The sequence below is a fragment of the Anser cygnoides genome, chromosome Z (genome assembly GCF_040182565.1).
Source record: "Anser cygnoides isolate HZ-2024a breed goose chromosome Z, Taihu_goose_T2T_genome, whole genome shotgun sequence".
NCBI classification, from domain to species: domain Eukaryota; kingdom Metazoa; phylum Chordata; class Aves; order Anseriformes; family Anatidae; genus Anser; species Anser cygnoides.
The window spans coordinates 81,025,782-81,169,960 of record NC_089912.1 but is presented as its reverse complement, the minus strand read 5'-3'; the positions used below and the strand labels follow the sequence as shown (position 1 = coordinate 81,169,960).

Here is a 144,179-nt window from a genome sequence, read left to right as displayed (position 1 = left end):
GAGATGGACCTGTGCTCTCCTGTTCCATCCCAAGGCCAGGGTCAGCATCTTTTCACAGCTCACTTCCAGATTAAATCTGCCCTGCTGGGATGAGCTAGGAGAGGTAGCTACCCAATTCTCTTCGGTGTGCCCATTGCTTGAAGCTGCCCCACGTACCCAGTTGTACACAGAGAGGGAAAAGCCGTGTTTGCCACAGCTCTGCATTGTGCAGTGCTTCTCTTTGCTCTAGGGCAAACAAGCATGAATGTAAAATAATTTTTGGCATCCCTGTTAAAGAGCTAAGTTTCAACAGTAGGTATTTGCTATGCTTTGTATACTTCTTAAGGTCAAGTCATTTCTGAAGATGAACTGATCTTTACCCAGAGATCTTAAAGAAAACAAGCATATTTTAAGTATATAGGCTATTTAATTTCAATTAGAGTTTTGTTATTTTTTATTTTATTTATTTCTGTAGGTGTTTATTTCTCTGAAGAGTTGGTTTAGTCCTCTTGGGTCTCAGCTGATACTGTTCTGACTTTTTTGAAATCAAACCAGGGATTAACGTAACATATGCAGCAAAAATGTGGGTTTCCACAGAGCAAAATTTTTGACACAGTTACACATCTTAACAAAAAATGCCTATACCAATACATTTCTACATCAACAGAGCTTTTTGTTTTCATGCAGAAGGTTTAGGAGTTGAACTAATTCACCAATTATTTCACTCAGTGTCTGAGATATAACCAACGCAAACACCATATATTAGAAATATTGTGCAATGCTTTTGGAGAAGGGAAATGAAAAACAACACAGTTTGAAACTACAATAGAATTAAATGTCAGTGCAAGAGAGGTAAATAATAATTTAACCAGGACAACAATGACAATCTTTTATTATTTCCAAAAGTGTTAGTGAGTTTTAGCCAAATCTACAAGTTCAGTGTTTCATCACCATACACGGTCAAATCCTTACTTTGCAATATAACCTGTTATTACTAAATTGCAAGCAATAAGATTTTGGCATAATTTGTCAACCATTTAAAAAAGAGTCGTGGTCAAGGAGTTTCACAAGAAGCCCCATAAAACAGTGGGGATAGTTAAAAGTAGCAGTACATTTTCAGAAAAAGAAGTGACACAATGTCTTTAGCATGGAATAGCAGTAAATGTTCTTTTAAAAGGTTTAGGGTAGTGAAAATCCACTCTACCTTTTGTTTGTCGTGAACTGCTTATTTATTTTCAGTTCTGATTCACGTTTTCTATAGCACCAGCATTCAAAAAAACTTATCATTTCAAAGTTGAAAGAAGATTTTTTAGAGTTGTGTGATGATAGTTCTGCATTTACCTCCTAGGACAGGGGTAAATTCAGGTTCCCTTTTCTTTCCTCAGCTTGCATACACAAGAAAGTACAACCCCAGTCTGGCTTTAGTTGTGGGAAGGAATTACTTTCATGGGTGTTTAATTAGAAATAATGAGATGAAATTAAGAAAAGGAAATTTTAGGATGAATGTCAGGAAAACCTTCTTGACAGCAAGAGATTTTAAATTGTGAAATCGTCTCCTAAAGGAAATGGTGGAAACTCCAGTACTTAGGATGTTTAAAGGTGACTGGACAAAGCAGTGGAAACTATAATGTAGGAAACAAGCAAGCTATGCAGGCAGAAAGGCATTAAGCACAACGCAATGCTTATTCCCTACTTCCAAATTTGATTGTGTGCGCCTCCAGTAGCACAATGCTGCAAGCCGGCACCAAACCAGAGTGATGACAATCCGTAACAGCATGAGAATGAGAAGACTGCAGCTGTAGTGAAATGACTGCACAGCTGGGATTAGTGGTAGTGCAGAGACATCAATCAGGCCACTTCCAATATTTCCTGCTCACCATATATGTGGACATCTCCCTTCACACTGTTAGACCTTCTCTTCTACAAAGGAATACATCTGCAGTCTCTTTCCCCTGTGTAAGAATGATAAAAAAATAAAAATAAAAAAAAAATAATGCTGTGCTACACCTATTCCTCACAGTGTCATTATTTGGGTTTGTGGGAGTCTATATAATGTCCAAGTACTTTGCTTGATGTTGACTCTCTTCTACAGTGATTTTAGGCAGTGAAAGTTAACTTCAAGAAACATGTACGTATACAGAGGCTTAGTAAAGCTAATGAGAAAACTGGTGTTGTTGCCCCTGAATGTGGCTCCTAAATGAACTTTCTAGGTTTCCCAAGAGCACCTTGGCTCAACAATAAAAATATTGTGCCCCACTTCTCCTGACCTGGAATTGGTGCGTCACTGAAAATACAAGATGAGCAGAGCACAGACACTAAGATGTCTCTGCATGAACATTCCCCTCTGAGAGAAAAGATAGAGCTGAGCTGATGTTGTGAGCATGTTAGGAGCCTTCCTATCCTGTTTCCAGATGCCTAATGAAAACACAGAAATACAGGAGTCAACCAAGCACTTCAGAGCAAAACAGCATTTGTATTATATACTGTTGAAATCACTGCTATTTCTCCATGAATTTTTAAACTTCCATGAGCCTCTCATGACAGTGTGTGGTTATTTTTTCTCCTGGACGTGCTCTACAGTATGTCAGTGATTATCTAAATATGACCCCTAGTGTTCAACCTGGATGGCAATAATTAAAAAAAAAAAAAAAAAATTAAAGCTGTTGCTAGGTATCCCTTAGGAAGAGGGTCTCTTTTTCTGTTTATCTCCTGTCTATTTATTGAGATAGGTTACTCACTCTCAATAATCATAACAACAATAATACTAAATTATTCTTGCTTATGGAGGAAAAATTGTTGAAGGCACACTTTATTCAAGGCATAAAAAATGAAGAAACACATGAGAATTTGAGAGATAATTGTTACAGGCAGAGACTTTATCGACACTGATTTTTTTTTTTTATTTCAACATTACCCCATTTTTAGAAAAACAAGATGTTAAGCAATGAAGTTGCTAATGGTAGCATACCAGTGAAAGCAGTCATGCACAGCTATGCTCCACATTACAAGGACATTGATGATGACTATGGTACAGTGGCTAATATAAACTGTGAGATAGAACTATTTATTTTATTTCATTCCTGATCCTGCTACTAATTTTCTGGTATGCTTTTGAGTAGATCATTTAATTTCTCTGTTCTTTTTCTTCCATCTTGACAAAATGTGGGGTGACTTTTTTCATCTGAGGTTTCTATGTTTTAACAATTGTCTGTAAATTTGTGTGAAACATTGAATGAAAAGCAAAACAAAATTGAGTTGCCACCTGCTGTTTTTTAAATATAGGACAGAGAGAATCTACATATCTTTTATTAAGTATAAGCTGTCAGAGGCATGGTCTGGCACAGGCTGCAGAAGTGTGCAAGGTCATTAGGTACCACTGCCAGTTTCATGATGTTAAGGGAGAAAGGGGAAAAGTGCAGTGCTTTAGCATCTGCACATAAAGTGGAGATGTCTAACCAGTACCAGTTCTGCTTTGAGAAAGGACACACACAGTTAAATTAATGCTTGGCTGTGTTCCTATCTTCTTGTTTTCATCCTTGCTATATCGCTATGTGTCTTTTAAAAGGACAAACAATAATAGTATGGGCCAAAACAATGGTCACTGAAAGCTTAGACAATCAGCAGTGACAAGCTGGTTTGCAATGCAGTCTTTTGCTGATTGTTTTAAAGTATGTCAGACTGTGGACATAAACTAATGATTTATTACATCATGGTGTAAAGCAGAATGTATGACATGTATCATGTAAACACATAATAAAGGGCCTCCTGCTTCCTGATTGCATTTGTTAGCTCTGTGTGCACAAGCATCTTGCAAACTTAACTACTTTACATCTTGTTCAGATATGGAATAGTTCAAATAGACTAATTTCTTCTCTCATCTGAATGCCTTAAGCATTAACATGTATCTCTGAAGTGCTCTCAATGCTCTGTAGTTCATTAGCTTGAGTAGTGCTATCACCAGAAAAAATCACAGCCACCATCTCTGGCCTACAGATCTCTTTTGCAGTATGCTGCTTCTTACTCTTATGTTATGTAAAGGTTTCTTTGTGCCCATTCACATCTGGCCTCCCTGATAGGAAAAGATGCATCTCCAGGAGGCAGAAGTCAGATATTACTTTTAATTTCAGTGCCATGCTCCTTTTAATGTTCCTCTTAATGCCTCACAATGGAGTGCTACAACTTTCCACTGCTTCCATCTTAATTGCCTTTGGCAGTGAGACAGGAATGAGGTCCAGCCTACTACTTTGAAAAGAGACCACCCCCAAAAGCTGGTAGATGTTGTAGAGCAATTCTTCTTTTCTCACCTTTACAACCTTTTCCTTGATCACTCCTGCACAAGCAGGAAGGAAACACAGGAGCATGCACACGGCTTGCATACCAGGGTAAACATGCTCGTGCTTACCGCCCTAGCAGGTACAGCATTCAGGGCTGAAGTTTCATTTTCCAGTTGGTATAGCCAGTGTCCTTTCTGTCCGAGGATAAAACTCACTCCAGGAATACATGCTGTGGGGAGCCTTTTCCTCTTCAGGGTGTGCAGCTGAAAGAGCGCATCTCTCATGCTGCATTTGATGGCACCAGAGCAGAAACTTGTCACCAAGGACAGCATTTTTGGTAGCTTCCCCTGCAAGGCCACACCGTGCTGCAAGACCCATATTGAGAGGACTGCAAGGAAGGCAATCCACCCTGTTTATTTCTCCTGACCTGACTATATGCTAATACAACCAGTGTTGGTGCCCCTGTGCGAGACTGAGTCAGAAGGGGAGGAGAGAAGACTCAGGAGAGTAGCTTCAGGGGAAGGTATGGTCCCACAGACAACATGGAGGGCGTTGCCATCAATAGCGCACACAGGTTTCACCGTGGAGAGTGACACCAAGTGAAGGAGCACCATCTACACCAGTATGAGCTCCAGGGCCAAAAGCCATCCTTATGGAGCCACTGGATTCTGACTGGTAAACGTGACTTTACAGGAAGTTTGGTCAGCTGCAGAAACACAGAATGATTTGATCAGCTACAGATCCTGGTGGCTGGCTGTTGAAGGGAAACCTGGCTTCAAAGAGAGCAGGAAAAGGCCCCTCCTGTCTATCTCTTGCTTTGGACAAGGATGATGGAAAACATGCAAAAAGCAGTAAGATTAATGCATTTGGAAGATAACAGCAGAATCTGTAGCTCTGTGCACTGGCTCTGGGGCAGGCTGGCAGCCAGACAGCAGGGGGTTTCTGCATGCTGAACACTCCCAAACACTGTGGAAAAAATCTTCCTATCTTTTTTTTTTTTCTTTTTTTCTTTTTTTCCCAAAGGTGTTTTCTTTCCAAACAGTGATCCCGTGTTGGTGACACAGTTCTGACTGCTGGAGTGTGCGTAGTCCCATTTGTGCTGTAGCTTTCCAAGGTGACAGGAAAGCTATCCTAATTCCAGAGCTCCAGCTTTCACCTTCTCTCAGTCCTGAACTGTTATTGCCAGTGGGTGTCATGGACCATACTGTCATACCATCTATACTGTGCTCACCCTTGCTAATCACAGAATCACAGAATGGTTTTGGCTTGGAAGGGACCTTTAAATATCACCTAGTCCAACCCTGCTGCTGTCGGTAAGGACATGGTGGATAATGCCTGGTAGTGACCATAGCTGCAACTCCACACGATTTTAAGGCAGAGTGAAAAATGCCACAACAAAGACAGATCATGTAACATCTATGTAGTCTCCAAAAACCCACGTTGTCTCTTTCTTGTCAAATGTCTATAAGTGCATCTAGCGTTTACCCAAAATTTTGGCTCCCCCACCATGTGTCTGGTGCAAATCTGGCATAGCATCTGTGTCATCAGAAGGGTGTGACGCTGTCTGTGGGCTGCCTGAACAATACATCTGCACACAGCAACCTCCATGCCTGTGCCTGAACATCCCCAGCAAAGAGGGCAGTGAGGGGCAGGTTGCATGGTACAGAAGGAGTGTTGACAGCTAGCTCCAGTCACTGCATCTGTCTTGAGATGTATGTTTTTTATGTGTGGGGTTTTTTTTTTGCTTGTTTAAGTGGTGGTTATTATTTTTTTTAGAGACTTGTGCTTTGCCCATAAGAAGTAGAATGGAGGCAGAAGGCAGAATAGACATTTTATTGTGGCATTCTCCCCTCAATGGAAAGCAAAGGTGATTGCTATAGACAGAATGCTGCTGGCACTTGAACTACCTCAGGTATTTGTGCAGGAATAACACAACAAAACAAGAAGGACTGTTAATGTACTGGTGAAAGAGCCAAGACATGACTGTGCTTTGGATCTGGTGTAATATCCACAAATATCCACAAATCAAAAGCAGTGACCTTAAACACCAACAAATGGAAATGCTCAGTTCATGCATGAATTTTGAGAAGGCCTAGAGATTTATATTGTGGTAAAGACAATTCAATGTTTAGAGGCATGAAGAACACAATATTCTATATATAAGATAGATGTGAACTAAAAGAACTATTTTGCCTTTCTTGTTTGTTTGTTTGCTTTCACACTCAGAGGAATACAACTTTTAAAATCTGCACTTTGGCTCTGGAACTAGAAGGGAAAGATCATTTGGCTGGATTAATTTGTTATTTCAAATTTGATCAAAAGGTTCCACTGATGTAAATTAGGCTGTGCTGACTTATAAGAGCAGAATTTTGGCCCAGGAATTTAGTATAACATCACAGATGGCATATTATCTGTGATTTGACAGTAGCTTGCAATTCCATTACAGTGTGAACCACAGTTCGTTAAATAAGACATAAAACCTACATTTTTCTCAAGTTCCAGAAAAATGAACAGATGAATTCAGAAAATAATGACTACAAAGCTGAAGTGGTTATGCTTCACATTAATAATAATAAAAAAGATTTGTACAGTCTCCTAAGCAGAGCTTCTGTATGTCTTTCTGCTAGAGATTGATGGTACAGATAAAACTTAATGTCACAGAGAGCAGGATTTCCTTGAGCGATACAAATGTGAAAGACATGTTATTAGCACTGCATTGCATTCAGTCAGAAGGTCAAGTTCAGTGTAATGTTTTCCATTAAATGAGACCAGAAGTTGTATTGTCCCAAGCCTGTACATTTCACAAACAGTGTCAGATTCCATTGGCACACATTACCCTCTGTCTTTGTATAATGTACACACTGGCAACAGGCCAAATGCAGATCTGAGGACTTAGTGGTAAAGCCATCTTCTGAGATGTTGTCAAATCAGGCTCTGAGCCCAGCTGGTATCTTGACAGGTGAAAGTGCCGTAGACTAACATAACATAGCTCCATGGAGGGACCGCAGAAAATGGAGACCACGCAGCAGGAATTCAAATGGAGATTTGTATCCAATCCATAGTCCTTTGCTATCTTGCATTTGAATCAAACATGCCACCTTGGTACTAATATCCCTCTCTTCCACAACACAAGCACGACAACATGTTAAAGGCAAGGGAAAAACAGGAAAATACAGGAAAGGAACCCTGGTGGTTGGTGACACTCCAAGCAGCTGTGTCTCTCAGAAGGCCCCAGCATGAAATGAGCAGTGATGGCAGAAACATGACCTATTTACCTGGAGAAATGAGAGACTACTGTTGTGTCTGGCTACTGCTATCACTGCCCCAGCAGTGGTTATAACAATCATGATCATTGTCATGCAGGCCACCACAAAGCTCCCCTTTCTCACCTGGATGACACTTTGCTCAAGGGCTCTCTGCACAGAAATACAGAGACACAGTACAATGTGTGTAGAGGATGATGAATGCCTTCCAAATCAGACCAAAATGAAAGGAAACATTAGAAAAACAAGGCTATGTCAATGTCTTCCTTACTAAAGAAATAGTATCAGTGATCAGAAAAACAAAAGCAAAAAAAAAAAAAAAAAAGCATGCAGTTTGTTGAGAACACCTTGGATCACACATTCTGTTACCTTGGAGCATGTTCAGCATAAGCCCATTTAAGTCAACAATTTTTATTTTCAGGGGGGAGTGGGAGACAATTGTTCTTGTTCTTTTGCTTTTTGCTTTTTCCCCTCTTTTTTTTATTTCTCTACATGCTTTTTTCTTCGGCACTGTCTGGCCTAACATGATACCTTTGAGCCTCTTCAGGCCCATTTTAAGGGTCCTCCAAGCACAAAGACTGAGATCTCTCTTCAAGTCTGCAAGCATCCATCATTGGACAGAGACAGCACTGATGAGTGAAGAATCCCCTCATTATTTGGCTCAGTTTAGCTGTAAGTACAAAATGTGACAGGTCTGAAACCATCCACTAAAAAACTTAATTGTGAGCATTATCAAATTAGCCACTTGAGCAAATACGCATCTGTACCTGGATATGTGTGCATGCATTTTATATTAATGTTGTACTGATAGATTTAAGGATGATCATTTTGCTGTTGATTATTAAACCAGTTTCCTTGTTTCTTATTGCTCTGAGGAAAACACTGCATCACAAGTTGAAGTCAAAGAAATCACTGATGTACTCACAAAGACATTTTTATATACTCTAGCTGCACTGTCATTTTTGTATTTCATTTTCCTCTTGTTTTCTCATTTTCAATATTATTTCATATAAGAACATCAATAAATGTCTAAGGTAAACACTTCATTTTTTTCTTCTTGATTATCAAACATTACCATCACCTTCCCGTGCCTGTGCATAGTCATAGGTCTTGCAGGTAAGAGAAAGTCCTGTATTAACTCCAGCGAGTGCTGCAACAGGCCCCATCTGAAAGTTAATCCTTTGGTGGATGGACTTTTTGCGAAGTTCAGTTTTAGGCAGACCTGAGTTGAAAACAACAGCAACAACAGCAACAACAAAGTAGACCTGCTGGATTATTTTTCATTCATCTTGAGACTGAGGTGAGGAGAATGGCTGGTGGCACTGACAAGTGGTGCAGTGAGTGGGTGAGTGCACATCTTGCCTTCCTCTCCTCCCCTTACAAACACATCCCTGAACTTTGCATGGAACTTGCTTTGAAAATGTCTGCAGAGGACCAAGGTAGGTAGCTGCATGGGGAATCTTACCACATTTTCTAAGGGATATCTACTCCTGATTTTCTCTTTGGTTGCCTGGGAACTGTGTGTGAAAAGGCCGTCAGAAGCAATGTCCTCAAAAACTCTCGTGAACCAGCTACTTTCTGGTTCATTATCTGATTTTTTTACTGAAGTATATTGATGAGAGTTTTGTTTTCATTTTGCTCCCAGTCTTCAACTATAGAAAATTTCTGTAGTGGTTAAAAGAAAACCAAGAGCCAGGACATCCAGGTTCTGTTTCTCCATCAGCCACTGCTTCAAGTTTTTTAATTCATGTCACTATTCACACTTAATTTCTTCCTTATAGAATAACATTACTTACTTCTAGGCTGTGCTTGTAATGCTTAATTTATTCATGTCCATGAAGCCCCTAAAGATCATGAAATAAAGGTCATTATGTAAGTGTGGTGTATTATCGATATTTTTCTTACTTAGTATTCATCTTAAATGAGGATGGAAGGGAAGCCAAACAAGTTTCCTGAACATTACAATGTTAAGTTTCAATTGAGTTGCTAAAAATAGCCAAGAAATGTCTTTCTGAAACCATCGTTCCAAGGTTAGCTATCTTCTTTCAGTATGAAGAAAAGATTTGATTTAGAAAATCAGGGCCTGACTCAGTCAGTCCTCCCACATGTAGGTAAATTCAGTGTGATTGGATAGATAGCTATACAAGAAAGGGGCTGCAGAATCAGAACCTTAATGTTTTTACTTGTAATTGCCTGCAGTAGGGTTTGTTTTTCAATAAATTACTTTAATTTAAATGTGTCCCAGGGTGTATTATCTCTTTGAGGCATATATACAATTAATGTATATTTGAGACTTAAGAGCTCACACCATAAAGCTACTACAGACTCTTATCCTTGATTCTGATGTTTCACTTCAGTATGATTTCCACTGAAAGAGAAGTATATTATATGTTTAATCTGACCAGGCTCTTTGTACAAGAACATCTTACTGGTTTTCAAATAAAAATTCACCAATTGCCAACCATTTCTATTCTGTGAGTTTGATGAGGAGGTGACGCTAGAATCATGCAAGCTTGACATTAAATAATATGATGTACATATTGAGAAATTGCTATCATGTGCAAATTAAATATATCTTTGCTCTGAAAAGTTGTCTGGATTTGACAGAAGTAGAATACAAATTTCATTAAAGCTATTATAATTTGGAGGAAGGGACAGACATGAAGATAATGAAATGAGTTCTGGTGCCTACAATATTTCTTTGCAGGCTGATCTGATGCTTCTTAAATTGTAAGTTTAGTGATTGTTGTTAGGAAAAAAAAAATAATAATAGTATATAAAAAAAGTACATGCCCTGAAGCTGGGTGGTTTAGGTAAGGAGGCTGAGACTGAGGACTGAGAAGGGACCTTTTGATGAGATGGCATTTGGAATGGGATACCTTACATTCTTTGTCCCCAGCTGAGCTGAAAAAAAAAAAAAATAGTCATTTTCTTGGTGAACACCCTCAGGACACATGGGACAGAAACAGATATACTATTATTTTAGGATCTTTTCTAGAGAAGTGGCCCAAAGGTATTTTCCTTGAACATTTTCCTGTGGGATAGCTTCAAATGAAGGTGGGTGTTTCGCATCTCTTTGTCCTCCCCTTTAGGGAGAATCTCATATCTGCCTGCAACTCTAGAGTGAAACTAAGGAATATTTCTCATCTTCATTTAGGATTTCTGACTTTGGCTTTTCTGTTATGAGTTTCACAATATTCTGTGCTTTCAAAATCATATTGTGGTATGAACCTCAATGTTCTTTTCTGAAGTTGCTTGAACTATAAGATACAGAAAAAAAGGCTTGAAATGGAAACTGTATGTGCATTGACAACAGCTGGATACACCTAAAGAAAACACTTCAGCCATGTCACTCTGCTGGCTCGTCTTTCTGTACCCACATAGGACTTAAATTGCCCATCTTCTTCACTTGTCTTCCATAGCCTTCATCTCACACATTCAGCATGACAAGACTATTTCCCACACCTGATTTCTCATGAGGCTATCTTACCTTTCTCCAGTGCTGGATCTTCACACAAGCCCTTTTCTCCTTTATGTTTTGTTGCTCTATTTGTTGCTATATTTCTCAGGGGCTCCTCTGCTCAGCCTCATAACCTGTCTTCTTAACTCTGGTACCTACAAAACCTTCAACCTTCCTTAGAGCTAAGTTCCTAAGAATTTTTCTCATCAAGCTGCTTCTTTTCCATTGTAGTTCTCTCTCTGACAATACCCATTTTTTTGTTTTGTACTAAGCATTTCTCTTTGGATAATGAAGTCTCTCTGTGCTGTTTGCTGCATCTAGCTGGAGGTTTTGGATCACCAGTTTAGTTTTAGTTCCCTAAAAAGGAACATTAGGCACAGAAACATTACCTACGGGCATGAGAACTGAGAGTGCCAAGGTATAACAGGTACCACGGGTATTATTTACTGAAAGAACATGTGGTTAGACTTTACAAAAGTACATAGGTACATTGAGAAATGTAAGAAAATAAAGTACACGGAAACGGAAGAAAGAGGGACAAGAGGGAGGAACAGGACAGAGGTGAATAAGGAAGTGTACAGGAGAAGTGAAGAAAACAGAAAGGAAAATTTAGAGGGAAAGTGGGGAGCAGAAAATGAAGAACTAGAGGAAGTCTGGGGAGAAGACAACAGGAATAACGCCACTCTCTTGGATCTCTGAGTGTTGATTTCACTGATATACCAGTATGCCAACCACTGGATTAGGTCGAGCTCATGCATAAATTAGACCGCTTGCCACCTTTTTTCTCTCTTTTAGAGATTCAAAAAAAACATCTAATTCCATATATGAGCATTTCTCCTATCAGCCCAGCCTGGATCTCACAGTTGATAGTATCCTGTCCTGGGTGACTGCTGCTGCTCAGAGCCAGTCCCTTTGATGTACCACTGTGTGTCTATCTACGCTTTCCATCTACTTCTTGGCACTGCACAGTTAATCTTCAAGAGTCTTTTTAGTTCAGATGTTCCCATTCTTTCTTCCCCCATTTTTTTTTTTCTGTACAAACAACAGATTGCATTGCATCTGACATGCTGGTTTGATCTACAAAGGGAAAAACAAACCAATAATGCTGCTTTGCTGTTCCTTCTGTCAGGCCTCCTATGCTTCTCTCTTTTGCCAGATGTTTATTCTTGGACTTCCTCCTAAAGTTTTCTGTTTCATTTTCTGTACAATTATTTAACTTGGCTTTCTATTGACTGTCTGTGTTTTAGCACTTCTGCAGTGCTTTATAAACGCCCTGCTAATTCTTCCATTCTTTTTTGAGCAAAGAGATATTATTCCCATTTCACATACAGGGAAAATGAAGGAGGGAGGTTATGAAGTTCATAGAAAGTACTCTGCTTGCGCCCACACCACAAAACCACAGAACAGTCTTTTACTGTTGCTGTAACCAGTTCTGTGTCAACCTCTCACTCCTAAATTTCCCCTTCTGAGTATCACAGACACAAAGGCTGCAGTGACTATTTCCCGTGGTCCTGACCAACTTCCTTTGAGTCTTGCAGACAGTGAACTTCATAGGTCAGGAGGCACTTATGTGAATCTCCTATTGCCTGGTAATGCAACTGCAAAATCAACTACAAGTGCTGTGCCCTGGGGAACTGAATAAACTCTTTTGCTTCTCTCTGTTTTATTTATTTATTTATTTATTTATTTATTTATTTATTTATTGCTAGAGCAGTGCAGTCTTGGAGGCATGAAGGCGTTGTTTGCTTTTCTTTCTTATTTTTCCTATTTTTCATTCTTTTACCAAAGGGAAGCAGAGAGAAGTTTCAAGAAATAAAATGGAAGAGCAAAAGCTGCTACTTCAGCTTAAAACACTTGAATCTAGAGTTAATTTCTGTAGAGATGATTGAAAGCACTAACACATAAATCAGTATGCGTTTGATGACCAAATAATATATCTGTTTTTTGCCAAACAGTGTTCCAAAACACTGTTACATCCATTCCAAAATTAGTTTGCTCTCATCTCTATAACACTCCCCCCAACCAATAAATAAATAAATAAATAAAAATCCAAAAATAAACTGAAAACCTCCTACCAAATATATATATAAGTATATATATTCTAATTTCAGTTCAAACCTAAAACCTGCCAGTGCTTACACATGGAAGGATTTCTCTTTATATATGCTATTCCCTTCATACTTCATATATGACATTGCTTTCTAGATGCTTAACCAAAAATTGAATCTCATAGTCGGTATCAGTTGTGGATGCCCCATCCCTGGAAGTGTTCAAGGCTAGGCTGGATGGAGATTTGAACAACCTGGTCTAGTGGGAGGCATTGCTGATGACGGCAGCGGGTTGGAACCAGATGTTCTTTAAAGTCCCTTCCAACCCAAACCATTCTGTGATTCTCTGACTCTATGAAAGGATCGCACAATGAAGAACAGAAACTATATTACTGCCATGACTTCACCAATTCACAACTAAGTAAAATGGCTAAAATTGAACTTACTTCTGTGTGATCCCTAAAGTAAATGGCACAAACTGAAATAGGCTAAATAAATTTGAGAAAGATCTGTTCTTGGACATTTCAGAAACAGGAACTAATTTCTCAGATTAAATTGCTCAGTCTTATTGGTCCTTTACTAATAATGTATTCTGGACAATCATCCTATTTGTGGTAAAGCACACAATTCTTATTCCACTCACAGTCAGGTACATTCCATTCCTCTCTTTAAATTATATATAGAGAAAAATACTTGCCCTATTAAAATGTCATTTTTTAAAGGATTTTTTAAATCTAAACCCTTTACTAAACCCTGCCTGTGACGCAGTGTGGTGGAAAAGGCTACTTTGTCTCCAGAAATGCTACAAACAATTTGGATGGCAGATTTGATCAGAAGATCAGTAATGAAGTGGTAAGTTATGGGAAAGCATTTTCTTTCATCAGCAGTCTCTCATTTTGCCTTAATCTACAGCATCCAATTTTGTATTATTATGCAAACAAGTTATATTTATCATATACCTAACAATATATGATTGAATCAACTTTCTAGCAAAATCACCATTAATACTGGTAGTCATTGAAAAAAATCCTTCTAAATAATAATGAAGAATCATTCATTATTGAACATCTGAGCACACAGTGCCTGTTGCTGACTCATCTAGTCTTTACGAACATTTGTATCCCCAAAACACAGATCTTCTTTCCTTGTGTTTTTTAAAGTTGAATTTACAAAATACGCATGCATAAAAATAGTGTCAGGTCTGACAACCTGAAACGAGACACACATCTCTCTAACACAGTTCTACAATGCATCAATGCACAGAGAGCTGTGAGAGCTCAAATTACTGCTTTTGGCAGTAGAAGTGTGCTGTCATGAAATCTCTGTGGCTTTCAGAGGTTTCCCAAGATTAGATAAACTGAAATAAGAAATTATTATGTTTTCTGAAAAGAACCTGTCATTTCAAAGATTCAGCTAGCAGAAGGACCTGAAAATCCCACAGTACTCTTTGTCTTTGCAGCTACAAATGCATCTAGTTTTATATCTGTTCCCAACACTCTTACTGTACCCATTTTTCCAGAGGACCATATAGTTAACACATTTCATGTTAATATTTTCTGTGGGAATAAGTTTCAATTACATTTGGCACTGAGGATTTTCCCCTGCATACAAATCTTAGCATAGTAATGGTCTGTGCCGAAAAATTGACATTGTGATTGTCATGTTCCAATAATTTCTACAGCAAGAGAGCTTTCACAAATTTCTGCCAACAGTTTGACTGCATAGCAATCTCTACTATAATCTAATGTGCATGCAAATGAATGCAGTCCTCTCATGTTGTTGCCCTAGGATCTGTCGTTGCCCTGGGATCACGCTACTGCAGCTCCTATTTATCCGTATCCTCAGGATGCTCAAAGACACGGTGATGCTTGCCAAGACCACTAATGTCTCGAAGCTGGTACTACAAATGGCACAAAGTCTGTTAGGCTAGGTTATTCATGAAATGTTTATGTTGTACTCAACAAATCTGGACTTTCATTTCTTGATAAAAACAGTTATTTTCCACGTTCAATTTTATTTAAATTTAAAGTAAAATTTCTCCCAGTTACTTGCAAACGTGACTGCTTGTACTTGGTACCCAACAGCTGCACTGTCTGGGTGTTTTTTATTGATGAGTCAAAGCAAGTTTTTAGCTATGTAAGGTGAATTTGCATGTAGGTCAGATGCCTCCAACTGGGAGCGTACCAGGATGGCCGCAGTGCCTGTGTGGTTGATGGCTTTGTCATTACAAGATGGTGAGGCTCACAGCTCAGAGGCTGGCAGTAAAGGTGCCTACCTTCACAGACCCTTCTCAGTAAACTTTCTACCCATGACATCTGAAAATGGGGGCCATGAAAGTTCCTCCACTACTCCATTTCCTTCTGTTTATTTCCACAAAACCTGATGAACACAATGAGACCTGCAGCAGGACTCACATGTATAAATAAATCTCTGTCTAGGGTACCTGTGTTGAAGTATCCCCAGAGACCCAAGTACACAGCAGCCAAAGTTTTTAATTAAAGACCAACATCTACCAGGAAGGTAGCTGGAGCGAGGCTTTTCTGTGTTTTTACAAAGCTCCTCTCCCTCACCATCAGCCTTCCTTTTCCCCAAGCCCTTTAGTTGTTATTTTATTTATTATTTACAAAGTGGCTAAAGTATCTGAATCATCTCTCAAACAAAGACATGGCGGCTCACATCAGGAATTCACAATTTAAATAATGAAGCCCTGGGGCCAAATCCATTGCTGACACAGGCAGGCAGAGCTTCACCGAGTTCAGCTGAGTTGTGCTTGCATATTCAAGCAGCAAAAGCTTAATCTTGTGTTTGCAAAATCAGATGTTGCTACTGAAATAGTTTTGATGTAGTGAATTTGATTAAGTGATTTTACAGCAAGAGCAAAAGATTGCTTTGCTTTGTAAGTGTCCTTGCCTGTTTGAATGGAGGAACAACAATGATCTAAAAACTCAAGTAATTAGATACTTGCTTCAGGAAAGACATGCAACATAAAAATCAGATTATTTATGTCCTTTTCTCCTTTAATTTGCAAAGTGGGGGTCAGAAATGTAAAAGGTGAAAGAAAGTGAAGTTGAAACAGTGTAATCTATGCCTTCAGGTGAACCAGAGCACACCATGTGGTCATTTAGACTATTCATTTTTCTTGAATGGCACCAACCGTCTTGACTCACCTTTCAGCATATCCTTCTGCCATTAACCTGACAGAAGCAAAAAAGCTTTAATTCCTTATATTCTTCCTGTTGTCGCTACACACTTAATATTGCAAGCATAAGCATTAAACTTTGAAATGTGTTGACATCTGTGGGAATGAATCTCTTCTCAGTATCCATACCACTGAAAAATAACAGATTTTAGGTAATTCTTACTTGCAGTGGAAATACATAACTTGCAAGACAACTGTCTACATGTGGGAAACAGTAGAACAAAGACCATGTATTTTTCAGATCAAATCTTCAGTGTTTGACGGTTTTGGACAGTTACGGTGCTTGGTTCGTTTAGTGTGCACCGTCTTTTTCCTTGATAACAGAGTTAATTTTTATTTTTGTATCAGATTTTGTGCTGAATTTATAAGCAGTGGTGTAAAGGTTGGTCTAACCTAGGTTTAAGCCAAGCTATGGAGCAAGCATTTAAGAAGATCCATCACCATATACCTCATTGTACTGCAGTGATTTTGGCTGTCCAAAGAGGTATTTGGGAAATCAGGTGCAGTGAGGGAATACAACGACATAGTTGTTATGATACAGACAGCTGGAACTAGATGATCTTTGAGGTCCCTTCCAACCCAAGCCATTCTATATGTCTATGAACCCCGGATCAGATGCTGTCCTGGGATGTCCAGGCAGGACCATGGGCACAGGAGCGTGCTGAGGCTGGGACGGCGTGGGTGCCTGGTTTGAGGCCATGGCTGGGCAAAGGCAGAACAGCAGGGCCAGAGCATATCCCCACCAGAAAGTGCTTCCTGAGGCCACCAGGAGTCCTCTGACCAGAGTCCTGCAGCCGTGCCAAGCTGGCCCCAAGCTCCACTGACAAATGTCCCAGTGGGGAGACATGGTCAAGGCCCAGACAGAAAAGGCAGTGCTTATCATTGCTCAGTAATGTCAAATGCCTCAAAGTGGAGTAGTGAGGAGATCCCGGAGGACACTGTAATGGTATTTCACAGAACAAAGCTCTTTCCCCATCTCTTCAACATTTTTTTTCCCTGCAGAGGATAAGAAGGCTCTGATTTTCAGTCCACCCGACAGAAAACCCAGCTGGAGCATGTGGCTGCACTGGCAGGAGACAGTGCCACAGAGAGTCACTTTGGTAGGGAGCAGCTCTGAACGAAGGGAAGGAGTCTTACTTATATCTCACTTTCTTATATTTAGTGCACTTAGAATAGTTTTGTTGTAATTAATGGTGGAATCAATGGTGGAATCTTCCCTGGTAATATGAGTTCAAGTAATGTGGGTTTTACCCTAGAATTCTGAACTACAAAGACAAATTTAATCTTTCCGTATACCATGTAGTATTTTCAGCTATTTTTCAGACTGTCACTATTCCTAGCAAAAAAAAAAAAGATATTGAGTCCTTTCTTGAATAGTCATATATTAAATCAAGAGTGACAAATGTAATCCCCAAGTTCTATCAGATTCTTCTCTCATTCCAACCCCCATGATTTTTATTACCTTTTTCTTTACTGAGCATGAAAATATGAAACTAATTACATAATGCTGAAAAATATGCTAAATTAAATTAAAAGCACAATTATCGATGTTTTTTTTGTGATTTTTTTCTAATTAGAAAGAGCATAAATCTATTGTCCTGGGATCTACCATGCACATTTACATTCTGCCAGCTGTTATCGTTGGAGACTTAAACAGACCACACAATTTCAGAGCCTTGTACTTGTGAAAATACTCCCAGAAGCTGGAGGGCTGTGCGAGTGACAGCTGTGTTGCCCAGCAGGCAGGCAGGCAGGACTACTTCCCAGCCGAGCTGTGCTGTGCTGGGCCGTGTGCCTCCTCCCAGCCTCGGGGTGTGCAGAGCTCGCGGCATGTCTGCATGTCTCACACACGTTATCCACTCATTGAACATAGTTAACTGGAAGTCCTAAGTGGTTGTTACTCAGTATGGGCAAGACCAGCAAAACCTGGCACTGAATGAGCGCATGAAGGACCTTTCTCTGTCTCCTGGGAATAAGTCCTCCTCGGTGCAACGCCATCTGCTTAAACCAGTCCCACACTCCCTCACGCCAGCATAAACTTGGCCAGTGGTCAGGTTAGGGTTTTGTCATAATAAAGCACAGATTTCTACATCTGCAACTGAGCACAGACTCTGTCCCATGTGCTGGTGAAATCATCACATTCCAGACAAGTTTTTAGGTCACTTCTCTTCGAGGGTTTAACATACTTGGCGTCTCAGCAGCGAGAAATATTTTGTTTGTTTGTTGGTCTTTTTTGTTTTGTTTTGTTGGGGGGGGGGGAGGAAGGGTTTTTTTGTTCTGTTTTTGAATGCTGAATTTAGAGATTAATCACTGCCAGCATTTGGCCAGCATGATATCATTTAGACTAGAATCTCATCTATTGCACCATCATGTCTCCAGAGTAAATCTAAATGGGCTCAAAGAGGCTTACAACCAAGCAAAAGCATGTGTATGTAAGAATGTTTATATATATTCTGATGAACAAGTGTTTAAATCATATTGGAATTCAGTTGTCCTGTTTGCATTCTTAACGTGGCTGGTAGATACAGTATGCAATTAGAATCTTATTTCATGTTTTGCTTTGATCTGTACATTTCTTTTCCTGCAAATTAGATCAAAGCCTGAAGGATCAGAAAAAAATAAAATGAAACAATATAGAAAAGGCAGGCTGATTTTGTGAAGATTTTTCCATTATTATTTCTACAGTCGGTTTATTTGAAGAGATGGGGAGATGTGGTATGCATACACAAACAATGTATAGGCCCAATTTATAACTAATTATGGGTAGAATCTGGCTCGCGAGGCTCAGGAAAACAGCAAAACGTAAGACCTTTCCTTTTATTTTATGAGTAACATGTTGTACTTTCTGTTAACTCCAAAAGAAAACAAATACTGTTTTCCTGCAGAAATCTTGATGGACTGGAAAAACAATGGAGGGATGATCAGAAAAGCAAACAAATTCCACCAAGTGGATGTTGATTTTACCTCTCTCTGAACTGTGTCCAGGAATTAAATAACTGAACCATGATGTTATAGCAAGTAGCTGGAACTCCTTAGAGCTAGATATAATCATCTTTGTTTCCATGCATTTTCTAACCTGCAGTTACAAATTGAAATGAATGAGTAAATGCAGTTGTTCACAGAAATAGGTTTGTGTTTTTTTTCTAGCAGTGCTTGTAATTCATGGTCCATGGACCCTGGGGACCTGCCAGCTATTTCTAGGGTTTCTGAGATAAGGAGTTTAGGTTGGTCACTCTTCAGTCAATAGGTTTATTTTCTATTGATATCCCTGGGGAAATTCTTAGCACCCCTGAAGCTGCACCTGGTAGAACCCTAATTTTCTATATCCCAGAATTAATATATCTCAGAAAAGACACCACAAATAAATACAAAAATCGGCCATGGTTTCAGTTTTGGAGTGCTGGGGGTGTTTCCATATTTCCTTTTCCTAAGGAACAGCACTCAGATCAACATGCTAAGCCCTAGGGCAGGTTTGTACAGTGGTACAAAATACCCAAGTCCCCATGCAACCCTTGCACGCTGCCTTCTTTCTTGCCAGCAGTGCGCTGCATACTCCTGCTGCACGTGTCGTAGCTCCTCTGCAAAGCCAGGGTGCAGCCCAGGGACTTTCAGGGTCCCTGGTTCCCGTCTCAGGTCCTCAAATTCCTGCTGCAGCTAATGTCACTGGGGCTTCCTCCTAAGCCCAGCATCCCCTACCTCTGCTGTCCTTCCCCTTCCAGCACACTGGAGAGCAGAAGGTTTCAGCCTGCGGGATGTTGAGATGGGAGTTTGTCACGTTAAGGGGTGTAGCAAATTAATCATTATGGGTCCGGTCAGATTTGGGGTACTGAAATATCACAATCATAGATTCACCAATAACGCATTAACCAATATGGGTCTGGTCGGATTCACCGAAGTGTCTCCACTCCGCTCCATGCTATTCCTTAGAGTCAGCACACCAGGTTCCCCCAGTGCAATTGCATCTAAGGTGGGAAGCCTAGGGAACGCACAGGTAATGCAGCTACGCCCTACCCTGAAAACCTCTTCAATGCTGTACATTTTCTTTAAAATGTGAATATTAGTTTTATTTTCCCAGTTACTTTAGGCAGTTACACCACATAATCCACCTTGTGACTGTGCACTTAGTCACATGGTCTGAATTTTTGGGTAGACCTGTGTGGTGCCAGGAGCTGGACTCGATGATCCTTATGGGTCCTTTCCAGCTCAGGATATTCTATGATTCTATAGTCACACAAGCTTCACGACATTTGGAATATGTCAGAGATATCACATACATTCTCAGGATGAGGTTTATCGAGTGTACGTACATTGTGTAGGGATGCTAAATGTTTCATCATAATCCAAAGTTTAACATACAAACTAATTGTAAGCATCTTGTTGAGGATTCATGTGGCAGCTGGTGACCATCCAAACAAAGTGTCCCACCAATGGTGTTTTTCATCTCTTTACTCTTTCCATCACTTGATGTATTTCTTCTATATCATGGTGGACAGTAATCAGAGTCTTTCATCCATTTTCTCGAACTTGTTTCATCAGCTGCTTCAGGTCTTCATGTAACAGTAATTTCTTCACCAAAGTAAGGTTCATTCCAATAGGAGTAGGCAGCAGATCATGAAGCAGAATATAATTGGACACAATAAATTGATAAGAGGTGACAAGAGCTGAGTAACTAAAATCATGTCCTAGAATTTTGGTAAAATTACAAACACAAACATTAGAGTGATTACTGCTATCTACAATAGTATTATCTATGACTATAGAATCGCAATGGGTTCTCATGCAAACACAGTCTTTCCCAATATATACAAGTACAGTTTCAGGGGGTTCATTAGGATGTATCTCAAAGTGGCAAATATTTTGTCCAGTGTAAAGTCTTGGGCTTCAAGCGTGCTACTCTCACAGATGAAGCCTTTTTGTTCACACACAATACATGCATATACATCAATTGTTTCCCACTTTCCTCCCTTTTGAAGGGCCCATACTTCATGCTCCTTAGGATAAAGTATAGTTCCATTATGACTGAGTTCGAATGCAATGATTGTATATATATTGTATATGGTGGCATTACTTATGGTAAGTATAAAGGCAATAATTTTATCACTTTCTGCATAATAGGTAAAGTTGACTAATTGCCACCATGCTTGAAACTTCTTTTCAAATTCTGAAGCATTATCCCAAATCAATTTTCAAATGTCAAGTGGGTAAAGTTCCTCCTTCTCCCTCTCTAATAATAGCTGCTGCTACGGATTGTATCCATAACTGTGCTCTGATGCAGCTCAAGGCAAGGGAGGTATTGCTTTGAGTTTTTCCAAGGGCATTTACAATTAACTGATCATTTTCTTCAATTTGTTCCTGATGGGGTAAAATGTCTGATAGAAGCCATTGACTTGCTCCTAAGGCCAATAAGAATGATTTTTATTGGTTGTTCCAATTTCCTTAGGTCATCTGTAGTAGCAGTTATTCTACTCATTAGGACTGCGGCATCAATGCTACTTAATATACCTAATCCTGTTCCCAATAACCCAGTTGTATCCTGTGGCATGCGCCGAGATTGTTTCATAGAACGTCCATGTAACCATGCTAACCAGCCGGTGTGACAATGCATGGTTAGATGTCACGGTGAAACACCTCAGCTCCATGCACAAACACAGCAGCTAAGTTTAATTTTTTCTTTAAGGCCTGTGTTTCCAAAATTCCGGTGTATTTGACATAGCCTTTGGACCACAGCCATCCTGGGTCTCCTTGGCTATAAACCGGAAGGGATTGCATCAAGGTCAGGGTAAAGAATAGTATTATTAATCCAAACTGTTGATTCGCCATCCTCCAGCTGTCCATACGCAGTTCACTCAGGATTCCTGTGAACACAAAAGAAAATAAAATATGCTCGGTTGTATTCAACCAGAAGGGTTAGAAAGAGGGTGAAATAGCAATCTTTGACTTCCCATGTGTAGAGATATCTGGGAGTAGTTAGCACTATTGCTACTGTTAGATGCACAGAAGGCTTTCGCTATCTCTGCCATGTTTGGAACTGCGGCAGTCAAAGGTGTGGTGTTAGCATTTAACTGTCTGTAATCCACTGTAAAATGCCATTGCCTGGTTGGTTTCTTTACTGGCCACACCAGTGAATTGTAAGGTGAATGAGTCCTTTTAATAATGCCTCTTTCTTCCAATTCTGTTACCACCCTGTCAATCCCCATAGGTACTACTGCTGGCAACAGATATTGCTGAACATTAGTGATTTTAGCAGGGGGTAAGGGTATGGATGTTTGTAACAGACTTAGTTTCACTGTGTCCAAATCCCTTTTATGTGTTGCGAAACTCCACACAGTTCCATCTGGGAGTTTCCACACATGCCTAGACAGTATGTCAAATCCTAAAATATTAGTATATGCAGCACCAACTAATACTTCTGCTCTGGTTAATTTTTGTTCCCCTAGCAGCCAGAGTGAAATTTTTGCGGTGGGGCATTGTTTTTCCACACCATTGATTTCCATGAATTTAACCCTGCATCGACCAGGTGTTATGCCCAGGGATTGTGCTGTCTCATCTGTAATTACTGATATTTGGGCCCTGGTGTCAATAAGAAAATTTACCAATATTTTTTGGGGTCCAACAGGAATAGCAATGATAGGGTCAGAGTGTTCATTAGAGAGCCACTGAATTGCTAATACCTGCTGAGCAGGGTGGCTCACTGCCCTCCCCGGGTACAGGAATTTTTTTGATGAGATTCTGCTTTGTCAATTAGGCTTGGTGCAGAAGGTGTACTTTCGTTATGGATTGGGGGTTTTTCAGTTAGGCAATTCTCCCCATCTGGAATATTTTTCCTACCCAGAGATCAGACTAATGCATGGAGGTCCTCCATAGAGGCACCATGCAAGATTGGCCGGGGTGCACCCAAAGCTAGGGCCTTAGGCCACAACTCCCCCCGTTCTTTAATAAATTTGAACCTCTTTTTGAAATTGGGGTATCTGGGATTTTGAGTGTGAATTTGGCAGACTTGCTGAGGGTGGTCTTGGGACTTAATACTGGATGAACTAATATGGCCCAATCAGCATCTGTACTTATCTATGTCTTGTACAAATTCACTCCAGGTTGGAATGGGGGAGTTCGGCTTTCGCCACGACCATGATCACCATCCCTACGAGCAGTTTGTACGCAATCCTGGGTATTTGCTACAAACATCTTAAGACAATCAGGGTGTCCACGGATGAGAGGGGTTAATCAAGCTGGGTCAATAGGAGCCAACATCGGGGATTTCCTGAATATATCTCTTTCATATATTGCCTGACTGTAGGCCGCTTTCTGTACTGCTACAGCCAGGTCAGAATAGCTTGTGGCTCTAATTTCCAGGGGTTCCCCTCTCTCCTGGGGATCTATACCACCTGCCCAGTATGCCACCCGTGCAGTTATAGAGTAATTATGGTATCCTGGTGTGGTAGTTAAAAATACTCCAGGTCCCCAAAAGCCTCCTGCCTCTTCCTCACTCAACATAATTCGATCTCCTCCTTCAAGAGAAACTCGCCACACATACTCAACTTCTGATTCTCCTGACCACCTTGAGAACTTCTCCAGTATTTTAAGCAACTCTGCCAGTGACCATGGAATCGTTTGCACAATAGTGCGGATTTCATCGTCATCATCAACAGTAGTCTCAGTTTTAACCAAAGGTCTCGAGGAAATATATTGAGGTTCAGAATCAGCAATCTCTTTGACATCATCATCACTGTCAAACCAAAAATCACCATCCCAGGTTTCAGGTTCTGCACTATGCATCAATCTACGAACCTGCTTAACTGGAGCAGAAGGCTGTACTTTATTTAACAGGTGACTAAACCTCTCCAGTAGTTGTTTAAGATGACTATTGTCATTCACAAGTTTGTTATTCTTATTCAAAAGTTTATCACTTTCATTCAGAAGTTTATCCACTCCGATTCCTAATGTTTTCCCGTCTTCCTTTCAAAGGCCAATGATGACTTCAACACCTTGATCTCTGATTTCAAAGCTGTATATTCTACATCAGAAATTAGTTCAGGAGCAGGAATTTCCTTAGCTTCTCGCTGAGCACAAGACAAACAGGCTCCTAACACAGCACAAATCGCACCTTTATCCTTTTGTTGTCCGATCTTTCATCAAGCCTGAAACTGCTCAATGCCTTCTACCACTTTCTCTTGACTTTTCCAAAATTTTTGGGTCAACTCCTTCCCCACCTGGGAAGGGACACCTTTGCATTTTTGCAGCAGTTTATCCATAGCAATCCTGCTGACTACGCCAATTTCTCTGTCGTGTTAAGGGGTGTAGCTGATTAACCATTAGGGGTCCGGTCGGATTCGGGGTACTGAACTATCACAATCACAAATTCACCAATAACACATTAACCAATATGGGTCTGGTCGGATTCAGAGCACTGAACTACCACGGTCACGGATTCACCAATAACTTATTACGCCCTTACTCTAGTCGCGTTCAATGAGAACTATCACGGCCAGGAACAATGCAGTTAAGTGCAATTTATTACAGCAATAGGTACACAGGTTCTTTGGATTGCCAGCGATAATTTACTGTCTGCAAAAGCAAGCTAGCATGCATGAAATACACAGGTGGACAGCCTGCAAACGAATGTGTTAAAAGGCACAAAGACTCTATAGAGATTTCTAAGTTTCCACGGCGACACCCAGTATAACCAAATGTTCAAATCTCACCCAAAGGCGTCCCAAAGTGTGTGGGGGGGGGGGGGGGGGGGGGGGGGGAGGCTCAGCCCATAGACTGATTCCAGAAGTCAGGAGGTCCTCGTGATGGTATATTCCCTTGTGACGGTATCCTCCCTAACATCCTGACAATGGTATCTTCCCTAACATCCTCTCTCTCTTAGGCCAATTTATAGTATTTTCTATCTTTTAGGTGGAGCTTGAGTGACTCTAGTCAAGCATATCTTAGTTATGATTGGTGAAAAAAAGATTTCCCATCTCTGTTTAAAGGGATAGGCTCCGAGAAATTCAGAGTGCGTGCTCAGTGAGGGGTAGTCGCACCTTGGAGGCAGGTAGCTTTTGGGATGGAGGTGTGTTTTGTTATTTTAATGACATTATAATGAGCTAAAGTACGTTAGAGTACAGCATTTTGTCAAAAACATGACAGGTCATTGGCTCAAGCTAGCAAAAGTGCAGCTTACTGGTCTCGGTGTGCACAAGAACAATCGAGTCCCCACCTGGTCACAGAGCCTAGCCGCGGCGTCTCCACTCCGCTCTACTCTCCATACTTTTCCTTAGAGTCAGCACACCAGGTTCCCCCAGTGCAATTGCATCTAAGGTTGGAAGCCTAGGGAACGCACAGGTAATGCAGCTACACCCTACCCTGAAAACCTCTTCAATGCTGTACATTTTCTTTAAAACGTGAATATTAGTTTTATTTTCCTAGTTACTTTAGGCAGTTACACCACATAATTCACATGATAAGAAGGCGGCAGGTTAATCAGAATGGGGTTCCCGCTCTGGTGATTTACGTGGCACAGGGTTGCCAGCTGTGGAGGAGAAACCCTCTTGTAGTGCATGTGTCTACACCATATGATTTCTGTATTTCCCTGCAGCCTGGAGCTGTGTGGCCCAGCCAAATATCAGAGCAGGGAGAGTGTGTAAATAAATGCAGAGAAAATTATTTTTTCTTTTGTAAGGAAGAGCTGCAACAGCTGTGTTTGTATTTGCTCTGTACACATATGATTGGGTTGCAGTGGCTAGATATTTGGGGAGGTTTGGGGGTTGTATCTTCTGCTGTTCTTCCTTTTTTTTTTTCCTTTTTTTTTTTTTCCTTTTTTTTTCCTTTTTTTTTTTTATAAAGAGCAAAGTATGGTTTTAACTTCCCTTTTACACTCCTGTTGACCATATTTTATCATTAGATTTTTTTAAGCCTCTTTAAGCACGTCATCAGATATCTAAGAAAAGAACATTATTAGATCTTGTACACTTTCCCAAAACATGGGGAATTTTTACAGTGTCAAGGGATGGGCTGTCTTGAAAACATGATGCCTTCAGAGTCATCATTTCTAATATGGAAAGAGAACATACTGTTGTGCACAGCAGGATCCATGCAATGCTTGTACACTGGAACTGTGACTTCATGGATACCATATTTTTTAATTACCTGCTTGTTATATCCTATTATCATTCCTTAATGTTGAAAGAAAAACCCATGCTACTCACATTCTGACCCAGAGAAATATTAAGCTGTTCCCAAAAGTCTTGTTTTCTATGTTGCTCATTTTTAGTGTGTTGGTATTAATACACTAAATAGAGACTGAGAAAACCTACATTGTCTGAGAAAAGTAATGGAACTCCCAACTAAATTAGCCTTTTCATGATAAACCTCGGTTTCCACAGAGGACAGTGCTGCAGAATATACCACCAGCTCAGACCCTGAGCTGTGTGGAATGTCTGTCCCATGCAGCAGGGTAAAACTGAGTTCATTAAAGGATGCATCACCTCCCTTCCTATCACATCTTCATCTTCTCTTGAGAAAAACAAGGCTTTCATGTGCTGAGCTGCTTCATGGGAACCATGCAGCTGGCACTAACTTCCTCTCTGGGTAGTTTTTTTACACACTGCCCATACCAAAAAGATTGCAGAGTGCACACTCCACAATTTATTTTTAAAATTATGACCTAAGCTGAACTCCAGCTGTCTTATGTTACTGAAGCATTCTCATTAATAATGGGATGTTTTCAGCCTATGTTTACTTAGTTGGCTATAACTTTTTAATTTAAGTGAGTGTTCAGATCAGATGTTTGAACCCAGCTAAGAATTAAGTTTAGGAAGAGTTAGACAGGCAAGAATAATTAATATCTGTTCCTAGAGTACTTCTTTGAAACAGAAGTCCTGTTGTTCCGGTAATTTTATTTTTCTTTTCCTTTTTTTTTTTTTTCTTTTCTGAATTATGGTCAATCTGAATTTCCAATTATGTGTTTGGAACATTTGTCCACAGTATTTTTATTCATAACAGTCCCAGAAATAATTTAATTATGGAATATTTGAAAGTAGTAGCATTTACAATAACATCATGTTATGTATATAATTAGATGCATGATAAGTGAGTGACATAGAAATAGTAGCATCAGTTCCTTTATTCATTCCAGTGCCTGGAAGCACTGATTAGTTTTGTCCCAGCATTTTACCTAGCATGACTGCATCTGAAGAATGTTCATAATCTAATCCAATATAATGGAAGACAATTTAATTGTATAGATCCTTTAAGAAGTATTTAACCCACACAAATATATGTGAGACTGATAACTATTTCATCGCACATGTCCATGCTATCTTGCACATAAGAATGTTCCTGAAATTATGTAAGATCCATTAGATCATGTCATAGAGATTACTGAACTCCAATTATTAAGAAGAGTGAATTTATAATCTGTGGAAAAAATATTTTTTTCACTGAACACTTTAATTTTTGTTTGTTTGAAAAATAAAGTGTTTTGACTAGAAGAAAGAAAACTCCATTCACTGTTTATATGTGCAGTGAAAAAATGCAATGTTTTGAAGGAAGTTGATCATCTCATGAAAAATTATGCTTGCAAAATCAAAATGTTTGATTAGAAGCTGGTGATGAGTTTCTTTAAAGGACAGTTACACTAGCTGAGATTAGAAAGCGGTTTACAAGGTGAATGTCATTGCTAATGTAATATTCCAGAAAATCTGGCTAGCGGAATTGTTCTTAAGAGACTATTGCACAGCACGATATAAAGCAGTTTTGAATTCTAGCATCTATATTTCTGATATTTTTTTCTTTTTTTTTTTTAGAGTTTAGACTTACATATCCATTATCAAGGAGCTTATATCAAATTTTTGTGGAATTGATTTACATTGTCTGTACAACTCTACTTAAAAGCACAAATCATTTTATTTGTGAATTTTCTTTTAGATCATAAAGGCTGTTAATAAAACCCACAGTCTGGCTGACTGATTAACTACTAACCTGCAGAGGAAGTGCTTGCTCCTGCTACAAAATGGTATTTTTTAAGTGGTAAAATAAGTGGGTTCCCCACTCCCCACAGCATCCACACTCCCCATCTTCTAAGCTCCGTACAGAGAGTTTGCCCATAAGACTTACTAGTCTTGAGCAGTTATTGAAGCTTTTCCACAGTATGAATGCTTCTCATACTCCTCTTTGGCACAGTCTTTGGCATAGTACGGGTCCTTCTCATAGTTGTCCTTGGCAAAATAAATTAAACCACACAATGACACCGTTGATGTAACATAAATGTGACCACAAGAGGAGCCAGAGCACAAAAACTGTTGCATTACACCCCCTCCGGACTATTTACTTTAGCAATGTGCCAGACTGAGACATCCAGCGCTGTAAGACAATGCGGGAGCTACAATGCATTTTTGCATGGTGAGGGTGACCAAAAAGAGATGAGCAGAGTTCTGTAATTTTTATTATTATTATTTATTTATTTTTGCTGAGCCAAAAGCATTCCCAGCTGATGAGATGGGAGCTGTGAACTACTATGGGAGGCAAAGGACTTATAATCCTGGCCACCTGTGAACACATTTGAAAGAGCTGTGGCCTTACTGCTGGTGGCTCACATTCCAGCCTGCTTATTTTTGTGATGCTATGGCATTGTGTGATTCCTGTTAGGATCTGTTGTTTAACATGTTGTACTGGTAAGGCCCCAAGATACAAGTGGCTGGACCATAGGCTGTGCATCTGCTTTTGGGCCAAACTCGTGTAACCCTACAGCCCAACCTGAACTTGACATAATTGCAGTTGTGGCATTTTTGAAAAGCAAGGCAAAAATTCTCACTAGCCTTCACATTTCATTCAGTGTACTTATACTGTTAAAAATATTGCAATCAAGGAAACTTTATGGAGATGGACTCGGTGGAAGAATGGTGGGTCTGGAGGCCCCAGGATTAGTGGGAATATGAAGATGATCCAGTACCATCTTTGTCGGGGTTGCTTTGGTGATTCATATCACTGCTTCTGCTCTTCAGCTGGGGAGGAGCTGCCACGATTAAAGCACTTCATTTTGCCTGGCTAGCACAGCCAGCCTAGCAGAGATTCTTTCGTAACACTCAAATGATTTACAGCAGCAGCAGCAGCTATGACTACAACTGGACTAAATCCAGTAACCAGCTCTTAAACTACCCAGTGTAAACCACAGCCGAATTCCACATACCACTTAGAAAATTCACACAACATAGTGATCATCCAAGTGCTTAACTTGAGTGTTCTGATACCGACAAATATATTCAGTTATTCCATTTTAATTTGTTGCAAAGTCTTGGCAGAGCTTGAAATATATTCACTTCCAGACGCAGAACCACTACAGCCTGGGGTAGGCAGCAGATAAGGCTCTGTTCACACGATACCTTTCAACACCATCTATATTTTTCCTTGGGTTGTGAATATCTAACTTGCCTATAGTCTGAGAATAGCCTGTTGTTTTTAAGTTTTAAAGTGCTGTTTATTATGTTTGGAATAAGACAGATTCTCTGCCCTTGTTTCACTGTTTTCTTAACTTAAATACATATATATATATATAAGTTATTGCTGCTGATACAAAAATATTTTCATCAGAACTTCACTATAGATAAAACCTGAACTTTTAATTAATTGATTTCCTGACAATTTTCTTAGGTTAGAAGCACAAGATGTGTATTGTGCAATGCTCATCTCTCACAATTACAGAGAGGTCTGAGGCTGTGATATGCACCACTTGCTCAGCAGGAGTACTCACAGTAGCTGCTCAAGACCTGTTCTTCACTTCTCATTACTGAGAAGGGCTTTTTTATTATTTTTGTGTCTTATAGTCCATGCAGTGCAGTCTCTGATTCAGTGTACAAAGCACTGTAAGTTTCAAACTGGCTCTGTGCATTAGACTATTTTAAAATAGAAAAAGACATAATTTTAGTCAAATCATTATAAACTAAGAGCTTTTGTAACCCAGCTGATTCAAGGGCTTCATGACATCTTCATATTTGTGAAGATAGGAGGAGATGACTCTGCTGTGGACTAATGTGGTTGTGAACTAAAGCATTTAAATATTAACTCAGATATAGCCATTTAACTAAACAGTCAACAAAAATACGACATGAACATCTCATCATTCCCTTTTCTGCACGGCTGATGGAGATTGTCCACTTAGAGAAATTTACAAGTCTCAGTTAAGAAGAACCCTGTGTAGTATATTGGAGTCACATATTGAGAGCTATGCAGATGTGACACAGTGGTAAGTTGTGATAGAGCAGCCTATTACATCATAACAAACTTCAGCAACATTACTTATAGTTACATGTATATTTACATATATATATGTGTGTGTGTGTGTGTATTTATAGTTTCAAGCAAGAAATGCCACCTTCTTAATTTCTTGGTAAGAAACCGTTAAAGCTTGATAAGGGTTAACCATTAAAGTTAAGAGAGGCTATTAAAATGGAACAGATTTGCTAAAATATCAAGCAGTTTCCTGTTCTGGTTCCCTAAATGGCAACAATCGCATGCTGGGCTATTTTGAAAATTGGGCTCCATTATGTAAGATCTATGTTTGTAGGCTGTAAGAGTCTTTGCAGGTTTACTCTGTGCAGTGAGTGAGCAGAGGGATGCTGACATTTATTTCCAAAGCCATGTGATTCACTTCAGAGACGTGGTAGGCAGGGCGCCTCTGCTGAGTCACAAAATGGTAGAAGCTGGACGGAGCTTCTGGAAATAATCTGGTCCAACCTCCTGCTCAGGAGAGGGTCACCTACAGCAGACAGCTCAGGGCCATGCACAGTCAGTTCTCCAAAACGGAGACCCCAGATCTCCTCTGAGCGACCTGTTCACTGATCTATGTGACCCTATAGGCTTTTTTCAGAGTAGAGGTTTCACTGATGTCAATTGTATATTTTCTTGTAGCCCCCACAGACATAAGAGAGAAAACGTCATCTGAGATAACGAACAGCCAGCTAGGAAAAATTGAATAGTCCCCAGCCATACATATTAATACCAAAACATGGGAACCAATTTGCAATATTAAATACTTAAAATTTAAAACGTATTTTTAGATGCTGGCTGGGAAGATTCTTTTATAATATATAAGTGCAAACTACACTTTTACTATCACTGAATTCTGCTGAGAGTTACATTATATTTCATTCCTATTGCAAGCTTTAACCCTTTAATTTCTGATCTTCTCTATCTTTTCAAAACTTTCATCCCCAGTCCAGTTGGTTCTTGATTAGAGATATACAAGGCAAAACTACAAACATGTTTTCTACTAAGAAGTATATAATACGCAATCTCAACATTTAGTCTGATTCTAAATCTTCAGCTACTTCAGCTTTTATGGTTATCAGGACAATTTTCTGGACAGGACGAGCAGAAATGTTGTAAAACACCCTGTCTTTAAAGCTTTTTAAAACCATTTTTCTCCGTTATCATGGTCCTGGAATTTGACAGTTTTGCAACAACAGCAACAAAACTCTACCCATATATCTCAGCTCTATACATGAAAGCTTCATAGCCTGTCACTAGACTCGTGATAACAGCAGCTTAGCAGAAAATACCTGCTTTCCTTCTAGATATGTAGGGCTTATTGATTTAAAATGTAGTGATTTTGAGAAGTCATTAAGATCGAGATTCTGTCTTTTGCTTCAGCTTTTAATGTCAATTTCTTATGTCATCACTTGTTACAGTCAGCTCCAGGTACAGCCAGCAACTTTTAATAAAGCTCTTTTAAAATTAAATTAAAACAAGACATTACACACTACAAATGACCAAAAAATTATCTATTTTGAATGAAATTTCCTTTTTTTTTTTTTTGTGAATCAGAAAAAGGGGATAACTCATTGCATTTTTTCATGAAAAATTGTGTGTGAGATATGACATTTCCCAATGGAAAAAAAAAAAAGAAGAAGAAGAAGAAAAAAAAAAGAAATGATATAAAATTTTAAGATGGATAAGCTGACTAAAAACTGCTAATATTTTCTAAATCCAAAAAGAAAATTACAGCATAAGAGAGAGTGACTTTCCTTTTTAGTGACAAGACATGAAAATGGTATCTAAATCCATTCCAGCTGGAGATATACCTGAATATTTATATCCGTACCCAGACTGCTGTTCACAGTACAAATGACTCTACAATAAGAAAACAACTTCCATATGAAACATTTTCAATTTTACTAAAAACAGGATCAACACTTTGTCTTCTGCTCAGTTATTGTAGCCCATTGTAAAATGGCTGCTGATGTCTGCAGAGCTGAGCTCTCAGGAGCAGAGAGCAGCAACATACTAAAAGCAGAAGCAATCAGAGTGGCATAAGTCATGCTCGCTAAATCCCGATAGCAGGAGTTTCAGTAAAATCATATTTCAATACAAATTTTCAGCCCTCAAGGGGGAAACCCAAAGTTTTGGAGCATGTCTTTATGGTGGCATAGTCATTGAACTCAGCTTCTACACCTGAAGTTTCAGTGATCATGTCCAATGTAATCATTTATGGCCAATTGCTATTGCTCTATTGCTTTAAGCAGCCTTGCAGGTCTTTTTTTTTTCTTTTTTTTTTTGTCAGCTTCAGAATATGTCGAAGTGTGAAACCTAATTTTTCTCACCGCTCCTGCATGCCAGTAGTTTGCAGTTAAAAATGCTATCGGACTGAATCATGATGCTATTTCCAACACCAAAACGTACAAAGTGCTGTAGGGAATAGTCTCTTCTGCAAACAGGTGGCAAATGTTTCTGAGAAATGCAAAATGTAGTGCTTCAGCAGGACAGAGTACTACAGAGTTTCACAATCATTGCTGTGTTTTATGCTGGTAGTTGTGTTTTACAACAATTGCTTACAAAATTTATCAAAAGTTAAAGTCCCATCAGAATGAAAGAAGAACTTGAGTTGCACATGACCTCATGTTGCCAATTACAAGTAAACTTCTATAAACTATCTTGGCAGGTGTTGGCAACTCTATCGTGTAGGCATTTTTAGGGCTTTCATCCGAATTTTGGCACTTCGGAGCTGCATCTGGCAGAGGGCCACAGCAGTACCAGGAGCTCGTGATGCTCTCTGTGTGTCTGTGCATGTACATGTGCATGTGAGGAACTGGAGATCCCGATAGCACAAGTCTGCTCCCCTAGGTTTCAGCAGAGACCTGGGCATGTTGCTCAAGCACAGTGTCAATGTCGACTGTAGGGACACATGAACTGACCTCTGACCAGCTGTATCCTCTCTTTTGCCCAGAGCTTACCACCTCCATGTGGAGGAGGGTGCAGGCATGGAGGGTTACGAGTGATGGTGAACCTCTCAAACGCACAACCCCACTGTCTGCATGGGGATGGCAAGCCTCTGGCATGGAGACCAGCTTGAGCAGCTGGAACAGAAACACCTGAGTGTTTTCTGGAGCTCATTCATGTGGACAACCTCTGCCAGAATCCCACATGTCAATGTCCATCTGGAAAGTAACAAATGTAGTCTAAATCTTACAGAGCAGAATAATGCCTAACTGTCTCTAAAAATACAAGTCCTTGTATCCATCTCAGGGATTGCTACTGAAAGGTTCTCTGTGTTATAGTGGCTATGTTAGCCATTAGGAGTTAAATAAATACTTAAGAAAACAAGATAAAATGCACATCCTACGAGAACCTGTGCACCAGTAACAACTTCCAGTTCATTGTTATCTATGTGGGCCCTTCAAAACGGGTACATGCACATTCACCTTTGCTCAAGCTCGAGGAGGGGTGAAGGGGAGAGGGAAAGGTTGGGATGAGAACAGGTCATGGGGGAAGTAGAAATGTTGTTACTCCTTTTGTAGGCACATTTTAGATGCCTTTAGTATACGAACTGACAATTTTAATTTGTCTCTGTGCTTAAAAAAAAAAGTTGAAACTAGTTTCTTTGCCATCACATATCAAACAGATCTCAGGTGATGGGTTGAGCAGCTAGAGCTGAGGATTTCAGAATTTTTTTGTATGAGGATTGTCCAAACATGCATATAGATACCTAATTTCTTTATCACTTTCAAAAGTACTAAGGTAGCAGTTTCTGTACATGCCTTTGCAAGTGCAGTGATACAAACTGTGCATGTAAATAATTGTAAGTATAGGGATTTAAGCCTATATAGCATTGTCGAAAAAAGAATGCAAATATCATGTTTCTATGGGGTGGCACCAAGAAAAAAATCTTGCTCTTAAAGTGCTACTGCTTTGAGTGGTTTTGTTTGTTTGTTTGTTTTTCTGTATTATTTTGCAGACAACAGAAAGAGAAGTGAATTTAGTGGAGCAGAAAATAAACAAGAGATAGAAAAAGTAAAAAAGCTGTACAGTTTATTTTGAAAGGAGATAGTAAATATATTCTTGTCTCATGTGAAAATCAATGTTCAAGGACAAACAATCTGACCAATCCAAGAAAACTTTAAAAGTTTGTAGGGAAATAAGTAGGTATGTATCTACACGGGCACACAGGCACACATGCATATAACTTACACGTAGAAACATTTTCATGTGACAAGATGCCATTTAATCTGTTTATCTTGATGAGATAATGTGGTGAGGTAGACAGGATTGTAAAAGAGATTTTGGCTTTTCATTCCTGGCCCTGATACAACGAATGTCAACATTATTGTGTTTTCTTCTTACTCTTTGTTTTCTGTTTAGGTAATAATGTAAATTTTAAGCTCTTGAAAGATCTTGCTGCATATTTGCAGAATGTTTTACTCTGTGGGTTCCCAAATTAGTTGAAATCTCTTGGCTTTGATGTAATAACAATAGCAGATAAACCCAACCTATAATTTTCATAAATGCAAGTATATTTTTGAGAACTAAATGTCACGGTTTCCTGGGTGCTTTGCAGATGAGCTGTGGTATACTACCCAAATTTACCCTTATGTTAAATTACAGATCTTTGCATGACTTCTCTGACGCTTATCAAAGTAAATTCTGCACAATATGCAGTAGGTGACAGGAAAGATTGAACCAGCTAGCCAAGCTCAAGTGACAGATTTCAGCTGCACTGTAGGACAAATAATTTGATCCATTGCCTTTTGATCTAACTTTTGCTTTTTCATTTTACAAAATTTTCATTGGAACCAACAAGACCAACAAGTCAATCAACAGAGTGATGTATCCCTTGGAGCAACAATGGGAAGCAGAACAGAGGCCTTCATATCAGGTGAAATATTTAACAAAACATAACTTACTTATCAATGGTGTTTCTACCACTGAGGTTAATAAATGTAGTGATAAAAGTAAAACTGGTAGCCTGAACAGGCTTCTGTGACTTGGGTATTTCATTCTCTGAACTAATAATGAAGAATAATTGTCTTTTGAAGTGTTCATTATCCCTTAAAAAGATGCTTGGAGGTCTAAACAAGACAATTAAATTAAAATGAACATTCAGTAAAATTGTACCAAATAAAATTAATCAGTGAAATGCGAGGAAAATAAGACAATAAGAAAAATTATTCTGCATCTGGATCTTCCATATTCTAAGCCTAAGTTGATACAAAGGTGGTAAATCCTTAATTGTTAATGGGTAGCATCCTTGGAACTACTGAGTAGTTGGTGAAAAGTTCTGTAAAAGAGACATTCGATACTTTCAGATACAGACTGTATAAAAAACAAAATCCACATGTGTAACTTACTATCTCTACAAACTAATTGTCTTGTTTCTCAGATGCACTGAAATTTACCACAACCTTGCAAAAGATTTAGCAGTCACTGAATTGTTTAATTATGAATGTTTGAAAAACATTTTTAGGCATCCGTGAAGGTATCTTCCCCACTGATGCCATGACATAAATCAGATTTAACATGTTATGTCCAAGTCAGACAAGATATAAACAGTTTGCAGTTGCATCATCTCTTTGTATGGACTTTCTCCGTGAACAAAGAACGTACTTCACAAAATGTTTAAGACAGATTCAGTTTGTGGTTTTATGATTTGGATGAGTGCTTGGAAGCCTAAAAACTCCAGAATTCCTCAGAAATAAATGCATTTTCACAGGCAATGCCATTGATTACATTTTCAGAAGAAAGAGGAAGAGATACTGGAGGAAATCGTCCCATATACTATCTCTAATGTGAGCTTCTCTCACATCATTTCTTTAAAATTATTGGTCAAAAACAAAGATTATCTTCACTGCGCCTTGCAGCTTGACAACCTATTCCTTCTCCATCTTTGTGCCTAGTGCCCTACCTGACTGCAGACATTGGGAGAGAAAAATCTAACTTGCCACAGTCCATTGTCTATTACCACCTCTAATGTGCTTAGTAAGATACATTTGTTTAATTTGCACTTTGAACTAATGCTGTACACCGGTGTGTCTTCACATGAAGACCACCACAGGGTTGAGAGCAGACTGTCTGCAGAGCCCCAAGGTTGCCTTGTTGCCCTATCAGCATAAGCTGGGAACTCGCCAGCACACCCAACACTCTAGCTTCCAACCAGGACACTCTGCATGTGCCACTGCCTGAATGGGGGGGGCAGGGGTGTCTATCTTTTTACACTTTTGCACAATTCCATGGAGCACAGCTTCCCACCAGGATGCTGCTCTGTTTGTTTTAATTCTTCAAGGGTTATTCCCAAGGAATGCTGTGCTGCAAGCTGTGCCTTCCCCAGGGGACTAGGTTGAAAAGGAGCTCAAGCACATGAAATGTACCCTTTACATATAGCTTGTTTCCACCTTTCATTCTCTGAGTGGCTATCACAGATATCCACTGAATTATATGCAGTGGAATTGCTCTAAGCAGTTGTTACCTCCTGAGTAACAAAGTAAAGCTCGGGCCAAGAATTAGACTAACTGATTTATATATCTTCAGTGCAGAGAATTGCTCTGCTGGCCTCAGAAGCTCAGAGGTCTTAAGAAAGTATACTGGTAGGCAGTGGGCATTAAATTTAACTAATCCATTGGCATTTAATTTAGGCTAGTGGAGCAAGGAATTAAGGCAAATTTAGACCTGGGGAGCATGGCCAAAGTTCCTTTATCAACTTGACTGCTGTCTGTACTAGTGATAGAACTAAACAGAAGTGTTTTTCCAAGTAATTTGTCACTAGTTGTAATGATGATAGCAACAGTGACACTGCAATACCCAATAACTGATTCATCATTTAGGCTAGGGGTAACTGGCTTTTTGATCCATTCATTCATATTGGCAGAAAGTCAGCTGCTTTGATAGGGATGCTATAGTCTCTGACTCCTAGATCAGCACGCCACCCTTTGAGCTTATATCTGGAATATGATGAGCACTCTCTACTTTAAATGAGCCCCAATTACAGATTACTTTTCATTAAATTTTAATGTGCAACCAGAGGAAGTTGCTCATTTATGACACCTTGTTTGGTATAAGGCTCTTTCAGTAGGCACAAACTAAATATTGAGACAAAGAGAAAAAAATAAGAACTGGGTACAGCTGCACATTTTGTCTCTGGGCTGATGAAATGTGGGATATTTCCAGCCTCAGAGCTCTCCTGGGTTGTCTGTTTTCTTGATTTGTTACTGTTGACACTAGGACAGGCTTGGTCTTCACAACAGCATAGCCCATTGCAAAATGTCAGTCTGCAAGCTGACTATGGTGTTGGAACTGTTGAATGGCTGCCAGAGAAACTGTGTCTCTGCAACTATTGTACACGTTATAAGGCTTGGGATTGACTAGACAAACTGTTCATTCCATTCACTCACATGCTACTCAAATTAAGCAGAAGTTTATTCTGCAAGTGCTTTTAATGTTTTCAAGAGGCTAGTCATGGCGTAAGTACTACTCAGGATGAGTAACACAAGTTTGGCTTTCTATACAGAGTGATATTTTGCAGCTTTAGTCTTAATAACGGAATTTCTTACATGAAAATTATGCAGACACTCTGTAGCCGGTTTTAGCACAACTTCACTGTGTGGGTATTAAAGAATTCAAAATTAAGGCAACAACATCCAAAATTCTGCAATAACACTTTGACTATCTGAGAACTCTGTTCATCTCACATTATAAAGCTAGAAAATTTTAAAAGACTATTCCCCAAGGATGTTTGAAAATTTCATCTTTAGAGAGTCTTACCACGTACGTTTTGTGAGTTATTTTTTTCAGCTGTTTCTTGCACAAGTTTTGACAGACATATGATGAAATTTGTATTTCTGCCCAGAATGCAAAATAAGTCCCAGCTCTTAGATTGGCTTTCTGTGACTCCTTAAAGTATTTTCTCTTCATAACTGCCATTACAGTACTACACTATAACTTTCACACATATTTGTCATATATGTTAAAGGTCTCAAACAATTATAATTGCATTATTGGTCTGCTTCAAGATGTGTTTTACTGTTAGAGGGCATTTCATGTTTTTCTTTCTCAAAATTTGTGTCATTAACTCTTGCTGTCATGTTGCTGGACAGTTCTCTGTAGCTCCATATAACATGTTACCACTGTAAATTCTGTGGTATTTAAGAGCTGCCAGTAAAAGAAAACACATGAGTTCTGGCAGGAAGGCATTTGTTTTGTTGTTGAACTATAAGCAAAGTTGAAGAACTTCCTTACCCCTTCCAAATAGCACTTCAACAGATGATTAATTTCACAGAATTTTATGTCTTCAAGTAAAATGTCATACATTTAAAAAATAACTAACTATTTTGGCCTAAGGGATACTATAAACTGGCCTGCCATTGACATAACTACAGGAGTTCAGGACTTATTGTGCTGATCATGGACTTGCTGGACGTGAGCAGAGACTGTTTGGTTGAGCCCCTAAGATGGCAGCAATACAAATAGACAAGACTAGCAGCTGGCACTGTCTGTTTCCTTGTGTTCTTCAAGAATAAATATGACATTCAGAATGCTTTTATGTGCTAGCCAGATACCTTACTGTGCCTAGAGTCGGGAAGAAAAACATATTTATCAGAAAGTCAGAGAAAATAATCAAATTGTGGCAACAGAGGGTCAATTTTACTTTCCTACCAGATGGAGTGAGAAACAATAAGGAAGAGCTTGCCCTGGTGTATTCTCAACCTCTTTTGCTTCATTCTGACATGAGTTTCAAAACCATAAATCACTGTTGGAGTTTCTGGGGCATTTTTTTTTTGAAGAGTTTCATTTAAATTCTCTTAAAATTTCTGATAAATCTTCCATCTAGGCAGTGAGCCAAGAAATGATCACCAGGCGACACTGAAGTCCAGTCCCTGACCTCAAACATAATTTCAGTATGTCCCTGGACTGTACTGTGATAGGATGTGACAGGATGTTTGTGTATGTAGACACAGTATGGACTAGGGCACTAAGCACGTGGCTGGGAGCTAGGAGGAAGAAGAGACACGGCACCTTTGAGAATGTATACACAATATTCGCAGGACATGACTGAACCACAGTCTAGAACACAGATTTCCTGGGTGCATTAATAACTTCTGGTGTTTTCTCCACAGGAATACTTCTCATTATATTCCTATGGAAAAAAATAAAAAATGAAAATGTTATAAAACATTATACTCCTGTGGGAAAAAAAAATATAAATAACTGAATGATTTCTGTTTTGTTTGTCATATATGTCACATGTGTTTCATAGCACTCCAGGGAGAAACCTTAGCTCTGAATTCACTTTCTAATGCACTGAGTTTTTTTAAAACTACATTTGAACTTTCAATCTTCTATGCAGCCCCCCTCAGATCTCATTTGGCCTTCCCTACTCTCACATGGTGCTGACAGAGACACCGGTATACCTGACTCTTACTCTCCAGTTTTCTGTCTCTCTTTGGCCATGCTGCCTTCTTGTCCTCCCTCTGTTTAGATCTTTTCCAGGGACCCAGTTTATCTGTAATCTAACAGACACATTAATCAGCCGTCTTCACCACCCACATGTTTAAGATGAAGCAAGTGAAAAGAAGAATGGTGACATTTTCTATGGGAGTGTCAGAACATCCTACCTTTCCTGCATTTGTTTTCTAAGTAGTTCAGACAGAGAGACTTGAGTCTCTGTTTTTGCCATACAACAGTAAATTAACAAAGATAATCAGTAATAATTGAGTTGCTACCTAATTCAGAATAGTCTGAAGGTGTGTTGGTTGTTGTAAACAACATGCATGTTGCATTGATATATGTTGTACGCTGTGAAAATATAAAGGAATGTTTGTTATGAAACTCCCTGCCTCAGAGAGCTTATAGTGTGAGCCTTGTGGATATATTTATTTATTTATTTAAATTATTGATAGGAATAAAAATCCGTGGCTTTAACACCAACCTAACAAGGTGGTTTTTTTTTTCTTTTTTTTCTTTTTTCTGGAAAATGGGATGAGTTGTACTGGCTGAGGCAGCAGGGACTTTATCATCTAATCCCCTGGAGAATCTGGGAACCTCTGAGCACTCAAAGACTACAAATCAGAGTAACTCTCACTTCAGCAGAAGAGGGTAAAATTTGACTCTTTCCAGCAAACATTATCGCCATTTCTCAGCAACTGCTGGGAAGAATACTATCAGTAAGTATTCCTGTTTTCTTACTTGTTGGGGATTGTGTGTGCCCTTTGAAGCCAGGTGTTTCTGCTGACAGTAAGGAGGACCATTCATTTGTAGCATCTCCTGCTGCAGCAACTCCAGTAATGACTGCAAAGGCAAGGGACCCAAAACAGCTGCACATCAAAATCTTAAAACACAAAGTTGAAAATACTGTAACTTACTTGGAAGGTTCTTTCTACTACAGCAAGGATGCAATGTTCTATTCTGGGAGATGGCTGTTTCTCCAAAATGTTCTTGTTTGTCTAATGCACTTGCTGAAGGATAGGACATTATCTGCCTACGCATAAAATGCAGGAGCGGTGTTATTTCTCCAATTTGCATTATTCATCCAGAACAAGAAAGCTTTTCTTGTCAAGAGGAAGCTGGTTGGGCTGGCTTGCTCTGCCTATTATTAATAAATAACTGAAACATCTTTTTAGTCATCTAAACATAGAACAATGTGTTTTGTTTGTTTAAAAGCCAGGGCCAATTTAGTAACCAAAAGTTAACTTTGGTTAAAAAATAAAAATAATAATAATAATTAAAAACAAAAAACAAAAACAGTAAGGTATACAGATAAGCAAGTTGGTTACAACACATTTTCACCTGCGGAAAGGAAAAGTAAAAAAAAAAAAAAAAAAAAATTAAGAAGGACAACAGAGTTTTAACTCTGTGGAGGGGACTGAATCAATACCTTCAGAAAATAGCCTTTGTTAAAACAACAGGGCTTGAAAGGCAGACTGGAGAAGAACAGGATCAAGCCTGGCCAGGAACAGGGCCATATGACCAAGTGCAGAGTGGGCTCTCAGTCATTCATTGCTACATTCCCTAATGCTAGAATCCAGCAGCAGCAGTTCAATACACCTTATAGGACTGTGACATTTGGCACTGGCGGGTTTAACATACGAAGTGTTATTTACACATTGTACAGAAACAGGTATCAGCGATATTCCCCAGCCTGGTATGGGAACTAATTGCACAGAATTTAAATGCTTTCCTTTCTGGTGTGCTGTATTTTAACACCATTTTACTATTCTGCTTTACCTAATTAATTCAGAGTTAGATTTTGAAGGTGTGGGAAGAAACCTTCAAAAATACTAAAAGCAGCTCTTCTCCAAGATTATTTAACTGTGGCTTTGCCAACAGTCAAAAGAGATTAGTAGGGCTTTTCTCCCTTCTACCCATTCACATGGTGTAACCTCCCCAGCACGGCTGCAGCTGTCACAGCTGTAACACAAACTTCCTGAAGTGTAGGAAGAACAAGACTATTTTTATTGGTGGTGACACTGTCTTTAGAGTTCATCACATGCTAGCCTAAATCTCTCTGCCAGCCTCCCTTCTGTAGTGTTACATTTATTTATTTTATTTTATATTATTTGTGCAAGTGTTTGATATTTAAAGATGTAAGAGAGTTATATTAAGGAAAGTATTTATAATTATTATTTGATACTTAAACATGCAAGTTTAGGGTAAACTGTGTTGGCCAAGAATTTTGTTCCTAACATGTCTGTCTTCTGTATTTCCGACAATCTGGTATACATATGTGCTTTTGTAGTTATGGTTGCAGTGATATGTTGCAGTGACATTATGCCTGTTAACAAGTTGTTGTGCCAGTTTCGCGTGACACACATGACAGCAACTGATTGGATAGATGAACCGTCTGCCTGAGCCTACTTGCACCAGCTTTCCAGTGGGAAGTCCCTTCTGTTTGATATTAATGTCATAGTGATGTACTGCGGCTTTGACGGTAGCTGTGAATATTCATGTGATATTATGTATTTGTACTTTGCAAGGTGCTGAATTCATGGTCTATAAGGATTACAGATGACTACATTTTATTTCTTTATTTCTGACAAATCTAATAAGAGAAGTGAAAAATCATGTGGTGCACTGATAGAAATTCTGCAAAGTAAGTACGACCAATTTAAGCAATGGCTTAAAAAATAAAAATAAAAAAATGGCTCAAATGCATAAATCCAGGAGTTATTAACTTGCCCCCAACTCCCTACAAAAAATTATAGATAAAGATATTTTCCTCAAGCTGGCATTTGATATTCAATATTTTTCTATAAGATGATAAAAATGGTACTTTTTTATTATTATTATTCATAGAATCATATAATATCCCGATTTGGAAAGGAACCAAAAGGATCCTTGATTCCAACTCCTGGCTCCACACAGGACCACCCAAAAATCAGACCACCCAGAAATTAGACCATGTGTCTGAGAGCTTTGTCCAAAGGCTTCTCAAGCTCCAGTGGGCTCGGTGCCATGACCACTGCCCTGGGGAGCCTGTCCCAGTGCCCGACCACCCTCTGGGTGCAGAACCTTTCCCTAACCCCCAGCCTGACCCTCCCCTGTCCCAGCTCCATGCCGTTCCCTCGGGTCCTGTCGCTGTCCCCAGAGAGCAGAGCTCAGCGCCTGCCCCTCCGCTCCCCTCGTGAGGGAGCTGCAGGCCGCCATGAGGCCTCCCCTCAGCCTGCTCTGCTCGGGGCTGAGCAAACCCAGGGACCCCAGCCGCTCCTCATACATCTTGCCCTCTACACCCTTCACCATCCCTGTAGCCCTCTTTTGGACACAAATAGTTTTATGTCCTTCATATACTGTGGGGCCCCAAACTGCACACAGTGCTCGCAGTGAGGCCGCCCAGTGCAGAGCAGAGCAGGACAATCCCTTCCCCCGACCAGCTGGCAGTGCTGGGCCTGATGCACCACAGGGTAGGGCTGGCCCTCCTGGCTGCCAGGGCACACTGCTGGCTCGTGTTCAGCTTGCTGTCGACCAGAACCCCCAAATCCCTTTCTGTGGGGCTGCTCTCCAGCCTCTCGTCCCTCATCTGTACATATAACCAGGGTTGCCCCATCCCAGGTACAGAATCTGTCACTTGCTCTTGTTGAACTTTATGCAGTTGGTGATTGCCCAGCCCTCTAACTAGTCAAGATTCTCTGCAAGGCCTCTGCCCTCAAGGGAGTCAACAATGTCCTCCCAGTTTAGTGTCATCTATAAATTTACTTAGTATACCTTCGAGTCCTATATCGAAGTCATTAATTAAAGTATTAAAGAGATCTGGCCCTAAAATGGAGCTCTGGGGAACCCCATTAGTGACTGCACACCAGCCTGATGCAACCCCATTTACAATAACCGTTTGAGCCCAACACATCAAACAGTTGCTCACCCATCGTATTACACGCTTGTCTAGCTCTATGGTAGACATTCTGTCCAGGAGGATACTGTAAAAAACAGTATCAAAAGCATTGCTGAAATCCAAAAAGATCATATTTGCTGGCTTCAGGCATCACATCTATTTATCAATGCATTGAGTGTAAATAATTTATATTTCAAGAAAATGGAACATGATACAGTGAAAACATGTTGCCGTCTTTGTGTTCCAACATACATAGTGGTTGATGACTGTAGTGCCAGGGCTAACTCTAAGGTAAACATAAGACATTAATTCTTTGAGGAAAACTAGTAAAATAAACATGGTTATGGCAGAAGCCACTCTCACAATTATGTACAGGTAAGTGTTTCTGTCTCAGCAGAGAAAAACACCTGTGTGGGGGCAGTTGCTGTGGCATCCTCTTGGCAGTGCCCATCTTCCACCTAGCAATCCCAGGGGAACAGATCACAGTTACTCCAGGGAAGCATCTCTGCTCAACACAGCCAATCCACTGCAAAGGGACTGAAAAACTCTTCTGACACTGTTTTATGGATATGGCAGGAAGTTTCTTCACTGTCTCCATCCCCAAAATTCAGCAATACCATTAATGTTTTAGACAGAGATTCACATCTATGTATGAATCTTGAGTGAGTTTCCTCACTGCCACTATCCTCATGACTACATTTGGCATGTCCATGGGAAAACTTTAATTACCCCCCCAAAAAAAAAGAATTTGTGTTTTTCAGACTCTACCTACCATATCAAAGTTGTATCAGGATGTATCAATTCTGCACATGGATTTTCTTAATTAAAGATCAGCTTTGTAGTTGCTTGACCTTCAGCCTTGCCTCTGAACACAGCTTGTGCACAAGTTCTTGGAAAGGAGTAAGTTTCTTTGCTTCCTTACCAGGATTCATCTTGACTTATCTTTTGGCTTCAGGAGATCTGTCTCTTCCTAGCATGGCCCTAGTAATTGGCCGTCATTGTCCATACCTAGAATCACAGAATTACAGAATATCTTGAGTTAGAAATGACCCACAAGTATCATCAAGTCCTACTCTATAACTAGTTCCCTGATGAGTTTGTTCCAGTACTATTTAAATAAATATTGTCTTGCAACATGAAGCACATTATGGTGTTACTTGTGCCATGCCGAAAATGCTATAGTTAATGCTTTCACTTGTTCTCTTTTCTTATGTAAACTTCCATCCAGCTCAAGGTAGCTAAAGGAGTCAGTTGCTAGAGCACCTGATATGATGTGGAATGAAATGCAAGTGTTGACAGGCCAGGAAATTGTCTGAACAGTTTTTTAACACACCTCCATACTCTTCAAGTCAGAGTGGGAGTTGAGATGCCTTTCATCACGGTGAAAGTCCTAAAATGACAGTCAGAACAGACCTTTTTCTTTGCAGCAGCTTTATTACCCTTCATTGGCTTTTCTGCTCTTTCAGATATTTTTGATGGGAAAGAGACTAACAGAGAAAAGAATCGAACAGGTTATGGTAATTCTGGCACAAACAGAACAAATAGGTTGTTATGGTGCTATGAGCAAAAACATCATTCCCCCAGTCTGTAGAACAGAAGTGGCTTCTGAGAAATTTCTGAAGTCAACTTTGTATACCAAGTGATCAGTCTTCTCATTTTTCTGCCTTCCAGCTCTCCCATACTCAGTTGCACATATGCTTGTCCATCAAGCAGTGGGTTTTTAAAGCACAGGGCTAGCTGGTGTGAGAAGGTACAATGAAGATACCTTTTCCAGCATTTCATCATGGTTGGAGTAATTGTCTGGAGACTTACGCATTTGAACTTCACTGAATGCTCAAAAGAGCACAGCAAGTCCATGCCAGGACAATTTCTGGGCGCAAAATCACATTTACCCTCAGTGAACCTAGTACCTGACTAATGAGAACAGCTAGAGCAAAGGTTAGACCAAATTTTTCTTTCTTCTTTGGAACAGATAAGGAGTCTTATAAACCCTCAAGGAGCCCTGGCAGAGGAGAAGGCTCATAAACTCAAAGAGATACTATGATTTATTAACAGTCTTACCAAGGCAATTTAGTGATGGGGTTGGAGTGAAGATTTTAAAGCAAAAGTTTTCCGTTTCTGCTCGTCCTGTGTAATACACACATATGTTCATGAAAAGGAAGAAAAAAATCCACACTGTCTGGCAATACACCAAATCACCAATGTGTGTTTGCTGATATGCCCATAAAAAGAATTGTGCAATCCTAGGTGTGTCAGTGGTGAGGAAATAAAATTGAATTTAGTACTCTGGTTATTACATAGAAAGGTCTATGCTATCAGAAGACAGCCTGCCAAATAGCCAGTACCTGAACTGGTACCACCTTTTCTTTCACAAACCAGACCTTTTCACATTCTTCAGCGTTCTTGTTTATGAATCCTTTGAACATCATAGGGATCAGAAACTTTGGCAAGTCTTTAGGAAGATGTTTTCCTCGGAGTTTTGCTGCATGCAGGATGGTTCAAAATTGGCATCATGAAGTTTCAAAAGATAGAAAGAAGATAGGGATAAAGGTAGAAAGTGAGTAGATGATTGTGAGACAAAAAAAAAAAAAAAAAGTGAAATAGTATTTTAGGTAATTAACTATACCTGTCACATTAGTCAGCCTCTGGTACCTCATTCTCCCAGTAAAGCAAATATAGATATTTATGTTCTATTAAGTCTATGCAATTATGTACTCCTGCTTTACCATCTATCTAATTTATTCCCAACAATTTCCTTTCAGATGGAACTTTCCATAGTTGAATGGTTTATAACTTTAAAATTTTCATTCTGGTTCCATTCAAAACCTCACAAACTCATCTTTCATTGCCCCAAAGACTCATATTAATCATTCAGTACAGGGCCAGTGCAAATTTTTGAATGAATTAACTGAAAATAAAGTCAAGGCAATTTGTCTAAAACTGTTTTTTCATTCTTATGCTCAAGAGAAACTTTCACAGATGATGGTACATTACCATTTTAATAATTAACCAGTCACTCTAGTGTACAGACTTGCTTTGGTTGCCATATTAATTGCCAGAGAGCTATAAACTAGGGAAAAAATGCTAGCATTTGGAATTACAGCAAGCACTTTATGAAACACTGCAATTTTCTACACCCAGATTAGCAATAGGAATTCTTTATCATCTTAGGTCACAAAAGTATCATAGAATTCAGGTAAATTGAATCCTGCTTTTTAAAGTTTTATTTTATTTTATTTTATTTTATTTTATTTTATTTGATTTTATTTTATTTTATTTTATTTTATTTTATTTTATCATAATATTAGTTTTCATAATATATCTAGGCATTTAAAGGCTATATGAACATTGTTTTAAATGTCTCAAATGCCTGTATAAAGAAAGTTTTTGAAAAAGTAAATGAACTCTTTATCCAGCAAACAAAACACAGAAGTGATCAGTAAGATTAATGATATAACTTAAATATTATTGCAACTAGCAGGAAAATAACAAATTCCTTAAAAAATAATAAAAAAATAAATAAATTGAAATGTCTATATATTTTAGCAAATAAAATAGTGCAAACCTCCTCTATTAACAAAATGGTGTTTCTTATCTTCCTTTATGTTTTGTTGTTGTTGTTGAGTATATTATGTTTCAAAACATTTTATAAAAAGTTAGTTTTAATAAATGACAGCTATTCTATTTTTAGAAGATAGATAGTATCAAAGCAACTAGGCCAATGTGTTTGTGTGTGTTGGTCTGAAATGATTTTTAAAATAAATAAATAAATAAAAGATATTTCTTATACTATGGCAAACATTCTTTTCACACACTCAAAAAGTAAAAGAACCAGTAAGTAGGATAAAATATGCGGTAGAAGTAAATATGGCATTCTGCTACTGATGTTAAAAAAAAAGGAGTTCAGTTATGCTATTGTCATCTGACCTTCATGACAGGCTACTTTTATGATTTATTTCATTAATTTATTGTCACTATAAATCTATTTTTTCTGATTGGAGAAGGAAAGGAAGCTTTGCTTTTTTATTTATAGTAAAGACTGTTTTCTTAATCACGTTGTTAAAAATAGCTTCATGAATGGACAAGGAGTACAGAATATAACACAGTGCAGTCTGGGTGAGGGTCATCAACAGATTACCGCCAGATTATCCAGATTATGTGATTACCACTGTGAAATGTAGGTGTGTTACAAATTAAATATTAATCAGATTTTACAAAAACTATAATTAAGTCAAGATAGCAACAGTTGGCCTACTCTATTTAAGTTGTGGTGCTTTTTAGTGCGGATTTCATAATTAATATAGCGAAGTGGAAAAAGGCTAGTAAAACTTCAATTATTAAATTCATTTGAAAAAACCTTACACTGACTGTAGCAAGTATTCTTGATGAGGGAGTTTTGTTGTTACCCAGTTCAACTCCAAATGAATTTCAAATATGTCTTTATCTTGACCACTTTCCCCTCCTCCAACATTCCTCCAACAGCTTTAACAAAGCCAACTTCATTTGCGTTTGGCAGCTAAAAGTCTAGTTCTTCCTGGAAGGTAGTGCATACACACATGCATTTTCCCAGCTATATGAAATACAGCACAATGGGTCAAAACGGCAGTAAAGAGAAGTGTCTTCTCTGGATATCCTTTTGTGAACCAAGATGCCCCTTCTGCAAGACTTCATGCTCTGGATGGAAGAAGTAAGCCTAATCCACAGGATTCTCAGAGAAAGTCTGATGCGTAAAATAGCTCTACTCACCAGCAGGCGACTGCAAAACCCACCGGATTTCTCGGGAAGAAATAACATTGGGAAATTATAGGGAAGACACAGTTTTGCACTGTGCAGATATCTCAAAATCCATACTCTCAGACATTGAAGTCTTTCCTGCATCTATCACATGACAGAAGTGACTCTTTGACTGGGGGACTTGAAAATAAAACGAAACACTCGTTCAAAATTAAGGTTGAAATTTGTTTGCATTCTTCACCAGGAACACACTCCATATTATGATGGTAGCCCTAGTATCACTAATTTAACAAGGATATGTACAGGGATATGTAAGCACGTAAGTGGCCACTGTTGCTCTGAATCCACATTGTGGAACCCATGCCCACTAGAGGAACTAAATTTAAATGCTGACTGAGAAAGAAAATATCAAATTCATATTAAAACAAATGTAAAACCAATGGAACCAGTCAAAAAAGCAAAGAGTGGAATGACACATAAAGTAGATGGAAATTATATCTTCCTGTATTTAATCATTAAATAGTCGACGTGAAAGGAATTGTATTTCTCCTGCCCAAATAACGACCTTCCATAATATGTAGGTTAGCAAGGTTAATACAGAAGCACATTAATGGATAATGATGGAGACGATTTGAAAGCTCCTCCATGCACAGCTAATAACTATTTGCTATTTGTTACTTACCTATGGATGATTCAGGATTTCATTACTTCTAATGCACTCTGATTAATGTTTATATATTCACCCCAAATATTCTCTCTGTTATTTCTTTTAATCTGCACAATACCTATGACTATGGAAAATAATATTCACCTTCCCAGATGTGATCATTAGGAAGTACTCTGTCAAAGGTGATGGCAGTAAGAGCAACCTCAAAAAATCCTGGGAGAGACTGAGAGCGTCACAGGTGGTTCAGGATGGATTTGTTCCTATAATAGCCTGGTCATGATAGTAGCACAGTAACAAAATTCTGTTTTGTTTGTTATTTTCCCTGGTCCTGGAAAGAACATCCTCAACTCTTTTTGACTCATAGCCTTGCAAAAAGTACAGAACTTGCTAGTTATTTAAGCTTGGAAGTCTTCTGTAAATTGTAATGAATTAGGAGCCTTTAATCTTCAGTGTGGTAAGCTGCATTGAGATGTTCAGTGTGTACAGCCAGCTGTCAGATATACCCAATGAGTTTAGGAATGCTTGTATATTAGTGGATGTACACAGAATCTTTCAGGATTGCCTCTTTGTCCATGAAAACGCCAAGGGCCTGGCCTTTATTGCCCCAATAGTATTTTTTGTTTCAGGTTTTATGGGAAGAAAGGCAGTTGTATATTTCACCGTTATGAAATATTAATAACTGGAAATAAAACATCATTGTTAAATAAAAATTTCTATCATCTGTTACTTTGTTGCTTTCTTGATTTTTATTATCATTATTATTAAAAGGAAAATATATTGGTAGACTTCCTCTGTGATACTTTAATTGTGACTGTGGATAGGATTACTGATACCATTTCATGGCACCAGCACATACGTCTCCAGGATTTATAACTCAGTTCATGGCTTCTCTCTCATGGATTTCATCCAAGAGATGCTTGAACACAGAGCTCTTGAAATGTCTCCCTTGTGGTGGTTGAACTGCACTGAGCTGCATCAGCAAATAGCATTGACACTCACCACGGCAGCAACTGTTACATTCCAGCATAGTTTGATTTAGTGCAGAATTTTTATAGATGTATTCTGCTGTAACCCTTTCTTATCCATTACTTAATTTATGCTAGGCCTAAAAATCAGTTTCATGGAGTTCAAAAGCCTCTGGCATTCCTCTGGAATTTTATCTTGCAAATATGTTTAGTATCAGCACAGGTATGGACTGTCCTGTGAAGAAAAATAGAAACATATTAATTTTTAAGTCATGCTTAACCATTTAGAGGAAAATGGTAAACAAGTTAATCCTAACTGTCAAAATATTTTTAAAGATACTTTGAAACAGGTAAAATCAAAAATCATTTCTAGAAGGTGAGACATGGGACCTGTACACAGCTTTGCATCTATGTCTGCATATTCAGTTTCAGTGATGAAGCATAGAAATTGAATAGCATTTAGTAAGCTTGCTGCATGCATGAAAGTATGAGGATTTCATTCACTTTGTGAGTGAAAAGTTGGGTGTGGAATTACAAAAATGTCATCAAATATTTGGATGTAAGCTTTAAATGGGTATCTCAACATGCAGTGAAAAGACGGTCAGTGTATAGGATAGGACCAGTGTACTGCTAGTTCACTAATAGGACACTGGCCTCTTACCAAAAACAGCTCTCGAATCTCATTAAACTGCTCCTTATCTATGTGGGGGAAGAGTGCACATCAAGCTGCCTTTGTTGAAGGACAAATGGTATAGAGATGTCACGGTTCTCAGCAATGAAAGGGAAGAACAAAAATGTAAACACAAATAGCATCTGCCAGGTGTAATATTTTGATTATTAAAATGGGCAACACTGGAAGGAGAAAAGACAATGGATGAAATCTGGTGACTAATAAGAATGAAGAACTCTGTGGTTTTAAAACACAGGTCTCAGAACAGATAGATTTAAGTGATGTTGGTGGCTCATCCAAAGACTAGATGGTGTTACCAAGTCACCTAGGCATCTATTTTCAAAATTCTTTATTTAGATAAGTTAGAAAGAAGTAGAAGATAGAAGTGATTGGCAGCTCAGAATATCTTGTTCTAATTCTCTCAGATAAAGCCCCGCAAACTGGTAGTCTGTAATGCATTAAAAGTTAATGGACAGTAAGTAGAATATCTGTTACCTGAGGTTTCCCACCTGCAAATTGGATGCAGCTTCAGGTTGCCAAAATGAGTCAACAAACATTTCTGGGACCATCTTCACCTTCTAATACTGTAGCATCATTCTTCTTGATCCACGTAATTTCACCTTGTATTACGTGCCTTCCTCAGAAATATTTATTGAAACTCTAAACAGACAGGCTTTGGTGGCCGTTCTTACCTTGTAAACACCTCTCTGTCTGCAACATCACTGTACAGGCTGATGTCTAATATGCACAGGGAGGTAATGCTCAGTTTGTTCCACTATGATTGTTTAACCTCTTGAGGGTGGTGAGACAATGGAACAGGCTGGACGGAGAAGCTGTGGATGCCCCATCCCTGAAAGTGTTCAAGGCCAGGCTGGATGGAGTTTTGAGCAACCTGGCCTTGTGGAAGGTGTCCCTGCCCATGGCAGGGGGTTGGACTAGATGGTCCTTAAGGTCCCTTCCAAACCAAACCAAACCATTCTGTGATTCTGTGATACTATGATTCACTTTCTGTGCCAACTTGCAGTCTGACTGTGACCTCCTTACTGACACAGGCAGTCCTAATTGAAAGAATTATAAGTAAAAGAACAAGTTGTACCTGTAAAATTCATGCACCGAAGTGAAAATATGAAAAAAAATCCACTACCTGTTTGAACACCCAAGAGCATACTGTTCTGTGAGTTCCATTTCTGTTTTCTTCCACCCCGTTCCATAGGTGATGTAACACTATCTACTGTGGCAAAACTTTCCCAATTACAATTTCAAAACAACATATGAACTTAAAGACAATGTTAGAATGTGTATGTACTGTGGCACTGGAGGTGGGAAATTACCTCAAGTTATATACTTCAGGCTATATACTTCAGGTTAAACAATTAAGTAAATCTTGTTATGTATGATTTTAGAAAGGTAATTAATAATAATAATAATAATAATTCCCAGCACAATGTTGTTTTATTTTATTTTGTTTTCTTCTCTTTTGTATTTATTACAAAAATGTTTATAATAAAAATAATGCAAGAAAACAATTTGTTATACATAGCCAGCAATGTGATCTTGCCACAAAGAAGGCTAGTGTTATCCTTGACTGTATTAGCCAAAGTATTGCCAGCAGGTCAATGGAGGTGAGTTTTTTTCCCTCTGCTCATCACTGTGTCCAGCTCTGCACTCCTCAGGTACAAGAGAAACATGGACATACTGGAGAGAGCCCAGCAAAGGGCCACAAAGATAGTGGAGGGGCTGAAGCACCTCTCCTTTGAGGAAAGGCTGAGAGAACTGGCACTGTTCAGCCTGGAGAAGAGAAGGCTCCATGGAAATACCATCAATGTCTATAAATACCTGAAGCGAGAGTGCAGAGAAGACAGAGCCAGGCTCTTTCCAGTGGTGCCCAGTGACAGGACAAGAAGCAATGGGCACAGACTGGAACACAGGAGTTTCCCTCTGAATATCAAGAAACACTTTTTACTGCATGGGCAACTGAGCACTGGTACATGTGCCAGACTGCAGTGTCTCCCTCCTTGGAGATCTTCAAAAGACATGTATGTATACATGGTCCTGAGCAACCTGCTCTGGGTGTCCCTGCTTGAGCAGAGGCTTGGACCAGATGGCCTCCAGAGGGCTCTTCCAATACCAGCCGTTCTGTGTACACAAGTTGAAAAAGATCTGCAAAAGAAAGTAAGTAATTTTTGAAGCTAAAATGGAATTATATTCTATCATCTATTCAGAAAAGAGATTTTTCTCACCTAGAACTGACTGTCATGTTTCTTTCTTCACAGTAATTGATCTGTCCATCAGCTTTAAAACTCAGCATAATAAATGAATGAATGAAATAAATATAACGATTTATTTTACTTACACACATTTTCTCTAATATATATATATCTTTTATATCATAAGTCAGTCTTGAAGAATTATATCTAGAAAGGAATCATTAGTATAGTTCTTAAAGAAACAAAGACAAATACTTCTGTAGCTGGGCAGTAATATAAAACATAATATAAACATAACTTTCTTTGTGGAAAGAGACCGGTAATTATTTTTTTTTCACTGCTGGAGAAGTGAAGATGCTTGATGAATATAAATGTTATTTAAAGATGACAGGCAGAAAGGACTCTAACCTCCCCATGCAGCGTTAGGAAAAAATATATTCACTTGTAAGCAAGCATTTTTTTAATGAAATTGAGGTGCTGCCCATCAAGCTCTGTTACCAGATGCTGTTAGGGAAACAATTTCCAAACTGAAAGCACTGATGATCCATGTGGGCATGATAATTGGGTATAGACATACAGGGAGCAATATAAAACAGGGAAAAATGATTTTAAAAAGTAATATTAAACTGTGCAAAACAAGTTACAAGAAAATTTGAAGGCTGGCAGAAACCTGCCAATTCAAAAGGCTGTGGTAAAAAGAGCTTGCAGTAATGCCAGGAACTGAAACAGATCCTAAGGTCTGCAAAATTAGTAATAAGTTCCACAGTAATTTGATATCCATTTATGACAAGAGGAGATCGATATAAACTAAATGTACGATCTGAATATGACAACATGGGAAATTCTCCATGTAGAATGCCATAGAACTGTTAAAAACTTAGAGAAGAGAAATTTGGTTTCACAACCTTGAAAGAATTTGAACTAGAAATGTTGGTATTTACATTTTTCTTGCTTATATTGATTGGCTTTAACAAAAAATAATCCTGAATTATAAAATTCTGCTAACTGTGGCTGTTTGTTTTTCCTTTCAACAATCAACACTACAAAATACCACTGTATAAAGATCATGGGAGCCTTTTATTGTAGGCCAGTGAAAGAGAGCCACAGGCCTTGTATAAAAATAGATTAAGAGTATAGACTTTCTCTTTGTAACTGAAAACATTAGCTAATAAGACAGTGCTGCTAAGATTGAAAGATACAAACAGCTGACTTTCATCCCTTATGGGGCACATTCCTTTTCTCAACTCCCACATCTCTGAGGGAAGTATGCCTGGTGCAGTACAAAATACCTCTTTCAGAACTCCTGTGAGCCTTTCTGGAAGCATCCTTTCTTACGTCCAGGCTTGCAGAGATAGCAGGGAGAGGACCATGGTCACCATGTCCTTCCTCCCCACTCTTCCACCTTCCAGATGGAGGAGTGACCTAACAAACTTCCATGGCCAAAAGATAAGCAAAAGGACTAAGAGGGCACAACGTAGCATCCACCCCTCCTTCTGCGTCTGCAGTAAGATCAGGCACAATTTGGTCCTGAACAGAGAAATTTTTACTACTTGCAAGCTGCAGCAGAAAGCAGAAGAAAGGTTGTGCAATAAATGCCTTCAGTAATCTCTGGGATGATTCTGGCCAGCAGTCAGAATGCCTCTGGGGATCATGAAGAAATACACGCCAAAGAAAGAGATCTTTTTGCCATTCAACCAAACTAAATACCTCAAATACTGTAAATTAGCTTTAGTTCGTTTTAACAACAGCTTAGAACTGTGAGTATTTTTCTGGACCATCTCTACTTACACTTTTTAGAGAAATTTAGGGGGATATTTTGTCCAGGAAAGGTCAGTTAATGCCTTTCCAAACTTGTTTCCTTAGCAAGAATGTTTACAGCCTGTACTGGAACACTTTCCAGTGTTTCCAGTCCTTTGATAATTTTCCAGTATCTAAGGAAACACAAGTCCAATTACTCATTCTTTCTTTTTCTTTTTCTTTTTTTTTTTGAGAAAGAGTAATTTTTTCTCTCATGCCTAAAATGTTCACCGTTCTATCTTCTATTTTGAAATCAGCTTTGAATTCCCTGTGTTCAGCAGCTGTTTTTATTAGGGATTAAATAGAGTGATGCTTTTTAAATTGTACTGATAATTCCCTCTTCAAAAAAAGCTATTATATTTTTCAAAAGTGGCTGTTATAGCTGTATTTTAATCACACAGAATTCCTTTGCAATATTTTTTCTAGGTTAGACATAAGTATTTTACTAAATATTTGACCTCATTGTTATATCTAAGTGGATACATGTTAAATATATTTGTGCCTTTGAGAAACCTAACTCTTTGGCCTTTTAGTCTCCACAGGGCAATGAGTGAAATCCTAACACCATGTAAAATGTGGGAATGTTACCTATGCTTTCTATTAAGTCAGAGTTAAGTTAGGGATGATGTCATGATTTTATTTTTACCATACATCTTCCCTGCCTCTCCACACCTGGATATGACTTGGATATTGTAATACTTTTGAAGCTGTAATTGTAAAACACATACAACAACTTATTTGAATCTGTAAGTATAACATAAATATTCAAAACAAAAGAAAGAAGGAACCTCACCTCCTGTTCATAATACTGAAATGTTTAACAATAAATTTTTTATACTTCATGTAATTTACACTTGTCATCTTATCATTTTGGCTTTTGGTATTAAGTTACTTATAAATATAACTTGCTCAAATGCAAGTAATCAATTGTTCTATTTTTATACCATGGCTGAATGCTTTTGGACTGTGTATTCTAATGGATCAGTAACTGTATTTCTTTTTAAACAGACAGTATTAGAGGACACATAGAAATTACAGATTTGTAAAAACTAGCACAATCTAGCCAACTCAATTATAGGTGGAATTTGGTGTTTTTTCATTCCCTAGCTGGAGATTTGTTGACTTGTCTTTGAGAAGAGTTCTGAGAAAGAAAAATAATTCTTTATCTTGGGCAAAATACTGCAATATGTATTTTTATCAGAACATTTTGGGGCACATACAGCTATGCCGTTGGGTCTCCCTTGCGTGCACACCCTTGAAACTACCCTTTATCCCTTTCTGAAGGATTCAGTAATCACACTAGACCCAACAGATGGCGCATTCTTTGTTTGGGGGACCTACAGCTATCACACAATCCAATAAATAACCTCCTCAAGTACTAGTCCAGCCTACAGCAAACACTTTTTAGGCAAACTCTGAAAAATTAGTAGTCTTCCATAGATTGTTGTGTTCAGCCTCCAGACCCATCAACACCTCTCATTTGCAGCTGTGCTGCAGTTCCTAGCAGAACTCACACCCAGCCAGGCTCACCAGGGGCAGCACTGCTGCAAACCCTGCCCTGGCTCCCCAGCACCCAGGGGCACAAGGAGGGACACATGGGCTGACTCACCAGGACCAAGGCAGCTTCGCCGGGTAAGCTACCCACCTCACCTGGGTTTATATCTCACTGTTTGAAAGTTGGTGCTTTATGACATAACAATTTATAATTGTAGAAATCAGGGAGCAATAAAGAAAGTTATATAATACCTTATTCTAAGAAATAGTTAGATAAATTAACAGGAGGAAGAGAAAACTGGCCATCGTCCTGCTCTTGCCTTTCTCTGGGTCCTTTTTACTCCCAATTCCACTGCCCCTATAACCTGCATCTACCTGGCATCCCCACTATCTTCTTCTCTCTTTTATCAACCTTCTTTTAGTTCTTTCCTAGTACCTTTTATCACTTTTTCACCAAGACTTTTCATCATTCTCAAGTCAACCAATCTCTGATTTCTCAGAACTTCTGTTCTTTCAATCTCTTCCAGCAGTGCTATCTGGGAGATAAACCTTTCAATCACAGTGAAGACAGAAGTAAGGGGTCTCAACCTGTGTCTCTACTGAAGTCATAGAATCATTCAGGTTGGAAAAAAACATCTAAGATCATCTAGTCCAACATATAACCTAGTACTGACAAATCTACCACTAAACCATGTCACTAAGTTCTATGTCTACACTTTTCTGGAAGACCTCCAGGGATGGTGACTCAGCCACTTCCCTGGGCCAATACTGCACAACCCTTTCAGTAAACAAATTTCTCCTAATATCCAACCTAAACCTTCCCTAGTACAACTTGAGGCCACTTCCCCTCAACTTAACACTTGGTGCTTGGGAGAAGGGCCCAATCTCTACCTCGCTACAACCTCCTTTAAGGTAGCTGTAAAGTACAATAAAGTTTCCCTTGAGCCTTCTTGTCTCCAGACTAAACTGCCCCAGTTCCCTCAGCTGCTGCTCGTAAGACTTGTTTCCTAGACCCTTCACTAGCTTTGTTGCCCTTCTTTGGACATGCTCTAGCACCTTGATGTCTTTTTTGTCACGAGGGGCCCAAAATTGAACACTATATTCAAGATGCAGCCTCACCAGAGCCAAACAGAGGGATAATCACTTCCCTGCTCCTGCTGGCCACACTACTTCTGATACAAGCCGGGATGCTGTTGGCCTTCTTGGCCACCGAAGCACATTGCTGGCTCATATTCAGCTGGCTATTGACCAATACCCTCCAAAGTCTTCCTAATTTTGTCATTCCCATATATTAACAAGAACAAAAAAAGACAAATATTTTCTTTGTCATCGTTTACATCTTTTCTGCTGTTTCTACTACTGTCACTTCTGCACTCAAAACAAAGGAGGTGGAAACTCATAAAATGCAGTGCTAGTGGCAACCTTCTCACTGTAACTCATTCAACTCCTTCAGATGATCTCCAAAGATTTCTTCTCTCTATGAATCCCTACTGTTTCCAGATGGGCAGCCATAAGCTTTATGAAAGAGGAATTCAACAAGATATAGCGTTCTATTCAAAAAATTTGTCTGGCTAACAAAGAAAAATACGAACATGATATAAAGTGTTCATGAGAATTTTCTGTTAAAAATGATACCTGGGCAGATGAAAAGGAGTTGAGGGTTGGTACTAGATAATCTTTAAGGTCCCTTCCAACCCAAGCCATTCTATGACTAATTTGTTTATGGTACTTTTAACTCCTACCAGTCTTGGTTTACATGTTGATGCTTTACACCTTTTCTCTATTTTTTTATGTACCAGCTTCTAGCCTTTCCATTGTTCAACCTATCCAGCGAAAATATATCCTTAACGGTGAATAGTTTGTTTTAAACACACTAATGTCAATACACTTTTACCTTTACTACAGAACATTTATATTTTAAATTCCACTTAAAATGTACTTGGCATGCTATGACTAATCTTGGAGAGATGGCTGGTGCAGATTGCTTGAGGCAATAACAACTTTAGTTGCTACTGTTAAATTTATCTTCAATTGTAAATCAAAACCTTTAGGAAGGCAGCTTATTCTTTGTAGTGATACAAAACAGAAAGTAACTCAAGACAGATCTCAACAGCTAACACTAAACACCATCTTGCCTATATGTAGTTGAAAAAACATTTTTAGTTAAGAAAAGGAAGGATGAATTCTCACAAGCAGCTACCTAAATGTTAAAAGTTCATGTGTCATTTCTGTTAACAGTGAGTTCATTAAAACCCTAACCTAACAGAGATAGTCTATGAATTTAACTAAAATGAAATACCCTTTAGATAGGAAAAATAGCAGTGACATTTTCATATTCTTGTAGACAATGAACTAATTAAGTCAGTCATTTTACACATACTGAAGGTCAATGGAAAATTTTGTCTATGAAATTAATTAAACTATGATACTTTCTGTCTGAGCAGCACCCCCAGTTAATCGCATGTTTCTCATAATTAGTGACCAGGTCTTTGCCAGGTTACTTCTCATGTATCATGTTCTTGTGCATAGTGCTTCCAAAAGGTGTAAACTGCATATTGTTGAACAAACCTTGCTGTATTTTATTAGCATCCTTAAATATTTCCCTTCCCTTCCCTTCCCTTCCCTTCCCTCTGTCCTCATTTTTGTTAGATTTCTTTATCTCAGTTATTTCTTCTCTAGGGGACACACTAACTGCTAGTACTCTGACAGATCCACCAACGCTAAGCAAGAAAAAGCATCCCAGATAATAGATGTTGGAAAATTACACAATACAATTTTGTTTTGCCCCCTTATTTGATGGTCAACAAAGCGATGATATTAACATTTAAATGTGGCCCATATACATTTGAGTTGATACCTCACTCTATCAGTTTGAGAGTAACACATCTTCAACCTGTTGATTTGGAATTTGCAAACTCAGGCAAACTTTACAACATCTTTACATCTAATTTTAAGGTTTTCTTCAGTCCTAACTTTAAATGTAATTATAAATAGAAAACTTGGAACAATCTTAGGACACTTTATCACCATTTATAGAACACCTCAGCTTGATACCTATTTCTCTGTTGAACAAGGCAGAAATTCAGTTAAGTGAGCCAGAGAACAAATTTGCATGGGAACTGCATAGCTTCCCTTATGACTAAGAAAACTGCTCTTGCATCCAGATGACTTATCTACACTGCCTGATCCTGCCAAGGGAAAACAGATGTTCAAAAGGCAATTGACTAGGATAACAAATGACAGTGAAAATAACCAAAGCTGCTCCTAAAAAGAGAGATCTGCAGTCATATAGAGGTTCAGCCTCTGATTAAAGAAAAATTAAGTCCTAGAAACACAGAATCATTTGGGTTGGAAAAGACCTTCAAGATCAAGTCCAACCATCCACCTAACCCTACCAAGGCCACCACTAAGCCATGTCCCTAAGCGCTACATCCACACGTCTCTTAAATACCTCTAGGGAGGTGGACTCCACCACTGGGCAGCCTATTCCAATGCTTGACCACCCTCTCTGTGAAGAAATTGTTCCTAATGTCCAATCTAAACCTCCCCTGGTGCAATCTGAAGCTGTTTCCTCATCTCCTGTGACTTCTCATCTGAGAGAAGAGACCAGCACACATCTTCCTACAACACCCTTTAAGGTAGTTGTGGAGAGTGATGTATGTCTGTATAATGTACACGCTAGAGCAATGTAGAGATGGATAAGCTGGTTCCAAATAAATTTGGAAATTGTCTAACATGAAACATTGAGACTTGTTTTCTCAGGCTACCTTTTCCTGCTGACAGGTAAATCAAAAGTTTTGCATCATGATGTCATGCCTCGGCTGGCTTTGATACCCAGGTAACTCCCCACCATGATACACTACAGTGCCTGTATATTGCAAATGAACATGGAGACAAAGATCATTTTTCAGTAAGCCACTTCCATCATGCATTCTTGACAGGACATCAGAAGTCAGCAACATCTTAAATGGATGATAAGGGCAGAATTTTCCTGTGTATGCAAGACATCTTCATTGGACCTCTTCAGATAATGTCAAGTGTGCATGGAAAGCAGAAGCCATTTAAATATATTTTGGTGTTGTTTACCATTAGAGCAAAAGGGAATATAGAATACAGTTTTGCTGGCCTTGTTTAGGTAGCAGCAGCCTGAAGTCTGAAAGTGTATTTCAATGAAGCCTAGCTAGCTGCTTTGGAAAATGTACTGCTTGCTTAAAAACCTTGTATTGTATTATAACAGAAAAATCTTACGAAAGCTGACAGAAAGGTAGTACTCTGTATTTACCTCAAGTCTGACTAAAATCCGGGAAAGGTTACCCTCATCTTTCATTCCTCCCTCCTTTAGTCTCTATCCAGTGAAAGGCCCCTAAATGCAACAGCCTTCAAAAAGGCTGTTCTGACAACTGGGAATTTGAAGCACAAGGGCAGTGTGGCCACACTGGCTTCCCAGTCACTTTTAGCAGAAATACCTGAGTAGTAGATTATGCCAGTTTTGTAGCTTTCTTATACTATGGACTGGTTTAAAATACCTGTAGTAGGAACCAGAACATAACACTGTAACAAGAGTATTTCTAGTTCCCGCTCATATCCACTAAACCCTCTGTGTTATCACAAGCTTCTTCCCACATCTTTGCAGTGACAGCAGGGCAAGAAAGAGTATTATGAGTTTGATTTTAAATTACATGTGTAGGATGGACTATCCACTGTGTTAGTACTGACGAACTGGCAGCATATCAGACAGACGGAAAATATCCCTTCCTCCCACACCTTCCAACATCATCTTGTTAGTACAGCCCCTCTCCTCTACCTGGCTCCTTGCTGTCTGTCACAAGACTTGAACTCAGTTATCTTTTCCAGACCTTCACCTGTGAGTCAGATTTGATTGCAGCTGACCAGCAGACTGAAAACTTTTCAGGAAAAAATAATAGAGAACTGGACTTCCAAGCAGATAATGGAATCACAGCATTGTGTCATGAGGAAAACAGGCCTTCATTTGACTGATGCCATATGAAATTCAGATCTTTCGTGAATGAACTACTGAAGTGTGAAAGCTGTGGTTCTCTGGGCTTGAATCAGCTGCTATATTTGCAGTGTCTATTTACACTTTATTTCTCGGGTTTTGTGTGTTAAATGTAAAAAGTAAAAAAGCTAATGGGCCCATTTCACTTGCATATATATACATCGTGTAAATGTGCACCACATATCACCATATAAAGCATACAGTTTATACTGTGCAAATATATGGTAGATGCATTTTTATTACTGTTTAACCTCCTTTTGACTGGAATATTTGCTTTGTTTCTTTTATATAATAAAGAATTATTAAACAATTTTAACAATTTCTATCAGCAGCTTTTACTCTGAGCTATCAAGTTTCATGACCTGTCAAGTCTCAATATGAGGCTGAAGAATTTGGCTCTTATTTCCTTTTTTTCATGGCATCTGCAACTAAGATATCTGCATCCTAGCACTACTATCCCAGCACTTGCCTGCTGTAGCTGTGGCTGGCACATAGCTGGCTTGCGGCTCTGCATTTGGAAAGGCTGAACTGGAAGACACTGACCAATGTACCCACCTTCATGTTAGCTGAGAGGTTGGGTTTCATTGTGAGATCATGGATCTATACTGAGGTCATTGAGGGTATAAGTATTGAGCTATAATTCAGTGTAGAGCAACTAAGTAGTCTATAAGGACAACACAATCGGATCTGATTATTATGCATTAAAATAATACCTGTGAAAAATATTAGGTATTTAATTGGACTGTGTGGGCAGGGCTTTTTATAAGGGGAAGCAGACTTTTGAATGTACACAAACAGATCTTTCAGTACAAGGAGATCTAGACACAGTGCTGAAATGTTAATACACGATTACTAGACACCTCTCATGGAAGTAATGGAGCTGGTGTAAGTGTTGGAATAACAAATGATGAACTTGTCTATGTGTATAAACTTCTGGTGTTCAGCCCAGTCATGTTTTCATGTTTTTCTCTGCAATAATGAGTATTAGAAAATGACCTTTAAAAGTAATTAATATTAAGCTTTAAAATATTGGAAGTAGCTAGGGTTGATGTAGTGAAGCCATATTGGGGTGCTGCCTTACACAGCTGTCTGGAAAAGCAGCTGTCTCTATGGATGACACCGGTGAGTGATTTTGGTAGCTGTGAAATGATGACGGTGCAATGATGACGGTATGTGCACGCAGGGAGCGTCATCTTGATGAGGAGAGTGTCAGCGAGAGGACTGCACCCCACAGACTGTCGGGGTAGGAGATACACAAGAGGACCATAAGCAAAGTGGCCAGGTCTGAGTTTGTGTCAAGGCTCACAATATTATTCACTTTTCTAAAAGCTCTCCAAACCTTTGGAATTGTGTGGGAACGTTTAATACAAAACAGTTTAATGGTGCCTACAGCCAAAGAGACAGGATTGCTGTGTGAGATGGACACTGTCCCTGGGCTACCCACACGGCCACAAACACGTTCAGGGTGGCCACCTCGCCCTGTGAGCGAGCCCAGAAGACCCCAGCTCCGTGTTGCTGACTCGAGATGAAATCCATCGCGCTGCATCTTTGCAGCAGGACCCGTGGCCTCGTTCCTCAAATGTGTTGAGAGGAGCCCGGTCATGGCGATGCAGGCACGAGGGACGGGCAGGTGGCCATCCACACTTGCGCCTCATCGAAGGAGGCAACAGCTCGGGGGCACCGACACCGCATGCCGGCCTGTGACGGGGGCACACGTCCGCCAGGCCTAGCGGGCGGGCAAGAACCAGTCAGCACGGGACCGCTGGTGGCCGGGCGCGGCCGGGCGGCCATTTTGCAGCCGCCCCCAGCCGCGGGCGAGGCCGCCGTTGCCACGGTTACCGGCGAGCGGCGCCCCCGCCCGCCCCCTCTCGCCTCAGCTCGCCCCGCCCCGCGGCCAATCGGAGGGGCGGCGGCGGCGGAGCCGGGCCGCCTTTGTTCGGCCATTTCGGGGCCGCGGCACCTTCGGGCGCCCAGCCGCCGAGGGAGAGGACGAGCCGGGACGCGCCGGGACGGGCCGCTCCCTCGCCACTCCCCGCCCCCGCCGCCGGGCTCTGGGATGGTGTGGGTAGGTGTCCGGGCTGCGAGGGGCGGGCCGAAGCGGCCCGGCGGCGGCGGCGGCACACGGCGCCTGCCGGCGCGGGGGGTGGCGGCCGGCTGCGGGCTCCGCCGCTGGGTGTGTGGGTGGCCGGGGTCTGAGGGTCGGCCCCTTCCTTCCTTCCCTCCCTCCCTCCCTCTCTCTCCTCTCCTCTCCTCTCCTCTCCTCTCCTCTCCTCTCCTCTCCTCTCCTCTCCTCTCCTCTCCTCCCCGCCATCTCCTGGCCGAGGAAGTGAAAGCAGCCCCGGGCGTAGCGACGTGGCCGTGTTTCCTGGCGCCTTCTGCGGGATCGTGCCGTGCGGGCCGGGCTAGGCGGGGCCCCCGTGTGCGCATTTGTCGGGGTGCTAGGGAGGGGAGAGGCCCCGTGTCCCTCTCGTACTTCGCAGGGGGAGGCTGTTAATTCAGGCTCTCAGAGGAAACAGCCGCTGTAACTTGCAGAGCCATTGTGGGGTGAGCGCGCGGTGGGCCCGAATGTTTTTGGGGTTGGCACGAATGGCTTGCTCAGTCAGCAAGCTGCTTTCTCCCTGTAAAGACAGTAATTCCTTGCGCGAGATTTTATGCCCAGGATCCAAGAGATCCTCCTGCTGTGAGGGTTGTTCTGCTGCGAATGCTGGCCGCTGCGGGTTCATAACTTGTTTGTTCGCTGTCCTGCGTGATCCAGTAGTCCTTAAAGTGGTATTTCAATACCTCACAGATACAGCTCAATACTTACAACACTCACCGAACAAAAGGTTGACTTGTGTCCCCTCAGAACACGAGTAAATGAACAGAAAAAAATAATCACATGCCCATGACCATACAAGGATCCTTTTGGTAGAACTGGAGAATGAGCCCATATTACTAATCTAGAGTCTCAGCTATGCTTAAAAATGACAGTGGATGGTCTGTTTCTAAAAGCCCTCGTTTTGCATCTGCTGTGTGAATCTTAGTTATTTTTGGATTATATGTGGGAGGATGGAGGAAAGGTGCCTGCGATTGGAAAGAGTTTCTGTTTGATCAGAATTACTTCAAAGTGGGTTTCTTCAAAATAGCTAGCCTATACTCAAAGCAGCATAGTGCAAAGCAAAAATTATAATTCTGGGGAAAAAAAAGGTTAAAAAAAGCAGTTTACTCTGCCTTGAAGTAGGAAGGCTCTCATTAGAATTAATATTGATTAAGGACCGTGTTTAGTATTGCATGCAGGCTGTGACACCCATTTCAGTGACTTCAGAAATTGATATAGATGTAAGAACATCTGCTAAACTGAGCTAAGCATGCCTTGTGACAAGAAGGTGAAAATAACAATGGTGTGTTTACAAATGTAGGCTTAGATCATCTAACATGCATTTTTCTGGTATGTTTGTATAAGTTCCAGTTTAGGGGCTCTTGTAGGTGGATATTCAAGAGAACATGGATACACGTGGTTAATTTCAGGTTCATGGGGTAAATCAGCAAACTCAGGGACTGAACTACTGTATAATTAGGTGACGGGTACATACAGAGCTGTCCAGCAGAGTGGCAGAGCTAGAGTACAGTGTAATTCAATCAGTTTTCCTTCCAGCTCCTGCTCTGAGCACACCAAGATGCCATGGCTATAAAGGAAAGTGGCAGAAGGGCAAGGGTAATCCTCCTTCATTGCAGCTGATAATTGCTTCTGACATTTCGTTTTTAAAATATCTCGTTGGTAAAGAGATCCTTTTGTAGAACCTGCATTTTCATTGTCATATAAAAATTCAGACCACGCATCTGTGAAACATGTTCAAATTAAATCAGTATGTTATCAGTGGAGTTTCTGCCAGTGTGCAACAGGGCAGGACTTTTACTTTGTTTTTGAAAGGGCTAAAACTGCCTTTCCGTTATTTTTATGTCTTAACTACGGTGTGGCTTTGATTTATTAGTTTTAACCACAGAAATAAAGTGTCAGTTAACTTAGTTCCAGATTCTACAAACATTGAAATACTTGTAACAATATGTTTTGTTCACCTATTCCACTTCTTATCACAGTATTGAGTTAGATAGTTTGGATTGGTTTTCTATATCTGTTGATAGATTTCACATGTGACAGAAAAAAGTATATATAAAAAATATAAATATTATTATATTATTATATAAACATTATAAATATTATATATAAATATAAAATATAAAAATATATAAAAATAGTCGTATATATATAATATGCAAATGCTATAGGGGCCCAAGCTCAAGACTGCAGTTCATACTAAGATATTTATCTTTTAAATCTTTCATTGGTAAATATACTTGTGTAGACCCAATGTTATTGGGTTTATGATCTACCATATATGTGACAAGTTATATGTGTGTATGTTATGTATGTTTTGTTCACCTATTCCACCTCTTTCCACTATTTCATAGTATTGATTTAGATAGTTTGAATTGGCTTTCTATAGCTATTAATAGACTTCACATACATATGCATATGTATAACTTGTACGTAAACATTTGTTTGTGCATGTCCACATGGATACAATGGAAGATAGCTTCTTATAGTGATAAAGAAATAAACTTCTAAATGTCACTTTTAGCCTCCAGAGTTTGATTTAAACAATCAAAAAGCTGATTTCCTATTTATTTTTCCTATGTATTGAATGTTTTTAAAATAAGGTGGTTTTGTATTTTTTTAAACAAATCAAATCTGACATGTTACTGTTGAATTATTCCTCTATTAAATAATTTAAGTAATTTCATTTTATTTTGTATAGCATTTTCTACAAGCTTTTGCGAAATATCCTTAAACATTCAAAATATAATGTTTATGAAGAGCCTGCCATGAAATGCTTAAACTAAATAATTGACTAATGCTAAACATAAAAGCAGAGGGAAAGACAAGACAATGTATTTGGCAGAGAATGGAAAATAGCAGCTGAGTAGGTACAAAAATTCAAGAAAACTGCTAGTGTATTAAAACCTAGAAAGGAAATCTTTGCAGAAATGATGGTGTAGCACAGACCCGGGCATTCCAAACCTAGTTCACAGGTATATGGTCATCATAAGTAACTTCTGGCATCCAGGATCGTGTTTTCCCTAACCACACAAAACCAGAGCTTTTCTACTGCATATTCCTGTGTTCCAAACTAAGACTGCAGTCCAGTGCTTATGCTTACCTTTCCCATCCATACGTGCACCTGCAGATGTTTATGTTAATTTTAAACTTAAGCCATATACTTTCTCCACCACACACCCAAATTGCAAATCTTCACTTCCAGCAAACACAAAGCGGAATTTCAGCTTCCCCTGTGTGCTTATTATCTCACTTATCCCATTCATCCTACTTCACCATGTCTTCCTCTTTTTCCTGTGTCCTGAACCAGAAGTGTGGACCCTCCTGGGGACAGTGGGGCTGTTCATTGCTGTTGGTTGCAGGTGGTGACAAGAGGCAAGTCTATTGTCAGAGGCTAAAAACACAAGCCTGCTTTTTTAACTAAAGAAACTTAAGAGCAAAAGTCCAAATAGATACCTGTATTTCAGTCTGTTTTTTGAGTCGGGTGCAAAAAAAAAGGGGGGGGGGGGTGGAAGAGAAGAAAAGAAAAAGCTTAGGCCAGCATTGAATTAAAATGAAGTGTTTTGCACAGGGGTTTGCAAACTGATGCATAGACAAGTTTAAGCTGAATTGGTGCAATTTTCTTGTATAGACAAACCCTGAGCTACATGGTTCTAAGTCAGGATTGACTTCAGTGCTCTCCGTTACGTGTATTGTAAGTAGGGAGTTGGCATCAGAGGTGAAAGCTTTAGTTGTTGAATCAGTCTTATAACAAGTAGTTAAAAATACGTAAGGTGAGGTTTGAATGGAGCTTTTGAACAAATGGGAACCAGTTGCGTTGACAAGAACGTTAGAGTCATGTAATTACGTTCTTAACTTACGTGTGAGAAGCCAGGCAGCAGAAGGCTGAAAGCACTGGAATCTGGAGCAGATATGCTCTTGGAGCCCCTGGGAGAACAGGTTAAAGTAGGCAAGCTAATGAGAGGAAATGGTTGGTTTAAAAATAAACAAATGAGTGATTGCTTCACATTTCTCTCTAACACAGAAGTACACACTGGTGCAAATATGTGTTTCTATATCACAGCTTCAGATATCTGCTTAGATTAAAACTCTTCACCTTTAATATGCAAAAATCCATTTGGCCATTTGGTTACATTACCAAACAACTTTAGACAGCTTCCTTTCTGAAGTCTTCTTCCACCTCATCGCTGTAGAAGAGTGTAGAAAGTATTCCTTGAGTAAAAACTGGGTAACACGCTGTAATTTCATGTAATATTTTGCTTCTGGTTACTACCCCATTACAGTTGTTTTCTGAGCCAATGGGTATTTGTAATACCTTTTATAACTTATGGCTGTGATATATCTTTAGTTTAACAAGAAAGCATATTTTAGGCTAGACACTGTCTGTTCTAGTGATTGTCTTATTTTGATTCTGTGCAGTCACTGACAAATTGTGCTATATTTATTTTTTGTTTGATAATTGGCAGTATTTTCACAGCTTCCCTCACTTGTAGTGTAGATTTCAAGTTATGTTTTGTTTTGTTTATTACTTCCATTAGCAATCTTTCAAGCTGTGGGTTGGAAAAGTCAATACTGATTAAGGAATTTCATGAGACAGTGGCAGTTACATGCAAGACTCACTTCTGAGTTCTGTCTCTTTCTCATTAATAGTTGTACAATGTGTTTGAAGGACAGGTTTCTTTTGGGTAAGAAAAAAAGAATATATGAAACTATATGCATTAACATCTTCCTTATTTAGATTTTTTTTTATATTGGCACATGACATAGAGAATGAGCAGATACTGAGATTGTTGCCCTTGCTTTGTGTTTTTTTTACGCTAGATGACAGGGCTAATGGGGCACAATGAGTCTTTGATAATCTCATCTCTGCTAGAGTAAGACTCTCCTTGTTTTAAATAAAAAAAAATAGTAAGATACTAGAGGCTGTCTTTTGAGGATCTTGTGGATTATAAACATATTTCAGAATGTTTCTGAATTCAGAATAATACAGATTTAATTGGGCGTAAGGATGATTTAAAGTTTCTTTAACACACACACACACACACATCTTGAAGGTCTGGAGAAAAAGTATGCCTGTGAAAACAAATAAAATAACTGAGGCCAAAGACATTGGGCTTATGTTATAACAGAGATCTTAAAAACTGGCCCATGTTATTGATATAATCAGAGTTGCTATTTTCACAACTCTCAGATGATTGTTAGAAATATTTAGTTCTAATATAAAATGTTTTCCCTGCATGTATGATTTTATATTTTTCATACAGATTGCTTAATCCTCTTGCTTTATCAACAGCAATAGCAGAAGCTGTAAGTAAATAATAAAGAGATTTTGTGATAAAGTGATAAATAAGAAGATGAGATGTTCCTTTCAGGAGTTACCCAGTAGAGAAGAATTCGGTATCTGTGAATAAAATATTATGTGTCAGTAGAAATTCTAGAAAAGATGCTATAGTGTGTGCTTTTGAACTCTGTAACATCCATTAGAGCATCTTCTGTGTAGATTGTAAGACATATCCCAAATCCAGAGGAAATTCATGACAGTGGTCATCTCTAGTGTAATGTCCTCATCACAATTTAAATCTTGTTTCTTCCAGAAGATGTTTAAATAATGAAACAACATTGTTTTGAAAGTATTATATAGATAGAATTATTTCAGCCTTGCATCTAGTTAGACCTAAATGAAGGCAGACATATCCTTTCACTTGAGAGAAGTTTAGCTATCCTGTCTACACTTTAGGGAAAATGTATATTAGGGAAAGATGGTTGTTATGCAGATATCCTTAAGATTATGCTAATTTAGTGGTAAGTATGCGGGCGATTGAGCTCTGTGTTCCTTAGTTGGGCTTTTAAGCTCAAATTTGAAATTCTGAGGAAATATTTAAAGTCAGTGTTGGTCCCGTCCATGCTGAGCCATTTTGATATTGTTGATGATGGTATGCTATGACAGTAGCACCAAGTTTTACAAAGGAATTATTAATATATATATATTAATATATATTAAAATGAGTATGTTGTTAAATACACATTTTTGTTGTGGAACATAATCTGAAAGAAAAATAAATAGAAGTAGGAATTCGTCAGACGTGTCATGCCTTGTAAAAAATATTCAATTGCAAAAAGATTAGGCTACAGTATTTTATATTTTATATTTAAATTACAGTAGGAGCTCCACATGTGAATTAAGGCTCTAACAAGTTAGGCAGAAGTAACAAAATAAGTATTTTCTCCTTACGGTTTACAACTGAATTACAATACAAAAGACAAATGTTCTATAATGGGAAGATACAAGAAGAATGAGAACTGTGCAACAGACTCAAAGCATTTGTAAACATTGCACCAAAGGAGTGCAATTTCTTTTTTGAAACCCAAATTTCTGTGTAGAATGTGAGAAGGGATGGAAAATAGCTTGTAATGCCTTTTGTATATTTTGTTAAGGGCACTATGGCAGAAAAGATGCTGCCTGTCAGTAAATTTTTCCTTGAGGTGGAGAGCATTATTATCACTAGCAGGGGAAAAGAAGCCCAGATTCTGCATCATGATAGTATATAAGAACTGTTACATAGGATGGAGATGTTAACTTGTTCTGTTGTCTGTAAACAATTTAAACTGACTTTGGTTTCAGCTCTTCATAGTTGTATATTTCATGTGGTGGTTACACTGTTATTGTAAGACCAAGGTGGGATGCCTGCAAATTTATTTTTGGGAGGGTGGTGAAACTATTTGCAGTGTTGTGTTTTTATGTGTAATATGCTTAATGCTGGTTCAGTATTGCTTCAGAGATTTGTGGTCTTACAGATATAGTTGTGAGAATGATTTTTTTTTCAAAAATACGAGTAGAAATGAGGGAATAGAGTAAAAATCAAGAATAAGAATTACACTGTTATATGCAACCTTTTCATTGCTTCCCACATTTGTGCCTTTTCTTGAATCAGACACGGTTCACCTGGAGTTATTCAGTGATCTCTTAACACCTGTTGCCGAAAACAGCCATGAAGATCTGTGTAGAAGTACATAGGCATTCCTCTGTGGTGTCTGCTTCAAGATGTAACTTGAATATGTTATTTAATTGAAACTCTAAGGCTTCTCTTAAATCTTACCTTCATGTTTCACATCCAAGAGCATTTAAAATACGACTGGATAAACTTGAATGGAAAAAGGTGAAGCATTCTTCTATTGAAATATCAATCTGTATTACATACACAGTGTGCCTCTCTTAATTGAAATAGGCTTCACTATATAGATTATATTCTTTTCCTTACCAGATTATCTGGTGAGTTTTATTGTTCTGGTCAGATGAAACTACAAACTTCTCTAAAGGAGTTTTTAATAATGTTTTAATTTCTAAATATATTTTATATTTGGTTTACATAATTCCTGTAGAGTTAATGTTGAAGTGCTTGGATAGTACTGGTTTTTTTATATTAAACAGTAATAATTTCAATTCTGTCTTATTTACCATCTTAAAATACTGATACTTGGAGGAGGAAAAAATAATGTATTTGCAAATTTCACTGTGTATGTATATGCAGGAACAATTTGGGTGAGCTATGTGTTTGTGCCTGTACTTCCACGTTTACCCTGCATTTTTACCCTCTCCTTCATTTGAGCCTTAAAGTACAAGGAATGTCTGCAGTCATTTCTTATGTCTCTTGGTGAGATAAAGTTTTATTTGCTTACTTGTCGTTAGAGTTTCACTTCTTTGATTAAGCTGGTTAGGGCATCATTTCTTTTGTTTATATGTATGATTGTATTAGCTTTTTCTCCTCACTCATGATCACATGGATGACTTTGTCTCTTTTGGAAGGAGCTCCATTCCAAATCAGTAATTATTTGCTCATTCATCCAGGAGGATGGAATTTCAGAATATTTACCTGACTTTACAGATTAGGGAATGCCAGACAACTGTACTTGAGCTCACAGGGCAAAAGATTGAATTCTTGTTTTGAGCTGATGCCTTGTAAGTCTTTAAGTTCTGTTTTTGTCCTGCGCATTCAAATATGACTCCAGTTAGTCACTGTGCAGGACAGATACAAGCTTGTTAGAGTAATACAGAGACTAATACAAACCCAAATCATGTCATTTCCTTGAGTCAACAGCATCTTAAAGACCTTAGATAAATCACTTACCGCAGTAAGGAAATTCATCAGCCACATGGGGGACAAAATACTAGCCTACTAGTAAAATGGTTGGTGATGCTGGTTTAGTGTATGGCATTGCTGTCAGTATTGCAAATGCCACCAAAGCAGCTACGTTGCCATCATTGACAGACCTCACAGTGGTGGTAGTATTGCTGACAGTAATATTGCTGACATGTCTTGATGCATGATCTGTGTGTGAATGTTTTAATAAACATTAAGTAACAGCTGGATTCTCTGCATCCCTGGCTGCAAGATACTTTGTCAAGAAGGAAAAATGAAAATAAATTCTGACAAACCACATCTTTGTGCCCTAATAACATGTTTCTTCGGCCCCTTTACTGATTTCCTAATAATGCCTGGGTTTTGACTGGAGGAGACTCCTCACTTCTTGGAGACATCCTTTGTACTTATGCCTTTGTAGCTGGTGCCAGTGGTTACTGGGAGAAGACAGTGGTCTGACTTAGGTATTTTAAAAAAAAAATGTAATTTAAATCAGAATTCTAAAAAGCTTATTTATGTACTTGGTTTTAATCTTGCATTACATTTGTAGTTTTTCTTTTCCTCAATAAATCATTCTCATCTCATTTATGCATCAAAACATACTTACAAATAAATACACCATTTGTCTCGTCTTTGTTCCCTCTTTCAACTAGCAAAAGCGCCTTTGTACCTTTACATGTCTGTTAGTACTTGATTAGATTCCTAATCATTGTGTTTGTATGTAAGAAGTATTGAAGATATTTCTACTGAATGACTTATGATGTAGTTGTACAAAAAGTCTTAAACAATTTTGGTTAAACTGATTTATGATGGTTATTTATACATATTTTGCATTAATATTGGCTGTTTTTTTAATTTCTGTATTAACTGTGGTTAGAAAACTGGTCTATTTCCATTCATCATAATACAAAGTTTAAAAACAGAGAGCCACTTATTTGGAACGTCAAGTTTGTAAGTTTTATTTATTCACAATTATTTTGAATGAGGTAATTTTAAAGAAGCAATGCATTTCAGGTCTAAAATCTTCCCCAAACCTGGCATTACACCACAGCAAGGTCTACTGTCTTTAGCATTTGCTGTGGAGTGCTTTTTCTGTACTGTCTGGGCAGGAGAGGACTTCCTTTTTAAAAGCTTTTGAAAGAGCATAGAGACCTTTATCACATACCTAGGCCATGTGACCTCACACAAAGGCTCCGTCTGTCTTGGCTGAACCAGTCCTAGAGGACCAATCCAGAAGTCTCTCTGACTTTACTTCTTAGGCTTTCGGGGGTTAGGACCACTTTGTCAAACAGGCATCAGGAGGAGATATGTATCTCACGTTTAACTAATCCCCTTTATTTGATGAGGATGAGCACAAAATTGAATAAAAGTAAATGCTAAAATTTCAGGGACCGCATCTCTTCTGTCATTCTCTTCTATCATTCTCATCCATGGATGTGAATTTTTTTTAGCTGTGACTTCATTTTTTAATTATTTCTGCTACTTTTCTCCTATGTTTTCAAAGGTCTCAGTTCTGATCTATTAATGAAAAACAACTTCAAAAGCTATGTATAACTTTTTTTTATCTGCCTTGGGACAGACTGAATCATCAGTTACAGATGATTAGTTTTACGTTCAACCAAAATCTTGCAGCAGACACCAGCTTCTTTGTTTCTTACAGCTATGAGAAATAAACTTTACTTAAATAGGGGGTTGAATAGGGTTCATATGTACCTGACACTAATCTCGGTATGCCTGAAAGATTTTAATCTGGTAAAAAGCACACCCTGAACTACAGATGTGCAGTTTGGCAGTAGAGACTCAAATAAGACCCTGGAACTTCAAGAATTACTCTAGCCTTTGAATACCACCCCCTTGAAGTAGATTTTGCCTATTACAATAAGGAGTGGGGCTTGTTACTCAGGACAGAGCATTCCACTTTGACTTCCTTATTCTTAGTTACCATTTACTTTCCCTACCTTCAAAAATCCCTTTCATGTTAGGCAATTAAAGAGGCTTGTATGGTTCATGTAGGAAATCTAAGTACTCTCAAATTTAGAGAAAGAAGCTTGTGTCCTGGGGGAGAAGATGGGGGGGAGGAGGTTGTACTATATCATACTTCAGCTGATAGATCTGGCGTCATCCCTCACAAATTCAGGAGGTGATGATTTTGTCAAATAGTCATTGATTCAATTTCAGTTTTTTATGACTGTCAGCATTAAGAACGTGCTACCATTTTAATCTGTAGTATGTGTGATTACAACGGGGGCAAATCACCAGTAAGGGGGATCTTTCCATTGGGAACCTTTATCTGCAGACATCAAATAGTAGCATATTTGAAAAGATAATGCCTCTAAAGGTATCCTTGTCCAGAAGATCAGTTGATCAAAGGCATTTCAAGTCAAGAGATCTTTGCAGTTTTGCCTACCGCTTGTTCAGTCAGTTGGAATTTTTACTGAATTATAAGAGCAATGTTTTACCCTGTCAAAGTAGAATTCAAAACTTTCCTGATGATTTCCAAACTGGTGAAAGCTTAGCAGGTTTCTGTCTCTGCAGTTGATGATGTCATGCATGTAATCAAACCCAACAACTGCAATAGGCTTTGTTTTTAGCTTTCACTTGTATGTCAGCCTGTGCTGTGTGTTGATGCTTGTAAGCCTAATTTGGATTAAGTCTTGGTTAACTATTCTACAAGATTTCAAATGTTCATGCGTGCTGTGGCCTATCATGTCTTGGCTGCAGTGATGTGGTGGTTTGGCCCCTTCAGACATATGGAAGCTGCATTGCTCTGCACTTTATTCTATGCTTGTTGAATACATGAGGAGCAGTCAGAAGTATCCATTAAATAAAGAACACACTTCTGTCCAAAGAATGTAATTACATGATAGCAGGTTATTATACATACTATTTTATCTGATCAGTGGGATTCCACAGTGCAGGCTTTTTTATGGACACTATCTGCAAAAACAAATACTGTTTGTCACCTTCGGGAAAAGAAAACACAGTCATGGACAGTGATGCCACAACATAAGCCAGAACTCTCCGTTTGCCAAAAGCAACAGTCAAACAGATTGCCTGAGCAGGTGCATTATCACAACTGTAGGTACTGTCAAAAGAAGTTCATCATCAAGTTGGTATTCCATGGAGAGCAAATCATGTTACAGACTTAGTTGCCACCAATACTGAAATGTCCAGTCTTCCAGAAAATTGGGAGTTTGGCTTCATTACAAGGTGTTTTATTATGGGATCAATAGCACACATACACAATTTCTAATACGTCACGCAGCATACGACAAAATTGATTATAGCTGTAATTGTCTCAATAGGATGGGAAACTAACATAATTTCCCTTGGCTTCTTGAGCTTCTTATTCTACTCCTAGACCTACCAGCTCCAAGGAATGAATGACAATAGGAAATGAAAGTCAAATAACTGTACCCAAGTCTGAAACTGTATTATCTGAAAGCCTGTGTATTTGCTGGTTTGAATATTGCTGGCAGTGTACCTTTAAGGGTCTTAAACCAATGAAAGAAGCAGATTCTTAGTTCAGTACATTCCACAAAATTTTTTACTTGAGCCCAAGGCATACCATTGTACTTTGGATCATGTTGGACTTTTCTTACATTCCACTGGGTGGATTTCCTGTAGGTGCTATCTTAGCTTTTTGTCATCCTCTGGCACCAGAGAACGCACAAAAATGTTTCCTGTGCCCTTAGTTACCAGAAAAAGTACCACTTCTGTATCATGTGTCTGAATTCAGTAAGACCACACTAAATGTTTTATAATGTATTCTCCTTTGATACATTTGATGGGAGGACTACCAGCATTTTTTTTAACTGAAAGCTTGGGAAATGTCTCCAGGCAGAAGGTGTTGCAAAATGGTGTAGTGATAGCTATTCTGCATGAGCTCCTTTGCAAAGACACGCTTATTCTGTGTTTTGAGAGCTTTTTTTCTGCTTAGCTTAATCCACTTCACTCTTAGCCTGAAATAAGAGGGTTTACAAAAAGATCTGTTATGGAATATCAGTTATCTACTCTTTCCTTTGTGCATACAAACCTATACATAGAGATACAGAGAGACACTATAAGCAGTCTGTGTGGAAACTCGGAAGCCTGGATTGTAGCAATGGATTGGATGATTGATTCTCATTATTAAACACCAGTTTTACAGTTAGCAGTGCCTGTACTTTGTACGAAGAAGGAAGGTAGCTATTAGAATTTGCTGTCTAAAAGAAAAAAAAATCCAACGTTTCCAATGTGGTAAAACTAAAGAGAGGGGATGATTTTATAAAAGTTAAAGTGGCTGAAACCACAAAAAATATTCTGAAATTAGAGCAAATTTGATAATTAATTTTGATTAGAGAATAGTTGTTAGAAACTAGTTTCAAAACTGCTAGCAGCGAGAAGTACTTCCCAATGGTACGGCTTGGAGGCTAAGACATTTGAGGGATGGGATATCTGCCTACTAGTTCAAATCTATTTTGGCAGGGTGTCAGCACCAGTCTCTCCTGTTTCTCTTCTCAGTGCACTGAGACTGCTGGAAGGGTGGGGAGGGTATTCTGTTAAAAATCTCCTAACTATGTTTGCTGCCTATATTTGTATTTGGAGTATTATTTCTCAATTATTACAGGGTGCAGATTAGGAAGTAATTTTTAATCCAAGTTCCTCTTAATATCTGTTTATAACATAACAGAAAACAAACGAGTTTAAAAGACCTAGCACTAGGTACACTGTAATATGATAGTAAGGACACTTTCAGAAAAATTTGGCTTCATTGCCCTAGGAAGAAGCAAGAGTTGAAACCCGCCTCATGCATTTGGAGCTAATACTCTTAAGTACTGGATTTTGAATAAGGTATGTTATGTTACAGAAGTGACTTGGGACATTCCGTGACAAGGAGGAAATGGGCAGGTTTGCAAAGTTGTTACTAAAGTTTATCCAAAGTTTGCTCAAATGGGACTTTAGGTGTCTCATCACACAGTGGGTTTGCTCCTCCGGCATCCACCAACGTGCTCAGGCCAGTGCTTGTGGCGCTGGCAGAGACAAAGCAAGTAGTGCCAAACTTCCAGGTGAAACAGGCAGCTCTTCCCTGCAGAGCAATTCACACAGAGCAGGGCAGAGCAGAGCGGTTCGCCTCCTCCCTGCAGTCCCCACTTCTCTTGTGGCCATCCAGGCCTGTATCTTCTTCAATATCACTGCACGAGCACTTCTTTGAAAATGGGTGCTGCGTTTTCATGTGCGAGCAAGCAGCACACAGAAACAGCAGGGTCATTAAAATCAACAGAATTACAATAAAATGAACAGAGTTACAATAGGATGTGTGGATAAATGTAACATTACAATGGCTTTGGGTGAATATTTCTTAAAGATATCATAGTGGTGCTTTGTAAAATTGGCTTGATTAATGAGCAATTTGGAATTGAATATCCCATCTTCAAACAGCATTTTTCACAGTGCTTTGTCAGCTCTTGATTATGGAATAATAGGATTTTTTTGTTTGTTTGTTTTTTTTGCCTAAACCAATGCAATTATTATTCTGTATTTGTTCTTACAGTCTGTCTCAGCTCACCCCAAACTGGAAAGTTGCTTTTGTTTTTGTCTGTTTCCATAAATCAGTAGCATTCATCTTCCCCTTTGCCTTTATTCTCAACGATGACTAAGAATTAACAATAGCACTGCTAGCAGTAAATACAGTCTTAACAATATTGCGATGAATATCGAGTATATTTTACTTATCTTGAACCACACATTTGTTTTTGTTTTTGTTTTTTTTTTTCAGTCTAATTTTTAACAGATCCTTGATTTCTTCTGTCCTGGCAAGTTTCACATGAGAATGATGTATCCAAGTGTTTTTCCCTATTACAAGTACTGCAGAAAAGGAAGTTAACAACACCAGAAAGAGTCTTTCCCACCTTGGCATAACTGGCTTTTCGTTTCATGTACTTTAACCTGCACATAATCTGCTGGTTCACAGAGGTGCATTTTCCCTTCTGAGGGCATTGGTTGCTGTAGCTGAGCTTGGTGTTGGGAAAATTTTATCTTCTTCTGGATCTCCACCACACTGAGTTAACCTTTCATCCCCTTCCAACAAGTTGGTCTTTGTCGTGATATAAGCATTCAGAATCTGCAAATTTCTCCCAAATGATACCTCAGCTGGCGTTAATGCTCTCTGGTTTGGCCTCTGTCTTCTGTGCATTGAAGTGACTGGTAAGGCATCTGGCCACGTCAGACTGGTTTCTGCACGAATTTTAGACACAGCATGGTTCAGGCTCTGATTCATTCTTTCAATTTTCCCTGACGATTATGTGTGGTAGGGTTATGCAGTTGTTGGGTGATACCTGATGTTTTGTGTAAGCTTTTTAAAACCTGGGCTGTAAAATGGCTGCCCTGCTCTGAGTTGATGTTTTCTGGAGCTCCAGACCTGGTCACCACATCTTTTAATGGGAACTTGACTGCTTGCCATCTGCATTGCCAGCTGGAAGAGTCTTCTCTTCAGTGTGCACTGCTGGATGCATCACGCTTCTTTGGGAGGTCTTTTCTGGGAGGCTGATAGCTTCTAACAAATCCTTGATCTGCTCAGCGTTTGCTCTCCAGCCACTGCTGGAGGTCTGGAGGTCACAGAACGCCTTTGTTTCCACAACTGTCCTGTCCTGTAGCGTGGCAGATAGGTACAAAAGCATATTTCAGGTCCATGTAGCTGTTCACATCGTTCCCTTGTGCTTCCCTGTGGGCTTCTGCCAGGGCTGCCAACTCAGCTGCAAGAGCATCGTGTTTGGGAGAAATAGGCTCTGCGATTAGCACCTTGTGCTGAGTCAGGAGGGCGGCATACCCTGTTAGTCGCCTTCCTTCTGATCCTAAGGTGATCGGTCTACAGAAGTCTGGAGTTGGCAGGGCATGCCTGTAAGGTCTGCTCTTACCTTTCCTCAGTTTTGGGTGACCTCTGTGCCGTCATGGTGTGGTTCCCCATCATCCAGGTTCAAGGTGTTGCTTCTCTGCTGTCAGCAACAGCAATTTGTACTTCTGGAGTCTCTGAAAACTCAACACCTGCAATGATTTAGTGAACCTCAGTTCGACATCATGTGGGGCGTTTACAGTCAGTGGGTGTCCTAATACAATCTTCCCCTATTTTTCTGCTATCAGTCTTCTGAGGCTATTGTTTTAATACATCCCTTTGTCACTTTAATAACTGGGTGTAACTGGGCTGAACGGTAAGCCACTGGGGGGCACATCTGCCTGTCCAGAGTCTGAGCCACGGCCCCAGAGGACACTCCTTTCCTTTCACACACAAGTAAATGGAACAGCGTACTATAATTTGGCATCCTAAGTACACGTGCTGTCATCAAACGCTTTCTTCAGACCTGAAGTCCATTTCAGTAGTTCTTCAGCATCTGCTTTTGTGGATGCCAGCAATGGTGTGGCTGTTTCTTCAAAGACTGGCATCTGGGATCTGCAAAAATCCTACTGCTCCTAAAAATGTTCTAACCTGTTTCTTTGTTAAAGGCCTAAGCATATACTGATTTTTTTTTTATTCACTAATTGGATATTTTTCCACCTTTTCCAGATAATACATATCCTGTATATTCTAATTCTTCCCTATGAGATTTAGCTGGGGAAAACCTGGTGGCCTTTTTTAACTGAAGAAACCAGTAAAGCCTTTCTAATGTTACACAGTTTTCCTGATTTGAACTACCAATTAGCAAATGATCAACATACTGAGTCAATGCAGAATTATTTGGTAATTCAATGCTCAGGAAGTCTGTAACTAAAATGTTCGAAAATATTGGAGGTGATCCTGCAACCCCCTGTGGTAATCTCATCTATGTCATTTGTTGCCCCTCCCACGTTAAAGGCAAATGTATATTGATAATCCATGTGTATCGAAATGCTAAAGAAAGTGCACACATTACTTATAGAAAAATATTTAGCATCTGCCATTAAGAAGGTTAGTATAATCAATGGGTCATGGACTACTGGGTGGGGTATTCTATCCATTGTTAGTTGCTCTTAGGTCTTGCACAAATCTGAAAACTGTCTTTCCCTCTGGGCCAGGATTGGGCTTCTTTACTGGTGATGATGGTGTGTTGTTACAGGGAGGTTCACGAGGGAGTTAAAATTCCCTTCTTCAAAAACTCCCCAGTCGTTGGCCTTATTCCCTCTTTAGCCTCATGTGACAACAGGTATTCCGTTAAGGAGGGAGGTTTCCCTCCCTTAGTTTCCAAGTGGGGTTGATGACTTCAGCAGACCCACATCCATTGAACTTCATGCAGACAAAGATGTCAGTATGCCTTTCAGCTCCTGAGGGATGTTGTTTATTTTCTCCTGGCCTGTAACCATCATTATTTTTGGAACATTTTCTATTGGAAGTTTGAAAGTTATACCTTCAGGAACGCATACCAATCTTGCTTGTAATTTATGCACTAAGTCCAATAAGTCCCACCCTAACAAATCTGGAGATGTTATATTCCAATAACAACAGCAACAACAACAAAAGGTTTAATGATAGATGTAGTGGTACAAATGGGCCTATCTTTGAAACACTTGCCTGTTTTCCTTCTATAACTACTACATTTACTTTTCCTGTCACCTTTGAGCTCTCTGGGAGATTGGTTAGGGTGGAGTAAGTTGTCCCAGTATCAACTAAACATGCATAAACCGTATTTCCAATTTTGATATCTAATATTGGTTCCTGGGATCTGCCTGGGAGGTGTATTTCTGTTTCAGTTTCCACTGCTGGGGCATGGGGGGTCTGGAAACTTCTTATCTTCCTCTCTTCATCCTCTGCCCTGCAGGGCTTCCCTAAACTATGGTCTTAGGTACCCTGCCCACAGTAACGGGGCATTCTCATCTCCAGCGTCCTGGTTGCTTGCAGTAACAGCAGCAATTCTCTGGTGTTACTCGACCTCTGCCCTGATCTCTGCTTTTCTGATTTCTGTTACTTGCCTCCCCTTAGTATCCCTCCCAAGTAAGGCTGCTGCCAGAGGGCTTGCTTTTTCATTGTTTCCTCTGCCGAGTTGCTTTTTCCTCCTTTCTTTAATTATATGCAAACGTGGCTATGCTCGTTACTTCTTCCATTGATATACCTTGCCATCCTGGGAAATGTTCAGCAGAATAATTCTTGATACCTGGGGCTGCTTGATCTACAGATAATGAGACAACCTGGGGCTGGTTTTGTTCTGCTTCAGGATCTATTCCCCCAGACATTGGCAGCTGTTTCCCCAGCCTAGTTAGAAAAGCAGAGGGGTGTTCCCGTTTCTTGCCGACAGCCTGTTGCCCGTGTCCAACATGCTGTTCTTTGTCCCGCTGCCCCCGTTGCAGTTACTAGCCCACTCGCTGCAGTTACTAGCCCACTTGTGCCAGCCCTGCCACGCCTGGGGCCTGCAGCCTGGCTCCCAGCCCAGACACGTGGCTGCGCCGTGCGGGGCTGTGGCTGCTCGCTCGTCGTGGGCAAAACTCAATCGTTTCATCCGTCCGCCGTCAACAAAGCCTCTGGCGACTGAGAAACGTCTGTCCACGTCAGATCATACGCTCTAAATATACTTCTAATCATCTGTAATGCTTTTCCAGGGCCCTTCTGTAACCGCGGCGTTTGCTGCTGTCACGCCGCCGAGCCTGCTGCGCTAAAAGGCACACGCACCCCAGCGGGGCCGGCGGAGGGAGGACCAACTCCTTTAACGGAGCTCGCGGAGCACGATCAGCAGCCGGGGGTGCAGAAGGGGAGAGAGAGGAACAACCCAGAGGCGTTGGCAGCACAGCCGGAGCACTGTCGGCGCTAGCAGCAATTGCTTGAGCTTGCATAGACAAAAGAGCGTAAGGCGACACCTTTTTCCTATCACCATTTGACTTGAATTGATCATTTTGGTTCGTCTGCTCTGTTCTGTGAACTGCCCAGATCTTTCAGAAATTCCACTGTCTTTTTCCTAGATAACTACAGGTACCACCACTTTTTTGAAACTTATGCTAGCAGAGCACCTCTCACGACACCTTGTCCCCTGTCCAATTTGCAGGATTTATGTGGGTTTACAGTTTTTAACACACCACCACCATGCAGCATTTGTATGGATTTACAGTTTTTACAGATCACCACCTCACCTCCTTACAGCTCTCTCCAGCACCCCTGGTGAGAGACAGAAAATGGATAATTTCACCCAGTTTGTGGCCCAGTCTGTCCTAGGAAGCTCTGAAGCCAAGCAGTCAGGGTCTAACCTGGGTTACCAAATTCTGGCACAGAAGTGACTTGGGACGTTTCACGAGAATGAGGAAACAGGGCCCAAGGACAGGTTTGCACAGTTGTTAATAAAGTTTAGCTGTGATTGTGGGACCCCTGCTCCATTAGGGAGATGGGAGGGAGAGCCCCCCCAGCCCCAGTTAAAACCTGTGGTGCCTTACATCTGATCCCCATCCTGACACCCCACAGCCCCTGCAGTCCCATTGTTGCCCCAGACCCTTTTACCTTGTATGAGATACGCCTGAAAAGTGTCATTTCAGTCTGATCTAATGGGACATTCTGAGAGAGAAGGGGAAGAGAGTTCCCAAACAAAAAATAATAAAAATTATCTGTGCGCTCTTTGTGGATGCTCAAATATAACATGACAAGGTTTGTTGAGAGAGAAATAAAGATACAGACTAGTTCAGGGGTTTTTGTTTGTTTGCGTGTTTTGCTCTATTTATTTTTTTTAAACATTACACATTTCTGTGATACCAGTGGATTCTTGGGTGTGACATCTGAAGCTTGGATGATAGAGACATCAAAGATTGGCTTATTGGATATGTAGATGCAGTGCTCCATATTTATTTCTGGTGCATTCTACTGATTGAGTGGGATGAACCAGGCCATCATATGTTTTGAGGGGTAGTTTCCAGGCTTCTAACCGCTACTTAGTTTAACATTGATTCTGAATTTCTCTCTACACAAGAAGATGCTTGCTGGAGGGAAATGGTACTAGAAAACAAGGAGGCAAAGGATATGGAAAGAAGCAATTGTCTCATTTTTTCTATAATATTCTTTACAGAATCACAGAATCGTTTAGGTTGGAAGAGACCTCAAAGATCACCTAGTCCAACCTCTGACCTAACACTAACAAGTCCTCAACTAAACCATATTTACTTTCAATTGTACTTGCTTTTTTCACTCAAAGTATTTTCCCCTCTCAACAGAATTCAAAGGATAAGAGATGGGTAAAAATAACTTCAAAGTAATGGTCAAGAAAAGAAGATATCCAGCTAATTAGTTACCTGCTTTAATTTCTATGTATGCTGAGTAGTTGCCAGTGGTAAAGGATCCTGTATAGAACCTCAGGAGGAACCTGCCCCATAGGAAAATCATATAAAGCTTTTACATGTTCCACTAACTATAGCAGTTCCCATTCATTCCTAGTCTGATTTGTATGCCTTTTTCTCTCTTTTCCACAGCAGAAAGACAGGGAATTAATTCTGGTCATGTTCATGGAAAGGAAACCTACGTCAATCTTTCTTAGTTCCAGATCCATGGCCTGTTTCTCTTCCTGCTTCTTCCTGTTCTGCCTCTCAACCTCCCTTTCTAGTCTCGTCCCTTGTTTCCCATGTCTAATCTTATTTTTGTCTAGGGCCCTTGGTTTCCTGATCAAATTAGGCAGATGCAATCCGTGTGTCATAAATTCTGGACAGTAACTTTTGAAGCTCTAAACAATTTCAACCAAATTTGACAGTGAGCCAGAAGTCTCAATGATGATGAAGTTTCTAAAACCTTCCTGGTAAGGCAGCAGTTGGAGAAGTGAGACCCAAATGAGCACTTCCTTGGTTTGTTGGACATCACCTTTCATCTGCTCCAGCTGTGTAAGCATCATTATGGAAAGCTCTGCTGCACATACGTTGTGACCCACGAGCATAGTTTTTAATGGTCTGAATCTGGTTAGCCGTGATTTCTTTGCTTGAGACTTTTCTGTGCTAGAGCGAAACGAGTGGCAATTCCCACTGCTTACAAAAATCTTGTATAAAACTTTGTGCCCTTCCTTTCCTTGTAACTGGTGGCGAGTCTTTACTCTCCTGCCTTAGTGACTCCAATTTGTAGGCATTTCAGTGGGAAAAGCTTTGAAGAGGTGCAGTGCTTTAGCAATCTCTCCCAAACAGCCCTGGGATAACCGTGGCAATTGCTTAAACAGCAGATGCTTAAACAGCATCAAACATCCCATTTCTTTGTTTGCTTGTTTATTTTAAAAGACAGTATTTTTCTGTCCATTGGTTTTGTTCTCTTGCATGCTGTGCTGCATACTTCTCTGCTGTTCAGCTGTTTCCTGCTTCTTATTCCAGTGTGCATGCTTTCCTGACTGACTGTCCTCATTATCCAGAAGTGTGGATATTGTAGGTACACGGCCTGTCATACTTGTTGCCTATTCCAGTTTGCTTTGCTGTTTTGCTGTGGGTACTGGTTTTGGCTCCTCCTGCAAGGCTGGTGGCTCATCATAACTGAAGGAAAGTTGGCTGGGGATACTTCATAGCACTAGCTGACTGAAACTTAAATACTGATTTAATTGAGAGCTTTGGGGAGGTGAGACAAAGAGTTACACAGCAAATTACCTGGGAATCGCTATTGTTCCCTGTCCTTGATGCCTCAGTTCTTAAGGTTGTGATGTGCAACGCACGTGCGTGCGGCTCAAACCCAGTGCTGTGCTGCAGCAGAGGAGGCAGAAAGTGAAACTAGTTTTCTGCTTGGCAAGCAGGTTACTTACAAACACAGTGACTAAAATCAGATTGTAAAAGCTAAGGAATTACAGGTGTTCACGTTCGTATTTAAAACATTTTAACACATTGAAACATTTTAAACATTCCACTTGGCCGTTAGCATATGTATAATCTATATAAACAGGAATATGTAAATATGTGGATATATTTAAATTGATAATTTTGACCTGGGCTCCGTGGTGATATATTTTGAGGGTGAGGGTAAGATGTACTAGGCCTTCAGGGGAGTTTGTTTCGAGCTGCGTGCCCCCCTTTTTGCCTAGTTGTTCCCTCTTCACCCGCCCGGCACGCAGGCCGCGCGGAGCGGGCAGACGGCAGGCAGGTACCGCGTCCCTAGCTCCCGGGGCTGCTTTCTCTCCCCAAAACCTCCCCCGCGGGCGGCAGCCCCGGCCCCTCTCCCCCACCCCCTCGCCCCCCTCGGGGCCTGCCCTTCCCCCGTAGCGCGGGGGGAGGCGCTGAAGGGTCGCGGCGCTTTGTCGCCGGCAGGCTGCTGGCGGCGTGGGACGCACCGGGGGACGGCTGACGGCGGCCCGGGCGGGCGGAGGCGTGCCTGGCGCTAGGACCCGGCAGCAGGAGGAGGAGGAGGAGGAGGAGGCGGCGCGGCGGCTCTCGGGGCCGGGTTACCAGCCCGCCGTGACTCAGTGCGCTCGGCTTTGCGGAGGAGCCAGCAGGTCGGTGCCGTCTGTCCGTCCGTCCGTCCGTCCTTCCCTCCCTTTCACCCGGGGGCGGTTGGTTGGGGGGGGGGGGGGGGGGGGTGGGCTGGGCATCGCGCTGCTCCCTCCCTCCTTTATTCCCTCCCTCTGTCCGTCCGTCCGCCCGCCCGCCTGTCTGTCCGTCCTTCCTTCCTTTCTCTTCTCCCCTCCTTCCCTCCCTCCCGCCTACCCCGCGGCCTGGGCCCTGCCGCGCCGCTGAGGGCGGCCGCCCGTTGTTGTGGTGTGTTCGCAGCGAGCCAAGATGGAGTACGAGTGGAAGCCCGACGAGCAGGGGCTGCAGCAGATCCTGCAGCTGCTGAAGGAGTCCCAGTCGCCGGACACCACCACGCAGAGAGCCGTGCAACAAGTATCCTTGGGCGAGGCCGCGCGGCGGCGGGGACGGGGGAGAAGGGCGGGGGAGCGCGGCCTGCGGGCCCCGGGGGCCGCCCGGCCCCGGCCCCGGCCCCGGCCGCGGGCCCGGGCACCTGTTGCGAGCCCGCCGCCAAGGGCCGCGGCTCCCCTTTCAGGCCCCTGGCTGGCTGCGGCGCGGCCGCTCCGGTGTCGGCCGCGTTACCGGGTTACCCCGCGCTGGGCCGCCGCCAGCGCACGGCCGCGGCGGGGCGGGAGCGGGGCCCTGGCGGTGCCGGCGCCCGGACGGAGGCCCCCGGGGCCCCCCGAGGCCCCCTCGTCCGGCCGCGGGGCCCGGCGGGGGCCTCCCGAGCGAGGTAGCGCGGCGCCGGGACGCGAGGCGGGAGCCGGCGGTGTCGGGGGGGGGGGGGGTGTGTGCCCCCGGCGTGCTCCCGCAGCCCGGGCCCGGCGCCTGCGATCACCGTTAGGCTCTGAGGGCGGCGGGGAGGGGGGGACGTGCGCCACAGGGCTCCTCGGGGTGGCTCTGCCGGGCGGGTTTTTGTCAGTGGCGTGCGCTCGTCTTCCTCCCCCCATCCCCTCCCCCCCCCCCTCCAGTCTCGAAACGGTGAAATGGCGGAATAAAAATTAAAGGAAATTTTAGGTTAGGAGCGGTAGAAACATAGCTCCTGAAAAATAAAGCCCTCATCGGTTGTGCGCTGGCCTTTGAGCTAGCCACATAAGTGCTTTGAAATACGTAGAAGGCTTTCTGAAATTCTCTGAACGGTACGAGTTTATTATCTCTCTCCCTTTTAGTTTATTATCTCACTCCCTTTTTATTTAAGGCGTGTGCTTGAAGGTCTTAACAGATGGCATCAGAATTCATTCGCATAGGTAAGAACAAATGTATATAAGGTTATTAAAAGAGTTTAGTTTAAAGACAAATTTACTCAACTTCTACACTTTGCTAACATAGCCAAGCATAGAACAGCTTCTGCTATTATCTGAAAAGCAAAGTGAGTTTTCATATTGATCATCTTGCTCTCAGAGCTGTGTCTTAGATTTGTAAGATGCTGTTTCTTTTTTGGAAAATACTATACGGAGTGGTAGCTAAAGTGTTCTGATAATGCCTCAAACTTGGGCAGGCTTTCCTTAGTACTTCAAATGCAAAATTGTTGAAAGCTACTGGTGTTACAATGTAAAAGGCATTTCACAGCTCAGCTTCAAATAACCTGCTTTGTTTGTTGAAAAATAGCAGAGTAGGTGTTGGATGGGCAACATAGTAGATGTTGTCTGTTGTAAAGATGAGCAGAATCTTTTTTAAACAAAAGTGCACTAAATTGATGTATGAAATTTTTAAATGTTAGTGGTAATTCCCTGCTGTGTTAATACACCTTACTTTCAAAGAGGTTCTTGTATGCAGGCCTGTAAAAAGCAGAGCAGTGGCACACTTTATTATTGTATTACATGATAGTTTGGAAAAATGTTTTAATACAGCTTGACAGGTCATGACCTTTAATTTTAAATAAATAAATATTCTTTCAGTCCGTTTGTGATAGCTGTTGTATTGTAGGGTGCTACCTATTAACATGCCCAAGCAGGATGGTGATTAATGGTTTCAAATTTGAAGTACTTTCAGTCGATAATTTAATGTAAGATTATCAGTGTACTCTCTTGTGCTTTTTCATTATGACACAGTTCTGATATTTAAGTGCTCAGAACTCAAATATAATAAAGTGGGGGAGCACGGGTCAGCCAAAAACCTTAATTTAAGTTATGAATCAGTAAGGCTTTCAAACATTTGTCAGATGAAGAAATTAACTTTCTTTTTTCTTTCAAGAAAAATTTAATGTAGGTGAAGAAGTTGTTGAGGATAATATGGCCTGTTAGCTATTCTTTGATTCCTAGACTGGTGAGGTGTATTCTAATTTAATACTGCTATTTGAGTTCTTTCTGCTTGCTTCTGCTGCTGCTTCATGTTTGAGCCATTTTGATGTGCAGATGTTAGTAATGTTCAACTGACTGCTTTGGTGGTCATCTTTCTGAATTGTGGAGAAAGTAAAAAATTTACAGGACACAGTACCCTACTTTTTGGCTCCTGAAAGAGCTGTTTGGCATGGCACCTAATCTTTGGATGTGTGTTTTATCATTTCTAGGCACCACGTGGAACAGTCAGTATTACTTTCACTTGGCATGGCCATCCTTCTGTTTACACTCATCTCTTGTGTTTCACAAGGAAATAACTTGTAGCTGTGATAAGTGTGCTTTACTCTGTTACTGAGTGGTGAGAGGACAGACTTCCCTAGCAAAGTTAATACTCTGTGCAAACAACCTAAATATCTAAAGAAGAAGTTTCTTAAGTTTGTGTTTGAGACTAGATAAACTAGTTGTTGGTCATTAGAAGGAAATGGATCCTTTAGAACTGTGAGGGACCTAATGGGCCATGGAGACCTAACAGATGAATTTGGTTAAGGTTTTACCTAATTTGAATGCTTAGAGGTTCAGCTAAATTGCAAATGAAGTCAATGCAATGCATGTGAATCAAGCACTGTTCTTCAGAAACTAATTTTTTGCTGAACGTCTTGATTGTGTAAACCTACTAGGTATCATCAGTATGTCAGTAACTTGAAGATGATGCTGCATATTTATGATAATACTTACAATACTATTGTTGAGCAGCATATCAAGTAATACCAGGGTGCAAGAACAGGGTATAGGGAGAATGCCAGATCGCTTTTCCAGACAAACAGCACAGAATACTTGGAAGTTTGAGGCAGAAGAAATGGTAAATTTTAGAAAAACAGCTACATACCTTCACAGCTCTTCAGAAACATAATAATTCTTATTGTAGTTTCCCCAAGGACATAGTGAAGAGGTTGGTATTGCTAGTAAGACACTCGTTCAGACAGCTGACACTCTAGAAAACAGGTATGTATATGGAAGAACAGTTCTCTGTTACTTGTTTGAGATGGTGGATAAGAATAAACTAGTTACAAATATCTAGGCATTTACAATTAAATTCTCACTGCTGAGAGCTCCGGCTGCAGCTAGTTAGAGTCATTTAAAAAAAAAAAGTTTGTCTAATATTAAGAAAGTGAATAGCATTAAAATAAAACAGCTATTTATGATTTTAATAGGCTAAAGTGCTTTATTTATGGTGGAGAAAAACAAGAAATGTGTTGTAGGATTGTGTCTCAGTGGATTCCATAGTTTGGCGGGCTTCTGATTGTAAATACTGAAATTCAAAACTATACAGAAACAGATTTTTAATGGTTTTAAAAATATTTCTTTAAGAATCTTTTAACTTCTGTTTATGTCCCTGGATTTTATTTTATTTTTTCAGATTTCACCACAACTAAAAGGTATTGCTTCAGTATGAAGACTGCAGACTGTCTTCAGATTGTTCTTACTTGGAATATTTTAAGCTTTTATATACAACTGTTTCAAATGACACAGTAGGACACAACAGATTTAATAATAATTGTATCTGGAAAGCTATAAAAGCTGCATGTGGAAGATTTTACTTTTCCTTAACAGTTTCTCTCTTCAGAAACTAGAACAACTCAATCAGTATCCAGATTTCAACAACTACCTGATTTTCGTTCTTACAAAGTTGAAGTCTGAAGGTGAGTTCTTGAGATACGGACTGTTTTATTCTGTTTCTATTTTTCACTTGTTTGGTTTTTGTTTTCTTTACCTTGAAAGAAATAAGAAGCTGATTCCTGCAGTCGGTTTGCTGGTTTGTGGATCTCAGCAGTCTTTTGAGAACTTGTCCCCTCAGGAAATTTTGTGGTAAAATGTCTGGTAACTTACTGCTGCTTGTAGTTTCAAAGTTTTAGAATAGGTTCCACTCCGAATGTCCTATGAAATCTTATCAGAAGTGCTGGAGCATCATACTTCTCTGAGACTGTAGTAAAAATGGAATGAATTTGCTTCATGGTGATGAATTGTGACTGTAGACAACATAAAAACATCCTGCTAGATCCAGTTAAAATCATCTAGTAATCAGCCTGCTAAACATTTTGAAGATCACATACTAGAGTTGTCTGAAGAGGCTGCCTGTCAGAACCTTTATCCTGAAGTCTTTCTTGCAAAATGGCGTTCTAGTTAACGCCTCCTTCCCTCCCCAGACCCCCATCTCCCTGTCATTCTAGTAAAATGGAGTTAGAAATCCACTCAGTATTTACTGAGGGCTTATTCTTATGGACCTTAGTACATGCTCTGTATGGCATACTACATAGCTTCTACCTGCTGGTAAACTCATGTGAAAGATTTTCTTTCCAGTGTACTACAGCTACTGATCTGTGAGGTCTTCACTAGTGAGAGAGATTTATTTCAGGACCTGTTTTAGCACATGTGGCTTTTTTATGTTTGTCATTAATGACAAATCACAGTGCTTTTGGATTGTGTGCATAGGAAGTATTCCGATAATCTTTAAGGCCTTGGGGAAATCTCTGAAATTTGAGAGAGTGCTTTCAAGACCTGAATCAGCCAAGATAATAAATTATTGAGCAAGTTGGTAGTGTAGTTGTAAAGTACCCAACACTTACATGTTAATGAATGTGGTACCATACTTTAATTGCTTGTGTGCTTTAAACCAGTAACAGAAAAATAAAAACACAAAGCAAGTCTGGTACTGGGATCTGGAATTTGTACAAAGGATATGGTGAGGGGGTTGCTTCACATCTTTTTTCTCAGTATGTTTTCTAACAGTGGTTAACCTGCTAATTTCCCCTTCTTTGTTCTGCTCACCGTTTGTGCTTGAGGTTCTAGGTACTGATGTACGTTTAATGATGTCAGGATCTCTCTTTCTAATGGATCTGCTTAGGTTATCCAATAATCTTTTTACCCCTTCTTAATGTTTATACACATTAATTTGTTCGGAATGGAATGAAAGGTAGGAGATGCTAATCATTACAAAACGTTTGTTTTAAAGCTCTTACATTGCAGGGAGGAAACATTTAGGATCTGGTGGGTTGAGGGAGGCAACCAAACTGAGAAGTAGCAAGTTAACTTCTAAGAAGAGCTGTCTAGGATCATCCTGCACTGATGGCTCTCAGGTACATCATGTAGTCTTCCGTGAGACTACTGAGAAATATGTCGCTTCAGAGAAGATCTTGTCCTGCATCAGTCACGTTTTCAGTCATAATCTTTTGTCCAAGGCAGCTGGTCTTCTTCAGCTTTCTATTTCAAGGTCAGGAAACTTTCAGATTATTGAAGGTGGGGCATGGTCCTTGGCAGCCTGCTTTAGGTGTCCCTGCTTGAACAAGGGGGTAGGACCAGATGATCTTCAGAGGTGCCTTCCAACCTCTGCCATTCTGTGATTCTGTGTCATAATAGAGTCCAGTGGTGGTATTTTTCACAGTTTGCCAAGTTCCAAATATCTTGTTACCTTGCGTAGATAAGACTAATGAGGGATAACAGAGGACTGTTGGCTGGTTTTGCTTTGAATCCAAGGGCCAGCAGCTCTCCATCCCTTATTAGTCCTGCCAAGTAAGGTAAAGAGACTTTTAGAACTGCTGTTACTCTTGCATGCTCTTGGAACAGTAGGGGAAATGTGATGGACCCTGTCTTCATTACAACTGGGAAAGTATTCTTTCACTGTCTATCCTGAGGAGGTTTCTCTTGGCAATCTGTCCTACTAGTCTGTTGGCTAGAGAAGGGAAATAGTGTGCTTCATGACACAGCTGAGAGATCAGTGCTGTTGGAAGTCATGCTTTTCTTATGGCCATAACTTCCCAGCAAAAGGGGCCACAGAAGTAAGCTTTTAACATGACTGACAGTTTAGTCAGTGGAAATTAAAGTGGTCTGGTAGCTAGTGCATGGGGCAAAAAATAACTTGGTTTGATAGCAGGTGTGACTAACCTTTGATGGAATTTTTGCCACTGTTGAAACTGCTGTTTAGAAAACTGTGCTTAAAGATGCATTTTAATCCACCATTACAGAATTTCTACATTCAGGAGCTGTCATATAAGCGTATTTTAAGCACCTTTATTTTATTGCAACAAAGGTTGTACCAAGTTGTTGCCTTTTTTTAGTACCAGAAATATTACTTTCCAGTTGAAGGAAGTGTAACTTTATTTTCCCTTCCAGCCTTAGCTTTGTCCGAACAAAGTTCCTGTATCTGAATGCTTAAAACATGCAGGTTTTAGGTCTCTTGTGGTACTACTGCACATAATGTGGGTTTTGCTTTGGTTTTGGTGTTAAACTTCTGTGAGCCTTTTTTAGCTGATAAAGGCTTGGATCTTCCTGAATACAGGTGTTGCCCTGCTGCAATTTATCAGTGGAAATATAAGGCCAGTCTTATAGCTAACGAATGCCCGAGCTTTTTTTTTCTTCTACTTGTTTGTCCAGACTTGCAGTGCTATCTTCAGAAATGCTAATCCTGACATTATAAATATCATAGAATGTAAAAAAATAAATATCCAGGAAATAGCATGCTGTCCTGAAAGTCAGACAGTAGGCAAGCTGATGGAATAAAATATGATCCCAAATCATTGAAGGCTGAGGTATAGCTCTCTAGAAGATAACTCCCAAGAAGTATGGTGCTCAGAGATCATCCTCAGTTGGGCAAGATGAAGTCTATGTTAATTGAAAAATGTTTGAAAGAAGCTTGTCTTTGTTTGTAAATGAAAGCATCATTCAGATTTTCTGTTATTGTAGCTGTTTCTTCCTGGTTTGACAGGTATAAAGCCTAGCAGATAATGTAGTGGTGCTGTGCTCCCCTGGCATCTTTCTTCTTCTCTTTTTTTTTTAAGATGTCCCCTGAACTGAGCTCAGAACCCTGTAAGCCTGTCTTCTGTAAATAAGTAACTTGCTGGAATGTGTGCGTATTACTACTGCTGCTTCTCAGATCCTTTTCTCTTCCCCCCCCCCCCCCCCCTTTTTTTTTTGTGGTTGACTGAAATAGTCCGGTGTGTCATGTCTGCTTCTGTTGTTCTTCGTTTCTTTCTGGAGCTTTCATTCTTTGTTCCCAGTCGTGTATCTAAATCCTCCTTTCCTTGTTTACATATTTCCTTCTGTAGTCACAACTCTGTTACCTTGAAGGAAAGGACAAGAAAACATCTGAAAACTGAGCCTTTTTACTATCTTGCTGCAGATAGTCCTGGTCTCTAGTTATGGTGCTTTGAGGCACTTGCTCAAGACATCTGAAGCACGAGGCGGATCAGAGGAAGAATTTCTAGGTATCATAATATAGGTGGCTCAATCTGTAAGCAGAACTTCTGGGTTTTGTTTCAGACCTTACTAACGCAAATGATGAAATACCTCAAGTTTTTCTGTATCAAAACCTTAATTGGTTTATGCCTTCTGTAAGTGAATGTTTGATAGATACCTTACCCCCCTCTTCCCATTGAAAACACACTGGCAAAAATAGCATCCTTCTTAATTTGTCTGTCTTGGCTTTTGTAGAAAAATCCTTTCAATTCCCTGTGATTTTTTTTTATTATTATTTTTTAACCTATAATTACACCTTACTTTATCTTCTGCAGCCTTCTGAACTTTGTGAATGAGAGGATGATCAGGCTTACACTAAATTATCAGAAAGTGATGACCAATGTCATTCACCAATAATACTCAACTAATTTTCATGAATTCGACATATCAGTTAGGGAGTATTGGATGTGATGACTGTCATAATTGTGGCATGATACTTGGTTGATGCAATGTTGTATCAGCATACTCTGAGATGACAGGGTGTGCTTGCATCAGCAAAGACTACTCTGTTGCTTCCTGGCAACAGTTCTCTGTTCAACTATGAAGAGAAACTACATTGCAACTTTATAATCTCTGTGGAGGATGCCCACTATGTTTACACTTGTATCCATGCCAGAATAGGGGTCTTCACAACTCAGGGACAGCAAAAAGAAAGTTGTCTTTATAATGTGTCAGAACTACTGTGGTATTCTACGGGGCCTGATGTGGCCTTCAAGATGGTGGATGTTTTATATAAGAATTGGAAGAACCGAAGTTGTGTCAAAGCTTACCACTTCTTAGGTAAGATTTGACATACCTAATACCTCTTTATATTGTGAAAAAAGAACATGACTACTAATAAAAGTTCTAGTTAAAAAAACAAATAAGTCCTTTCTCAGATCTGTCTTTTATCCTGCTTAGACAAGCAACAGAAGTCATTGTTAGTTTATGGATAGTGTCTCTAAAGCCTTGAGTTGGGTTCCTTCTACTTTGTCCTTTAGATTCACTGCTCTGCTTTTTGCTAGGATCTAGGCTAATGGCAACATACCTTGAGACAAACACATAATGATCCTGATATCATTCTGCTGGCCCATGTAGCCATAATTATTTATCCTGTTGCGTCACACTAGGGTATAATCTGTCTGCAGAGATAACACTAGTGAGACCAAAGATTGGAGTTCCCACTTTAGGATGGGCTGAAGAGTCAGTCACTAAAACGTGATCCAAGATCATAATCCAATGGACTTCGTATAGGTGCTACAGGATAAATAGTTGAAAATAGAACAGTGTCTCAACCACTCTATTTTCATGTGTCACTTCGTTATTCAGAGTACCTTACTTGCTCATGGAACATTACCATGGGAAGGTTTGTCAGTATTTTTCCTGTCCATCCTCCCCAGCCAAAGTTTGTTTCAATAGAAGCTGCCACACATGGTAGCTTATTTTCTATTAATAATGACACTAATGATTCATCTAGGTCTGCAGGTGGAATTTGGAATGGCTTTTCCTAAACTATTACTGGGATCCAGAGTGGTTCTGTAAGTTTAAAGTGAATATTTTCTGATAAGTGCTGGAATTCAAATGTAGTCTGGCTAGTAGTTTTGACTTGGCACGTTGGTGTTGAAAGGTCTTTGAAGCTGAGTAAGAAAAGGCCTGTGTGAGATCATGTGTTGATTAACCAGCTTTCAGTTTCAGGAAGGTATTTTTGATGAGCAGGATTAAACCAGAAAAAGGTGTTTTTTAAATTAAAACAACACCTCCACCCCCAAAAAATCACCCACAAAACCCATCATCCATCATGATGTCACTTGTATATACTAAAATAGCTGTCAAGGAGTGAATCTGATATCTGATGGGATTAAAATTCAGAATTAAACTCAGATTAATGTATCCTTACTTAGAATTTAAAGTGCTACACAGAATGTATAGTGTCATAGTGAAACAACAGTGAAATATTTTGCTCTTAAATTCTGATATATTGAGAATTAAAATAAATAAATAAATCTCACCTCGGTATTAGAATCAATGCAAAAAGTAATTGAGGTGCATACGTTTCTTAAGGGAAACCAACTCATGAGATGATTAATTTTTTTAGATCAGAGCGCTGAAAACTGCATGCTTTTTCACCTTTTCACTCCTTTCTGTGTCCCCACAGGGGTATTGTAATACAGACTTCAGTAAAATGTTTCTCCTAAGCAGTTTCATGGTATACATGCCATAGGTGAGAAATGACAGATCTATTTATTTTTTTAGAGTCTTGAAAGAAACTTTGAAGTTACCAGTGGATTGTGTTATGTGATTCAATGGTTCAGGAATGCTTTCTTGGAAATCCTTATTGTGAGCATCCAGAATCAGAGTATGGGATCTCTATTATTATCTCTTTCCTTATTCCTGAAACCCATACAAGGAAAATACTGAAAAAGAGCAGGTACAGTAACAAGTTTTTTGACTGTAAGTACCTGTTTTCTAACCCAGTACACTGATCTGCTTACGTTGGTGTAGGCTCTTCAAAGGTGCTGTTCATTGCAAGCAAAGTCATTTTGGGAGGAGAAATCTTAGAATTTCTGTTTTCTCTGAATAGTATTATGAAAAGAAAGGACAGAATTTCTCAGGCTTTCCCTTGATTATTAAGGCTATCAAACTTTTTTTCTTCTTCTGAAGTTCAGGTGGTCTTTAGTGTATGGTTTGTTTTGGCTCCAAAAAAAACGTGGCTTTATTTCTGGGGTAAGTGGGAAGTATTCAGCCATCTCTTTAAAGTCTTACCTTAGTATGTATCTCAAAAGCTGAATGTAGTCTGCTACAAGGGGCATTTATTTGTATACTTCTGTTAAGTCATACTTTCTCACTCAGTGACATTTGCTTTGTTGCTTCTCATGTCAAAGCATACTTAAAAAGCCAGTACCCACCATCCCCATGTGGTGTTTCCCTAGAGAAGAGGGAAGATATTGCTGGTGTGATTTCTAAGTGTACTTCTGTTGACCAAGTAGTTTGCTTCAGTGCAGTTCTCAGCTGCTTGAGACTAGCATGTCTTCTGCTGTGGTTTTCATCCTCTCTTTGTTAAAACATACATGTGTAGATTGCTAAAAAAAAAAAAAAACCAACACCTAAGTGACTGAGATAAGAGTAGTGTTATTCACTTTGCAGATGGTGATACACTGACTATAAGCATGGCTTATATTTTGCCCTCTTACTCCTGTAATATTGGTAACTTTAACTGTTAGGGTGTAACTTCTATTTAAAAGGAAAACTGCTCAGTGTGCTCATTTTGCTCTCAAAGCTGTTAAGGCTTTTTTAGAAATAAGCTCATGCTGTGTGTTTTAACTACTGGTGTGGATTTAATATGTGCAAATGCAAAATGTTCTAAAAATCATCACAAGTGTCACTCTTGTTTGTGAAGATTTCTGATCCATTTTTGAAAAATAGGCTGTCTTGTAACAGCTAAAACCAAAAAAATAAAGATCCTGACAGAGCAGTGTCATGAGACAAGATAAATGTTGTCTTCAGAGTGACAGGTACAGAAATACCTTTATGAGCTTTACAGCAGGAAAAAAAAAATTATTTTTTTTTCCCCTGGGACTTTAAGTAACCTTGAGTATAATACTTTAAGCTTGAAGTGGTATGGTACACTATCCAGTCAGAAATGAGATTGGAGATGTTTCAAAACATTCAGTGTATCTGAGTATGTTAACAACCTTGAAATGTAGTGGCTGGTCTGAAATTAATCAGTGCTCCGTTGATTCCTGTGAGTCATGGGGAAAAAAAAAAATTGACACAGTTGCCTAAGTATAGGAATGTCTGTAAGATACCAAAACAAGGCTGGAAGTGTTCTGCTGATGCTGAGTGTTGCATATTTATTGCTTAAGTGGCAACAGCCTTGCTTCTGAAGATACTGAAGAACTGCTGACCAAAAATTAATTTATTGGTTAGTCTACAATTTTTTTCATTCTAACCAATAATGGCCATGGGTCAAACAGTGCAAAAATGTGTACATCTCTGTAGGCTTGCAAAACCATGAAACTTTTAAAGAATTCTCTGGTTTTACTGCTCTTTTCAGCTTCTCTATTGTATCCCCACAAACTGGTTGTCTCAGCTCTTTAATGCCATTTTATGCATCACCTCCTGATCCAGCAATTGAATTGGTGCTAGAATTCTACCAAAGAAGAGAAGAATCCTTAATACCGAATGGAAATTCAGTGTAAGGACAGTATGATTTGCTACAATATCCCAAACTCTGTAACAAATACAGGATATTGTTGCAGTTGGAGAACATCTAAAGACTATAATTCTCTGGCTGTTCTGTTTGTCTGTACCTTAGCACTAATTCAAGTGCATTGGAAAAAGAAACGATGAGCTTTGTGATGGAAGCGACCTAGCCAGTCTTTGGCAATGAATGAATTAGGAATTAGAGTAATTAATCTCTCTGAAGAAATTGCTTGGTGAGATGAATAGAAGTTTATTCACTCTCTGACTATATTGAAGGTGAACATGACATCTATTATATGAATAGCTGTTGGAACACAAGGATTAATTGGATGAATGAAATAAGGCCTTGTTATCAATTTTGGTAATTCAGAATACTGTTCAGACTATGAAGTGAGTATTGGGAAGTACAAAATAAAAGATACCCAGCAACACTGGTGTTGTATACTATGCCATGCCATGCGTTGGAAGTTTTGGCCACTTCTGCTGTCTACATTCTGTAGGTATATCTTAACAAAAAATTGTGTTTGCAGGCACATACAGGTCTCTGTTATAAAGACAAACTACTTCGTTTTTCTGAGACTTCCTTGCCAGGAAGGCTTCTTCCCCTGTAATGAGTAACTAATTCATTAAGGCAATCTTCCGTCATTTTTATTTCTTGAACCTGCACTTGGCATATTTTCTTCCTCTTCTGACTTTTCTGTATACTTGAACTCGTATTTTCAGTTTGCTATTTTAGGTTGCATTCTGGCAAATGGCAGTGTAGGGTTTTGGCACTAGTGCGATTGTTCTTCCTAAACAGATGTGCATAAACCTGCAATAAGAAATTAGGGAGCAGATACATGCTTTTAATTCAATACTCCTTTATATAGTTTCTTTTGTTATTATTACTTGAGAAATTTAACTTTTTTGTTTTACTCTTTGCCTTCACAAGAGTTCTTATTATGAGCAAAGTGACTGATCTGCTATTTAGAATGCCAATTAAAATGAGACTATCTGAGAAGCTTCAATATGTGGCTCTGCTGATTCTGTTCTTCCAAGTCATTTGAAATCCATCTTCAGCCTCCTTATTCTTCAGTTTCTACTTCAGACTTCCACAGTCACCTTTCCTTGTGGAGGGAGGAAAATGAGGGAAAGCTTGGAGTGTCTACCGTTTAGAATCATAGAATATCCCGAGTTGGAAGGGACCCACAAGGATCATCGAGTCATTTAGAGCAATTCAGTTGGAAGGGACCTACAAAGATCATCTAGCCCAACTGCCTGACCACTTTAGAGCTAACCGAAAGTTAAAGCGTGTTATTGAGGGCATTATCCAAATGCCTCTTGAACACTAACAGGCATGGAGCATCAGCCACCTCTCTAAGAAGCCTGTTCCAGAGTTTGATCACCCTCACAGTAAAAGAATTTTTCCTCATGTCCAGTCTGACCCTCCCCTGGGTTTGTACTGTTCCCACATGTCCTGTCATTGGTGACCAGGGAGCAGAGGCTAACACCTCCCTCTGCACTTCCCCTCCTCAGGAAGCTGCAGAGAATAGTGAGGTGACCTCTCAGCCTCTTTTTCTCCACAATAGACAACCCACATGTCACAAGATATGACTTCCAGCCATTACCATCTTCCAGCTTTTACAATTTTTGTTGCCCTCCTCTGGACACATTCAGGTACCTTAACATCCTTTCCTTATTCTTGAGCCTAGAACTGCACACAGCATTCAAGGTGAGACCACACCAATACTAAATATAGTGGGAGAATTTGCCTTTCTTGACTGGCTGGTTATGCTATGTTTAATGCACCTAGAATGGAGTTTGCCCTCTCGACTTCTATGGCACACTGCTGGCTCTTGACCATTGTGGAATGCTTAAAAATTCTCTGAGACTTAAAGCCTGCGAGTCAGAATTGCCCATGCAGTAGTAGATCCTCTGATTAAGAGAAGAACATCCTTCTGATCACTTGGAGTTAGGTGAATGCTTTTTCCTTGGAGATACTGAAGTAAAAATACACTCTGTTGAATCTATACCTGCTTGAATGGTCGCTGTGTGCTGTTTCAGATGAAGCAACCAATTTCACTGAGAAGGAATAGCATTGCTCAGTCAGGTGCTGCAGGGCTAAGCTGTCATAAGCTGCCTATACTGAGCTGAATGCAGACTGCAGCCATTATTGGTACTTATGACTCTTGTCATGACACTGTTGTACCTGAATAACTTGTGAAAGCAGAAGGCACAGCTGAGTCAAACCTGAATGGGGTTCTGAAGTGTAAGAATTGCCATTTAAAAGGAGGAGAAAGAATTTCAAAATGCTTCGCAAAAGCAGGAGTAATTCTTGGCCAGTTAATGAAGTCAGTTTTTATTAGCATCAGACATCTTGACTGTGGGATCAAGATGTACTTTTACGTGGCTTTTCAGATTGCTTGTGGGAAAGATATTCAGCTCCGAGGGTAGGAAAAATACAGTGTGTACTATTATTGCTGGTATTTTTTTCTGTGTTCCTCTCCAATTAGCATTAAAGGGATGGCTTTGTTACTTGCACATGAACAGTGTGAGAATTGATAACTGGCATTCCTTTTATAGGGCTAGATTTGGCTTCACGGGAGTGGTGAGTTAATCAATTGCACCTGCCTCAGCACTGCAAGGTAACCCACTGGAACTGTTCTGACGTCGTCATAACATTTCACAGCAAGTCTGCTTTCTGACAATCTACAAAGAGGTGCTGGTGCTGCTTCTTAGGAGCCATCACAGCCTAGGTCAGACACCAACACCTACCCTCATGAGTAGGAGAAACCATTTTTCATCTGTAATTCTATGAAGAAAAATAAACACTCTTTAATATGTATCTGCGTGACGTCTTGTCCACTCAGGCAGAACACTACCCTGACATCATGGCACCCATGCCTACTTCTATGGATATTTTACTGGTCAGAGTAAGAGTCTATAAATCACTTTACACAGTCATATGTTTCATGTGTTTTTTTGCATGGTAGTCTTTTTCTGAGCTCTCTTGGACTTTCAGGTGAACTACAGAAGATGCACTGCTTTCACATATATACCCAGTATCATACACGTTCTGATTAGAGGAAATGTGTTTATTTAAGGGCACAATCTCGTTCTTTAAGGCTAGTACAGCAGTGCTTTTAAATACTGTTTTAAGTACTTACTCTGTGAGCCATTAAAACCTTAAACTAGTACTACAGCCTTGCAAGGGAATTGAAAACTTGCTCAAAACCACGTGATATTTGAATAGCTATATTGTGAAGTGAGGTAAGGTGAGTGGAGGATCTTCTGCTGATTAATTTGGCAGTGAAGATGACATCAAATGCTAGAGGTCTGCTTCACTTCCCTTTTTTCTTGTACTGTGTGTTCTTGTCCACTCTATACTTCAGGGCTGACTGAGATAGGAGGCAAGACTGCGATCTCTTTTGATGGCTGAAGCATATGGCTGACAGAACTTAGCACAAAATCTATGAAGACTGAAGACTGTCTTACTCAGCTCTTAGGCCATCTGCTTGTAATCTTGGTGTTACAGCAAAAACTCCTCAGACCTATATTATTGTTTTCTGACAGTGCAGTTGTTAAGTTGTCGAATGCCCTGAATTCCATAGATATCTTCGTGCAGTGAGGTATCAGAAATTTTTTTTCTCAAACTAAGATTCTGACTGTGGTGTGGTTGTTAAAATGCCTGAGTATCAGATTCTGTGTTGCTTCTGTAGCTTAAATAGTCAGGGTCTGTTTAGCAGTCTCTTTGGCCCGTCTTTGTGATCTGTTTGCCACCTCTCAGCATGGTGATAATTGGCTTTGTTTTTTGTCTTTAATCTTTCTGCTTTTCTTGCTTCTTGTTCTTTGCCATTTGACAGAGATGTGACTTCTGGTATGAATCCCTTGCAATCTTCGCAAGTCTGCGATAAATGTTTACTATGAAGAATAGTCTTTCTATCCTTATCTTGGCTAAAGGAATGGATTTGACATACTTGATACTGCTGCACTCCATAGGATGCTCCATAAGGCAGTACTTCAGCAGCATTTTTCTTAAAGGCAGACTTGATATTTATTTAAACCAGCTGGCTAATCTGAGAAATTTCTTAGTACCTGTATCTTTGCTTGGTTAAATTGAAGCTGTTGTTTTGTCACTTTTGCAATCGTGTCCAGGCATACTAAAGGGCAACTGTTTTTCCTTAATGGAGTGCTTAGTATTTTCTGGCTAATATTAGTTTATACTAATAGCGGCTAACATATCGTGTCTAATCAGACCTCGGACGTAACTCTGACCTCCTGCACCCCTAAGAAGATACTGCTGGCAGATAAAAGAATGAGCAATTATTGTATTGTGTCTAACTGGTCACTAAGATGATGCATAAATTGTGGCTTGCAAGGACTTTAAATCACATGGGAATTAAAGAAGGACTCCTCTGGCTTCTATCCTGGCCAAACACATAGACACAATTTTAATTGCTTACGGAGCACTGGATTTCTTGAAGATGTGCTGTCAGTGGATTGCAGTTATGTAAAGCAGTCAGAGTTTGACACACAAAATTGGTTTAATAGTAGATGTAGAGATTTTACTTCTAATTCAGTAAATATTTCAGTCAAAACTGAAGCTGATCATGCATTCAAATGGGAACTTGTTTCTGTAGGTCATTCTCTAACAGAATTTTGTTGATGATATCTTCAAATTGTTGAAAAAAATGATGGAATTATTTGGTTTGATTTGCCAAGTAGTAGTTATACTGTCTGTCACAAGTCATAACCAAGTTCTGTGGTTGTGAAAAGCTGCTCCACTCATCTAGTCTCCATTTAAAATAGCAAACACTCTTTGCCCCTCCTTTTTCATTCTCCCAGAAAATTTGTTGGCCCTTGAAATGCTGCTACACTATACAAATGAAACAATATGGGTTTTTTGTTTGTTTGCTTGTTGTTGGGTTTTTTTTTTGTGCTAGTTAAAAGTTTGATGGTACTTAAAACCTATGGTGTAGGTAAAGTTGCATAATTGTTTCAAATACTTATTTAGTGTGTGGCTTCCTGGTTTATAAAAATGAGTTCTATACAAAAGCTATGTTTTTGAGTCAATACATTTGTAGTTACAAAGCATAAAAAATAATGCTTCTTCAGGAAAAATGAAATATGAACATAGAAACTAGATTAAAGAGTGCCTGATGGCTTTCTGGTTTTGGAGCTCAAATAAGATAAGTTGATTAAAATTAACTTTAATTTCTAATCAACCAAGCAAAAAACCCTGTCCTGAGAAGGGCTGCTTCTGTTTTAATTAGCCCTGATCATAACAAAAGTGTCTGACTGCCAGATGTTGAAGACATCAGGGTGTACTGAAAGTACTATGTTGTGATGCAGTAACTTTAATGTTAAAATATTTTCGAAAAGTGCATATCTTACTTTACTTATCTTTATTCTATTTGGATATTAATCATTTTGAAAACCTGCAATAGATCTGTGTGAAAACTGTAAATTCTTGTTGCAAATAAACTTTGAATATCCTTATTTCTTGCCCAGGTCAGGGCTATGAACAATAGCAAAAGAAATTCAAACATGTGACTAAAATACTAATTAAAATTACCTTTATGTGCTGTTTAGAGTTGCTGTAAATGTAAAGGTTCTTATAGTATAAACTTTCTATATAGAACATCCAGATCTTACTTTCAGCGTGTTTTAGAAGTAATACGAAGTTACTCATTCTCATGAAGAACCAAGCACAAGCCTACTCCAATATAACTGAAAGGTCTCAGCTGTTCTTTTTCCATTCTTCCTGTTGTCGCAGTAATTTAGAGGAATACACAGGAAAAAATAACTCAGCGAACTCAAACTTGAACTGAAACTCAAGGTGGTCTTAATTTGAATTTTTACTCTGTTTAGGTCTGTTCTGGTAGCTTTTTTTCTTACAGTTTGCACTGTGTAACACCTGTTAACAGTGTTTAAAGCCTTTTTTGTCTCCATCTTAGTTATTAATTTAATGGATCAGTAGAACAGCTGGTATCTGAAGGGAGTTCAATATTCTGTAGAAAAATAAAACGCTGTTTCTCAGGGAGTCAAGTTTTTTCTCTTACCCTGTGAATTCAGATCTATTCCCTGCCTATATCTAGAAAACTGTATCTCAAAATGTTGAATAGGCAATACTAATAGTCTAATTTTGAATAAATGGAAATACTGGATTCTGAAACTGGAAAGCTTTGCTACATAAATAGATGGGTGTAGTTGGAGGAAGAAATAAGATTAATATCTCACTATAAGCTTTGTTCTTGTTGCATTGTTTGGAAATCTGCCTTATTCTTCTGTGAGCTGATTGAAGGTTGAATGTAACTTATTTTCTGTTGCAGATGAACCAACACGTTCCTTGAGTGGTCTTATCTTGAAGAATAATGTAAAAGCACACTTCCACAACTTCCCAAATGGAGTAACTGACTTCATTAAAAGTGAATGTCTGAACAACATTGGTGATTCCTCTCCCTTGATTAGAGCTACTGTAGGTGAGTTTGCTCTTACTGATATCGGTAACATTTTCAGTATGCAGAGTGTATGAGTTGGAGCCTCACTAGAAGGCTAAAGAGTTGTTAAACTCCTGAAACTGTTTGCTTCTGGTAATTGTTGCAACTTCAGAATGTTTCAATGCAGATATTAACGTTCAGTATGAATATGTGCAAGTTGGACTTATTTTTGCTTCCTGTTTTCTTAAGTTGATTTAGCAATTCAGTTCACATCTCTTAAAATATAACTAAAATAAGTTTACTTAAATCTACTAAAACTCAGCTCTTTGCTGTTTTTTGTACCTGAAAATAGGAACAAAGGTCTGACTTCCGAACGATTTTAGCACTCCATTTGCTTCAATTAAATACTTATGTAGCTGCTTTCTTTTCCTCCCTCCCCACCCATGTATGCACATACATTCATACCCCTTCAGGGAATCATAATTACTGTACCATGTGTGACATACGTTCACATAACGAGCTTCTGCTTTTAAACACCTCTTCTAGAGAACAGTAGATAAATTGTGGTGATTGGAACATCATCTACAAGTGTTTTTATTTTTTTTTGCTACATGAAGTTCTGATTTCCTAACTGTTTTAGTGTACCTCTTCCATAAAATGTTGCAAGTGTGCATTATTGTTATTTTTATAAGCAGAGGGTTTTTTCTGCCTGCTCTTTGAGAATATGATTTTCCTTAATTACTACAGTCATTGCAGTAATTCCCCTTGTCTGCTCCAAAAAACTAGAAAAAAAAGTAAAAAAAAGCATTAACAATATAGTTGATTACAAAAGGAAGAAAGAGAGCATGTGCCACTTCAGAAGAAATTCAGCTCGTATCAACTGATTCCTGTTGGCTCAGCAAGCATATAAAATAATCTACCAGTTACTGCTCCCTTAGAGTCACTTGGTTTTGTTTTTGTCTGCTCTGTAGGATTGCTTCCCCGGACAGCTCTGTTATTTACTTTGGGCTAGAGGAAAATTGCCCATCTCTTAGTTTTTGTTTTTGTTTTTTTGCTGTCTCATCACTTTTGAAGCTGATTTACTGTGATTTTTATTAATGTCTCATTTCCTTAACAACAGTAGAAACTTTCAGGCTGGAGGTTGTGCTTACTATTTGTTCGTAGGAATTGTCAGTGTCGTACAATGGAACTGTCTAAAGGAGATATTCCAGCTCCATTTGGAGTGCTGTCTTAGGGCTGTTTCGTGGTTTGGTGTTGGTTGCTTTTCTGCAGGGGTCGTTTAATTGTTTTCAATCAGTTCTTTGATTTCTCCTAGTAAAAATAGTTTGTGGATTAATAATTAAATTACTGTTGAGCTTTAAGGGATCCTTGCAGGGATTATTCAGTCAGGTACGAACTCTGAAGATGCATACGAAGTGATCAGCTGTGAGCATACATATGTAAGGATTCCTAGTTAGCACATGCATTGCACCTTCCTGTGTGAAGTAATTAAAGACTTCTGTCTTAATAGTGATCTTGGTCCAATACCCACCAGTGACTTGATATCAGCAAGGTGTAAATGTTACTACCTACCTACACAGCTTATTAGCATATGAGCTGGCATTTACTAGTCAGAGCTGCTCGTTGAGATGAGTAGTTTTTTGCTGTTCAAGCACAATCAATTTAATGGGACAACCATAACAAAGATCTCTGTAACTCTGAGAGGAAAACAAGCACATACAGCAGCATCAAAATACCATCAGGGAAGTAATGCAGCCTTCACTCCTTTGTGGTCTCTGGTGCTTACCAGACAAAAGCTAATACCTTTTGATCAAGATGGAGGCAAGCTGATAAGTTCTCTTGTCAGAAGTCATCTCACAGAAGAGAATGAACACAGCAATAGAGTCAGTTTTAGAACAGTGACTTAAGATTGAATAGTAAATGTGTTATTTTTTCCTCACTTAGTGTTATGCTTTTTTTAACCCCAACATGAGTAACTGTGCAAAACTTCTACGTTCAGTGTAGTAGAGATCTTAAAAACCCTCAAGACAATGTTAAAATATGGATTCAAATTTAAAAAGGACTGCTGCATGTGTTGAGGACCCACCAAGTTAACCAGGAAATAAATGCATCTATTTAGAAGGTGTTTGACTATTTTTAGAACTTCCTAGGAATTCTGGTTTGGTCAGGACTGTACCTTGGTCAGGTCCTGCTTAAAAGCAAGCAAGTAAAATAGTTTGATTAAGTGGCAGGACTGAAGTGGCAGGACTGAAGAGCTTCACTGTAGAAAGGAAATGAAAGTTAATGATTATTCTTTGTGGGGCGGTTTTGTCATGAAGTTTGTTTTTTTAGAATTAAGGAGTTCAGAAATCAGATTTTTAGGAGCTACAGAGGCAAAACACCACCTGAAAGGAAAAAAAAAAAAGCCTTCCCCTGTTCTGTTATTGGCATGAAAGTACTGAAGCATAGCTGCTTTTACTTCATACTCATTTTTTTTATGGTAGAGCTGGTGCTATAAATTAGGGTTGTATATAATTGAAACAATGAGAAAATGATGCTGTCATGACAACTGCACTTCTGTTTTTAACGAATTCTGACATCCCTCTGGACTTTCTCGTATGTTGGGCTAATAGGGTACCAAGCTGCTGCTAATGTTATATTTCACATTTGTCAAGTGAAATAGCAGCAGATTCGTAATGGTGATGTGAAGTTCAGTACACATCAAAGACCGTCTTTAAAGATTTTCAGTTTCAATTTATAAACTCGGAGCTTAGAATGTTGGTCAGAAGGAGAGGCCCGCTTTAACTCTCAGGTCTTACTCAAACCTGTCAAAAGTCAGAAACTACTTTGTGACGCTCAGTTTAATTGCATGAGCCAGCAATGTGCCCTTGCTGCAAAGACTAATGGTATCCTGAGCTGCATTAGCCAATGTATTGCCAGCAGGTCAAGGGAGGTGAGCCTTTCCCTCTGTTCGGCACAGGTGAGGCCACACCTCAAATACTGGATTCCTCAGGTCCAGGAGAGACTTTAGCATACTGGAGAGAGTCCAGCAAAGGGCCACAAAGATAGTGAAGGGACTGGAGCACCTCTCCTCTGAGGAAAGACTGAGAGAGCTGGGACTGACTGGTCAGCCTAGGGAAGGAAGAGAAGGCTCCAGGGATCTCCATGTCTGTAAGTATCTGCAAGAAGGGTGCAAAGAAGACAGAGCCAGGTTGTTTCCAGTGGTTCCCAGTGATGGGATGAGGCATAACTACCAGTATTAGTAGTGAATTATTCTAACATTTAAATTTTGACTTGTATAAAGTCTGTACTAGTTCTTAAGCAGCCTTCCCTGTTCTTGTCCTCTGATTTGTTTTTCTTGGAATTTCTGTGTATACTGGAAATGGAATTAGTGACTCATTGGCCTGTCCTATCTGTTTGCTGGACCTGAGTCAGCCAACCTCCACAGATGGTCACTGGATGACCTGCCACAGTATGAAAGCTCTTAACAGGTTTTTCACTCTTAACATGTTTCCATAATGGTTTATATAAACATGGTTAAGTTGTGTGTTCACAACTTGACTACTAGGTTATAAGTTTGCTGAATAATGACAACCATTTTGAAGTACTTCCTTTGTTTGTGCTTTTGTATCATAAGAGGCAATTTAAGGTGGATTCTCTGTTTACTGGAGGTCAGGATTTTTATAGTGCTTTGTAATTTTACAGTCAAACCTGTCTTAGTGTTTGGACATGGTTATTTCCTTAACTGGAATTACTTTCTGCCATAGTTCTCAAGTCTGAGCCCTTCATGGTAGGAGGAAGAAACGACCAGCGTTTGCATTTCAAAGCCGTTCAAATATCATTCATAATTAAATCTACTTCCTATCTCTATGTTTGCCATTTCTTAATTCCTTTCTTCTTTGAGAAGGCAGGGGAGGGTGGAGAGGGGGAGATGAAAAAAGTGTGAAACGTGAAAATGAAATCTCATTTCCTGCATTCCTCTGATTCACTTAGGCATTCTGATAACAACCATTGCCTCAAAAGGGGAATTGCAGAATTGGCCTGAACTCTTACCAAAGCTTTGCAGCTTGTTGGATTCTGAGGATTACAATACTTGTGAGGTAAGGAGACTTACTTTGAAATAGATTATCTGAAATTGATTATTTTTGTCTCTTCATAGATAACGTTTATATGAATAGTATTTTCTGTTTATATGTACATACATATATAATCTCTTCAGATAACAGTGGCTCAAAGTTGGTACTTCCTATTCTACCTTCATTCCTCGTTCTCAACGTTCATTCAAATGAATGTTTTCTTTGCATAAAAGCAGAATAAGGCTGCAGATGGATAGTTGGTAGCATCTCAGGTGGGAAGTGTCCTTAAGTTATGCTCTGTGGTGCCTAATCATTTAGGCATTATCAAGTTGACCTTGACTCTTCTTACTTAAATGCTTCAGTTGTTCATTGTTCATATAACTTCATCTGGAAAAGTGATCTGTCATTGCTGTATCAGGCTAGTGTGAAGTGAACTTTCTTCAGTGTATGTGAAGAAAAAGAATTAAATACCAACCTAAGTGTTATAAACCAAGGAAGAAAAAAAGTCGTCTGATTTAAAAATAAAAAATAATCTGTGATCACAACTTCAGTTATTTGATACTGTCTCCATAAGTATGTGAAGCATTTTGGATAAAATAATCCTTAGAGATAGAATGATGGTCCAAGGTATCATGCTGTTACATAATGTTTTAGTGCTGTTTTCCCAACAAAAAGAAAAAAGCACTTAAAAGCGAGACTCAAATAGACCATCATACCTACGGTTCTGTTTTACCCTGTAATAAAATCATATATAAATAAAATCAGATACTCCTGCACCAGGTGGTTTTTCAAATAAGAAACAGCTTTTAAGCATTTTTTAAAATAAATTAATATTGCATGCTAAAATGAAAATTAGCACTTGTCAGCTATTTGCCCAGCTTGAGAGCTTACAGATGAAAGTATTAGAGGATGAAAACCTTCAAGGATGTTTCAATTTTACTCTACATTTAACTTACCACATTTACTGTGGTATTTATTGTGCTGAAATTACCTGTTTTGACATACAGCTTTCTTCAGAATGTGAAAGAACAGTTGTATGGTTTGTTTGTGTTTTAAACAGGGTGCATTTGGTGCTCTTCAGAAGATATGTGAAGATTCTGCTGAAATATTAGATAGCGATGTATTGGACCGACCTTTAAATATCATGATCCCTAAATTCTTGCAGTTCTTCAAGCACAGCAGTCCAAAAATAAGGTAGGTTTATATCTTGTACTGCAGTTCTATGTTAAAAATATTATTTAAATGAGCAGCAAGGTTGATGTCTTGTAGATCTATTCAAAATAGTCTAATTTGAAAAAAAAAAAACCCACAAAGTATATTAAGTTCTAAACACTACATTAAATTTTTCATAATAGGCAACATGACAAAAGGAACACTTTGATATGCAAAATCATGGACTGTAGATTTGAAAGATGTATAAAAGAGAGGTTGATCTATTAACCCAGCAGACTAGCATGAAAATTGTTGATGCATGGAATCTCTGTGCCATTTGCTTGTTCAGGATCGTTTGAAAAAACTATGTTGCATGCCTCATTCATTTTGAAATGACTACAGCAATGAGAAAGTCAAGAAATCATTTGCTGATAATTTCTGAGTTCTTTCAGGAGAATGTTTCTGCTTTTTTCTTCTAACTGCCCTGAAACTTATAAAGCTTTTTATCTTTCAACTGGGTCAAATTAAATGGGTTCATCTTTTCACTTGAATACTATATTAATCTCTTCGAAGTAACATAAGTACGGGGGGGAAAAAAAAGGATTCAAGAATTAACTTGTTACTGCTAGTATTTATCAACAAGAGTGGTAGCTTTTACCCTGAAATAAGGCAGCCACGTGCCCATGCTCAAAGAAGGTTAATGGTATCCTGAGCTGCGTTAGCCAAAGTATTGCCAGCAGGTCAAGGGAGGTGAGCCTTTCCCTCTGCTCCTTGCTGGTGAGGCCACAGCTCAAGTACTGTGTCCAGCTCTGGGTTTGATCTGTGTGGTCACAGATCAGGTACAAGAGAGACATTAGCATACTGGAGAGAGTCAGCAAAGGACCACAAAGATAGTGAAGGGGCTGGAGCACCTCTCTTGTGAGGAAGGGCTGAGAGATCTGGGACTGTTCAGCCTAGGGAAGAAAAGGCTCAGTGGGAATATCATCAATGTGATAAATACCTGAAGGGAGCATGCAAAGAAGACAGAGCCAGGCTCTTTCTAGTGGTGTTCGGTGACAGGACAAGAGGCAATGGATAGAAACTGGAACACAGGAGGTTCTATCTGCTCATCAGGAACAACTTCTTTCTATGCCTGTGACAGAGCACTGGCACAGGTTGCTCAGAGAGGTTGTTGAGTCTCCCTCGGAGATCTCCAAACACAGCTTGGACATGTTCCAGGCAACCTGCTCTGGGTGTCTGGCTTGTGCAGTAGGTTGAATGAAAGCAGATGAATTCCAGAGGCCTCTTCCTCTAGGGAATGATTCTGCAGGAATTCTGTGGATACTGGGATTCTGAGCATTTTTGTGAAATGTATTTCTTGAACTCCTATTCGAAAGTTGTGTTTGCGCACCTTAAGGACTTTAACTCTTTATTGCCAACACTAGTAGGTGGTGAAGATTAAAAGGAAGAGTAGAGAAACTAGAGATTTATCCTAGAATCACAGAACAGCTTGGGTTGGAAGGGACCTTAAAGATCATCTAGTCCAACTCCTCGGCCCCACACACACACCATGGATCAGGGGTGTCTTTCACTGGATCAGATTTCCCACAGCCCTGACCAGCCTGGCCCTGAACACTTCCAGGGATGGGGTATCCACAGCTTTGGATAACCTGTTAGAATGTGTCACTGCCCTCACGGTGAAAAATTTCTTTCTTATATCTGACCTAAATCTACCCTCGTTCAGTTTCAGGCCATTACCCCTTGTCCTATCAGTACAGGCCATGACAAAATATCTGCATCTTTCTTAGAAGCCATCTTTAAGTATTGAAAGGCTGCAGTAAGTCTACTTGGAGGCGCTGGAGGCCCTCTGGCTGTGGCCATCCAGCCAGTCCTTGATCCCCTGAATCCATTAAATCTTTCCGGTTTAGAGACGAGGATGTTGTGTGGCACTGTGTCAAAGGCCTTACAGAAGTCCAGTTAGATGGCATCAGTTGCTCTTTACTTGTCCACTGATACAATCACTCCATCATAGAATGCTACCAGATGGGTGGGGCATGATTTGCCCTTGGTGAAGCCATGCTGGCTGTCACAAATCACCTCCTCATCCTTCAGGTTCCTTGATATTGCTTCCAGGAGCATCTATTCCATAATCCTCCCAGGCACAGTGGTGAGGCTGACCAGTGTGTAGTTCAGCCAATTCCCTCAGGACCCTGGGATGCATCTCATTGTGCCCCGTAGACTTGTATGTGTTCAGGTTCATCAGGTGGTCTTGAACTCAATTGTCATTTACATTGGGAGAGACTTCATACCCCCAGTCCCTGTCTTGAGGTTCAGGGACTTGAGAGATGTGAGAAGAGTTAACTGCTAGTGAACACCAAGGCAAAAAACTGTTGAATCTCAGCCTTCTCTGTGTCTGTCACCAGTTCTCCAGTTTTGCTTATCAGAGGGTGTACATTCTCTTTAGTCATCTTTTTCTGGTTAATGTACCTGTAGAATCCCTTATTATTCTTTGCATCCCTTGCCAGCTCTAACCGTGCCTTGGCTTTCCTGATTCCATTCCCATACTCTTCCCAGGCCATGTGTCCCTGGCTTCCATTTCCTATGCATTTCTTTCTTACACCTCAGTTAGACCAGCAGGTTTAACCACTCAGGCACACGAGATTTCTGCCTTCCCTGCTTGATTTCCTACATGTGGGAATTGAGACCTCTTGAATTCTGTGGAAAGTGTCCTTAAAGAGCTGCTAGCTCTAATTAGTCCCTCTATCCGTAAGGACACATTTCCCAGGAAATCTCATACAAAAATTTTTTTAACAACTGGAATTTTGCTCTCCTAAAATTCAGGGTCCTGACTTTACTCTTTGCCAGGCCCATATCCCTCATAAATTCCACTAGGGTACGATCACTGCAGCCCAGACTGCCTCCAGTCTTGACCTCTTTAATTACCTCATCTGTGTTGGTGAGCATCAGGTCCAGTAACACTTATATGGTTGGGATATCCATCTTATGATAAAATTAAAATAAGATTTAGAAACTCACTGACCTGAAATAGATGCATGCTAAGACAAATACACAAAACATGAAATTGCACTTTTGGAAAGATAAGCTTAATGCTTGATTGCAGCTGGGAGAGATGGAAAGTTTTTTTTTTACTTACCACATTCTACAGTTTCTTTAACTTTGTCTGCTTCACTATGTTTATGGCTTTGAGATTTTCTTAAACCAATTTCAAGGTGAAGGCAAGCTATCTTCTCGGCTGCAGCCTAATTTCAGTAGATAGTGCTGAAGTATGAAGAATATTAGTAGTACCAATAACTGCCTTATATTTGTCCGACAGCTTTTGAGCAATGTTTTACGAGACTGTTTTCCAAGAAATGTCTGAACAGAATTTAAGTTTGGAGTTACATTAGTATAAATACTTGAATGGATCTTGAAAGGCTTTTAAAGGTAGTTTTGCCTTTTGCCTTTGCTTACAGAACTTAGTTTTTGCATCTCTGGGAATGAAAAAAGACCTGTAAGTAGTGGCTTTGCATGAGGTAGATTAGAACAGATGTTTCAGTTGTAGTACATCTCTACCAGAAGTCTTCCAGTATGTATCCAACTGCAAGTGTATGTTTGTTCTAAGCTATAACTGTATTGTTGACACTTGGTCTCATTAAACACTAAAAATACTGGGGGAATACTGGGGGGGCGGGGGAGGGGGGCGGGGAAGGATACTTAAAGATGAGGAAGGGCATGTTAAAATTTCACCATGTTGACTTTTATGTAATTGTTGGTAGTGGAGGAGATCAATAATCATAACACGCTCAAAAAGAACATCCTTAGATGCTGCTAGGAACAAGTGTGCCAGATATAGTCATCCTGCTCTGGTTTTTGTTTACTTTACATTCTGATTTTTACATATTTATTAGGTGTATTGGAGTATAAGGTGGTACGTAAAAATGTGATTTACTAGTTTTCCTTGGTAATACTGTAGATGAACAGACTTTTTTCAGTCTTGCTTCTAGGTGATCTTTGGTCAATGTGATTTGATTCTGATTGGTTTTGATGCCTTCGTACGGTTTCGAAAAAGGTTTTAAATCACAAAAATGTAATTTTGATTGTTCTAGATCTCACGCTGTTGCATGCGTCAATCAATTTATCATCAGCAGAACACAAGCTCTTATGATGCACATAGATTCTTTTATTGAGGTGGGTATGCATTCTTGGTGGTGGGGGGGGATTAAGGCAAATTGAATGTCTGTTCTTTCCAGAGCTTTCAATAATGTTCTACAACTGCCACTTATCTCTGGCTTACTGTTCTTAGCTTTATGTTTACCCTATGCGTTGAAGTTTTTGTATGCTTGTGTGCTGAGTTGATTAGTCTAGGCAGTCTCTTACATAAAAAGTAGTATTTTGAAAGGTGTTTCCTTTTCATAGTTAGAGGAAACTTTTTTGCATAAAGATGTAAAAAGTAATGAGACCAGTCTGTTACTTAACTGTGATGGAGAGAGCTCAGTACAGGGATCGTCATGTCATTTAATCTGTCTGGGTGATGGGTGTCTTTTTAATACTACTACTGAACATGAGCAAGAAGGGTGGTACTTCAGGTTATCTATAGAATTTCATTTGCTGCTGTTGCATACTGAAGCATTGCTTTAGAACTTCATTTACGTTTACGGAAAAATTAAATAGCTGGGGAATAATGTTCTTGTGTCGGGGTCTAACATTCCCAAGTGTTTTTGTTATGTGTACTATGCACACTGAGAATCTGAAAATACTATTTGCTAAAGCAAGTATCTGTAAGAAGTAATATGGTATTCTGAGGTGTGGGGAAGGTAACAGAATTACATATTTGGATACTTTAGTTTGCTAGTAATATAAATTTAAATGCAAGATGAACTTGGTAAAATAAGACTTTAACTGGTATTAATTTCCAACAGAATCTTTTTGCGCTGGCTACTGATGAGGAGCCTGAAGTACGCAAAAATGTTTGCCGCGCTCTGGTAATGTTGCTGGAAGTTCGAATGGATCGCCTTCTTCCTCATATGATTAGTATAGTTGAGGTGAGTCTCATTTCCTTCACTGCATGATGAAACCAGTTTGGGATTGCAGAAATAACAAATAAAAAGCATTTCCAGGGAATGCTTTTCACTGGGGAGGTGTAGAAACAGATAATCCTAGAAACTATTTCCAGGCATGTGAAGGACAAGAAAATCATTGGGATAGTCAGCATGGATTCACCAAGGGAATTCATGCCTTACCAGCCTGATGAACTTACATAGTGAAATGACCAGCATGATGGATGAGGCAGCAGTAGATAGTCTTCCTGGACTTCAGTAAGGCCTTTGAAACTGTCCCCACATAAGATCCTCATAGTGAAGCTGTTGAAGTGTGAGGTGGATCAAAAACAGGCTGAAAGGCTGGACCCGTAGGTTAATGGTCAGTAGTGCAAAGTCTACTCAGAGTCTAATAATGAGAGGAGTACCCTGGGGCATCAATACGGGGCCCAGTCCTGTCTAACATCTTCATTAACAATCTAGACAATGGGGTAGAGTGCACCCTCAGTAAAGTTGTTGATGACACAAAACTGGGAGAAGTGGCTGACTCGCAGTAGGGCCATGCTGCCATACAGAAGGAATTCAGCAGGCTTGAAGAGGTGGGCTGGCAGGAACATCATGAAGTTCATAGAGGAGAAGTGGCAAGTTCTGCACCTGGGGCGGAAGAACTCCATGCACAAGTACATGCTGGGGGCCACCCAGGTGGAAAAGTAGCTCTGCGGAAAAGGACCTGGAAGTCCTGGTCTGTGCTGATTTGAACATGAACTAGCAATATACGCTTTCCACTACAAAGCCTAACAGTATTCTTAGCTGCATTAGCCAAAATTATTGTCAGCAGGTCAGGGGAGGTGAGCTTTCCCCTCTGCTCAGCACTGGTGAGGCTGCACCTCAAGTACTGTGTCCCATTCTCAGCTGCTCAGGCACAAGAGAGACATGGACATACTTGAGAGAGTCTAGCAAAAGGCCACAGAGGTGGAGAGGTGCTCCAGTCCCTTCACTTAAGAGGAAAGGCTGAGAGATGTGGGACTGTTCAGCCTAGGGAAGAGAAGGCTCAGTGGGAATATCATCAATGTGTATAAATACCTGAAGGAAAGGTGCAAAGGAGACAAGAGCCAGGTTCTTTCTACTGATGCCCAGTGACAGGACCAGAGGCAATGGACAGAAAATGGAACAGGAGAGGTTCTGTCTGCTCATCAGGAACAGCTGATGTTACAAGACCACGTTGAAAATCTGAGTTCTAGTATTGGTATTGCTACAGTTTACGCATCGAAGCTGTAACTTTTCTTCTGCATGTGTTGATCATGGGATAAGACATGTTTTGCTATGTAGCTGAGATGCTATTTGGGCTGCTAACAAAGTTGTCTCCCATTGCATTTGGTTGTAGAGGTTAATGCTGTTTGATAGTTCCATTATCATTCTAGATAAGTCAACTGGCAAGCAAAAGTCAACTGGCAAGCAAGTCTGCACTAGTATGCTTCTTCCCCTCCACTCCCCCACTCAGCTGTTTGAACTGAGTAATTTCCATATTTCCAGGAAATATCGGCAATTTCCAGGTAGCCTTTACATACGCTGCTTGCCAGACTTAAAATATAGCTAAGGTCAGTCAGCCAGATTTCATGTGAACAGTGGGTCACAGCCCAGTGTCATATTCCAACAGGGCTAGGTCCAGACAACGTGAAGAAAATTTCAATTTTTTTTTTCTTGGACTCTGGCTTCCAATAGGGATCAATGAAACAGGTGACAGCCTTGGTCTGGTGTCTAGTCTTTTCTGTTTGTTATCTGGAATTCCACACTACCAGTACAAGATGTGTTCTCATGTAGTGTAGGACAAGCAAAGATTATTGGTTCTTGAGATTTTTTTGTCTGGTTTAGATTTTTTATTTTTTATTTTTTTTGGCAAGAAAGATGTAGTGATGAAAGCAATATCATCTTGCTCTTCACCCTCCTAAGATTCGGGCCTTTGCAGGTAGAAATAGTGTCACTAGCCAAAAGATCCAAGATTGTATTCTCATTATACTTGATATTTTGTTGTTGGGAAAAGTTAATAGATTGCTCTCTGCAAAAGGCAGTTGTCATGAATTTTTGTTCTATAACGAAGTCTAGACTTTTTTCAGTTTTGGGACTACCATGTGTAGTTAGTGATTTCCACAGTTCTGTGTGCATCTTGGTATACCCTGAACTGCAACTATCGTTTAGTATTCAAATGAGTAGTTTTTGCCCTCTTGAAGCTTGACCACCTCCAAGCTGCTGATGGTGGCTATTCTAAGTAAGTCCAGGGAGTCTTAAAAAAGAGATGAAGCATGTATCCACGTGCTGTTTTTCATGCTAATGCAGAACCAATTTTAAAATGATTAAGAATATTAGTGATCCAAAGGCAGGTCATCTTGCCCAGTATTGTGCTTTTAAAGCTGACAAGTTTAGTAATAACTTGCATACCAAGTCACTGAAGCATAAAGGAATAGCTGAGTGTGGGTTTCAGTGGGGTTTCTGAATGTGTACTTACAGGTGAGCAGAAGCAGATGCATGCGTTTTGGTTTTTCATTTTTTGTTTTTGTCTGCAAACTTGGTTACAGGATATGTCAAGAGTAGACCTAACTGTTTTCCATTATTAGAATACACTTTGATGTTCACAGCCGATATGTATCCAAACATGTGGATCATAAGTTCTGTCTCAGTAGAAATCCTGACTTTTTATCATACAATACATAATGAGATAGCTTGTGATGAATGAAGTGTATGGTTGATATGAAGTGCTAACACAGAAACTCAGCTTATCATAAGATGTTGTGCATCCTGTTGCTTTCTTCAGATAAAGATATGTCTGTTACTTCTCAAAGGATGTGCTCTTAATGCTTTGTGTATTCTGCCATTCTTTTCTTGATGGTTTGGCTTAACAAGATTGTCATAATGCTGTTTACGTTATAAAGAACACAAAACTGTATTGAATAATCTTCCTGCACTGTTCTGTAATTTGCAGTTATGAAGCAACTATTTTCATTGCCTAAAGTCAGAATTTTGTAATTTATCATTAAAAGTACTTGTTGAAATTTAGCATGATGATATTAAACAAAATCTTCAGGTACCCTTCCCACGTTTTGCTTTGTTACTAGAATCACTGTTCTTACTATGATTTCTAGGCTGTGTATATAATTATCTTATACCACTGAATGTAAGTAGCTTTTTTAATCAACGATTATTTAACTTTAAGCAGCATGTTATAATACATACATATACATGTAAGCGGCATGTTATAATATATATATATATAATGTATACTTGAAATGACAGTGTGAGGAGTGCCTTCAAACAGATTACTACTCGTTACTTTTTTCACTTTTGTGACAAACAACCAAATGGAACAAAATAGTGGATTTTTAAGGTCTCTAGGGGAAAATCCTAAATTAGTGCAAATTTCAGTTGCACTAATGAACCCTTGCTTGTAGGGTTTTTTTATCTTTTCCAAGCTACAATTTGATGATAACTCAGAATAGAGGGGTATTTCTGTTACTGTTAGTTTGTAGTCACAATAGCAAACCCTTAGGAAAAGCTTGCAGTTTAGTTTAATTCTGTAGAAAGGGGTGTATCCATGGAAAATCTTGCGTCCTTGAAATGCATAAGGATAAAAAAGAGGTTTCTATTTCCAGGGGGGAAAAATAGTATTCTGAAGTAACTGAAGGATTTCTTTTGCTTGTTTTAAATCTATGTATGAGGAGAGGTAGCTGCAAGAGTTTCTGCAAGGCTTCTAAAATGAGTAGAATTATAGAATCATTTAGGTTGGAAAAGAACTTCAAGATCATCAATTCCAACCATCCACCTAAAAACTACCAAGGCCACTACTAAAACATGTCCCTAAGCGCCACATCCACACATATCACTCTTAAATACCTCTAGGGAGGGGGGAACTCCACCACTGCCCCAGGCAGCCTGTTCCAATGTCTAACCCGTCTTTCCATGAAGAAATCCTTCCTGATAGGCAATCTAAACCCTTCCTAGTGCAACCTGAGGCCATTTCCTTGTGACCTGTCACTTTTCACCTGAGAAAAGAGGCTGGTACCCACCTTGCTACAACTTCCTTCCAGGTAGTTGTAGAGAGCAATGTGGTCTCCCCTCAGCCTCCTCTTCTCCAGACTAAGCAACCCCAGTTCCTTCAGCCATGCCTTATGTGTCTTGTTTTCTAGCCCCTTCACCAGCCATGTTGCTCTTCTCTGAACATGTTCCAGCACCTCAGTGTCTTTTTTGTAGTGAGGGGCCCAAAACTGAACACAGTGCTCAAGGTGCAGCCTCACCAGAGCCAAGTTCAGAGGGACAATCACTTCCCGGACCCTGCTGGACACACTATTTCTTATGTAGGCCAGGATGCCGTTGTCTTCTTGGCCACCTGGCCACACTGTTCGCTCATGTGCAGAGGGCTGTCAGCCAGCACCACAAGGACCTTTTCTGCCAGGAGACATTTCAGCCACTCTTCCTCAAGCTTAGACTTCTGCACGAGGTTGTTATGACCCAACTATAGCACCCAGCATTTAGCCCTGTTGCATGCCATACGTTTGGATGTGGCCCATTGATCCAGCCTATCCAGAACCCTCTGCAGAGGCCTCCTACCTGCAGGCAGATCAATGCTCATGCCTAATGTGGTGTCGTCAGAGGGTGCACTCGATCATCTCATCAAGATCATTAATAAAAATGTTAAACAAAACATGCCCCAATGCAAGCATGGAAGAACACAAATTACTATTTTGGTTGTTGCGTGCATCTTCCCTTCATTGTTCTGGCAGCTGTCTGTAAGAAACTGATGCAGCAATGGTATACTTACATTTTCTAGTTATGCAGGCATTTGATTATTTTTTATTTAAGGGGGATTAAAGGTTCATAGCAAGATTTACAGATTTGATAATCTATGAATTACTATCCAGGCTTGAAAAATGTGAGGGTTTTTTTGTTGTTTTCCTATTAGGGGTTCTACTTATTTAGATTGTCTCATAATCAATTTTTGGAAGCTTGTTATGGCACTGGGATTAAAGAGTATTTTAAAGTGTGTACTTGTACTTCCTTATTCAAAAGTGAAGAGGGGTCAGTTAAAAAAAATCAAAGGAAACTGTTACTTATTATCTTTAGTCGCTGTCCATTGTTTCTTGGTAATAATGTTCTTAAGCAATGAAGAAATGTAGAGTGTGAATCATCTAGGATTAAGAAAGAAATCTCAGTTTATTCTCAAATTTTCTAGCCTTATGTAGTCTCTTAACTCTTCCCCTCCCCACAAAGAAACAATATTACTGTGGTGACATACAACATACTCATTTTCTGTGAACACAGTTTGCAATATTAGTAGCTTCTTCTGGTCACATAGAACTAATACAAGTAATTTCTTTCTGTATCGTGTAGTACATGCTTCAAAGGACCCAGGACCATGATGAAAATGTGGCTTTGGAGGCTTGTGAGTTTTGGCTGACTTTGGCTGAACAACCCATTTGTAAGGATGTCTTATGTCGGCATCTTACTAAGTAAGTATGAGTATTTACAACTTGTTTTTGAAATAGTCATCTTGAAACTTCAATTGATTTCTTCCTAGTTACTCTTATAAAGACTATATCTATCCTACAGCATGCTTAGAAGAATTTTCCTGTAGCTAGCTGTTGTGCGGAGTAACAATGTTTGTGGCACGGAGTTCGTTGAAGAGACTTGTATGTTTCAGACAACTAGTTTTAGATGCAATCTGTCACTTTGGTGCTTCTGTGTACTGTGGTCACTATAAAGTTAAGTCTGTTAAACATCAGATGGATGCTAAGATGCACTGTTGTGTGTTTAAGCTGAAACAAACATTTCCACATGACATTGTCTAATATCTGGTGTACCATGGTATACACGAACAAGTAGCCTAGACAACTGCTAATCTGGGGGTCGCAGTGCAATCCTTCTGTGTGTATAGTCATGCCAACGATTGTCTTTATAAAGAAGTTAATAAAATCACATGATCACTTAGACTTAGGCTGAAAGGGAACGAATATCCACATCTGAGACTTAAATGTCTACATGTCCATAACATTGATTGTAACTTTTTTCCTGACTAATTTTAAAGTAAAGTCTTCTGTGATAATTAACAAAATCTTTGGTGTTCACATCCAAAAAAAAAATCTTCATTTAATGCACCCATGGAAGGTTTTTGAAAATACTGTAGTAGTTCTGTCTGTTTTTCCAGACAAGATGTGGAGAGAAGACATGCATCATTAATAGCTTGATTTGTCTTGTAATACATGGTTTCTTATACGTTAGGAGAACTTAATGTAGTTAGACTTCTATCTTCTAGGAATAGTGAGGTAGGGTACTCAGACACGAGTATATAAATTCGCATGTGCTGTTGGTGAGAGCCAACTTAGTACTTATTTATCAAGTACTTACTGAAAAGTTTTAGACTTAATTTGTGAAAGGTGTGTCAGAATAAGTTTCATCTTATGACAGAAAGGTAAAACTCAGTTGTGCCATCTGGCTACCTCTAGTTAGAAAGCTTGTTATTTTAAAATAACACTATTTCAGATTACAAGTACTGATTAGCATCATGAAATGCAGCTTGTATTTGTTCTAGCTTTTGTTATCAGGCTGTTGGTTCTTGGGGGATTTTTTTTTTTATTTTGGGAAGGGTTACAAACAAAATTGTGGCCTGAGTAAGTGAAATTTGTCTTGCTTAATATGTGTTATTTTGACATGTATCAATATTTCTTTGTAGGTTGATACCTGTGCTGGTGAATGGTATGAAATATTCAGAGATAGATATTATTTTGCTGAAGGTGAGCACCAATTTCTTTCATTCTGTAGGAATATCTGGGTAGCTTCTGAGCTGTTAATTGGAAAGATATACACTACATTCCTAAATTCCTTGAATAATATAGTGGCACTAATGAAAGCATTTTGATGACAGGGGGATGTTGAAGAAGATGAAGCTATTCCAGATAGTGAACAGGACATTAGACCTCGTTTTCATCGTTCACGGACTGTGGCTCAGCAACATGAAGAGGATGGTATTGAAGATGATGATGATGACGATGATGAACTTGATGATGATGATACTATTTCTGACTGGAATTTAAGTACGTCAAAGTGATGTGTAAAATGTTTTTAAAATACAGTTACTTGCATAATACAAGAACCACAGTAAAAAGAAGACTTTGTGTATAGGAATACAGAGACTTTAGTTCTGAACAGGAAAAAAAATTCCTGTGGTTTGGACAGGAGGGATGTTGTATCTTTTTTTTCTTGGGGTGGTTCTTTCAGATGATATTTAGACTATCTGTAAGCTTATTTTTTGTTGTGAATATGGCACATGGAGCTATAAACCTGTACAATTTAATAGATGCTTTGGACTTTAATTCTACAAAATGCAAATCATGGATCACCTATTTAGCTTAAAAAAATGTAGATGTCATAACTGGGGGAAGCTTAATAATGCTTTCTTTTACTTCAGTCTCCACTCTAAAACTGGTTTGTGTGGTTCTCCCCTCCCCCCTCCATTTGAACATGCTACTACTGGCAGCTTTTACCAGTATTTCTTTTTATATGTGAGAAACTTGCTTCTGACCAGAGCAGAGCACCTGAGTTACAAAGAGAGCAGATAGTTGTGAGGAAATGACTGTTCTGGTGGTCTATGCATGTGTATGTCATAGGATCTTTAAGCCAATTGGTCATATGGTAAGGAAAGACAATGCCACAAATTACGTATTTTTTAATTTATATATATGTGTGTATATGTGTATAATTTGTTAGTTCATTCATCGCAAGCAGAATTCTGTCAAATGAGGCTTAAATATACTTTTTAAAAGTAGCCTCATTCTGAAACAGGCAAGGATTTGTCTTCTGTCTGCTTCCACATGAGATAAATCTGTAGCTGCTGCTCTTGTCGTTTCCTTGGTTCTACTGTTCACCACCTTAAAAGGTGAATCCAAGAGCTTATTTCTCAGTTATGATCCAGAAGATGTTGGATAACAAAATGAGGAAGTATAATTTCTTGGTACCATTAGAAACTTGTGTTTCTTGACATGGATTGGTTTGATTAAAATATGTATTCTTTTTGAATCTGGACAGTCTACAAATAGATTTACTTATATAAATAGGAAATCACACTGTAGATTTTTTTAACAACTTCATGACATGATTTTAAACTACTCCAATTAACCTCTCAGAAGCTATAGGAATAAAATACCTGATTTTGTTGGCTGTCTCAGTGTGGGTTCAAAAACTTCTCAAGCTATGCACCCTAATCTATTCTTCCCCAGTTTTGTTCTTCTTACTGTATAATGAGATATATAAATTACAGACCTTTTTTTCCTTAATGAGCCCCTTTTTCAGTATTGAGACATCCACATAAACATTTTTTCTTCAGAAGCCCTGATGAGTTTTCATAACAGATGAAGGTACCTTGAAGCTTAGGGATCAAAATAAAAAATTGAGACTTAACTGAATTTTTTAGAATTACGAAGAAAATATTGACATAAGTGGCTTATTTTTGTAAAGTATCTTAAATATATAGGTTTAGACTCATGCTGTTCTTGTCATTGTTGTGTGTAGAGATGGCAGTATTAAATACATATTTTCTGTTATTCTTCAGCTATGAAAAGCGTAGCTGAAATTGACAGAATGCCTTGTGGTAAGAGTTTTAGTTAAGATGGTGAGGAAGCTAAAGCTGACCAGGAGTGGTGGCGTAAAAGAGGAAGAGCAGAACAGCTGGGCAAATGTGTACTGACATGTGTCATCTGGACTTTGAGAGAATTTGGGTTATCTAAAGTTCAGAATTGTGTCCCCTATTCCTTATCAGTGTTCTATATTTGACTTTGAATTCAGACAGAGGAATCATCAGTGCAACCTGGCTATTAGCAGTATTGCTTACTAATGATACCTGTTAACTAATCATGGGAGCAATCCTTTTTTCTCTAGTACAAAGCTGAAACAGTCTTAGCTGATAGGTGCAGGTGCTCATCTTTGGGAGTTTGTGCTGTTTAGTATTGATTTTCAGTTGAGATCTTCTGTAAGCTGAAGGCTCTTCTTTGTTTCATGCTAATGTTTTGGACCTCATCTAGGAGCAGAGCAGAAAGTTTTATCTGTTCCAGTAGCTGCTGCCTCGCAGCTGAAACATACCTGTATTCTATCTGGGCCCACTAGCCGTTTAGGTCTAGGTTAGGATTTTTACATGTTAGATATGCTATGTATGTTTTGACTGATACCTGTCTAGTATATTCCAGTTACGAGCTTTCTGACAGATTAAGAAGGAACTGAGATCGTAATAAGCAAAACAGTACAGCATAAATTCTGTAATACACACATTCTTTATAAAACAACCCTAGTGTTATTTTTCTAGGCATGGTGACACTACATCAGAAAACTAGAGTAAGGGTTTCTGAATTGTGCTTTGAAGGTGTTTCTGATTTTTCTTTTATGAGCTTTTATTTCTACAAATGTAGGGTTAAAAAGTTTCAAACTAATTTCAAGTTGTTCCTGTTTAGTGCATCAAAAAATAGGAGTGTGGTATACATTCAGAGCACGGGCCTGCAGATTCCTTTGTCTGTAGACATGATTTTTCTTTGAGACATGAATCATGGCTGAACTCTTTTGAATCAAATACTGATTTTTGTTTGTTTTTAGGCCATTTCTCCTTAGTTTCTCAAGTATGTTACATTCATGTCACAGACCTTTTCTCTTCCTTGGTGTTATGCCATCCTGAAATTACATAGTGTATAGAGCGTTGCAATAGAATGATGTGGTTCCTGTCAGTGGGTTAATATATGCAGAGCATATATTTTTAGTTGGTATTTAAGAGCTTCAAAACTAGATTTCTAGGAGCTGTACCTTTACACCAGAGCAAAGTGGATCAGTGACTAGAACAAAATAGAAGTATCCTTTTTAATGCCCTGAAACTCCACTGGCAGCTGAAAGTTAAAATGAGGATTATACTGCCTAACTGCAACTGGGATTAACGCTATTAATTGCCTTCAGGGAAATGTTCTGCTGCTGCTCTAGATGTCCTGGCCAATGTATTCCGTGATGAACTTCTGCCACACATCTTGCCTCTTTTGAAGGAATTGCTCTTCCATCCTGAATGGGTAGTTAAAGAGTCTGGTATCCTTGTTCTTGGAGCAATTGCTGAAGGTAAGGCAAATGGTGCATATCAGCTTGCCAAACTTTTGACTGATTCTAAAGCAACTCTGTGATTACTTCTAGGTACATTTACTTGTGCAAACAAGTCTGTGTCTTCCACTGATCTCTGGTTTCATTGATTACTTTCTACATTATTTGGTGACTGTAGTTATTTAAGTTTTCATTTTCAAATTAATGCACGTTTGGGAGGCTGAATTACTTAGATTATTTCTTTTATTCCTTCTTTAACTCTCTTTGAGCTACTTTTTGTGGATGGTTCTCTGGTTTAAATATAATAACTTATATTTCTTTGTACTTAAAGGCTTAGCCTTTTGTCCAGACTTCCAGCTTCTCTGTCCTTTTTGCAGATGGAAGGAGTACTTTTGGGTCCATGTCTGCCTGATTTTTTTTTTTTTTCCCCACAGTGCCTAGTAAATATAATTTTTTTGTTGCTAAGGAACTTTTTTGTTGATTTTGATTTCAAGTCAAGCAAAGTAAAAGTTAGTACCTCTGGTAAACCTCAGTAAATTACTGCCCTTGCTGACTTGAAAGATCAGCTTTTGTTGCTGGTCAGTGTTTGTGTGATATTAGAAGAAAACATGAAGAAAAACAAATTTCTGAAGTAATCCTTTTTAAGGAAATACTTATCTGTTATCAAGGCCAAATCCTTCACAACTTGTTGCTTTCGTCCCTGTCAGCAGACTGATTTAGGACCTTGAAGCCTCATAAACCCACTTTATTTGGGTGTTCCTTCTTTACTCTGTCTAACAAAGCAGATTGGAGATTGGGACTGGAGATTGGGGAAGCACTGAAATAGAAGTGCATTTAAATAAAAATTTCACTGGGGAGGTTTAATTGTTCATGGTAATGTTTCTTTCTGGGACTTAACATAAATTTAGTAGACTTGCTTTGTATATGAAAATGTATTATTATGTGATAGAGAATGAAAATATGTCCCTTTTAGGAAATGGGATTCTTTGTTAATTCTGGTACTGCAATAGCTATATTTTTTTCCTTGCAGGCTGCATGCAGGGTATGATTCCGTATCTTCCTGAGCTGATCCCTCACCTTATTCAGTGCCTCTCTGACAAAAAGGCTCTTGTGCGTTCCATTACATGCTGGACTCTTAGTCGCTATGCACACTGGGTAGTTAGTCAACCCCCAGACACATACTTGAAGCCATTAATGACTGAGTTGCTAAAGCGTATCCTGGACAGCAACAAGAGAGTACAAGAAGCTGCCTGCAGGTGAGCCAAAGCTTAACCAAAAAGCACTGTCCATGACACTACTTTTTCATTGGAAGTTATTTTGCTTTTATTGATGAATGCGTGACTCCATTTTTAGCACTTGATGTTGTTTTTATTTCTTTCACACTGGAGTAGGTGCAGCTTTGTGTGGAACAACACAAATTACTCACAGTTCTAATAAGATTTTAAAAGTTAATTTGTATTTCTTTTGTCCAGTTTGACATCAGAGTATATGAATCATCAAACTAATTAATACTTTGCAGTAAAAGAAACCATCTTTGTGACACCTGTTTAATTTCAACATTTGGAGTTTCGTTGACAGGCTTTTATATGCTTATGAATAAGGTCAATACTGATGAAAATAGAAAACTATCCTATCGTAATGTTTATACTTAGCCCAGTATTACCAAAACATTTGGGTTATCATTATTATTGCAATGGATATTCCTTTTTCTCTTGCAAGGAAATCCTGGGAGACAAGATTCCCCTTTCCCACTTGTCTGCTGATATTTTAAGAACAAAACAAAATTAATGTCTCCATGAATGGAATGTTAATGGAATGGGAATAGGTATACCTCTTTTGCAGGAAGCTCAACAAATAAAGCTTTACTTGTCAGTTTGTGTGGGGCAGGAATTTACATAGCAGACTGTCAAGAAGGTTTCTTCATAAAGCAGAATTAGATCTGCGTCTGATTGCACACATAATGCTTGAAATAATTGTTATTTTTCAAATTTCAATAGTGTCTCAAGGCAGAGGTCAGAGTTCTTGTGCTAAGCTTTGCACTAAAGGGGCAGATGTGTTCTTGCCTAAGATCAGAATCAAGTAATTTAATGAAATTAAATTACACTTACTGTGTAAGTTTTGCATATTTAATCACTGTATCATTTTTGTCTCTAAACTTTTTCAAACAATTGGCTAGCAAATTTCTTCAGCTTTAACTTCTGCTTATGTTTGCCTGTCTTTTCTTAGTGATAGCTTTCTGTTACTTCCAGAATGAACAGGAGCATGGTGATCTGAGTACTCACTTCACAAATTTGCAGATCCAAGGAATTACTTGCATAAAAATTCTATTTAAAACAATAATCAAAACCAGCAAAACCAACTACACATTTCTAACCATGCTATCCTTGTCCAAAACATGGCTGAGATATGCTTAAACATAGCTGTGTTGCGATTGTTGGAATACCCTCATGGAGTGCTTATGGAGTATGCGCAATAGGTTGTGGAAACTATTAAAAGAGAAAAGTGTCTCTACTGTTGGTAGAGATAAAATGGAAATATTAAAAAAATAATGGAACACCTAATTATTTGTAGCATACTTTGAAATGCTCTCTCTACAGCAATGACTCATGAAAAATATTGTTGCAGTTAAAATAAATAAATAGTCTGGGACATTCCACTTTAAGGAAAATGTAGAGTTGTTACAGGTCAAAATGTACTTAGTAGCTTTAAAAATAGTGATACAATGATTTTTCTTGGAGAGGAGCTAAAAACTGCATTCATGCAGTGGAGAGCTGCACAGATCATTGTCTACTATATTTCAAATTGCTCACAGGATACTGTGTCTTTTCATCACTAACTTACACATCATTGCAGCTGTCTAGTTTCCACTGCTGTGATATTGAGAAACTGCTCCTATAGTTGGGGGTGCCCAAAAAGATTTCATTGAAACACATTTTCCTGCTCACATTCTATGCCTTTCTGAAAGAATACTTCAAAATAATATAATAAATTATTTTAAAAGTAATGACACTAGCCACTTAAACAGTTCACAGTTGTATTGTGTTAAGAAAAGGCATTTCTGTATTTGGCAACAGGCCAGTAGGGAATTGTTCACTTCATAAGGTGATGCATGCCTTTTTTTAAGATCTGGGGCAGGCTGCTAATAATCTTGTTGGCACAAGCTAGGCCAGTATCTTTTTTTCCCTTTTATTGTTTTCTTGAAGCAGCATGTCCTGCTTTTTTTAATGCTGTTGTTCACACACACTTGACAATTGGAGCTGAGAAGGTTCAATGATGCCGTGATGTGTGATTTGAGCAAGGGTGGCTAAAGTCATTCATCCCTTGTTTGCTTTTGTTTTCTTTGTCTTTCTGTACCCATTTTTCTGTGCAGTGAGTGAACTGATGCAGGTACAGGCTGGTGTTGGCGTTGTACTGGTACAACAGCACTGGGGCTTCTAGGTGCAGCTACAGCATGTATTAAATATAGTGAGCTGGTTTTAGCTGAAATAAACAATTTTATGGTTTCTACGATTTCAGTTAATACATAGTAACTTCTATACAGTAATGCTTGGGGGGGGGGGGGGGAGCAGAAGGGGCTTCCTGTGTATATGTAACAGTTTTTAAATGAATATTTTTGAATTTTATTCATCACAGTGCAAGACCTGAACCCTTATGTGTTCAATCAAAATAGATTAAGGTTACCTCAGTAATACAATTTTGAAAATAGACCTGAGATGAATTTGAGGACAAAAAATTTTGTGTTTAAAAAGAAATGGCTAGTGTGAAGTGCTTTGAATTGTTTTTGTGGGTGGTTTTTGTTTTTCAGAGGTACTGGCTGACCTGTATGCTTTCTTGGTTTGTTTTCTCTCTCAGTGCCTTTGCTACTCTAGAAGAGGAGGCTTGTACAGAGCTTGTTCCTTATCTTGCGTATATACTTGACACTTTGGTCTTCGCATTTAGTAAATACCAGCACAAAAACCTGCTCATTCTTTATGACGCTATTGGAACTCTAGCGGATTCTGTAGGACATCATCTAAATAAACCGGTGAGTATACCTTATGTTCCATAAACACGCTTACTGAAAAAATGTTGGTTCAATGTTTTTTGTAGTATGCTTTACATGTTACGAAAACGAAACGCTAAATTTTCTGTGTAGGTTTCAATGATACTGAATATTTACATGTAGAGTACATAGAGTGCGTGTAATTTGACCACAACGCAAGTACTCACGATTTTGAATAAAAGGTTCTGTGTATTGGCTTCTGAAATGTGCTTCTTGTCATGACTTCGTACTTCATTCTCAGAATTCTTCAGCTCAGGGGAGATATGCATGTCAATGTAAATATTAAGTGGAACTTCAGAGGAATTGGTGGAATGTGTGCTAATTTCTGCTGACCAATCTTTTTTTTGTAACTATTTTCAGTTTAGCTAAGCTGCTGTGTGTGTCATCTTTTTCCTATATAGTGGAGCATATTGCCACTAGAAGTTCCTTGAGAGTAGAACAGATATGCAATTTATATATAAAAACACCAAATTCTTTAGCCAAAGCACAGATAATGCAAAGGCAAATATTGGGGGGGGGGGGGGGGGCGTTAGTGTACCTTTGTTAATAGAATGTGCATATTTCACATGTTGTATGCATCTTCTTAAGCATATTTAAATTTTTTTCTCTATAGTGCTTCACATGACATAGACATAGTAGAATAAATCAACTTGGGTTCTTGCAATTGCATTTTACTTACAATCCAAAACCCCATACCCTCAAAGGACCTCTTTTTTAGTCTCCCTCTGGTCTTGGCCAATTTGACATTTGACAGCACCTAGAGGAAGCTAAATGGGAACTCCTGGTGATGGTGGCACTTTCTTCAGTCGCTTAGAATATTGCAGTTTTGCACACAGCATTAGCTGGCTCTTTAGATACCTTCTGGGAGCAGCATCACTAACAGGGATGCCTTGCTCAACGTCCTTATGACTGAGTAGTGGCAGTGAAGATGCAGCAGCTCGTTACAGAATGGGCAAGTTTGTCCTTCTGGATAGATTAAAAAAAAAAGGCTTTATTCATAGATGGTTAGTTGCGTGAGGAAGAAGTTTGAGGTATATAGGGTGATGGGGTTTGTAACATGAGGGCAATGGCAATTGGTTGAGAAAAGCAGGTGGCAGACTGCACTGCTGGTTTAAAAAATAAATAAAGTATTTCATAGGTTCTGTGGTAATCATATAGATGTGTAACAACCTAGGAAGCTATTGACAGTTGCTATGTTGAAAACAGCCCTGAAGGAAAAGATTCACTTTGCAAAGGTGCATGCTTCACTGAAATGATCTTAAAACATAGATTATAAACTCTAATATTAAACTACTGCTACATGTTACAACAAAGCATGGTTTACAGCAAATCTTTTTTTTTCTGCTGAAAAAAATAAAGTGGATCTTGATATATCACTTTTCTGGCCTTGAAATAAATTAGTATGCAATGAACTGCTTCAGCAGCTGATGCATTTTCATCCTGAACAGGAATATATTCAGATGCTTATGCCTCCATTAATCCAGAAGTGGAACATGTTGAAGGATGAAGATAAAGATCTCTTCCCTTTATTAGAGGTAAATGTTAAAATTTGAATATCATCTATCAACTACTTCTATGAAGAAATTTTTTTAGTTTCTAAAGAAGCTCCTACTAAGAAGCTCCTACTAGGAAGTGTGACTGCAAAATCTGATGGCATCAGGAATTTTCTGTTACGGATAAAATATTCTGATTGTATTAAAGAAAATCTTATGATTGACGAAATGTCATTATATTTAGTAGAAATCTTAGATTATTTTCTGCCATTCTTGAGTGTTTTCTTTGGGATTCTTTTTTCTTGTTTTTAAAGTTCTACCCCTTTTTTATTTTTGTCTTCTCACTTTCCTTTCATACCTCCATTAAAACTACTTTTAGACAACCTGAAGGTATAAACCAAACCATGTTGTCTGTTCACTCTACTTTCCAGGTGTGAAGCAGGAAAACACTTATAGAAAATGAAATAATGTTAAGTAGTGTTAAGGCTTGTACACGATCAAGATATTGAAGCTTAGTGTAAGTGCTATGTGTCTTCGTATGCACTTAAAAATTACCAAGAAGGAAGATACTGCTTCTGAGAAATTTTGTCCGTTGGCATGTTTGACAGAGCAGCAATTAGCTGACAGTTGCCTTGGTTCAACTAATTGGTACTGCATTTCTAGGTTGTGTTTACTTAATCAGTTGCATTGGATATGCTTTAAATACTAATGTTTTAATTTACCTCTCCCAGGTAAAAGACTCTTGGGGGAGGTGAGGAAAGTTTGTAACTTCTTTCCCTTTTTTGTAATTCCAGTGCCTGTCGTCAGTTGCTACTGCCTTGCAATCTGGCTTTCTTCCATACTGTGAACCTGTGTACCAGCGTTGTGTAAATTTGGTGCAGAAGACCCTTGCACAAGCCATGGTATTTTTCTGTTGCTATTCCAATGTTTTCAGAATATCTCATTAAAACAATGTACGAACTATGTGAAGTTCTGGGTTGGCAGGGAAATCTGTAGTTTAACCTTAGAATGTCTAAATGAAGCTGCAGTCATTAATGTCTAAATAAACCTAACTGTTATTTTTATGCATACCCTTGAGAAAATGTAATACTCATTCTGAAAATGCATGTTTATTTGTGGCAGTTGCACAATGCTCAACCAGACCAATATGAGGCTCCAGATAAAGACTTCATGATTGTGGCTCTTGATTTACTTAGTGGTTTAGCTGAAGGACTGGGAGGCAACATTGAACAGCTAGTGGCCCGCAGCAATATCCTGACACTAATGTACCAATGCATGCAGGTGAGATGAGAAACCTATTTAATCTAAGGATTTTCTTTAAGAGAATCAAAACCACTTCTAGAATTAATATCTTTTTTCTTTTCCTCTTTAGGATAAAATGCCTGAGGTACGGCAGAGTTCTTTTGCATTGTTAGGTGATCTGACAAAGGCATGTTTTCAGCATGTTAAGCCTTGCATCGGTATGTTTCTTTTGCATATTAAAGTTAGCTTGTTTACAAACTGATAAGAAACTCATTTATCTGTTATTAAGTTCCTTTTTTTGTGGCTTGCCTTGTTATGGTGTTGTAAGTTTTCATTTTCTTTTAATCAGCAAGGGGCTGTAGTCTTTTCTCCTTCAAACTGTGTTTAAAAGATGTGTTCTTTTGTAGACAGGGTAGAAGTTCATTTTGGTGCTTGATTTTTTTGTAATGTAAAAGCTGCTTGTTCGTCAAGAATACAGAAAAATAGATAAACTTTAATTAGAACAATTGATGTATTTGATAAATCACTGAATTAGTAGCTTTCATATTTTTTATTAGAATCTGTAGTTAGATTAGAATTATAGGCATAGAAATGGGAAAATGTAGCTAAACGGTAGAGTTTGGATTGGGTATTTTTTGTTCTGTTTTTAAATTTCAGTAGGAACATAGCATCAGTTACATACTTACATACACAGTAATTATTGTCTCATCTCTCAGATGCTCTTGAGATACACTTATATTGACAAATGTATGTTTTGATAGGCTTGGAATGTAATTTTTAATTGGCAGATGTTATAACAATAGATGTGATTGACTTCTAAGCATTTTTTTGTTGGCACAGCTGTATGCATAGCTATCCAAGAGATTCAAGGGCTGTTCAACAATGTTATTAAACTACAAGTACTTGTTGGGTTGTTTTTGTCTTCTGTTCTCTTACCCAGCTAAAGGAAGGGAAGAAAAAGGTTTTATAGAGTTGCATAAAACGTAAAGCCTATTAGAAGCATTTTAGAATCATAGTTTGAAAAGATTTACATGGATCTACTTAGGTTCCAAAATCCATGTTAATCCAATATATAGCAGAAATACAGCTCTTATTAATTCATGCATAACACTTATTTGAGTAGGCTCATATTATTTTATTTTATTTTTTAATGTTATTTTTCTGCAGTATTATGGTTCTGGGACAAGATGATTGTGTTGTGTGATGAGATTTCTTTAAAAATGTTGTTCTTTCTAGCTGATTTCATGCCCATCTTGGGAACCAACCTAAACCCTGAATTCATTTCTGTGTGTAACAATGCCACCTGGGCAATTGGGGAAATCTCCATCCAGATGGGTAAGATTTTTTTTTAGTTTGAATCTTTGCATATTTAGCATTGTTTGCGTGTTTTGGTTTTGTTTATTTTTAATGATACTTTCATGTTAAAATTTATTTTGGAAACCTTGTCCTCGATTGTAAATTCAATGTATAAAATCTATATAGATTATATATTAATGGTCATTTTCTTCTGAATGTTTGTATTTGACTATTTCAGGTATAGAGATGCAGCCTTATATTCCAATGGTGTTGCACCAGCTTGTAGAAATAATTAACAGACCCAACACACCAAAGACGTTGTTAGAGAACACAGGTACCCAGAAACTCAACCATTTGTGGTGAAGGGAATTACACTTTTGGTTTTGGGTTTTTCTAGTTATAAAAATTGTATAGAGGAAACACACCAGAACTGATTATATTGCTATGTATTTGGCTTTTATAAACAAAAGCAACTCTATTTTGCAGAAGCTCTTACAAGTCTCAGCCTTGCAGCAAACCATCTATCATATATCTAGATTCTGGAAAGTTCACCTCTATAAGAGTTACTATATTTATTTGTCATCTGTTTGATTTTGACATATTCTTCCAATTTTATTTACTGCCTGTATTTGTCATATTTAATAGGTGACACTATAAAGACTTTACCCTGATTTAAATATATGCACACAGTACATATGTATAAGGACATGCATATATATCTCTAGTGTTTGAAACAAATATAATTGGCATATATATAACGCATAAAGATTTTCTTGAATTTTCAAAAAAAGAAGTGCTTTTTTTAAAAGTACTTTTATTGAATTGTGATATCACAAAGATCTAGATCTGTGATGGCACTTTTACCACAAACGTAAAAGAAATCTTGTACAATTTCTAATACCTGGTCACAATTTAAAAAAAAAAAAAAAAAAAATCTAAAATTGGCATGTGTGTTCTGGCCAACAGCTTTGCCTTCCAAATTGGGAAGAGTCACCAAACTAAACAAGAATTTCTGAGGCTTGTTTCTTTTGCATTTATAGAGGGCACGTTCTGGTATGAAAAGCACCTTCCATACTTCAGCAGAAATTTGTTAACAATTTGATAGGTTTCTCATTTACTAATTGAGAATCTTTTCATTTTTTTCATGTTTGAAAACTAATTATCCTGTAAGAAAATGAAAGTTTAGACATTATAACATGACACGATTGAAAATGATGCAAATTCATTTGATGTGAAGCATGAGGTAAATTGGAGAGAGATTCTCAATGTATTTTCCTTCAGTATTCTCTAAACGTAAAAACTGCAGTTTACCTCCCTCCCACCAACCCTAATTTAGTATGGAAGGTGAACATAAAAGAAAACTACCTAGTTGTCTAGCATATTATAGATAATGTTTTTTGAAATAATTTTCGAGCAAATACCTACTTGTTTTGAAATAGACCATGGAATAATATAGCAGTATAAATTCCTTCTCACCCAACCCCTGGCCCCCCTTTCTTTGCACTGATGGATGTGTAATACCTGTAACTGATAGGCATCCAATACTTAAATTTTTGCTTCTGTCACTCTTATAGAATTTTTGGAAGCATCCAAACACTGACATTTTTTTATTCCCTTAATAGTTACTTTAAATGTGGATGCGTAACTGCAAATAAATGTTGAGTGTGGTGTACTTATTATAAGTTTGTTGTGGGATATTGTGCTGCATGCCACTGGTATGTGCAAAAATATTACTGTTTTCTGTGTTAAGTTGCTGTGTAATGATCTATGACAACATTTCTATAGAAATGTATGACTACATTAAGTAAAAGTAGCAGCATTGAAAATGAGTACACGTGGAAAAACTTGAGTTTTGTCAGAAATTGCTATTTCTTGTACAGACTGTAGCTGTGAGAACCTAGGGGTAAAACTTATATTTTCATTTGAAACAAGTAGTTCAAATAAAATTTAGTAAGTTAGATCTCCTGAAAATTGTAGACTTTGTATGCTGAAATTGAGTAATATCAGGGAAAAATAGTACATTACAAGTGAGCTGCAGCTTTCATGGAATGAGTACATTTCAAACTACTACTATATCCTACACCAAACTTTTATTGGAGAAAGCATCATCTGCTTTATTGCATGTTTCATGAAACTGTTCACAAATGCCTGTTTAATTAGAGTGTTGCATAGTATGTCCCTTGAACATAGGTTTCCTTTCTCTGCTTCATATAAATCTGCTGGATTTTAGTATTATTCATGTATTTTGCTTCAAGTAATCCTGATACATTATTCCCCACCCTCTTCTTTTTCTAAAGATTAATCTTTTGTAAGCTGAGCAAACACCACTAAAACACATTTGCATAATGATATTTTATTCAGTCTGTCCCTCAAAAAAGGACCAAACCACCAAATCATCTCAAGAAGCAATTTTGATTTTCATGTGTCCCTATGCCTTTGTAACGTAAATCAGATTCTTATACGACTTTTATGAGGAAGCCTGTTGTGAAAAAGAGAAATTGGGATTAAAGAATTAACTTTGTGCAGTTAGTTGCTGTGACTTAGCAATCACTTTAAATTCCCTACAAGATTATGAAGAAAACAAATATTTGGTACTCTTTAAGAACTGTATCACCTATTTAGTGTTTATAGGTAGACAACAGTATATTTAATGTAACCTTACTTCTAAATGCATCGTTACTCACAGATGTATTAAAATCTTGAATTCTAAATATTGAAAAAATAAATGTTAAGAGTACTTAATACTAAAACTGAAAATGGTTAATTCGTTTTGATTACGGGAATTTTTAATAGCACGTTTGATTAAAAACTCAAGTGCATGGTAGGTAAATTTAACATATGAGAGAACTTGGAAGAGGGCAGAATGATTATTTACATCAGAAAGCCTTTGGATTTTAAATTGTGTTTTTGGTGTTCTCTCATTTACTTCTTTAATTTTTCTTTTACCCTGGAGAGTATACCATATATGTTGCTGCCTCTTATTTAGGGGGTGGTAATAAACAGCACTGGTGAAATCTTATGTTTATTATCATACACAGATTCTGTTGGTTTCTGTTTCTGAGTTATTTGTTGTTTTTTCTTTATTTTTTCTCCTCCCCCCTCATTTGCTCATGTCTTGGTTGGCGTTTGGTGGTGTATAACCGTGATTGCGTTACCTTAGCAATAACAATTGGTCGTCTTGGTTACGTTTGTCCTCAAGAGGTGGCCCCCATGCTACAGCAGTTTATAAGACCCTGGTGTGTATTATTCAATCTTTTTTTTTAATTCATTTTTCTTCACTCTCTTTCTTTCTTCTTTCTATCTCACTTTTAGATATATTTTCAGTTGGTTACAAAATCTCAATCCTTAATCATTGCCAACCATGTGACTAATCTTGTCCTATCAGGTTTGTGAGTTTTTAGTAGCACCGTCATGTATTTTTTATGTTGTGGCTAACGACTAATTTATGCATGGGATAAGATTGTCACATGCTTGCTGTGTTAAAGCTTGACTATGAAAGAGCATTTTAAAATCCACCAGAATGATAATACAATGCATGCAAATACTGTAAAATTTAAACTGTGCATTACTTTACTTTAAAAAAAAAAATCAGTCTGAGGCTTGAAATGCTGTAAGGAATATATGTTTATAGACTTGTTATGTATAAAATAGCTTGCTTGCTGCTGTAAAAGTTAAATAACTGTTCTGTAAGTGGTATCTGACATAATTCATACTGTGATGGTATTATATGTTCTGCTTCTAATAATGATAGTTCCTATAAATATTTCAGTTATATGTTCCTTTTGTATTTAATGGAATACAGGTCACACTTTGTATATAGTGAAACAGTAGAAGAAAATTCTGGAAATGATGCATAATGGGAATATGCTAGTAAACAACTGTTTTTCTAACTGTTCAAAACAGTGTTGTAGGTAATTTTTATCAGTGTGACTTATTCCATCAAATACTGTCACCTAGTTCTGACTTGACTGAATGAAGTAGAAATAAAATTAGCTAAGATTTGCTCTCCAACTTACTAGGTGCACCTCTCTGCGAAACATAAGAGACAATGAGGAAAAGGATTCAGCATTCCGTGGGATATGTACCATGATCTCAGTCAACCCCAGTGGAGTAGTCCAAGTAAGATGCATGAATAGATCTTTATTAGTTGTTGTTTTTTTTACTCGTGAAATTTAGTGAAAGCTAAATATGGAATATTAAAAAGTTTTGATGTTGATTCACTGCAGATCATGATGCAGCTTTACTTTGAAGTCATGGAGGCCAAAATGTTTACATTGCAGTGATAAGCACTGATAATACTTCAGGATTTCTTCAGTAATTATCATCTGTGAAAAGGAGTTGAAGAGCAGAGGTGTTAAATTAATCTTTTGTCTAAAATGAAGTTGTAAATAACGAACTTTGATTAAAAATAACTATTGTAATATTTCTGTCATGTATTTTGTGGTGAGGATCTGTATGAAAATATAAGATAAAATCCAAGTCATTAAAACCTATTTTTCAGATGCCATCTGGACAGTTAAAAAGAAAAAGAAATAAAAATAATAAACACCTCTTCATTCTTAAAACTAGGGTAGGGAAGATTGTCGGAACTTGGATTATATTTCATAAATAGTCAATGTGACAAGAAAAGATGCTCTTTAAAATAAATGGTACATACCAAGAATAGAAGTGACTTGCTTTTTAGTCTCCACAGCTCCAAAGTAAAGCTATACCAATGTAATATTTTGTGAGAGGAAACTCAAAGTGAATTTTCCTCTCCACTGCCTGGAATCCTTCTCCTTGAAATACAAGAATTGAGCCTCTGTCTTGGTTTGAATTTTTCAGTTGATTTCACTTATGCCTTATTCTGTTCTTATTCCCCTCTTCTGCTGTCCATTTGTTCTTTCAAACAACTGCAGGGGAAATTAAGGACTTTTCTCATTATCCTATCTCTTCTTCTCTGTAGCTGTTATCTTTGGTTCCTATCCAAAAACATGAGCATTGTCGAATTAATGATTAAAGACTGGTGTTTTAATAGAGTAGTAAGAGATGTAATGCATGACAGCAAATGAACTATGTGCGGGGATTATGAGGTGTCTTGGTTTTGAACATGTATGGTAAACATTCTGTGTGCCCCCAGAAATAACTTCTGGTTCTGCTTAAAGAAATAGAACAGCTTTTCTCCAACTGAAGATTTGAGTGAAAGTTGTGAGTGATCTGGAGTTTGTTGCTTGTTTTTTAAGATGACCAATTCTTAAGCTTTGTATGTGAACTGAAAGAATTCAGATTAGCCAATTGTGTTTGTTGTTGTTGTTTGTTACTGTGGCTTTATTTAATCAAAAACCTGATGAAACAAAGCTTTTCATAGTCAGACATTTCTACTTCTGTACACTTAGGCGTAGAATAATTTACCTGAATTAACTGGAAAATAAGTACATGAAAACAAAATCAATTCTTGAGTTAGGATCAAAGACTCCTGCATAGTTTATAGAAAGAACATCAAGCATTGTTTTCAGACCTATAAATTGAGGTTTCTAACCTATGTGATTGTTTAATCTTATAGGACTTTATTTTTTTTTGTGATGCTGTTGCATCGTGGGTTAGCCCAAAAGATGATCTCCGAGACATGTTCTGTAAGGTAATGTTCCTAGTATAATAGTATATCCTAATTATGATTGTTTTGGGTCCTCTGTTTCTTTCTTGTTTCTATTTCCACTGTTGTCACTTCCTATGTTTGTGGTCATGGATTCGTCTTTGCAAAGTCATAAGTTTCAGACAAAATGTCAAAACAATCTGGAGGTTTTTTGACCTATATTTTCTTATATGCATTCAGGCTATTATAATTTTTTTTATAGTGGTGCTGAGAAGTTCACTTGGGATTTTAGTTGAAAGGATAATCACCCTCAAAGAGGTTTTCATAATGCCACGCTACTATGATTTGACTGCATTTTGAAGAACAGGATTATCTATACCCACATATGTGTCATCTCCATTCTAGAAAATGAGATCTGTCTGGTTCAAGACTTTTTTTTGCCATGAAAAAAGACAACTTTTTTTTCAGAGGTATCTAGAAGATTGCAAATGGAAAATATTATAGTGCTATCCTGATATGTTTATCTTCCTTCTGCTGAAGCCTTCTTGGATGAGCGAATCTTCAAGAAATTAACGTGCAGTGATATCCAAGAATAAATTCTATAGACGCTTTGTTTAGGAATATAAGCAAAAGAACTATCTGCCTTCTATAAAATAAGAAGGGGAAAAAAGACACATTTATTATGTGTCTTAGGTTAAAAAACAAAGCAACAGAAAACCCCTTCTATTTCAGATTCATGAACATATGCTGTTACTGTTCAGTAATAAGCCTTTCTTCATATGTTGTAAAGTGATATCTCTGTTTTTAGGAAGGATACGTTTCACAAGTTTACAATATTCATTTTAAAGCTAAAATAGACCATATTTCTAAGTATGTATTAGGATCATGGGTCAGTATTGGCACTCTCTCTTCAAGTAATGCTAAGTGTCAATATCAGAACAGAAACTAGAGTTTTTGAATCCTATCTTGTGGAGCAAAGACAGAAATCTTTACTGTACTAGATAACTGGTCTCCTCTGAAGAAAGTTCGGGTTCAGGAAATGCATAGCTGTAAGTATTCTAGTGTCAGTAGAACGAAACAACAAATACTTAAAAGCTTAAAAAAAGTCCAGGATGCTGTCTGTCTGTGATGATAGTCCAAAGCAGTTTCAGTGCATGTTTCTGCACTGGTCCTTCAGCACTGAATACTCACTTCAGTAAGTTAAGCTTCATTGTCCTGGATTCTTTCCAAGATAGTCATGTGGGATCTAATGCATCCAAACTAGATGCAGCAGTTCTTGGCCATTTTACATAAGAACATACTTGATTTTTTCAGCGTTATCCTTTTGTCTTTCTTCATGCAAGAAAGGAGACATGTTTTCATGAAGTGATGGCATACAAATTTTCAGATGACTTCCTCATTGGAGTATGTCCTTTTACCAGCTGAAAAAATTACTACGTCTTTTAGGAACAATGGGGAAAAACCAGCTTTTTCTGTAGCCCCCTGAGGTCTTCTGCTAGTGGATTGTACAGTGTGTGGTTTTCAGGTTGGATATCAAGAAAAGGTTCTTCACCCAGTGAGCGGTCGGGCACTGGAACAAGCTCCCCAGGGCAGTGGTCACGGCACTGAGCCTGCTGGAGTTAAGAAGCATTTGGACAATGCTCAAGACACAGTCTTTTTGTGTCATACCTGAACATCCTTGGATGTTTTTTTTTCTTCGTCACTCCTTGGTAGCTGGCTGATCTGACTTGCTTGGATTAGGAAAGAGATGTGAGCCTGTTTGTGGAAGGTCTCTTTCTTGGTGAAAAGCAGTAAATTAATTATGATGTAATTATTGCAACATCCTGTTCAAGGGCACCTTTCCTTGAGAATGTTTTGTTGGGGATGAGCTCAGCACTATGAGCTTTAACATTTTTTCTGTGAGGATATTTGTGTGACCAACTGTTCCGCAATTCAGTATCCTTGAGTTTAAAAAAAGGGAAAACAGAAACATTTAGACTCTATCTGCAATTTTTCTTGTGAGGAGGAGCCATTTCATCCTGCTTTTTCTTACATTTGCTTTTTAACCTGCTGTTTTCACATCAAAAATACAGAGACCTTTCTCATAGTACCACTTAGTTTTCAGTTGATTTATTATATTGAAAGATCCAGACTGTAACCAGTAGCTTTTTTCATTCTTATGCTCATTTTTAACTGCTGTGGGTCCATGTTGTTTTAATGCACAAAAGACTTTAACAACTTCATTTTTAGTAGCAGTTGTCTACAGGTTCTGAGGAAAAAGCACAGCTTTAATAGGAAGCATTTGCAATTGTGCTAGAAATTGGCAGGCATTCATTCTGTCAAGTGCTATCTGTGATACTGGCTCAACTTTTCTTCTAGAACCCGTCACACATTTAAAAATGAAATATGAGTACAGTAATCACAACATACAACCTAGGGTTAGGTCATTTCAGAATACTAAATATTTTGTCAATTGACAGACTTTGTAAGTCACCTTACTTGATAGTTAAATATTAATATCAGTCTTTATGGGTAGCTATATTCTGTACGTCTCAACTGAATTTGTTTTCTTTTTAAGAAAGCCTTATTAATTTCCTTTGTTTAACACTTAAATTGGAGAATTCAGATAGACAGATGAACAATTCAATAGATTGTAGGCTATTGCATATATTACTAGTAAATAATAATCATGTATCTGTTGTTTGGTGACTATTTTTACTTTCAATTCCCCCCCATCACTTGTAGATTCTTCATGGATTTAAAAATCAAGTTGGGGATGAGAATTGGAGGCGTTTCTCTGACCAGTTTCCTCTTCCCTTAAAAGAGCGCCTTGCAGCTTACTACGGAGTTTAACCTCATGCACTGTAGCTGCAGTCCCATAATTAGAGGTAAGCATACGAATCTTCCTTGCTAAATAGAGCTGTATAGCAGACTTCATCCATATTTGCATTACTTGAAATGTGATTAATTGACTAGATTAAAGGTTTTTCTTCCTGTAAGAAGGGGGAAAAAGGCAGTGATGGTGTACCTAAATGCTGCTGGTAGTGTAGCTGTAGCAAAAACTTTCTGACTCTACTCTTTACTTTTTACAGAGAGAAAGAGAGTAAGTGTACAATATGCACAGTAGTGTATCAATGTAAGATTGGAGGTGTAGGTGTAACAAAGTGCCTGTTCAGGTGTAATAAAGTGATGAGTGTGATCCTCAAGGCATCGTACTAAACACACAAGGCTCGCTGCGCATCTTTTGAATTAGTAGAAAGCAGATGTGGTTTAAGCTGAATATTTCTCTCGGATAGGAAAGCAAGTTCAAGACACGTTAGCTATGAGAAGTCCAGTACATTCCTGGCTACATAACACATGGTCTTTGCATTGAGTTAAGGATATGCTTATCTGCAGCTCTATAGTCTGTAGACCTTTACTTTTCGGGGAGGTTAATGTGTTTTGTCTTTCCGATGTTCCATTTTATGCACCAATTCAGAAATGTTGGGAGTTCTGTCTCAGAGAATACTCAGCTTCATCAAAGAACAATGACTGCGTTCTACGACAGTTATAGTTATACCACCCTGCTTTGTATGCTCTTTGTGAACACTGTATTAAAGCAAAGTACACATGTATAAAGTAGTGTGATATTGCCAAGAGTTTATTATACCGCACAAAAAAGAAGAGAGGGCAGATTAAGTTCATTCAATCAGACATCATATAAATCTGATAACTTGCTGTAGAACTTTTATACTAAAACTTTGGTGAGAATTGTGCAATTTTGTTTTACTGTTGAATGAACAACTATTTAAAAGTCAGCCTAGTGTTTTTCAGAGTCAGTGGCATAATAATTCCTGTTTCAATTGCATGTTTCATTTGAAAAATGGATTAAAAACGTACCAGCTTCAAAAATTTACGTATTTACCAATGAGGGCATTTTAGTTTTGACGTAGACTTTTTTTCTTCTAATGAAGAAGAATCCAAAGTGGGAAAAAAGCTAAATTATTCTTAGTTTGTGTTGAGGAGACAGTATGATTATCTTGTTTAATCCAAATAAAAGTGAAATTGTTATATTAGTAAAGATATGTTTAATAATCTTTCTCAACATTGTGACTTATAAAAGGAAAATCTATGCACAAATTCTCTTTAAGTTTAGGTTGGTACCTACTGCTTTAAAAAAAAGGGAAAAAAAAAAGGCTCTTTGTTCATGCACAGGTCTGTCACTTCAGTTTAAAAGTAAGATTTAACTATACCTCTATCTTTTCTTTTATAGGTCCTTCAGTCTGGGAGACTATGAGGGAGCCTCTGCACCCAGGGAAAATGTTACCCTTTACTGGGGGGAAGGGTGAACCAGTAGGGAATACAGTACAATCCCAACCCTACTGGGAGGGGCGGGAGGGAGGTGTTGCCGTCACTGTATTAAGTCGATGTTGGGAAATGTTTTAACATCTGGAGCCTTTGTGGGTGGAAATCTGTCTCCTATTACAACTCTGCACTGGATGTGAAGAAGAAAAAAAAGAATCTATTCATAAAACAGCACATTCTGGAATATTGTGGGGAATTGTACCAAAATAAGAACCATATAATTGAACCATGGGGATACGTAAAGAGGAAAACTATTTTGCGCACAATAAAGGAAACCTAAGAATGGGGGTCACAAACAGTAAAAGGCTTTCTTTTTTAATGTTTTTTTTTTTTTAAGTAAGGGTTTTCTACATTATTTCATCCTGCTTGATGGGATTCCTAGGTATTTGCATGTTAATGAAGAACTACACAAATGAAGTTAGTACAGTTAAAATGCAGCTTGTGTCTGTATTAGAACAGGCACTTGCAGTGTATGATAGAGAAACCCCATCATAAATTAATAAAAGATAACTTGGACAAAATGAAGCAACCTGCAAGCTGCCAAATGAGTCACTCCTTTCATTTTTGGGGTAAGGGGAGGGACAGTTCAAAGGAGAGATTGACATCTTAATTTTTACGTTAAAAAGAATTTAAAGTAGTGGATATGATTTGATTATTGTACTTCATTAGATTTAATTTCTAGAGTAAGGCATTATTCTTAACGTGCAGTTTAAGGTTCAGGCATGTGTTCTGACTCATAGTGATCAGAAGTAATTTAAATTAGTGGGAAAGTAGCATGCTTGCATCACATAGAGTGAAATTGGTATACATTTACCTATGTTGCGCCAGTTTTGTGTTGCAGTTTACCAATTCAGTATAGCCCTGCATTTAAAATTCCTTTTCTAAGATTCTGTGGATTTTATTTTTATTAAGAATATAGATATAAAGTACTGTAGTTAACAATTAGGCCTTGAAATACCTTTTTAGGATCTGTTAAGAATAAGATTGATATTGTATTGTGTGTAACCTGCACAATGTGGAAAGCTGATATAGCTGTGCAAAATACTTGCCTCTGTGCTGTCAGTGTGATGTGCTTTCTGCATGGTTATATACTAGTGATTTTATCAGAATCTCTAAAAATGAGTTACATGGTAAGACCCGTTAAAGGCTGCATAAATGTTAGTTGGCACGTAAAGACAATTGTAGAAGTTGATGACATGATTGCTATATTTGTGTTTATTCCCACTCAACATATTACCTTCTATGCTTTCTTTTTGTTCAAAGCATGATCTTAAAGAGATGTTTAAGTTAATGGATGTAATGCAGGGTATCTACACTGTATCGGCGCATGTTGGTGGCCCTTTGTGATGTAGTTAAATGCACAAGGGTGCAAGTTTAAAGCTACAGAGTGAAAGTTGGTTTGGATCCTCTTCATTTCATTTGTTTAGCTTTTCTGTTGTGTTTTTTTCTCTACTTACATGTATTCCTGTGAATAAATCCTTGTTAAGTTAACCCTTTACTTTTCCTTCCATGTGTATTTTCTTATGTACTGTGAATGTGAAATCCTAACTGGTACACTTGATCTTGTGTCCATCTGAAAGTGGCAAGTCTTTATTAATTTAGATTGCCTAAAGAGTATCCCATGATGATAAAGGAAAATGGAGAGATTTTTAACTCTGCTGGCCAGAGGTGAAGCCACACCTTTCCATTTTTCAAGTGCTGCATAATTAATCCGCAAAACAAAATTAAGCCATAACAGCCTTTTTATAGATTTAGTTTCTCACCTTTGCATTGCAGAATGGATACTGGATAACAGTTTTTTGTTGTTGTTTTTTTCTTTTGTTTGTTCGTTTTTGAGAACTTGCTCTTCTTTGCATGGTTCTGTTCTTTGAGTGTTGGATGATTTAGCCATTGCACTGAAGTTTGAGCTGTGTGAGTGTGAACTTATAAATGATGTTCAAAGATTTTTTTTTATGCATGATAGCATGCACATTTTACGTTGTCCCCAACTCCCCCCTCTCTCCCCCTTTTTTTAATTTGGGTTTGCAAATTCAAATGGATTATGCCTGAAAAATAGTTTGGACATGTACTGTATGAAGTACACTCGGCAATGCTAGTACATAGTATTTATATGATTTTGTCAAAATTGCATGTGATAACTTGCTTTCAAATTACATTGCTTTGGTAGCAAATACAAATTCCTTGTGAACTAATAACCAAACTAAATTAGAAATAGTTTAGTCACTAAAAACACTTAATCTGGAAAAAGACGAAAAAGACTTTAAAATTTAGCAAGGTAGGATATTTTTTTAGACCCAAACTTGCTTTAATTTCGAGTGTGTTCAAGCATTAGGTAAGAATTTCAGAGAAATTACATAAAAAAATTTGTAACATAGAATACCTACCTAAATAAAACATAGCATTATGGCTAGAATCCAAGTTTAATTAGACTTTTTAAATTTCAGAAAGTCCCTTTAACCAAATAAAACCACACCACCTCATCACAGATTAGCTTAGGATGCCACTTTTGTACGTTCATATTTTAATAGGTATTTACACAGATGTTAATTGGTCTGAACAGCAAGCGAAGTAATTAAAATAAGGCAGACATAAACATTACTGACAAAGTAGTCTTTTTGTACCAGTAAGTTCTCTCATCGTGTGTTTTAAAGCAAATAAACCCTATTCCTAATGCATAATATAGTGCAGAAATTTGCAGAAGCCATTTAGGGTACAATGTGAGGTAAGAAAAGTTGTGAATCAACATTAACAGTTACAATTC

The 144,179-nt window shown here is 38.8% G+C and overlaps 1 protein-coding gene across 2 annotated transcripts; it reads left to right on the top strand.

Moving 5' to 3' along the window:
- Nucleotides 1-85,065: 85,065 nt before the first annotated feature.
- TNPO1 (transportin 1) lies at nucleotides 85,066-143,674 on the top strand. Of its 2 annotated transcripts, XM_013192093.3 has the most exons (25): nucleotides 86,160-86,199; nucleotides 88,649-88,667; nucleotides 88,843-88,931; nucleotides 103,014-103,163; nucleotides 107,094-107,200; nucleotides 108,237-108,370; nucleotides 112,414-112,495; nucleotides 113,227-113,349; nucleotides 118,723-118,841; nucleotides 120,062-120,122; nucleotides 120,254-120,422; nucleotides 123,319-123,471; nucleotides 124,481-124,706; nucleotides 127,303-127,474; nucleotides 128,941-129,027; nucleotides 129,780-129,887; nucleotides 130,108-130,266; nucleotides 130,358-130,445; nucleotides 131,464-131,562; nucleotides 131,762-131,857; nucleotides 134,684-134,759; nucleotides 135,543-135,642; nucleotides 137,066-137,140; nucleotides 139,820-139,962; nucleotides 141,327-143,674. In XM_013192093.3, the coding sequence occupies exons 1-24, from the start codon at nucleotides 86,175-86,177 to the stop codon at nucleotides 139,925-139,927; spliced, it is 2,625 nt and encodes an 874-aa protein (XP_013047547.1). In that variant the 5' UTR covers nucleotides 86,160-86,174; the 3' UTR covers nucleotides 139,928-139,962; nucleotides 141,327-143,674. The 2 variants fall into 2 exon arrangements, with proteins under 2 accessions (XP_066844683.1, XP_013047547.1); XM_066988582.1 differs by lacking the exons at nucleotides 86,160-86,199; nucleotides 88,649-88,667 and adding an exon at nucleotides 85,066-85,327 and having other exon boundaries at nucleotides 88,856-88,931.
- The last annotated feature ends 505 nt before the right edge of the window (nucleotides 143,675-144,179 follow it).

Excerpts from the sequence above, each read along its gene's own strand:
- TNPO1 (XM_066988582.1), top strand. The coding sequence starts at position 85,223 with ATGGAGTACGAGTGGAAGCCCGACGAGCAGGGGCTGCAGCAGATCCTG. Across the intron at positions 123,472-124,480 it reads TCTTGGAGCAATTGCTGAAG|GCTGCATGCAGGGTATGATT; the intron begins GTAAGGCAAATG and ends TTTTCCTTGCAG. Across the intron at positions 134,760-135,542 it reads CAGCAGTTTATAAGACCCTG|GTGCACCTCTCTGCGAAACA; the intron begins GTGTGTATTATT and ends CCAACTTACTAG.